We start from the raw sequence: 144,179 nt of genomic DNA on the forward strand, positions 1-144,179 counted from the left end.
GGTGGAATTCTAGTCTCTCGTCACTCTACGAGTCGTAAGATGTTAATGGCTGTGCACTGCTCGGAAATGCGTCTCTAGGCTCGCGGATATCTACTAAGCTTGAAAAGAAAGCGTATTTGAAATGATTGCTGCACACTTACGTCAAGTTTTGAACTGAGAAAACCATTTTAAAATCATTCCCTTTAGTTTACAACTTTGCCCTTTTAAGGATCGAAATACCCCGTTTTTGTTGTCCTTTTGGTAAGCGCACGTGAACTTGCGCATACGTTTCGCACCGCCTCATTTAAAGCCATTCAGAGAGAGAGAGAGAGAGAGAGAGAGAGAGAGAGAGAGAGAGAGAGAGATGAGAGAGAGAGAGAGAGAGAGAGAGAGAGAGAGAGAGAGAGAGAGAGAGAGAGAGAGAGAGAGAGAGAGAGAGAGAGAGAGAGAGAGAGAGAGAGAGATACATATATATATATATATATATATATATATATTATATTCTCTCTCTCTCTCTCTCTCTCTCTCTCTCGTCTCTCTCTTCTCTCCTCTCTCTCTCTCTCTCTCTCTCTCTCTCTCTCTCTCTCTCTCTCTCTCTCTCTCTATATATATATATATATATATATATAGTATATATATGATATCCTGGAAACTACGTAAGCTGTTCAGTGCATTAGCGAGGAACATTAGTCACACAGATAAAACAGTAGGATAAGCCTTTTTCCTCGGAAAAACCAGGAGAATGGAAATATAGTTTGGTTGATATTTCGGCAACAGGCTTTTCTCGAGACAATAGCAGAGGTGAATTCACTTCTGCTTTTGTTTCGAGAAAAGCCTGTTGCTGAAATATCAACCAAACTATATCTTCATTCTCCTGTTTTTTTCCGAGGAATAAGGCTAATACTGCTGTCTTATCTGTATGTCATGGAAACGTTATGCGAATTTGCTTCCCCGATGGTCACACTGTATTCAAGAGTCGTACAAATCTGGAACAGAACCGCACAAATCGTCGCATCAACGGACAACAGTTGGCTTTTAACCAGCTTAACGCGTTAAATGCAAGTTTCGAATACGAAGCGCGTATTGGGCTACATCATCTAGGCATTTGGGCAGTTCTGCTAGTTATGACAGAAATGAGACTGGGAAACGAATATCTTAATGGGAGTGTTCCACATTTGATGATAGTGGAGCAGGCATCAGATATGATGAAATGTGCTCACTTGTAGCTATTTGTGCCCTTTAAGATAGAAGAGACTGCTCTAGACAGCACAATGACTCTATTTAGTAAATATGCTCCTCATCACATCACTGCTTGATTCCGTCGTGGAGCGTTTATATAACGTTGAGCTACTGCCAAGCCAGTCGTGCGAGATTGCCACTAGTAGTACTTCAAGCTCATCGAGATATGACAACACGGGCTGGAGTTGTTCGCCGGGCCAAATGTCATTGTTTGCTAGTGTTTTTTGCTCTTTCTCGCTGTGTTCTTGCATATCAGCAAGTTTAATATTTTTGCTTGAATTAACATATTCCGTTATGTCATTTAAGTTATTCGGTTGCAAATATTATTTCCGTAATAAGGCGCATGTGAAGAAATAATGACTAACATCGTATATTATGTAGCACAAAACGTGCTTCATGATAAAAGCTTATACAGCTTGCTCAACATTGCTTGATAGCCAGTTGGCGTCAATTACATTAAGAAATCGCGCCCACGCACGCCAGATCTCAACGGCTGGAGGATCGTTTTCTTCCTGGCCTTGAACGCGGCCTAGCTTGTAGAATGACATCATTTGAATGACGTTGTTATGCGTCATGCATGCCTGAATGCCATTAAAATAGTCTGCACGAAACAGTTTGCGCGTCTTCCCGGGTATGTAGCTCGGAAACAAGTCGGCTTTGTGTCTTAAGAATGGCAGGGGTAAGAACTGCGCCGAATAATCGTTAAAATGTCTATTCTAGCTCAAAACCCCATTCAAATGCGAAACACCTCCTGTAAGGAGAGCACCGTAACCGCAAATACGAAGGCATGCAAGATGCATGCTTTTACGACCAAATATAGGAGAACACCCTAACACAGTGCCAAAAAAACCGGCGTTCATAACGATATTCGTGTTTGTTCACACAGTAAGTTAACAAGTGATGTCTCGGCGCGTTGAAAATCAGGTGAGTCAGCTCGCCCACTAGAGTAGCAATACTGACACGGTCAGTCTGAGATAAACTCTGACATCACAGGCTTGTCCCATGATGTTATGAAATGATGACGCATTGAAGAGTATAAGTACTACATGATGAAATTGTGTTGTCTAGAGCAGCCTTTTGCACGTCATAGTGACCCAGTTGGCGAACCAGTGACAGCCGAGCGGGCAACGGGAGCTCCCTCTCTCTCTGAAAAAGTTTTTCGAAGATATTTAGCGTTTGAAAGCGAGCTGTGCATTAGGCGTTTGAACGCAGGCAATGTTAGACGCTGAATAGGCATCAGTATCCACACAGCTATTGGCCCCTCCAAAAATGGCACTCCTGTTATGGTCTCGCCAACCACAACGTATGGTGTGATATGGTATGGTATAGTCGCACCGTACATGCACGTCTGGTGTGAAATCCATGTGGGGACACCCGATCAAAACGTGCTTCCGCCATGCGTCGCACAAGCTGTGAACTAGTGGTGGGTGAATAGAACCATCGCTAAACATTGTCTTATGGCGAATCCACTGAATAAATTCGCAGGTTCGACCAATGCCGGTTTTGTTTTATGATTAAGATGGCTGACAAGAGAGCTGGTAAAATCAAGACAACAACGTAGCGATCAAATGCAATATTTGCTTAGAACGTTATTATAATAGAATTTGGCAGCAAAATGCGCATTGGCCATTTCAAGATGGCAGCCTGTAATTTTCCATGACCGTTTCCTAGATGGTCATCGCTTGCTCGCCTCCTCACCGGTATCTTTAAAACTGAAATAAGCGGCGTTTGTGATAAGAATTACCGATCTCGGCGCTGCGTCAGTATTGAACAAGGCCAATGACGCTCTCAATCTTGCATCTCCTTTTTGGGCGTTTTAGTCCTTTTATGGCCCGGATTTAGGTTTGATATTTTGCAAATTCCCTGTTGAAATCAATGAATGCCTGGAGTGAGTACTCTCGAATTGGGTCATACCTTTTCTTAGTGAACAGCCCATCAAAAATTGCGGAAAAGAAGTCGAAAGGAAACGTTTCATATTTGCAGGCATTGAAGCAGGTATCAAATATGATAAAACAAGCACAATTTTAACTATTGGTTGAATTGTAACTGGAAAAGGACTTTTGTAGACAACATTATTTTCCTTTAAAAACAAAAAAAGTTCCTTATACGTTATTGTTGAATTGAGTGTCGCGCCTCACACAACCTTAATAGAGAATCAGTTGATCGTCGCTTTATCTAGAGATCGTGCTCACGAACGCTAGATATGAATAATTCAACAGTTGTATCTTTCTTGGCCTTAATCGCCACATGGCAAAGGAATGATAGGGCTTGAATGAAGGCATAATGGCATCACGGACGCCCGCGTGCCATTGAAATAGTCTCCCCGAAATAATCTTCACCTATTCGTGGATGTGTTGCTCAAAAAGTAGAAGGGCTTAGTACTTAAGAAGGGCAAAACTTTGAACTGCACAGTATGATTTTCAATATGACTACTTCAGTTAAAGAAGAATTCTTACAAATGTGGAGCACTCCCTTCGATAACTTACAAAGCTTGGCTAAAATAAGCCAAGATTCAGGTTCTGCTATCTAGCGGAGGGTAAAATTTCAGAGGCACATGTTGATGCAACTTTATGCTATTCTCAAGCTACTATTTCGCCAAATGGATACCAGAAACAGTATGTCAATTGCTACAAGTGAGATTTCTCCATCTTTAACATCCTTGCCTCGATACATTCAATTATGAAGCATTCCCATTAAAGCTCTCTCCCATACACGCCATCCAAGGTTTCGATCCTCTCTAGGCTCTCCGCATGAGGAGGCCATGCATCTGAGCTTGAGTTAAAAAAACCCAACATTTCTAAGAGTTTCCCGGTATTTAAACTAAGACGGCACATATACTTATTTTTAGTCGTTTTTGAGAGGCGTTCAGGTCTCAAAAAGACAAAATAAAGGCGGGACTTTTTCAGGCCACTCAAACTGTGTTTTCAACGTGTGGAATGCATGCCGTACTGGGATATGGTCGATCCAAGTGTGGGTCGCGACGGAAAGTGGATCCCACAAGTGCGATCCTCCGTGCTATAGTGCAACTGGAAGCCAATTGGCGCGAGGTCCAACGGCGGCGCAATGGGGCAGGGCGTTGTGGTAGAGAATGAGCTGACCGCGTGCCTTTGGTGGATGGTGATAGCTGTAAGGAGACGTTTGCTCGCCAGGTTTTGTTTCATCAGCATAGCTACGACGGTGAATAATCAGGACAGTTCCGACGGACATACCGAGATTCTGAGCTCTCTGGTTGATCATCACATGCCGGTATTCCATCATCACCGCCTCCACGTGGGTCATGCTGAAAGATCAGTCATCGCCGCTGGCCTCTCGGAGCATGGCAAGTCCCGCACACTCTTCCTATCCTCCTAGAACTCCTGCGTGCACCTTTAACTCGAAAAGTCTTGTCGCTATAAGTTTTTGAAAGTTATTTGTAAATCATATATGCCTTCTGCTACAGCGTCACGAAACTGACGACCCAATGCTGCTAAACACGATCGAAAGGAAAACAGCTATTATTACGGCGCGTAAAATGAAACTTGAAATGGAGCCAAGTCCATCAAACGAATCAATATATCAAGCTGCATTCGTCGATGTGCAAGGAAAATAGGTGGAACTGTATTTGCAAAACAATCATATATCATATACATTGCCGCCTCCGTGGTCTGGGGGAAAGATGCTGGACTCGTAATCCAGCGGCACTGGGTACGAGTCCCAGAGTGGGCGCATTGTTTGACCCGACTGAAACAGAAAGGCCAGCTGGCAACTGGCCAACGAGGCTCAACCCAGACCCGAGGCGGCCGTGTCGCAGCATTGCGCGGCACGTAAAACCCTCCGCATTCCTGTCCGGCGAAAGGGCGGAGGCAAAATTAGCTGTTGAACTGGACGGCACGCTTGGATGGTGGGTTCGGGGTACACGCAACAAGCTATGCTTAGCAGGTACTCTGAATCCGAAATCACCCATACAAACCATTCGTGATAAATTATTTAAAAAAATAATAAAAAATATATACTAGGCACCGTAGATGTATTTTAGTCGTTATATGCCTGACCTGCATTTGCGCTGCTCTTTCCTATCACATGTGCATCTATGCAACATAGCAAGCTATTTTGTTTAAGTCCTATGCGAACTTCAACATGGCGAGGCCGTTGAACACAAGGATCGGACGCCTACGCCTTCCCTGTTGTAGATACATACATCCGACAAACACGTCGATGCTCCACGGCTGGACCTGACGCGGTCAGCAGTATCCGCACCATGACCGGCTTTCGTAACACGCTCTCCCGGAATGGTGTGCCGCGCTACAGGGAAGCAGGCCGGAGCGGAAGCGGCTGGCCAACCGCAACGCGGTCACCCCGGCGTGGAGCAGATGAGGTCAGGAACATGACGCTGGGCTCATTCAGAGTGTGTGTCATCTGTAGCGCTGCTCAGGATCGGCGAAGGGGAGCCAGCTGTGGGGTAGATGTTGCCCGTTGCAGCCGCGTGCCTGCTTTGCGACAGTGGTCGCGAAACGTCTACAAGGCTAGCAAACAGCCGGTTTTAGCGTTTCTTCCCACCAACATTTTAGAGTTAATCTCAGATTCTTTACAACACTGGGTGACAGCATTCATATCTGCCCCTACCCCTGCTCCCCTGGCCTCTGTTCGCTCCAGTTTCCCGCACGTTAAAGGCTTGTGCGACATACCATTGTATTGGGGGTAGCTGCCTTCAACATGCCAAAATACAACAATATTCCGGTGATGTAAAACATCTTCAGTTAATATTAGTCAATGCAGGATGCTTCATGGTCCCAAAACTAGATCGGACATCGTGGCAGCATTTGCGAGCATCATGCGCATTACGACTTCCTAGAGCAAGATTGGGCACACTTCCGGTATTATTGGACTCACACGTGAAAGCTCGAGTCTCTGGCAGCGATGCTGTCAGACAGGGCAAACGCGCAACAGTCGGAGTTCATGCAGTCAGTAACAAACGATAAAGACACTGGTGCGGAATATTAAACATGCTAGGTACAAACATAACGGTTCAACCAAGCGGCTCTGGGTGCATTTCGGTAGTCATTTATCGACAATACATCATCGCATCCACTAAAAGTTCAAACACCCATCCACCCACGGCAGTCCACAGACAAGGCACCATCGCATGGTGCCTCATCGGCCACTGCTGCGCTTGTCGGCTTCACTCAATGCATCCAGCGAATACCCGGACCCCAGCAACATCCGACACGCCTCACTACAAAAGACAACTGATTAAAGCCAACGCACGGCACAGTATGGACGGTTTGGTGTACTCTGGTCGGCGGCGGCTCGCAGCGCTCGTCACGCGCCGTTGCTGGCGGCCGAGGATGGGCCTATGGCCGGCTGCGTGGCACTGTCGCCGCCGCCGACTATCGGCGAACGACGCCGGCCGCCGGCCAGCTGGAACGAGCGCGAGCGGCGCCGGCGCAGCAGCGCGTGGAACACCAGGTAAGCGACGGCGGCCAGCGCCGCTACGCCGGCGAACACCAGGAACGACTGCCGGTGGCCGACGCGCAGCACCAGGTAGCCGCCCAGCTGAGCCCCGAGTGCGCGGCCTGTCGCGAGGTCAGAGCAGGTCAGGGCGGGGCAGGGCAGGGCAGGTCAGGGCCGGCGCGGCTGAAGTGGGCCACTGAGATGGAGCAGGCCGGCAGGCCAACAGAAAAACCATCGCGGGAGCCCAATGGAGGGGTCGAAAGCCAGAAACCTATAGTACAGAGTAAATGGAGGAGGCTGTCAGGTCAACAGCGAAACCATCTAGGGAGCCCGAAGAAAGGATCGGAAGTCAGAAATCCAGAATGGGGGTTTGTCGCCCGAGTTCATTGTCAGAGACTCGACTGAAAGGCAACTAAGTGCTGTCAGCTAGGACAGGCTCATCTCGCATGGATTTCGGTTGCGAAAACATTAGCCGGGGCTGCGATAGCCGCCTGGGGGACGGGTCATGCGTTAAAAACGTAGCATGACATCTGTAAAGAAAAAACCTGACGTAAGCAAAAATACTTTCAGCTCCTGCTGTTTTGGTAATACCAGCTCAGAATTCTTTTCTTGAGTTATCGACGTTCATTATACCAGTAGGTACTGGTTAAAGCAAGTTATAGAGCAAACGTTGGTTGTAGTGATGGCACATAGCGGTATGATTATAAGCACATGAAAGTAATCTGAAGCCAATACTGAAATGGATGATAATTGCATAGACTGAAACACATTGTGCCATATTCAACATATATCTTGCAGGAAATGAGATAATCAGAAACTCCCGAGATGTTGAACGCGCGTCAGTGGCAAAAAGATCCTGCATTCGTGTGTTCAAAAGACAAAAAACAAAACAAGAGACAATAAATCACAGTAGACGAAAAACAGTAACCAGTCAGGCCGCATGGCGAGCCTGCCACAACATCCCCTGACAAGTTAGCACCGACTGCGGCTGGGAAGGTCACGAAGTCCTCCGGTGGGATAGTCGACAAACTCAGCCAGACCAGACGGCCAATCGCTGCCTGAGCAAGCCAGCTATAACCCAACATCAAGGCACGGCTGAGTTCGCCAAACGCTGCGACGCGCGTCCTACATAACCCGCAGCCTGCGACCTTGCAGACAACCCTAATCTCTAACGGCAGAGGATGCGGCGCTCCACTTACCGCCGCCGAACAGGAAGCAGCCCAGAATACCGCGCACGGTGGCCACCAGTTCCGGTGACACCATGGACGCGGCGTACGTCACAGCCGCCGTGTTCATCAGGCCGCCGTCAATGCCATCTAGCGTCTCCAGAAGTAAACTATACCGCGGGTCGACGATCACCGCGTATCCTGAAAAGAAGTGTTGTTTAAGTACACGGCATTGCTGCAAAACGACATTGAAAGCCATAACTGTTCATCAGAGTCAGTACGATTGATGACAATAGTGCACCTTAGCCTGATCCGCCATCACGCGGATTTCGCTGAGACTCTGATCAGGATGGGTCACGAATCGAGCCCACCGACCAACCGGCCGTACAAATCGGCATGACTCTAAACTACACCAGCCTGATCACCGGACTCAGCGGCCAGCCCGACTCACCAATCAACTGGGACTACCGAGAAGTCAGATCAACCGATCAGCAGAGCTCATCAGCCAGCAAGCTCACTGTCAGTCGGACTTACCGAACAGCCCGACCCACCAACCAGCCGGGCTGACAGATTACCAGGGACTCACCAACCAGTCGAACTCAACGACCAGTTGGACTCACCGACCAGTCGGACTCACGGACCACTCGGAATCATATGAGCAGGATTCTTACCAGTCAGCCAGATTCATGGACCAGCCGTACTTACAGATCACGAGAACTTGAACGACTAGCCGGACTTACCCACCAGCCTAACTTACTGGTCGACCGGGCTCACTGACCATCCGAACTCACCTACCCGCACAATCCACGGGTCGATCTCAATCGCCGTCCAGCCGGACTCGCAGATCGACCGGGCTCACCGACCATCCAAAATCACCTACCCGCACAATCCACGGGTCGATCTCAATCACCGCCCAGTCGGACTCACAGATCGACTGGACTTACCGACAACCCGAACTCACAGCTCACCAGGACTTACCGACCAGCCGGACCCCATACAGCAGGATGCCGAACACGATGAGGCTGACGTGGCCGAACAGGCGCAGGCAAAAGCCGGAGATGGCCAGCATCAGCAGCTCGACGCTGCTGCCGACGGTGATGGTGGTGCCGATCAGCGTGCGGTCCGCCCCCAGGCTCGCCAAGAACACGTACGTGAAGGTCTCGATGTGGCCCACCACCATACCTGCCGACCAGGATGCCGGTGTGAAGTCTCTGCACCAGACGGTTGGAGAGCCTTAGTGTAGAAGCCAGGGCAACGGCCTTTCGAGCATGGCTTTTATTGTTTTTAGCACAGTTCTCTGGCTCGACGCGCTGGAGGCGGCACACTGCTCGGTTTCTGCGCCTGAACAGTAAGGCAAAACCGAACTTTCTGTGTTTGTTTTTTACGAGATCTTATACCAGGCCTAGAGCTTGTTGAACACTAGAACAAAACGCGATACTTAAACGGTGAGGTTTGGTACCATCTTTATGTAAGCCTTGGTAAAGGAAGGGGACGGGAGCCGCCTTCTCGGGATTTTGTAAAATTGTACACAACACAACTGGCATGCGTTATTTTTCTTACCGGGATAGGAGCCTTTGTGCGTTTTTTTAATGTGTGCTTTTTACTGCACGCATTGTGTGCAGAAAAAGATAAGCAGCTGGTTAAAAATTGTGTCAGCTATTGGCCTTTAGTGTTACCAGTAAAAGTGAGAGCGATACCCGAAAATCGACACGTGCTTGTTGTGTGGACCCTGACTCCTACCATCCGATGGGGCAATTCCACGTTAAAGGAAGAGTTTTGCAGCAAAAGTTTAACGTGCTGCAATGCACGGCACGGTCCGTCCTGCCCTCTGGCGTTGTCTGGCCTTTAACACTGCCACCGGCCGCAGGCCACAGTCATACCTATCCAAGTCAAGAAGCGAGCGTGTACACGAACCCGGACACACCCCGCCACGGATGGGTGGACCGGAAGGCAGGCGCTCTAACTGAGCTACCAGGACGGAAAAACGTTCTAGCACTTGTTAAGTCTGCGGAGCGTGGGCAAGACGGAAATATGAGGAACCGAGCTAAGTGGGAAAGTCCTATCCTATTAATACTTAAGTTATTTTACAATGCACGTACGCGTAGATTCCAAGATCAGAGCGACTTTGTCTATGGGTAGTATTAGTAATGAGTCAGTGCGGCTTGCTTTCTAATGCCACATAAATCCCTAGACTCACATCAATATGAATGCCTTTAACGACATGGGGTAATACAAACATCCGATAAAATCAGAGTGATTTTACATATGGGTTAATTTTACCAATAGATCAGTGCAGTGCGGCCAAAGACGTAAAACATGGATGCACCAAATTGGACATGGCCAATTGTCAAATAAACTGGAGTGGGACGTGGTTACTTGACAAATGGACTGGAGTAGGCGTGGTCACTTGTCAAATGGACTACATGCTCCTAGTCCGGGCCCATAATTAAATTCACGCTTACAAAGCAAGCAATAGCTTACACTTTTAATGCCTATAACATTTTCGCACCAGTGTCAGCTGCATCTACATCGCAGCTATCATTCCACTCGAAACGCTGAACCACGTTTGGTAATGCCGAACATTATTATTTACATAGTTTTAAACGCATGTTTAAGCTACAGCCGAATAAAGCCTTACTTGTGAGTGGTCACGCATACTGCATACATTTCAGATCCTTGTTACAAAAGCAGTAATGAACCAAGGAAGGAACAGTGATTAGTCAATGCTACACGGCAAAGGCTTGGTGCCCTAGCAATGCCAACGCAGTGTATCATTTGATCCTGCTGCTGTAGAATCAGCAAGCTGTTGCTTCACTGACTGCAGAACAGAAAGTACGGAACTACTACATTTTGTCATTAACCTGCAAAACAACTGGCAAATTGTAGGATTCTGAGTTCCGGACGGTGTACAGTGGCTAATAAACCGCAGCCGGCCGGTAAGTCGGTAACAGCCGGCAAAAAGAAAAATGTCAAAAGCCAGTTGCACCCGGTTGAAATGGCATTTAATGTTTTTTCAGCTCATGGAGTCTTGGCAACAGAAAATATCACAACATAAGCTCCCTTGCGGTAATACATCAGTATAAAAAGGGGCATGAACATGCACGGACAGACAAAAAAAGGAGTGTGCTGAGAGTGGCGGCCTCAACACTGAAAAAAACAACAGCAGCATGAAACGCCGCATGGGTGGCTGCAAAGAGGTCTCGTCAACAGCTAACGAACACCGATCGAACAACAACAAAATCGAGAAACTAGTTGTGGCTCAGCGCTCTGGCTTTGACACCACCTGCCAAGTAACGGCATCACTGACCAGTGAGCAGCAGAACGAAGAAGAGCACGGAAAGCTCGATTTTCTGTATCAGCCGCCATGTGTACTTAAGCAGTGACTCCGACGGCTTGTTTCTGAAGCTGATGTTGACGAAGAACAGTACGATCAGCGAGAGTAGTCGAAACACGCCGAGCATGTAGAAGCCGGGTCTGCAGAGGAGAAGGTGAGTGAAGGTGAAGATGAATGTGAGGGCGGCCATCGGATTGTGCCCAAGGTCATGAAGACATAGTTCGGCAGACAGGTTTCCTGTAAGCAATGCATGACAAATATATAGGCAACAAACATGCCATTTTTTACTCCTGCCATTTTGGATTTTTCATGTAGTTCTGGCCGAATATCATGCGAACGATCCATGATCACAGCAGAAAGAGCTTAACGAGCTGGCGACTAGTCATTTGCGGGATCAAACGCACACTTTATGTATCAAGAAGATTCGAATACATTCTCGAACCTTGGCCAGCAAGCAATTTGATATCGAAGTTTAAGTATATGCGAGCGCTTCATCGGTTTCATATACTATGACAGACCACTTTATCGAAACGCAAACATAGCCGCAAGCTTACTAGGTACACAAATATCAACAATATTTCCTAAACAGGACGTCTAACCTTTTCGGCATACTTAAAAAAACATACTCTAGTGAAATATCAGGACTAGTTACGTCTAATACTAGCACTGGGTAGTGCCACTGCAGCATCGTCAAGACACGATAAGGACATCAATTTTAATTACGTTTACGTTAAATTACGCCGCCTACACTTCGTAACAACACAACGCTTTTTCCCTGCAGTCCCAGTTATCGTAGTGGTGACAAGCATCGTGCGCGCCTCTACTGATGCGAATAAAAACGTTTTTGATTAGCCCGGTGGGCAAGGGCCTGTTTCGAGAAAAGGATTTCGAGAAAACTGGTGCTACTGATCAAATCGTACGTGTCTGATGTAACAACAAGTGAAAAGTCCAGAAGGGTGGCATGCTCCTTTCAAACTGTTCCCCACCGGTCAGTGACACCGTTGCATGACTGAAGGCGCCTAAGCCGGAGCACTGCAGTGCTTGCGGTTGTCCGCTATGCTGTTTCCTTATCGCGTGTTGACTGTTGAGACGACCTAGCGTGACTGTTGTGCGCTTAATCTCGCTCGTGTACACATGTCTGGTTATGGCGGGCGCACGCCACGCCAGCCTTCAGAGCACATTTCTCAATGAGGAGTGCATCTATCTGACGTAACTCGGTCGCCGATGACATGAATACACCAGGCTGTTTGGCAAAGTCTTACGTTATTTGAAGCATGGTTTCCTATTTCACCAATCTCCGGCTCAGATATTCGTTACTATATTTTGGCTCTTGGCCGTACTCAGATGATTTTACGAGAAATTAAATTCATAGCGAAGTTGAGCCAGTCCATGATGCCATCCGACGTGAACATTCTCCTAACTCGAGCCGACCTTACCGGAAGTCGTCTTCCACCTAGGCTGAGCCGGCCCTTGATCCTATCCGAGAAGCAGTGAGCTGGCCTGTGCTAGTCTGACACTGTATTGGTCTCACCGCCGTACCTGAACCATCCTCTGACCCCACCTGAGGGGTCTATCCTCCCTGGTCAGAGCCGCCCTCACCTGAATTTGGTCTCACCACCGTAGCTGAGCCAGTCCATAACCTCCCTGAAGGGTCTTTCCTCCCCGGTTTTGTCCTGCCTGATCCGAGCCGCTCTCACCTGAAGTTGGTCTCGCCGCCGTAGCTGAGCCAGTCCATGACTCGGCCGGCCAGTGGCGACACGACCAGCGCCGCCAGCGTGCCCCAAAGCCGCTGGAAGCCGTAGTCGATGCCGTACTGGGCGCAGAACGACAACACCGCCGTGTCGATCAGCGTGTAGGTCGTACCCAGGCAGAACGCGTAGACTACACGCAGGCCGATGTAGAGCGACAGGGTGAGCGCGTGGCTGCTGCGGTCTTGGTCGGGCGCGCAGACGTCGGCGCGCGCCACCGTGTCGGCGCAGCGCAGCCGACAGAGGCCGAGCCCCACCCGCGGACAGGTCACTGGCAGTAGGCCGGTGACGCCGCCCACGCCCACGGACAGCACCCGCAGCTGCGACGATGTATTGGTCGAGTTGACGATGCGCACATCCAGCGCGTCGGCCGGCGGCAGGCCCCGTTCGGGGAAGAGCACGCTGCACCTGGAGGCGGAGGTACCGCTGGTGACGGCGGTGTGGTGGAGAGGTCACGCACGGTGACGGTGTACAAATGGAAAAGTTGTTGCGAGCCATGTTTAATATGGAACATACTGTCTGTAGCTTCAATATGAAGGATGGGCTTGCATGCACTTTGGTGTGCTGGAGGCTAGCTAATGTTCTACTTGCGTTAGACACGGGAAGACAACCAGCACGCGTTCAGCATGGTGTAGCAGGTTTGAAGGTCTTTCATCAAAGCAATACAATTGTGGCTTCAGCTTTAAGCGAATGATCCCAGACAGATCTAAGCAAATCCTGACCGTCCTACGCCTGGTATCGAGTGAAGGACTCTCACAAAGCCATCGCTTTCCCCACGGCCGCTGTCACCACAGACCTGTCGTCGCCGATGCCGCAAGCGAGACCTCCAAGCTCGAAGCTTGAGTCGTTGACCGACTGGCACGCCACCACGCACCGTCGCAGCGTCAGGTTCAGCTCGGGCAAGCCGGGGTGCTGCACACACCGATCGTGCTGCCATCTGACGTGCAGAAAGTCATCCACGCAGACGTGTTCCATGGCGGCGACACCAGGCGGCGCAACGTCCACGATGGCGGGCGGGAGGAAGGCCAGCACGACACCGGTGACGCCCTCCAGAAGCAGGGCCAGGCCCAGGTAAGCCTGAAGGTCGGCCAACGTCAGCAGGTGGTGTGCGCAGACCATCATGGGGACCCATGGGGGGCCTCGAATAGTTTGGACGGCTTGGTGAGCGGTCTCCGAACAAGGCTTGACGATGCTGACATTTCAAATATGGTTGCATAATCATGTGGCTTTGTTCTGAAGGTCAGTTTTAGCATCAAGATGTCTCTCTTTTTGAGATTGATATTTCTGAGATTACGCGCGCCATAACTTTATCCATTATCATTTATCTATATCCATTTATCCATTTCACCACCATAACATTATCGGTGGTGCATGCATTTTGAATAATGATTACCGAATTAGCGTTGTAAGATCTGTTACTATAATCACACCATATTCCACGACAACTAGTGCATTGGTATAATGACGAGTGTAGAGCATGAATAAATAAAACCACACTTGCACCGCTCGTCAGTAGGGCCAACAGCCACTAACTCAAAGGCCAGACGCCTGTTCTCAGCCCCCGTGTTTGCGTCGGAAGCTGAGAATTCAAACTCGCGATATTATCCGCAATGCTGTGATCACAGTCACCTCGCGGTCAAATAAACATCCCTGGGCTTCTGAACGCTCGCAAACGCTACAAAAGTAGCACTCGATCCTGCACCATCATCGAACTGAGCTGTGACGTCCGCTGCTGCCTCTGGCCGTGGCTCCGTCTCCGCGCCCGTTTCTTCCCGCGCCGTCTGACAGGGGCGCGCTCCGGCGGCCCGCGCACTCCCGCGCCCGGCGCGCCCCGCGCCCGCCGGCCGGGCGGCACCGGGCGGGACGCGACCGCCCCTGCCGAACCGCGGCCGCCGGCCGACTGACCTTGAAGTTGCCCATCTTGTCGCCGATGTAGCCGGCCGAGAGGGAGGCCACGATGCCGGCCAGGCCCCCCAGCATCACGATTAGACCCGTCTCGTCCGGCGTCAGCCGCAGGTGCGCCATATGCGTCGATATATGCGGCCAGATCGTCACGATGCCTGCGACGAGAGGCGGCGTGGCCGTCACCGAACGCTCCCAGCGTGATGGATGGCGGATCGACTGCATGGGGGGGGGGGGGGAGCTTCCACACGGGACACAGAGGTGTGCAAGCTGCCAGTCATGCGTGCAGCCAATGAGGTAATGGTACACGCCCTTACAACAGCGGACGAGTAGCAAATCGGAGTAGACACATGCTAGTAAACGGCTTGATAATGACGCAGGTGAACTTAAGTCTAAAACAAGCCAATCCGTTTACACTCGCGGCTCTGAAATAATCAGCGCCGACCTGTCTGTATTACGTTCATCGTTGGTCAGAGCAGTGTCGTGGAATTCAATGAGATAACGCTGGCAACACGATGGGCGGGCAAGCTAAATTTGAGTCGGACACAGTTTGACAGTCAGGTAGATGCCAAATCGCATACCCTCGCATGCGTCAAATCGCCATTAATGGCTACCGTGTGCGCGTGATAATCCTTGCACTTTTCCAGACATATCGCACCGGGAAATACATCATACATCTCAGAAAGACGAGCCCATGGCGATTCTAGGGAGGGAGAGGGGAGTGAGAACCAGGTAATTCTTTCACAGAATTACCAGGCTCACCCTTGGCCGTTTTATAAGGTGACGGGCTGCGGCTTGCCGGGCGAGTGGCGCGAACCTCATACCTCAGCGCAGGAGGAAGAGATAAGGGGCAAGCGTTTGTCGTAGCCTTGCCTCGCCGCATCGGGCCAGCAGGATGAGGAGAGCATTGGGTAGCGGTCGTTCCATCTCACGTACAGGAGGGAGGGAAGTAGAGCAGAGGTTACGTTCGCTACCTCTCGGCGGCGGGAGGAGGGGAGGGGTAGAGACCTCTTTGGCTGCATCCCGCCGCGGGAGGCGGAGGAGAGCAGAGGCTGAGCCAGTGCCCACGGCAGGCTGGGGGAGAGGCGATGGTTACGTCATCACATCCTAGTGAGGGGACGCGGGAGAGTGGATGGTTGCTGCCACGGCTCACTGATGAGGACAGAGGAGAGTGCTGGCAGCAGTCGACACATCTCTCAGTGCAGGACGACATCATCGTCATAAAGCACGACATTGGCCCGATAATCTATTGGACAGTTAAGCAAAATACCGGTCTGCTTAGGAGGCACCCCTGCCTGGTGAGGTGTTATTGCAACATTAGTTGTGGGTACTTCTCTGCTAATTATTTGTTCATGCATCTTTTTTCAATGCAGTTCAAACCCACCGGTTGAATATGTGGTTAATTATATTCAATGTGCAGTAAAAGAAATCCCCAACCAAGATATATCAAACAATGTTAAGTAGAAATAATCTCGCGAGGAAGAGGAGTGCCGTCACAACACAGCACACAGCACTGTCTACGGCCGTGAAAGACCCTACAATGAGACATGGCCACAAGCTGTACCCTCATTGCAGTCCGGCCTTCAAACGCGCAGGCGGCTGTGTTTTGAAAACATTGCCCTGGCGCGCACCCGCAATGAAAGCGTTCTCCTCTGGTCAGGCAGCTGCCAAGGACAGGTGAATCCCTTGCCGGATGCCGGATGCCGGATGCCGCGCCATCTGCCCTTGACACACAGTGGCTAGACCGTGACCCTAAGAGCGCGGTCACCAAAATATCGGTGCAACGTTTCACGGAAGCCGAGGCGCTTGGCAACCGGCCAAGTGGGCCAAGCATCCAGCCTGCCATGACGTCATATCATCCGTCTGCTGTTTGATGGTGTGTACTCGGATGACGGGCGTCTGTCGCCCGACTGACCTACATTAGGGAAGTCGTGTCCCGGGGCCGGCGCAATAAGCGCCGTTTCAAGGTCAGATAAGAGGGTCCTCTTCATCAAATGCTGGTCGTCAGGTGAGGCTCACACAGACTGCTCGACAGGTCGTCATGGTGAGTGCAGGATCGTGAGACTTTTTAAATACTGTACATAAATACAAGTTTGACTTACCCCATATGTCGCATCTGCAATCTTCTGGCAGCCGCTCGGAAAGGGCTGTCGTTGTCTAGCACTTCATGAAGCTACTTGGATTAAACCTGGTCTACCGTTGCTAGTGCATAGTCTTTTTGTGTCATTAAAGCGTTGCGGTAATGATAATCATTGAGCCTGCCATGTCCTTCTGCCTTTTTACATACTTTTGATCGGAGAGACATTCATGATTAGAACTAACTGCACGATTCGCATGGAAATGCCGTTTTTGAGGGATCACCCCTGTCCCAATATGACATCCACATAGGTAGACTTTAACCTTTGACCTTTCACGCCACCAAATGTCTGGAATTTCCGGGCACTTCGGTGGATGACGAATCGCAACGCTCCAGCGATTCAGCTTCGAGGAGGCAGCTCTGGCCAGCACATTAATCTCGGTTTGCCCTCTCCCGCAGTCTGTCCTTACCCGACTGCGTACTGCCCCATCCAACAAAGTGCACGGCGCGTGTAGGTATGCGAGATTCACTGCAAAGTGCTCGTGATCTACTTCATAATTCGCAGTAGCACGCAACGCCATGCCAGCCCGGCGGCCAGCAACCCCTTTCGTGCACGGTGCTTACGGTCGTGTGCAGCGCCGTGGCCAGGAATTTTCGAGCGGCGCGCGCACGCTACCATCGCCTGAAGTTGCCGCCAGGTCGTGCACACCTCGTCACATCGGTAGATGCAGACTGTCACATCGCAAGCATTCATGCATGTCACGTCGGTCAGGCACGGATTTGTGTTCTGTTGCAGGTGGGGGGCGACTCCAGCCGGCCTGCGACCGTCTTGCCCCGCGCTCTGACTCCTCTCCTTGAAGTCACTGAACGGCCGAAGAGTGGTCCACTTAATGTCCAGTGTATTCACTTCGTGTCCAATTAAATTATTCTGTTTGTACCAGCGATTGCACCCCTCTCAGGGCTGCTTCGAGCTGACCTATCATACTTGACACGAGAATTTATTGATGAAGCCGACATATATGGTGCTAAAATACGATGAAAATGGTTGGGAAAAGAAAAATGGGAAATGGGTGAATGCTGACAAGCTACTAATGACGGCTATCTCCACTAGCTTTGAACTTAACGGGCCCCATTTCGTCACGGACGGCAAAGCTTTGGGTACACTGCGATACTGTTGCTACATCTGTCAGCGTTTGAGCCATGTGCCTTCGGACATATCTGACACGTTTCTGTCTGTCCATGCTTCTCCGTCTGCAGCTCAGTGGCATTGCAACCTTGCGGCCTCCCTGCTGAATAGCTGACGTGGCCACTACAGCCAATGATAATCGCCCTCACACTGCGAGCGTGCTGTTAGTCGTTCTTTATTGGCAGCTGAGCAATATTTGCTACCCTAGCACCTGGCTGCTCGGCGGGCCAGACAGGGGTCAGAGGGGTGAGGCCGCCCTCCAGTTATTCAGCGGAGGGCGGGCGAGCGACGGTCACACCAGGAGCCGACCGGCGCGACAGCACACCGATGCCATCATCGACACCGACTCTGCAAACACTCACCTGCTAGCTCCATGAAGAAGAGTAGCTTGATGGGGAGCACTCGTAGGTCGATCAGATCCTTGGCGAAGCTCCGCATGTGCTCCAAACTGTCGCTCCATAGTGAGCATACTGTAACGAAGGACGGTGAGGTCAGAAGCAGTGGTGCGCGCTGTCGTCGCGGAGCAGCAGACTACGCACCCGGCAGAGCACTGTGCCAGGTGAGATGTAGGGCGCAGCGCTGCGCGAAACGGGAGCACACGGCGGTTGGCTCCAGTTGTAGTCTTGCCACTGCAGAAGCCGAGCTTCATCCGTTTTGCATGACAGCTGATACAAGTTTGTTGCACTTTATCATCCTCACAAGCACGCGTTTTTATGCAGAAACTAGACCACGGATTTGATGGGAGAAGAAGGGGCGAATGAGTTAAAAACAACAAATGGAACGATAGCGTCTACTGTTTAACTATAAGGAGATATCCACACCCACTGAGAAGAATGCAGGTGATGGACAACAGAACAGAAAAGGAGGCACCCAGCTCGTCATTCGGGGTTTTTAGCCATTCACCGAATGGTAAGCCCAAAGGCGGCGACGGCCCTACGGTAATAATGCGAAGAATCATGATGCATTTAACAAAGCTCCCGTCAATCTTTTCCTCCGTTCAAATCTTAGGAGTGTTATTATGTGGTTGTTTTTTGCCGTCCAATAACAAAAACTCAATGGTAGGACGGTACTCAGCGGCCCCATAACAACATATGTCACAAACAAGGACTTAGCGTGAATCGCTTCGCTCGGGTCCTTGGAAACAGGTTTGAAGGACGTATGTAAAACGGTCCGGTCGCAAGCGAACGCAAAGTGCCACAAAATGCCTCGCTGCAGGGTTGTGAAAAGGTGCTAGGTGTAGCCAGCTGTCATTTTCCCTTTCAACACTGAGCGCGTGAAACTATACGTTTGAAAGATGTTAAAAACCCGTAACCGACGGGCGCCTTTAAGATGGTCCGAGCAGCATCGACGGGCGCCTTTAAGATGGTCCGAGCAGCATCGACGGGCGCCTTTAAGATGGCCCGAGCAGCATCGACGGGCGCCTTTAAGATGGCCCGAGCAGCATCGACGGGCGCCTTTAAGATGGCCCGAGCAGCATCGACGGTCCGCAAAACATCGTCATCCGTTTCACGCGTCCAGGCGTATCCTTCTCCGGCGTTCCACGTAGTCCTAAGAACACGACCTCCGCTTTCCGCTTCCTGCATAAGTGATGACACCCGGCTGGGCATACCCGGAGATCTCCTGCAGCAGCCAGCCGTCTGCCAGCACCCACGCCCCGTGAGTCACAGGCCAGTCGGCTAAGCCGATCATCGACCTACGGACGCAGCGACAGGCTCCTGACGCGAGGCTCACCCGCCCCGTGCGAAAGACGCTACAAAAGTTCCACCCCCGCAGCAATGAAACGCTGCAAGAAATGCATCAGTAATGGCTGTGAGGTGGACGAGGCCACGGTGGCGGCTTAGCGACTGGAAAGTCGTCCGCCGGCCGGCCTCGACAGAGGTCAATGGCAAGGTCACGGGAAGGGGCGCCAGTAATCCTTGTGGATATGGCCCCGGCAGACGTGTTGACGATAACAGTCCGGGAGGCGTTCACCCCGAGTCTCTGCCAGCACCCGGCGCCACCGGTTGCGCGGGTTTTGAACCCGTGTTCTGGTCAAAGAGAGACAGCTGCCAGGGGCGCGTCCAGGGGACGTGACGTCACGGGGACAGGCACGGGCGGGCATGGATCCTCAGGGACGACCACAGCGCTCAGCCGGTGTGTACTTCCGCACCTGAGCGGGGAGCGCCGGCGTCCTGAGGGACCTAGGCGCGCCTCCGCCGGAAGGCCGCTGGCTCTTGGCAGCGTTACACTGGCAACAAACCGGTATGTGGCTTCGGCGCAGAGCCCGCTGCTCTCCTCATTCCGCTCGGTCCACGTCCAGGCCACTGTGCGAGACCGTGGACACAGTACTGACGCACTGACAGTCTGACGGTGCTAACGCAAACATCCGACAGACGGTCGAACCATGCAGGTTAAGAATCATGCGGTACGGACACGGCCAGTATGGTGTTTGCGCTTTGTACCCGTATGTCGGTCTCTTGGGATTCGCGGCGGCGGAAACGCTGACCCAAAACACCGGGCTGGCGGAGGCCGCGGCGCGCAGCCAACACTCGGCCACCTGGCTCTATTTCACAGATAAAATGCCTTCAGAGCAGTGAGCACAAGATGATGGTGAGAAAGCGCTCGTCGGCGGGACGTCCGTTTCTTAACAGACTACAGCCATTCTTGTTTACAATGCATCCACCAACGAAGCCGGGAGCTTCCATACGAACCTCTGAATCATCAGCAGGACACAGGCGCTCCGCAGGCGCAGTGTAGGGCAGTAATGACGCCTGCTTTCCAGGGTAATGCCATGGGGATATGCTTGGTTGGCGACCGTTATGAAGCGCAACCGTTCATAGCTTTAATGGTATAGTTTGGCAGCAGCTTTTTTGTTGGGCCATAATTATTCAAGGTCATGACCTGTTCTCAATTTTCTGGTTCCATGTTCAACACGTCGAGTGGCCTAGTTGACAAAGTAGAGTCTCACTCTGTTCTGCTCACTGTCCTGAACGTATGCTGTCTGTGAAATGAAGTCCAGTCGGCGATTGTTAACTGCGCTCCGCGGATGCACCGCACCGTCTCCGACACAAGGGCCGGCTAGTCAGTTAGTTATTGAGTTTTTAGGGCGCGTCAACTGTATACGTCATTTGCGCCCAGACACAATGGCCGGTACCGACCATTACCGGTGACTGTCCAGCCCACATCATATGTGATCACTCTATATGTGTATCGTTTAGTGATTGTTGATGTGCTTGTAATTATGTGTGCAAAAAGCAGATACTGAACAAAAACTGTGCTTTAAGGCTTTTGTTAACTTATGTAGATCACAAGCAAAGCTTTAGAATGCGGATATGCGTTTCGCAACTCAAGAATTAAGAAATAATGAACAGATCACCGCACGAATGAATGGCACATCCGGTATATTTGTGATTGTGGACAAAGCTTTCAATGTGGGTATAATGAACTATCTCCTCTCTGACACCTCTAAGTTCACCCGCATCAAGAGGAATCCAACTAAAAGCCTGTCAACTGAAGTCAACAGCCTGGTCCCAGCCTAACAGATAATTGAACAAAGCTCTTTTCGGATCGCGACGTTCAGTTATCCCAGATAACATCATCAGGCATATCAAAAGAACACCTTCAAAGGACCAATGTCTCATACGATGATCAGTTAGATGAGGGTGTATCCGTGACAACATGCTTCCAAGCATGCTTACAATAATGTTAACATATTTGGAGGCACATTGCGCAGGTCGTCTTGAGCACGCGTTCCTGCACGTGCCACCTTCCCAACCGCCACTTCGTGCACCTATAAATATGTATATATATGTATATATATATATATACATATATGCACATATAAATATATACATATAATTATATGCACATATAAATAAATATATACACTTGATGTTGTCAATTCTTACGAACAATTATTAATCTCGCACCCTATTCTCCAAAACGCGAGGCCGCGGCGCAGACTAGGAGACGGGCACGCGCCATAACAGCAGCCACGCGTGCCATGGCAAGTAGACGGACATGCACCATTTCAAAAATGTAAATATGAATAGAAAAGCGCCACAACATGTTCCAGCGATCCTTCTGTATAATATCTTATCCAGATCCGAAGTCAATATTACTTCATGGTCAAGCTGCAAGGCCATGCATACCAGCACCGCTATTCCCTGGACGCCTCTCACTCGGAAGCGCCGATTGGTGGATGGCGGTGCGACGTCGGCCTGTTAGGGGGAGGGGTACACGTGACGCCATATTCCGCCGCGGCCGCCTGGCCGTACTGCGCCACGTTCCTGCACGCGCCATGCTCCCAACGGCCGCCTCGTGCGACCAGTTCGCGACTGGCTGCCAAATAACGGCTTGCGGCAGGGTAACTGCGACGCACACACAGTGGCGGGAGGCTTCTTCAGGACAGGGTTCATCCAGGCTTGTGGATCAGGCCCATGCAAGCAGGCGGATCTGGCCGTACAGACGTGTGGATCAGGTCAATACAGGCGTGCTAATCCGGCCCGTACAGGCATGTGGATCAGGCCCATACAGGCGCGTGGACCCGCCCTGTTCTTGCGTGCGGATCAGGAGTGTTCAGACGTGTGAGACTGAGAGCATTCAGACGTGTGGACCAGGTCCATCCAAGTGCGTGGACCAATCTTGTCCAAATGTGTGGACCACTCATGTTCTGACGTATGGACCGGAATGGTTCAGATGTGTGGACGAGGTCCTTTCAAATGTGCAGACCTTATCTTATTGACCGGGAGAAAGTCTTCACACGAGTGCAGTGAGTCGATCTGTATGAGGCTGATGACGTTCTCCGAAGCGAGCGCGGGTAGAATGGTGAAGCGGCCGTCGACATGAATGGAGGAGCACCAAGACCGCAAGCTGGTGACTTAAGCCGGTTACTGATGAATCATATTGTGGCATACGTAGCTTAGCAGCCAGCAGGTAAAGCAGACTGTGTTTTTGCGTCGTAGTTTGAAATGGCCGCCATGCACGAATTGGATGGCTGGACATATAATGTTAACACCAAAGACATTCATTGGCACTGGATGTTCGCGTCTGCTTTCCCCTTGGATATCATTGTCACGAGTGTCACGGATGACGTAGGTCGCATTCTTTGAAATCATCATACACCCCCCTTTCTATCTAATGGCCTAGTGTCAGCGAATTAAACGTCCTTATTGCGTCTAATGTCGTGAATGCACCGTTAATGGCGTGAGTGAACTGCAATTGTCTTCATTCAGATACTCGCCGTCGTCGACTCACCTGTATTTGCATTTTTGGTTTGGCAGAGTACCTGGGTACGGACATGTGCTGAGCGAACGGAGACACATCTGCAGCTCTAGCCCCATTGCGACTGAGACAGAGGCGTTCTTACAATATTGAAGGCCGTTTTTGACAGTTTGCGTCTGGCTCTCCCATCTGAACACCAACGCAATGGGCTCAATAAGGATGGTCCCACTCCGCAATATCGCCTATAATATGGTGACCGGGGCTACAGTTCGGCCATGCTGGTAAACATGCCTGGCGAGAAAAGCGGCACAAGACACAATGAACCAACATTTTCTCACTTTCGGATATGGTTGTGCAATGCGGGTCACGAAACGATCGAGATGCGTAGCGTTTATCGGCAACTAAGATATCCGTGCGCACAGACCAGAAGATAAATAAAGTGCTTGAAGATACCCTCGCCGATGACATCGCGCCCGTCGCATCCACAGATTGCCAGTTACGCCGAATTCCGCCCCTACCAGACCCACTCTAAACATGTAACCCGGAACTGTGCCACTAAACTCGCAGCCCGCGACGTCGCCTAGCTGACCGTTCAGATGTTTTGCAGCACGCCGTGCCGCTGTAGCACCGCGCGTGCTATTTCTGGTGCGCCAGAATGTCGCGGGTTTCATACAAATACCAAATAACCGACGTGGTTTCGTTGAAATTACCAGCACCCGTCAGGGCGCCGGGCTTGAAACATGGGAGGGGTTTGACGCCCAAAGGCCTGGTGGTGGTGCACAAAGAAGATAATCAAGACCGCCTCTGTCGTACCAGCACCGGATCGGTTGAGGACCGGGGCCTGGCCGTGCTGAACCGGGCCTTAGTAACACCCCACGCGCCCAAGGTTAGCCGCCACGCATGGGAATGACGCACACGAAGCGCGCGTGGCCACTCGGGCCGCATTAATTAACGGCCATGGTCTGCCGTCAATTTGCCGAGCCCACGACGCGTGACGTCAGAACAGCCTTGAAACTCACGTCCGGCCAGCTCGGGGGGGGGGGGGAGCATTGGGTACGTACGCACACTAGCTGGGGCGACACGCGGCCGCCGGCGGGCCGCGCATGGAGGGGAGCGCCCCACTCGGTGGTGGGCTGGGCCAAGGTCGCAGAGTGGTACCCCGTGCGGCTGGCAGCGCTTTAAGGCTCGAGAGTATCATTACACGACATGGATAATGCCAATGCGGTGAGCGGCGCACATGCTTTTTAATATCAAACATGCTCATCAAAGACATCAACATTGGACGTAGAAGGCATTGCCGCTTTCGCTTCCATCTGCTTTTCGCCAGCCAGTAGCACTGAAGACGGTGCGTAGCCTGCTACCGTCTCCATTCGTCCCAAAAAAGCTGGCGCGTATCGCACACAAGCAAAAAAAAAACAACATTGTTTTGCCAAGTCTACGGCACAATGAAGGCTAAATAACAAATGTGGAATGATCCCCTAAATCTCCCACTCCAAGAGTATGCGTCATGGAACTGCAGTTCTAACAGACCAAGTCCCGGTACGGACAAACCAAGCGCACCTGGAGTCCCACGCGCGCCTGGAGCGACACAGTCTACTGTCAGTGGCCCGTGGGACGGGTTCGGTGCCTGGAGAGACGGCGGCTGGCGCCTGCACCCTGTGAGGGCGTCGCGAGGCCTCTAACCGTATCTGAAGACCGATTCGACTTCCCCCCCCCCCTTCCTTGACGCCCCCCTCGCAGCCTCTCGCGACCTCCACACGGCTGGCTGATGACAGGAGGCGCCCCTGCCCCTCCCCATTGACGGCGTCCGTGCCGCCGCCGACCGTGCCGGCGACCGCGGCGGCGCGCGTCCCGCAGCTCCGAGGCCGGTTCCCTGCCGCGGGCGAGCTCCCGTTACACGTCGCGGCTGTTGCCCCCGGCCGAGTGGCCCGGATCCGGTGGGTTCGGTGGGATCCGACGGATCCGGCGGGTTCAGCGCATCCGTCGTGTCTGGAGGGTTGGGCGGATCCGTCGGGTCCGGCGGGCTCTGTGGGATCCGGCAGATCCGGCGGGTTTGACGGATCCGCCGGGTCCGGCGGGCTCTGTGGGATCCGGCAGATCCGGCGGGTTTGGCGGATCCGTCGGGTTCGGCGAGCTCGGCGGGCTTGGCGGATCCGTCGGGTTCGGCGGATCCGGGGGTCCGGCGAGCTCGGCGGGTTTGGCGGATCCGTCGGGTTCGGCGAATCCGGCGGGTTCGGCGAGCTCAGCGGGTTTGGCGGATCCGTCGGGTTCGGCGAATCCGACGGGTTCGGCGAGCTCGGCGGGTTCGGCGGATCCGTCGGGTTCGACGGATCCGGGGGTCCGGCGGATCCGGGGGTCCGGTGGATCCGGGGGTCCGGCCCGTTTGGCACGTCCGACCGCCCCGAGCGACCGGCATCCGATCCGCTGACGGGGTGGGTGTGAGGGGGTGAGGGGTAGGGAGGACAACAAACGCCGTGTTTTGAATAGGACGTTATTCGCATATTCGCCCGAAACGGTTCAATCTTACCTGACACGTGCACTGGAAGGCCTTTAAAAATTGCGTGCCCTTTTAGAGGAACTGAAAGCCGTCCCTTTACCATGTCAGGAAACATAAAAAAACTGTGGTGTCATGTTCCCGGGTGTGAGGGTGCGGGGACAGCAGACCACAAAAAGACACCTGGCTTTATCCTTGATGATTGGAGATCATCGTTAGCTGTCCATCCCGATAACTCAGCTGCTGGTTGGGGTGCTTATCTTGCAGTTCGTTCTCCAGTGGCCCTGTGGGTTTGAGTCGATTCAGGCTCTCGCTATCCGCCCCTGACCGGGATAACCCGAGGTTGGTGTTTGCCCTGACCGGGATGACCCGAGGTCGGTGTTCGCTGATGACGGGGATGACCCGAGGTCGGTGTTCGCCCCTGACCGGGATGACCCGAGGTAGGTGGCAGAGGCCGCGCTTAAGATCAGGCGATGTCGTAGGGTAGGACGAACGGTGCCGAGCAGTGCAGCACGTTAAACTTTCGCCGCGAAACTCTGCCGTTGATCGGGAGCTTCACGGCCGGGTGGTGGGGTCCGAGCTTGTGCAGCAAGTACTGCTTAGCGTGCGCGCCGACCACAGAAATCCATTCGATAGAAAGGTTCAGCCTGGATCTTAATAATGCATTTTCAGTCCGATTATTGAAAATGCGCTGCATTTTGCCAATTTGTTGTTGTTTGTGTGACCGATAAAACATTCCTGCTTAGTAGAAAATAGTTGCAATGTAAGAGAGCGACAGGCATACAGTTTCAAACCTTATGGGATCGGGCAAAACAAGTAAGATGACAGTGATCATCACTTCAAACATGCATTTACATTTGTCACGCACCACTTTTGAATTTGATGCAGTATTTCCGCACGCATCCGCAGGGTTATAGGTCAGTAAGTGTGATACAACAAATTGTCCATCAACTTCTTTCAAACATCACGACCCATCCGCATTTGACTGTATACAGAACCAATCACGTGCACCACTTTCGTTGTTATGGGGACGTAACTACAAAAAACAAACACTCAAACAAGAACTCAGAACTTGCCATCTCCCATTACAGCTGGTTTGTTGAATTTTTTAACACTACGCAATAAGTGAAAGTGTGCAAAACTACAAAAAAGATGCACAATGCAGTTGTTATTCGTGAGTCGATGGACAGCTAGGTCGGGCGCCCGATTCCCGTGCCAGTAGCACTCGGATGGACGTGAAGCCGTGGTGGGGCAGCGCTCATAGTAGGCTCCCAAATGCTGGTGATCGCTTAAGGTAATGTGATCAATGCACAGTAATTGCAGTCATCTTCATCGGTTATATGCAGAATGAGATGGGCGCTTCAACTGCCCGGCTGAATTATTACGTGTACGTTAATGGTACGTAACCACGGATTTGTACTGCAAAAAGGCAATGTTGTGCATTTACTTTGCAAATTTTAACCACTTGATGAGTGTTTTACAATTATGTGGGGGGTTACCCAGCTACAGACGTTCACGTCCGTGCCCCCTAAGTACCGAGCCACATGCATGTACGGTACGAATATGCAAATCGGCCAACAAATTGCTATTGAGAAGAATGTTGGAGCACACGTCAGAAATCAGAGGATCTACCTGTTTGTAAAATCGAAAGAGGCTCGAGTGTCGGTCAAAATCTAACATCAAACGTGTGCGCGCTTTTGACAGGCTTTTCCCAGAAAAGCCAATAGATTAGCATCCTTTAGACCTGCAGTATCCCTCGTAAGCATTCACGGTGAAGTCCAATGTTGGCGATGATGGGTTGGCTTTGTAAGTAGTGCACTCTTTTGCTAAATGCGTGAAAGCTATATAAAACCCAATACCACGTACAGTGATCAGTTCCCGTCGTTGCTGAAGAGATTAACTCAGCATTAATTATTACTGAACTTAACACTTAACGTACACGAATTTGAGTTGAATGAAATCTAAGGGTCAAACGTATCAGGGGCACAGTTGATATTAAATACGACGCTCATAGGAGAGAAATATACAGGATGCAGTTTCGCCGCACTACCAAAAACTTCGCTACGGTGCCAAAGGCGGTTAACTGCAAAATAATTGTTGAGCGATTGACCTCTTTAGCGTCCGTCTCGGTCTCAATGGCATGCTGCCCTTCCACTGTCGAATGAGCCAGCAAACTGACAAATTACATGGTGTATGGGGGCAAGTGTTTGAGTTCACAGCTCGACTCCACCAGCGGCAGTCGGACCGCTGACCCCCGGAGCCCCCGCAGCGGAGAACATGTACCTCTGCGGCGGCGAAGAGCGTCCATTGGCCGGCACTGGCGCCGTCGGCACCGTCAGCAGACCACGATCACACCGGCCGAGCGACTGCGACGGCTGCAGCTCGCCGCCGACACCTATCCAGCGCTAGCTCCGGCTGCGACGGCTTCTAACGGGCCGAGAGCTGGGCCGCAAGCTGGCGGAAGTGGCATCGCCGCGGCCGAGGGAGGGTCAGCAGCGCGGCCAGGCGCCCCAGACGCCGCCGGACCGGGCCGGCACGCGGGCGGCACCGGGCTGCCGCTAAGCCAGGCCAACGGGTTACCCGCTGGCACAATGGCTTGTGAAAGAGAATGATTCCTGGGAAGACAAACGAGTTTGCGATGTTTGCAAGGGGGCTAAGATTGCTTCAGGCTGCATATTGTTGTGACGAGGGCGACGGTTGTAAACTTTGCAGCCGGTGCATGTCGATAGTTCCGAATGACGTGTCAGATGCACGGAGAGATAAACAGAAGCGTGCCCTCTGAAATGCGAAAAACTCTGCAAGACGTCAAAAGACTTCCTGCCCTGAATGATTGCAATCTCTATGACTTGTCTCACTTTTTGTCACTGCCGTTTGCGGTAAGCTCCACGAAGCGCGGGTGTTGACTTTTAGCGACTGGAACGCTGCAGGGTGACAGCTGACTGGATTGTATTTCGCAAAAACAGCGTTTCTATGCTGGAGCTTAGCTGAGGAAAGTTCTGTGCCACGTTATCAAACGCCATGCATTCTAACAACAGACAGGACACGTCGTTCAAGGAATGACGCCTAACTGGCGACAACAGCCTGACACGGTCCGGCACGTTCCACCATAAATACGGCGGATGTTGGCGAAAAAACAAGATTGACATAGTTCAAACAGAGCCCACGCATTTGCAGCGTTGAATGTTCTCTGAAGAATGTGTGCTATCGCGCGCATACCTTTACAAAAAACATTGCGCATATGAGCGGAACGCATTCGCGAATGCGCTACGAATAAATGAGTTGAAATATTGCTGATCCTTGGGCCTGACAAGCCGCGGAAATTGTAATAGATGGTAGCAAATAATTTTGAGTATTTTTCCTCCGGTGACTGCGATTTAAGTATCGAGAACGCGAACATTTGGGTGGATGCTGGTCAAGCAGCTTACATACTTTTTCAATACATCCATTCGTAGCTTGGTCTTCTCAGCTCCAGCACAGTATGTTGCAATGAAGCCACCTTGCCAATATCTGACATCATTTCTTTGTCCCCCCCTTCCCCCAAAGAAGCGGTGGCTGGACAATTTGTGCACAAGATTGTGTGACCGGACGCACATATCATCCCCTGCTGCTACTGATAGACCGTTTATTTTCCTTCGTTTGAACCAGTTGGTCTCGTCTCAACGCGACGCCGGGCCGTCAATATTTGGATCTGGTTTTGGCCCAGATCGTTCGGTCTTCTTGCAATAAAACCGTTTTCTTTTTTCCATATCATTCGAAAATTTAAAAATGTGCTCCTTGCTCATACTGCGTACTGCGGGTGTTGCCGATGTCGTCGAGCAGCATCCAACAAAACGTCTACAGATTTCGACAACACTTTTCTTTAATTGGTTCCATGTTGATAAAAGTGCCTGAAGCGGCGACCAGTGGTTGCAAAGTTATTGCTTTCTCGAAATCCTAACTCCTGAACCGGACCGGACCGGACCCACGGTCCGGTACTTGCGGTACGGTCCAGGACGATAGCGGACTTGTGAGCTCTAGAGTACGGTACCTACTCCCTACGGACCGTAGCCACGGTTCAGTCCGGTCCGGTCCGGTGAAGCTCGGGCAGCTCAAAGGGAACACTTGCTGCTAGTTAAAGTAAGGCCCGCTCGGTCGGCGGCTCCACTTACGCCCAGTGTCGGGAAACATCTTTCAAACCATGCAGTTATGGTGCAACGAGCCGAAGCATTCGTGGCTTTAATGTGAATTTTGTCATCATTCGGCACTTTTTTTCTTAAATTGAAGTGGTCTAAAGGGTTGCAGGCTGCCCTCCACAAAGAAGACGGAAATCAAAAGCACCATTTTATCGGGCCCAATCTCCGGAACGATTTTGAAAGCGGTGTTATGGTCGGCATACTGGGAAAAAATACTTTATTTCCCACTAAAGAACAGCCTGCATCGCTGACAATATCATTAAACGCAATCGTAACGACGGATTTAAGCCTGGCTGCGTTAAGTTTGGCTGCGGTCTCCTGAGACATTAGAAGCAGTGGATGAATGTGTCAGCGCAGACCCATCCTCACTTACTATTCCTTGTACAGCCTCAAAATGTTAAACCAATGCTGATAAGGTGCCGGGCCATGGCGCTGCGTCCCGAACGCAACACGCTCCTGGCGCCGCTGCCAGAGTGATTCCATGTCACGCGAATACCGAGAAACCTGCGCTCTCCTTCAGCCGACCCTGACCTGGCTGGCCCGCAGGAAAGCAGACCCGACAGGTTCGGCCGCCGCCCGGTCCGGCCGGGCCTTCCGGGTTCGGGTCAAAGCCACGACTGCCCGCAGGCTTCCAGCTTGTCGCCACAAAACGGTGTTTCTGGAACCTCACGGATAAATGTAAATAGGTGTCGAGCGTTGCAGGTAGCTATCGTCGTCCGTCGAGCAGGGGCAACACACTCCAAAGGTCAAGGTGGTCCAATCGTTGCTCATCTCTTAGGAACAGTAAACCCTACTCGCGTGCATCATAGAGCAGAATCCTGCTCCCTCTCGTTTCCATCCGGGTGCAGAGAGTTCGGATATGGTGGAGCACTCTTGTGATATCTAGCGACCAACAGTCAGCGGCCAGACTTGCAAGCTGGCACCTTTTCTGGAGCAGAGCTCGGACCGTCGAGCCAGGCTGCGTCTGGTGACAGCTGCTTGACCGATAGGCCTCGACTTATTTGACAATCCTAGCAGGAGTGAGAGTACAAGTAAGAGGTGTAGCCACACCTGCTGGATGAGAGGTATGTCAGATCTAAACGTAGTAGAGCTGTTGCATCGGAGAGAGACAAGATCTTACATAGAAGAGGTGAACAAAGCCAGTTATAGTGGGAAAATTAAGGCTTGAACGTGATCTGTTAGAGCTGAACAGACCATATCGGAGCTGAACAGACGGCATGACTGAGAAGAAATCCGAATTTGGATGAGCAAAAACTGATTAGACACGTCGGAACGGAACAGAGCAAGCAAGAGCTGATAAAACACGTAAAAGCTTAAGAAAACCCTCTCCAGGTGAAGACACGCCAGTACTGAGCAAAACAAGCCAGGGCTGAATCAGCCCAGTCCGAAAAGAGCATGCCAAGGCTGAGCAGAACACATCAGCGATGCAAAGAACCCAATTAAGATGAAGACGTCAGCGATGGACATATTAGAGCTGAGCCTACCAAGGCCAAGAACACCAAAGTTGGGCGTGCCATTGTTAAGCATTGCCGAACAACTTTGTTGACATTCGCCAAATGATACGGCAACCTTTGGCTAGTGGATCTGGTCAAAGACCCTCCTAATATACATGGGCTGTAGCGACACCTGGCGCACATCCTAGAATGCCGCCTCGCGACTGTAAAACGCAGTGGGCCCCGGAAGTCACCAAGCGTATCGAACCTTCACCTAAGGTAAGAATCCTTCGCCGACAGTGAGGTTAAATCTTCACCTACGTGCCTTGGCTTAGGATGCCAATTCCGGTACTTTTGTGGAGCCTGGGACTGCAGCCACGGTTGGCGGATTTGCAATCTCGGAATCTCAGTATATCCAGGGATTAAGACTCAGCTATGCATGTTATACGCTCCAGTGAATTTATCTCCGTCCTGAAGCCAACCATACCGTCAATAAGTGAGCCCGAAACATTCGTTCCCAGACAGGAACTCCGATGCACGAAACGATACCGACAGAACGAAGTCATTATTGGCTCCCAGCCAGACAGCATTTCAAGCGCATGACCGTACCTGAATTGTTACGTGCCTTTTTACTCCTAGCACGTTTACTAACACCAAAGTCGTATGCTTATGAAAATAAGTTATATGTTGACGCTTGCTATTTGCAACTGCCGTGTTTGTATAACCAAGCTCCTACCGATTTTGGTCGGATTTGAAATATACAGTTTTGCCCAGAACCAGAACACACCAAAGCATGAACAGATCACATGAGCAACAAGCCACGTTCGGTTGACCTTTTACCCTTACGGCTATTAAAAATAAATATATTATTGGAGGCGGCCTTCGCCACGGGTTCAGGCATTGCCAATTTTAAGTCGCACTTCCCATAAAATTTTGGATTACGAGAGAACATTGATCATGGTTCTAAAGCTGTATGAACAGCCAACAAATGTTATGATAACCCGACATATATAGCCCACAACATCGTCCCTCAGACGTTGGAGGTAGAAGAGCAATGGACCGAGATCCTCTCCAGATGTGCAAAATATGGATGCATTTTAGTGCAAGTTCGTCGAGTTCATACATTCTCTTTTGAACGCATCCTGATGCTGGGATTGAGGAAATATGCCCTCGGAATCAGGATTGCCTTCCGTGCCAGGATGCCGGCTTCCTGATTCCAGGATGACAACGCTAGTCAAGGTCGCAGCACGTTACATTGCATACAGCACACCATTCATGCGATTATCGGTTGTATGCGCTGGCTTAGCGGGAGGACACACATCGCTTAGCAATACAACGTAGGAGTTTCAAAATATTTGCTTATGGGCCCACCGAGGTTGGGCACTGACCACTGAGGTCAGATTTCCATATTAAGGGGCCACAGGGAACCATTGCTGCCCAACTGGGCCGCAGTGCATGCGGTGTTCCGCTCCTGCGCACCTCTGGGCTAGGTGAGCTGTTCGCAGTGAAGAAAAAAACATCGGCCCGCAAATTAGCACAAACTGCTGAGGTCGAGCACTTTTCACACTTCAATTATGTGGACATGATCACTCAGAGTGAGAATGGTTTAGGTTAGGCAGCTAGCCGCCGATCGGTCGGCTAGCCACAGGACATAGCCAGGCGTCCAGACCAGCCGACCGTGGGAAGTTTGAAAAGCTGTCGAAAAATGCATCCGCGCAGATTCGAATCGGGACTTTGAGCAGCACAATCCCTCTCCATTAGCCGTCATCTACGATGTCAGGCGCTATAATGTTGGTTTATTTTACAGTGTGCAATCCGACACATCAACTGAAGCGTGTGATTAAAACACGTGCACGTAGACCAGTGTGCTATCAGAAAATCGCTACAAGTAACGGGGAAGTCTTAGAGCAAGAAGATTACTGTAAAACCTGAACAAACGAGGATTATGGATACATAAACGAGGATACAGCCTTAATTGTCACGTAAAAAAGAAAGCAAAAATTGCTATTATTTCTGACAGTCCTTTTTCAAGGCTCAATAATTTATTAGGTGGTGAGATGCTACCATAAAAAACCCAATGACTATTGCACGACCTGCCAGTACCCTGGAGAATTTTCCAAGGTCTAGGAGACGTCGGGAAATTTACCAAGATCTCGAGGTAAATGTACATTGAGCTTTTTTATTTTAAAAAGATCGTGGGCACACTGTTTGCTTCACATCCAGAAACAACACTTTTGGGATTTCGTATTGCCGTTAGTCATCAACTGACCGCAAAATCAGCTTATTAGCAAACAGCCGGTTTTGGGTCGGCCAGCCGCCGACCCGAAACTGGCTAGTTGCAACTTATCTTGCTGGGAGAACGTTCTGGACTCTTCCCTATGGCACACTTCCTGACCTCAGAGCATGCTTGAAGAACACTTCGGGATTTCGAAGCAACCTTATGGTGGTGAGTAACCTACGTAGAGCATGAGGAAATGAGTCCCATGTGTTACTCTAAGTCTCATGCATGTGTCTCAATGCGTCTCGTCTCTCATGTTTATGTGTTACGCTTCTTTATAACAAAAGTGTTTTACATTCTTTTCCAAACTGATGTTGAGTTATACACAACACGTGGTTTTACCGCATGTAGTCATGGGAATATGCACATGATATAATCAGGGGCCAGATTTATATAAATAAATGTTTCAACGGATGAAATTTTCTCACAGAGTTTCCTCATATGAGTTTCATAAAGCTGGAAGCAACTATTCCCCTCCACAAAAATTATCCGCTGTCGGGAGCGATTTTCCTCCATCGAATTTATAAACAAAATGTGCGGCGAAAAGCGCAAGGGTACATGTGCAATTATTGTAGTAAATGGACCGGAAAAAATTCCACGTAATCACCGGGTTTTTTAACACGACCAGCGTACTTTTGTCAGAAGGCGCCTTTGTTGGGTTGCAATGGCTCAGAGATCTATTTCCGGGCGCATGCATCGTAACTGCTTAGTTTGTATTGTTTTTTTTTTCCCACCCGGTCGATGGTTAAGTCCACGTCAGGCTACAAAGGGCTGTTCATTAGGACCCGCGGCGTTCATAATGTTTTTGGATGTCCATGTATTACTTTGGTTCTACCCACGTGTGTCAAATGTGGAGGCATGGCGCCAAGGAAATTCGCTGGCAGCATTGTTCAGGGTGCAACAACATGCTCTAGCTTACAGGTGAGCCTCAACTGATAAATGTCTGCGCTATTGCTGAACGTATCACAGTTTATAAACATGCCAACATATTGCCGTTTGTAGCACGCTAATGCACAGGGAGGGGGGGGGGGGGGCGTGGCAGTGGCATCTCTGTCTAAATGCTAGATGGAGGGGGAGAGTGGATGTCAAAAGTTCCTTTTATTTGTGCAGTAGCCCTTTGGTCGGTCGGCGTCCGTCAATTCTGCCGCGCTCTGTAAAGGTGAAGGAAGCGGCGCAGGTTGGGGGGGGGGAGAGGGGGGGGGGCAAGATGAAGCAGCTGGCGGTGGGGTCATTTCTCCAACACATTGGCGTAGGAACAGGGGGGCCAGGTGGGCCATAGCCCCCCACTTTTCAAGGTGGGGGGGGGGGGGGGCAGCAGTGTTAACTGCCCCTCCCCACTTTTCAGATTAATGTTGTTTTCAGCTTACTTTTGCGCCACATTTAAATATGCATGCCGATTTAACTAGTTCACCAACCATCTTCCTCAAGATGCGCCATCTTTTGCGTTTACTTATTGGCCATCACCTAGTGTCAAAGCAGGCCGACGCCGCGCGGCCTATGGAGACTGCAACGCCGGATGTTCAGGCTGTTGTTGCATGACTTGCGACCGTATATGTTTAAAACCGTGTTACATAGTGTTTTATCAGTAATCAATTCTGACTGAACCTTGAGCATGTTAAGACCAACATGGATTAAACTGTGCTAATACAAGTTTGGGGACCTCATTTTATACACAATCTATGTTCAGGGATTCTTTAATATCTCTGAAGAAAACAGAAAAGTATGGAACTGGAGCCTGTGTGACAATTATTGGACCACCTTTGGCGATCAGGGATGTTATTGCGTCAATAAGGGTTCCTGTGCTGATCCGGGGCCAACTGCGCGGGTCAGAAGGCCTCCCGTGTCAGAGTTGGGAGCGAACAATGTGATATGATATATCCTTCCAATCGCTTCCGGATCGACCGGGAGATCCTGCCCCGTGTCGATAGAATGACAGCCAGAAGGCGCTTCGCGATGGGACGGATTGTCCCTTCAGCTCTTGACCGGAATCGGTGATATGCCCTTGGTGTTCTACTCAAGGGGTCTCTTCCCGGAAGGAAATAAGGGGCCCCATTGTTGTTGAGTAGAGTGGAGGTCTCATTATTGTTGAAAAGAGTTGGTTGAAATAAATTTTTAAAAACGACCAAGGACATCCCATATTTGCCTAACAACGTTCATTTTTTTAGAATGGATTAGTGAAAAGTGCATCAAAAGGTTCGAACATGCCCGCCCCCAACCTCGAAAACAAGAATAGCGATGGTCTGGGTTGCAGCCTCCGTAAAACCGAGCGGCGGCGGCCACTGCAAGTGCCACCAGACGGCGGGCGCCGTGTTAATCCGTCTTCTGGACAGATCGATGGTTACAGAAACACGAAAAATAGAACATCTACATTTACTCTTGCAGTTCCACCACCAGATTCCAGCACCACTTCGCGGTGCCTTAAGGGCCAGTCTGTTCTTATCATCAGTCTAAAAATTGCACACGTAAAATATGCGCCCAGACTGCCTTGTAGATGCAAGATTTTTTGTCCTGCAACATTAAAAACTACTTCTTTCAGAAGCGTTATCATTTTCTTCCACCCGTTGGCCACGACCCAGTATTAGCTGTTGAACCGACGCTGCGCGGCCTACGGAGACTGCAACGCCTGGCGTCGAGGTTTTTTTAACTAAGATTTGCGAGTACGCATGCTCAAAATTGTGTCACACAACTTTTATTACTAACCGATTCAAGTGTTTAAGGGAAATGATTTTAGAATCGTCATCATTTCGCCTACCGGTGGGCCGTGACGAAAAATTAACCACTAAGCTAGCGCTCCGTGGACTATGGAGACTGCAGCGCCTGGTGTCGAGGTTTTTGTTGCTAAAATTTGCGAGCGCGCATGTTAAAAACCGCCTTATATAAATTTCATCAGTAATCGATTCTGACCGAATGTCAAACATTTCCAGTCAAGCATGGCTTGGCGATGTTATTACACATTGTTGACCACTCGATCTACAATCAAAATTTTCACCCTCAAATTTCGATCAAACATCGCGATCTACAACCTACCTTCGTAATGTCCTCACTGTTTGTAGAACGCAGATCAACATAATGAAAACGCTTCTGAGTTCTGTCGGTTCAGAAAGAGTCCACTAAGCCATGGCAAATTAAGGACACCGGTGATTTATTCCATGCGGTCGTTAAACGCTTGATTTCTGCAGTTAATTGACCTTAACACGCGCTCGTGCGGGGGTCAAATTGACTCGTCCCCAAAGCGTTCTACAGAATGGTTTCCGAACGGTGCGTCACAGTCGCGCCATGTTTTTCATAGGTGTAGAAAATTGAATAGCGGATCGTTTAGCATAACGCAATTTAGATGCACTTTGTGAGGTCACTGGCCTATGGCAAGTCAAAGTCAGGCCATGGTTTCAGCGAAGTCAACTTCTAGGGAATCGTTCAATCTGATGCAACAATGGAGTGTTAAACGAAGCCACACATCTCTGAGATGCTTTCTTAGGCAACACAAATATTGCATGAGCAAATTACGCTGACATAAGGTCAGGTAAGGAGGTGAGACCAAGTTCAAAACCAACCTGTTTCATTACTCCAGGGTTTGCTGTATGAGAAAGTTTCCGGTGCTCATTTCGAATTTATTAACAGCAAAAACCGCATTATACGTCTTCCATGGGCTTCTTAGAGGTCAGAATAGGTCACTGACCTAAAATGACCTAGGTCAACATTATGTTTTTAGAAACATACTGATTAGCGTGATCTTTGTCGCTTATTCAAATGCAAAACTCAGAACAGTCTTGTATGATTTTGGTCACCATGACCTTCAAAACGTCAAACAAGGCCACTGACCTTAATTGAACATGTGACCTTTTGCTTACAAGCAGTTATCTAGGTTCTGGTGCACCTTAGAGACCAACCTGGAATTTGGCCTTGTTTGACTTTACTTGGCCTGAAAGTCATGACCTAGGAACTTCAACTTTTGACCAAAGTGAGTTCACGTATAGGTCAACTCATCCTGTGAATTTGGCATCTCTAGCTCTCTTAGATCCCGAGATCTTAGCGGGGTCAAATTGACCCCAACCCCAGCAAAGGGCATTAAGCCGGCCACCCGGGCACGTGTTAAAAATGTAAACAGAATTGATTTCACGGTAGCTGCTGACTTCTGTTCTGGTTACAACGTAAAAACAACAATGAAACGAAGAAAACCGTATCCCTTGTTAACAAGCAAACCATATCCGGGGATATATTTTGTGGGGGGATCACCATAAAGAGGGCTTTTGTCAACCCTGTGTTCCTCCCAGCAAGGCTCTGACCAGGACAGTGGCCACCGACGGCGGACGGGAGCAGAGCTCAGACAAGGAACATATGACAAAATGGTCTTCATTATGTGGCTTGGTTTTCGGAGGAGAATATCCAGTTGTATGGTTTTTGTCACCTGTTTTTTGGCAGTTTCAAGCTCCTGAATTTGCTTCCGCCTGAAATACTGCGACAAGTTTTATCTCTTGAACAGCAGTCAGCGAAATGAAGGTGCATGCAAAACCTGCTGTACTGTGAGCCATCTATTCACTTTTAAAATTCTCACCAGCCTATGCCCAAGCCATATTTTGGCATATACCCTGTGGAGACAGACGCCTCCTCAATGACTCAAAATGCCTACCCGCTCGTGGAATTTTGGCTCCCCAGGACAGACAACGTTGAAATGGATGAATTACCTTGGGAATCTGGAAAGCCTTATTTCTCGAATGACATAGATGAGTCGGATAGGCAAGAGTGTGCGCCAGTGAAAAACAGCTCTAGATGCATATCTAAAATAGAAGTCATTACAATAAAGAACGATAACCTGCATCCCTACGCACATCCCTCCCCTCCCCCCCCCCCCCCGGTCGTCGGGCTTGTTTTTCAGAAAAAGTTCCTGAGGTACGCCCTGAACTTGGCCCCCCCTCACTTTTTGAAACGTTCCCACTCTTACGCTCCAACACAGTGACAAGTGACAGTGACAAGGCTTTTATTTTCTAAAATTAATGATGTAAGTATGTTTTACATACACGGCATACTTGAGTAAAATCAAAACTTAGAGTTGCACTTGGGCTGTGTCTTACGCCTAGATCGGGTGCCACATTCACTGCTGCCCAGCCGGCATATTTTCCAAGAAGTGCTGACAGGATTTCAGAGAGCAGGAACGGCTCGAGTTCCACAAAATGATTGCGCATCAATGCCGATGGTTAATCACCAGGAAGAATGTAGGGTAGATGCTCTCTAAAACAGCTATGCTTAAACAACTGGATCGGAAGACAGGCGGCACTCTAACCAACTGAGCCATCGAGACGGAAAAGTCGCGCACGCAAGTGTACACGTTCGATCGCTGTTCCGATGGGCCTGGTAAACACGTTTGACAGCATTCAACTGTGAACGGCCGTTCCCTCTCCCATCTGCTAGAAGTCCACTGACAAAGCGATCCTTTCGCCCATATCGATGCTTCGCATGCGTGTGCCTCGCGGTGATATGTCCCAGTTTGCATTCGCTCATGGGCAACAGATAACTTACAGAAACGAGCAGTGTCATACACGTTTCATAGCTGCAGAGAGACGGACGCGAGTGGCAGTGGCACGCCCACGTATAGTGAAAATTAAGCACCAATGCCAGGTTGTTGTACGAAGGGAGTCGGCTTTAAGGAGCTTGGACCGTCTTCTGGGGACATTATTACACCCTGTCAGGTTCTGAATGCCTCAGGCTGATAGAATGCCTCGAACTCCTGGACTTTGAAATCCGCCGCGGTTCGCCAGGTCGGTGCAGCAAGGAAGTCAGTCACGTTCCTGAAAAGGCTGTCTCAAAAATGACATAATCCAGCTCTCCGCGGCTTCCTCAGACAGCAACCATCCGCCAAATTTGCACCTTGTCATTCCAGGTTTGCACCATTCCATCCCAGGTCAAGAAAGCGACAGCTTGCTCAACTAGCTTACCAGTGTAAATGCATGGTTTACCTTCAGAAAGTAGCAGATTTTTCTGTGACTATTTGGGGATATCTGTCCTATCAAACGACGCGGCTGTTTCGCTACCTCTTTTGTTTTGTTTTTTTTTTAGTTTCATAGTTCTCTGTGATCCTTTGATTCTCATCCAAATGTCATGGATTTGCAACGATTCTACCTCCACCTTTCAAAAACTGTGCTCTAGCTAACCGGAAACAAGAGCTGACGGTATGAACCCGATACACAAAGGGGTATGCAGGCATATAAGAACTGTGAGTAGCCTTATCACGCAATCCAAGTACTTCGAGGACTTCCATTACAAGACATTACCGTGTTCCGCGCGACCAGTGTGAATACACAGAACCACATACATTCCGCCTTATTCGGTGCCAGAACATACATACAAACCGCTTCGTACAACATCGCGACGCTGCCGCGCACGATTTTGCGATATTGACTTTTGAGGCCATAAACTGACATTTCGACCTCTCAAAGACGAGCCCTGACGGCGAACAGCCTTGCTCTCGCAGCGAGGGCCTTCGACGCCGGGCCTTTAAGGTTCCGGAGTCGAAGTGGCGCCAAGGGCACATGCCAGGCACGCCGACATCCTCCAGAATGGTCAGGGGTCCGGTTATCAGATAACTTTTTGCGGCAGGCGGCTGGCAAGGAATAAGTGCCGGACGGAGTGGGGGCGATGGGAGCACTTTACGTCACTCATCTCTCTTAATCTGATGCGCTTTGAGTGAGCTCTTGAGCCACACCGCTATGGTTGAATGTCATATCGTGACAGGAGCTACAAGCGGTGCTGTTTTGGTTTCCATGGTTAAACTCGGCATGAGGGTTTGAGACTGTTGCCACCGAATAGGCAAAGCCGTTCAGTGCAATGTTTACTAATCGAGAGCTTTACATAGCTGTCACGACAAACTGACAGACGAACACGATTGATTGACGGCGGCTCTGTTGTACTGAGTAACTATGAATGAAGCGAAACAGGTTCACAAAAAATAAGCGCGCTCATGATGCCATTCTAGCGAGGAGAGCACGGCGCGACAGTGCCGTGGCCTTGTACGGCAGGGAGGGATCGCACTACGCCCGGCCTGCTGAACGATCGCACGACACCCCACGATCATTACATCACTGTTTAGATGCGTCATTCAATTTTTTCCGTTTGATTTCTTTCACCAAGGTATGGAAGTCACGTAGCGCTTAAGGCAGAAAGCTTTAGCGTTCTTTGAAAGTTTGGTCGTATATGCCGGCGTTGTTTTCTTATTTAAAAGAAACACCCACAAATTGCCTTGCGCACTTCGGGCCATTTAAACCATTCTCCATCTTGTTACAACCTGTTACGCTCGGCAAAAAACCTCCTCCCTGGTTACGCTATATATAATACCTTAGTGCCTTGTTAGTTTTCAAATATTACCTTGTTACCTTGTTACCTTACAAAGTTACCTTGTTTTCAAAGGTTTAAGCTTGCCTTGCAGCCACACCTCAGCGCTATGCTACGCCGCCCAAGATGGCCGCAGACGAGGACCGATTCTGTGTTGCAGCCAGAAAAGGGGAGCACCTCCAGAATGTGCGGCGGGCCGCTAGCTGGCTCACAAATGCAGTATGACCGACGTTAGCTGTCATATTTTCGCCGCCGGCAGTGTTGCAGGGAATTTTTCACATTTAAGATATTGGAGCAAGCATCAGATATGGTGAAACAAGCTCACTTTTATCTATTGGGATTATTTTAAAGTGAAAATGGCTGCTCTAAACAACACAATTTTCGGCCTAGCAACTATGCTCCCCAATACGTCATGGTTTGATTACGTAATCGTGCCTAGCATAACATTGATTGAGAGCCAATTGACGGTCGTAATATCTGGAAATCGCGCTCACGAACGTTAAATTTGAGCGCCTCGCCAGAGGCGCTCAAATTTAATCTTCTTCTCGGCCTTGATCGCACTGTGGCTTATGGGCTGACAGGATTTGAATGACGTTATTATGACGTCATGAATGTCAGAGTTACTTTGAAATACTCTTCCCGATATACCTTTCCCAGTTTCGCGGACATTTAGCTCAGAAACTAGAGGATCTTAGGTTTCAGGAAGTGCAGGATTGCGATCAGCACCGAAAGGCCTCTAAGATGGCTATTGCGGTTCAAAACCCTATATATATATATATATATATATATATATATATATATATATATATATATATATATATGTGTGTGTGTGTGTGTGTGTGTGTGTGTGTGTGTGTGTGTGTGTGTGTGTGTGTGTGTGTGTGTGTGTGTGTGTGTGTGTGTGTGTGTGTGTGTGTGTGTGTGTGTGTGTGTGTGTGTGTGTGTGTGTGTGTGTGTGTGTGGAATACTCCCTTTAACTTTGCATATAGCTATCAGGATAAGCACCATAAATGCTGATCTCAGATAAGCTAAGTCGTTCGTATCTTCTACGGTTCAATATCATGTTTTCCAGCAACATTTTAATTAAACTTTACAAGTGTATGGCGAACTGCCGTATCTGTTCACGAAAGACGCTGAACATGTATTTTTCTGAAAGAGGCCCGCTTTTTGCACCTTCAAACCTTGATGAGAATTTGCCCGAGATGTGCAAAACAGATTCGTCTGTAAGTTTGCACACCATGCAGCCCAGGATGACTTGATGTGTTCTCTTGACGCTCACCCCTGTTCTCACCACTGTTCTCTTGACATCACCCCGACGAGTGCTCGTTTTTTGCCTTCACCCTACGAGGTGGCCATATAGGGCCCGTGAGATCTCGAAAGTAAGCAAGCTAGGGCCAAGGAAAAGACAACATTACAAGCCTCTTGAATAATTATTTCAGCTAAATTCTAAAGGACACCGACGGGTGCGGCCTGTATTGAGTCATGTGAGAGCAAAGAGGCGCAGGCCACTGTTGCGTTGGTCCGCTTGGCTACATTTAGAGCTCACAAATGACTCGAATGGATAAAACACTGTTAGGACATTTTTCCAAAACTGCAAGATATGCACCATCAATTACTCTAACCGTATGGTATTCAACAGGTCAGTTCTGGTCAAAAAGATCCAAGTTTTAACTATCTTGACCTTGGATATTTCATAACCTTGCACAAGCAATCAGCACAGTAAAAAATTAAGGGAAGTAAAAAAGGCAGGTTGCAATATCTCTATGGGGTGCATTCACTTGGAAACAACGCGTTTTGTTACATTTCCACAACATAACACTGACATGGCCCTAAATTAAGGTCATTGATCACCAGCCAATCAGGTCAACTTGCAACACGTGCAAGCATGATTGAAATGAGGCTATCCAACATTTCAGCACCCTGCTCGGAATACTTCAGAACATTACCCCCAGATTTGCGGAGTAATGGTATAACATGAATCTCTACTGTTTTACAGAATCACACATGATTCCTGGTGTCATTATCACAACTGAAGCCAAAATAGCATTAGCTCCAGTTGTTCCAGGTCATTATATGTTTTATAGCCTTATTCAAGCAACTTTATACAAGGATGAATTTGGCCTTCTGCCCCCCCCCCCCCTGTCCACACTGTTCATGAGATGCGGCTTTGAGAGGACCATCCGGCAGATATTCTCCTGACGCTACGCCGGTCACTCGTAGAGCACTGAGGACTTTAAAGAGCAGCTGCAAGTTGCCAGTTCAGTTTCCAGGGGCTCCAAGGACGTGTATTACATGCATCACGCTTTTGTACCCATTGCCGGTGCTGCGACATTATTGTGCTGCATGCTCTTGGCCCCATTGGCTCGAGCAATCGCACATATCGCGCACATATTCGATCAGATATGTTTCATCTATGCTGCGGGACGCCAATCGGATACGGCTTTGGTCACATCACCATGCAACGTTCTGTCCGGGTCACATCACCATGCAACGTTCTATCCGGGTCGCATCACCATGCAACGTTCTATCCGGGTCACATTATCATGCAACGTTCTATCCGGGTGCGACGATGCCCCCAGACCAAGAAACAGCGTGTTTGTGAAGCGTCGTAAGAGCATCTTCATTTTGCAGCGACCTCGTATGCCACCAATACGGTGTGATGGCTAAATTTCAAGTGGTATGCGGTGATTCGCGGGTTTGGATCCACGGGAGGGCATTGCAGTCTCTGCTGTACCGATAAAAGACGGGACCACAGGTCACTTAATTGCCGTCTGGAGTGGAAATTATAGCAAACACAGGAGTGAGGAGACCAGAGATTACTTTCCATTCAGCTGGGGTCCCAAACCACCCAGCCTCAAGAGAAAAGATGAGCCAAAACCGAGAAAAAGATGCATGTTTACGCCATTTGAGGGAAAGCTTCGCAGCTCAGCCCTCCAAGGTATTTCGCAAAACCACGCGTTAAAGGACAAGGAGATGGGAACATTCCAGCCTTGACTTTTGGCATTACGCAGGTAATAAGAGATTAATCATGAAAATCAAGTATGCATATATATATATATATATATATATATATATATATTCTGATTCATGAATAGTTAACATCGAGCGTGGCGCACGGCACGCTGGGCTTAGCGCCATAAAATCATCAGCGATATGACCTCCGCTAAGCCACAGAAGCAGACGCACCGGCATTAAGCTATCTTTGGGATGGAGTTGGCCCATCAAACCGCAGACATCCGCTGCGGTAGCGGGGCAACATGGATGCCATTGTTTGTCGGCCAATGACCGTGGACTTGTCCGGACGGCAGCTGATCGACGAGCCTCTTATGTAAATGTCTCTGATCTAACGTGGTGCAGATGGCGTTGCGGTCCTGGCTATGGTTGGCGACAGCTCACTGCCCAGGTCCCAAATGACATCCGGATAGGCGCTACATGGTCACATTGATGGGTGTTACACTATAGGCTTGAGATACCAGACGATATGCTGAGCTTGCACCTCGTCGCTACCTTTTCAGGTCCTGCAAACTTTCCCCCGAAACGCTGTTCGCGCCGCCACGGAGTCCTTGTCAAAGGTTACATGACCGCATGGACACGGTTTGACAAGGTCGCCGCGTCGGTGTCAAACGGCCGTATTACTGATCGTGCCAGAAAACTGTTGTTCCACCGCTACGCTGACCATATGGGCTACATTACCCCGCATGCCAACATCCTGTTCCCTTCTACCGACGCGGCTCAGCTGTGAAATGATCGTGTAGTGGCGAAGGTTGCAGTGCATCCCAACTGCTGCAGCACCGTTCTACCACACCGCTGCACCTCGCCCGAGCTGCAGGCCCCTGGCCCCTCCCGAGTTCCAGCACGACGTCAGGTCAGGCCCGAGGTCATGCAGAATAGCTGACACCGTGCCTGGACCATGGTGTAAGCGTCGGCACACCCGTCGCCGGCGACAGAGCCGAGCGGCACCCTCACTCTCGGCACTCCAGTTCTCGGCACCCACGGCAGAGGGGTCCGCTTAGGAGGATCCACGAGGAGGTCGTTCTCACCCGTGGAGTGTAGCCTGTTCTAAGCCAGTGAACATGAAAGTGGACGGGTGACCGTGGCCAGGTGTGAGACGCGGGAGAAGTTGGCATCTTACGAGGGCTTTGGTCATCCCACTGGTATGGTGGCAAAACAGCCATCCGTGCATGAAGCAGATGAACGGGCGCTGTGCTCCGCCCGCCGGCGTCAGCCGCACGGCTTGTCATGTAGGCGGGCCCCGAAAGCCTTTTACTCCTTCATTATCCGGGACCAACTGAGAGATGATGCGTCTTCCCCGGCCGATGTTGGTGCTGAACACCGTGTCAAGGTCTTCTGATCCAGGCACATCTGCGGGGAATCGAGACAGCGCCTCAGCCAGAAAAGAAATCGATGCGCGTAAGAATCCTGTGGATATGGGTGCTCGAGTTTCCCGGCGATGATGCCGGCTAGCCTTGCTGCCGCCATTTCTGCGGCTGCTCCTCGGAGAACTTGAGTTTGCCTCGGAGAACGCGAAGACCACACCGAACATCAGCCATGAGCCATGCCGAAACTCTCGCGAAAGGCGGGAAGGTAACTGATGCTAAACGTCATCAGCCGCAAATAAATGACAGCTGCAGGACAGCCACAGGCTGTCCTGCAGACGGAAGAGTACAGTCGCCAAACCTGCCACACTTTCACAAACATTGAGATACGATGCAACGCTTTGAAATAAAACAGATGTCGCAATTCGTGGAAGTCCGGAAGAGTGTGATTCTGCAATGCATCGCCGAAGCAAAACGATTAATCCATTTTTGTGATCTTCTGACACTGCATGCCAAAATCATTACCGTTTGCGCACGTGGTGGTGACGAAGAAGCGATCCTTGTGACTGCTGGGATTCGAACCCTGGACCTCTACATTTGCTGGCTTGCTTGCTGACAGGCTGTGCTGCTAACACTACGAGTACGCGGAAACTGCTGAGTTCTCTACGGTAGAAGGAGACCTCGAGAATTGGCCAGTTGGCCATGTTTGCTTGCCGCATCTCACAGTAAAGTAAAAGAGACGTTAACGTGCAAATTGCACGACTTGCGAGGTTGGCTCCGCCACGCCAGGTAGCCGCCGATCGATCAGCTAACCTCAGGTACCGCCTGCCCGATTTGGTTGGCTTCGGCTGGCCAAGTAGCCGCCGATCAATCACCTAACCTCAGGTAGCGCCTGCCCGATTCGGCTAGCCGGTAGTAAGGGGGTTGGAGAGCTGTTGAAAAACTCGTGCGCACGACTTTGAACCGCGGATTTTGGCGGTATTAACTCAGTCCATCTTTTGACCACGCTTGAAAATTACTGCAGGCGCCGAATGTAATATATGGGCCTCTTTAAAATTTTACAAACGAGAACATGCATTTTTACCTGAGATGCAACACGTACCGTAACATTTTCACACCAACGAAACATCGCTATATCTAGCGGAGAAAAGTCATCAGATCAGTGGCGAAACAGTGAACGGGAATATAGGAGCAAATATCTACTTGAATCAAAGGTCACTGTTATCATTGCTGTTACCGTCATCCCCAAATTTACCAATTGTACAGGGTATGAAGACGCCACTCAAGTAAGCCAAGCCCCTGACTACTGCACCATCTGGCAAGTTTTTGAGAAATTTTCGAAGTCCTGACACACATCGGAAGGCTAAATAAAAGTTTGGGAAATCGGCTCTTTTCTCGTGATCATGGAACAAAGCTAAATTGGTTGTTGATACTTAAAAGGTGAAGAATGCATTTTCCACTCAACACTCACGATCAAAGTGAAGTGTGAGACCACACAAAAATGAAGCGTGGCACCAGGCATTAGTCATTATTCATCACGTAATCATAAAATCGGGTAGCCGGCCAGCCACCGGTCCCCGGTTGACTGCCCGCCGGTCTGAAAACCGGCTAGCTGCAACAAACCTTGAAACATTTAAATTCAAAATCCATCGCTATCTACGAATTTTAATTCCCCGCCGCTCTAAACCGTTTATGGCTTATCTTAAAATTCATCAAAACATGGGTAACCGTGTTCCGTCAGTGATCACAGCGATAACCGTCAGTGATCTTTTAAAGAAAGGTGCTTTTTACGTCGGTGTACTGGCCATGCCAGTATCCGAGGTGGGACTCTTCTGTAAAGTGGGCTTTTGAAGCTTAAGGGGTCCCCCAGTACATTACCGTTTTGATGAGACAGCCTTTGACGGCTTTGTAATGTCATATCTAATTGCCGCGCATATATTCCCCAGCAACACCGACGATGTCAGAGTTAAGCTACCATAACTTCCACAGGGCATAGGCAAACCAGTCTTGCGGAAATGAGTGTAGCGACGAAGTCAAGCTTTGATAGTTCCTGACATTCGGTGCAATGTGACAAACAGATATGTGAGCTCCATAAACCAACCAACACATACACATACTCATATCTACCTTACTGGTTTAGGAGCATAGCTCGGCTTTTTTGCTTCATAATTTTAGATTTAACCCAACCTTTTCACCAGACGCATTTCTGGAAGAACCGCTCAAGGTAACAAGAGGCGTTGTTGCCTGAGCCTTGGCCCCACCATCCAGTCGTAGAAGCCCGCGTCAACGGCATAAATCTGCGGCGAAAGATTACCACGCCACAATGTTCGGTACGGCTCGCCTTGTCCGCTGACGTCGCCGGACCTTTAGCGAGCCCCCCCCCCCCCCCGACCTCAGGTCACCCCAGCCAGAGGCAAATAGCGGGCGTCTAGAACGACTCGAACCCATCCCACCATGGATGGGTGAGTCGGCTCATGGCAAAATCAATGCAAACACGACGCAAGAGAAGTGAATGTTCGTTAGATAGACACCATCTTCCTGGCGAAGTTGTTTTTGCTCAGCGTTTGCTCTGATTGCTCCGCTTCCGCCCTACACACACATTTCATATGCTATGTGCCCTACAGCCTGATAAACTTACATTTTAATTCCTCATCTTTTCCCCTTCCCCTTTGGATGCAAAGAACGCACGTAAAAGGACGGTCGGGAAAACGCAAAAAGGCGTCTCTAAGGCCGCGAATATCTTTGATCAGTGATGGAATGCTGTTGCAAAAAGCTGGAGATGAACAATTCACACAATGTATCACACTGTCATGCAACAGCCACGTAGACGCAAAGGATGGCTCTGAAACCTTTCGAAACCGACAACAACGTCAAAAGTCACCCGAAGAGATGGAAAGGCGACTTGAAAAATGCCTGGTAGACACCACGAACATCCACAATAGCCTGTCCTGAATAGAACCAAAGATACTGGCTTTCTAAAATGCCGTGGAGAACGAGTGAGGGCGAAAAAGCTACCCCAGAAGTGAGCCGGGTGGCATGTGAGGACTGCGGCTATCGGCCTTCCTGTGGTACCAGCTCAGACTCAAGCCCAGACAGCTGAGGCAACAGGTGTTGCCAGGGCAGCGTCCTTCATCCCTGAAACTTGCCAACTGTTTTTCCCGCGCCACTGACGAAGTTGAAAGACCGTCGCCGGTTTCCTTCGCACAATACCTGCCGAAAGGCGAAACCGGTCTCACACCGTGCTTACCCCACATAAAATGACCTCAAAGCGAACCCAAAGGAAGTTCAGCATGGTGTCCCCTGCACAAAAAGCGGGCTTTTACCATGGTGAAGGCTGTGGATGCTCTTGTGAGCCCGGTCCTACCATTCTTAGTAGTTTCCGAGACAGGCTTCAAGCCTTATTTGCTCCAGGACGCTCCTGCTGGTGACGTCGGGTGTGCACATCCGTCAGAGGGGATCATGGACACTGTGTTTCCACAAAATTTCCATCGTTACCATGCCAACGCCAGACCCACGATCGTCAAGCTGTACCTGCCCATGCTGGGACATGCATTCTTCCCATCTTACTGTTGAGACCGTCGGCTCTTGTCCTGGAGGCAAGTTTTTTATCACAGTTCCGCCCCGCTCCGTTCACGTAAGCTTTAGACCTTTGACCGCACGGTCTTCAACACACTAGAATACTTTTAAAACGAGGTTTGCGACGGGTGGATGGGGATCCGTTTGACCCTGTTTGCCAATGGCGATTCATGACATACCGTTTTTTAGATGAGACAGTAGTATTAGCCTTATTCATCGGAGAAAGACCAGGAGAATGGAAATATGGTTGGGCTGATATTTCAGCAACATGTCTTTATCGAAACAATAGCAGAAGTGAATTCAAAGTTGCCTGCGCCACAGTTTTTACAGGACACCAAAATTCAGGGGATTAAACAAGGAGCGATTGCCAGCCATTAATACAGTGCCAATAAATAATTAGAATGGGCGAACATACGTGTACATGGAAACGAATTCAAGTAAATAGGCATCACGCATCACACTTCATTCAACCATGCAAGCGAGTTGAAGTAAACAGGCATCACACATCGCGCACCAATGATACGTACAAGCAATTTCAATTGAACGGACATCGCACATCACGCGTCAGGCATCATTTACATATGTAAACAATTTTGAGCTTGAGCACATCACACATAAAGGCACATATCACGCTCGCATAATCAGCCATGATAAGCCCTGTACGTAAGATTTGGTCGCCGACTTTTTATAAGAATAGATTCGCTTATTTTCCTGTTTGGGTGGTCCTGTGCTCTGTAGATGGCTGTGAGCTCTAAAAGGGGTATACGGTCCATACCTCCCGTGATTTCACCCTGGGCGTTTTTTGCCAAAAAATTGTCACCAATGGAAAAAATGGTACAAAATGGTCAAAAAGGAGGAGCGACCGCACAACGTTAGAAACGGAGCTCTTTATCAAGCCCACCAACTCTGGTGTCATTCTGCATTGCGAATTTGCACATCCAACTTCAACTAAGCACAACATAATTCGCAACATGTTTCATAGGACTCTAACCAACTCATCAAGTAGTGAAGAGGAAAGAAAGAGCATAAACAAAAGATGGGCTTGCTGTTGGGCAACAGATATTCTTCGTAACACTTAGGTAGAGTGTTGGAAGAAGTAAAAAAGTTAAAGGCGCGAGGAGATGAGTGGTGGGAGGCGCGAACACGTCCTATCAGAGGACGGATTCTTAACGCTACCTTACATAGATGAGCATTTGCTTTGGAAAATCAAACGCATTTTTAAAGAGTCAAAACTGCGCGTACGCATAGCTTGGAAAAATGACAATGAGCTTCAAAAGTCTCTGGTCAAATCTTCCATCTCGAAGCCTGAGTGGCCGGGTGGCAACAAATGTAATTTATGCGGTTCTGGGTTTCAGGGGGTTTGCACGCAACAAAACGTGGTGTACGAAATCAAGTGCAAACTGTGCGAAAAAAAACATGGGAGGGACATAGTCTATATCGTGGAGTCTATGCGCCTTATTCGTTTGAGATATAATGAACACCTGCGAGACGTCAAAAACAAAACAGGGAATACCCCCTTCGGTGACCATTTTTGGCAAAACACAGCCAAACTGAAGTCGAGCGAGGTACGGACCCTTTGCCCCTTTTAGAGCTCAAAGTCATCTATGGAGCACAGGGCCACCCAGGCAGGAAAATAAGCGAATCTATTCTTATAAAAAGTCGGCAACCACATCTTAACATACAGGGCTCATCATTGCCGATTATGCCAGTGGGATCTGTGCCTTTATGTGTGGTGCGTGCTAAATTAAAATCATTTACATGTGTAAGTGGTGCCTGACGCGTGATGTGCGATGCCTGTTCAACTGAAATCGCTGGCATGTATAATTGGTACACGATGTGTGATGCCTGCTTATTTCAACTCGCTTGCATGTTCGAATGAAGCGCGATGCGTGATGCCTATTTGCTTGCATTCTTTCACCATCCGACAATGCTAGGATGGTATAATATGGTAGCAGTATATTTAAACGTAGCGCTGTCGCTATAATCTGCGCACCAGTAGTTGAGAGGGTCATCCGTCGAATGTCGTGTGTAAGCAGTGTTCTTTGCTACATCCGTTGCAAGAAGAGGTAACGAGATGGCTATTTCTATGGTATCCTTTTGATGATGGCTATTTGAAGATGGCTATTATTATGGTATCCTTTTAGTCGGCTAGGGGCTCCTGCTGTCCAGGAGTTTGCAGCTATGCGGGTTATCTGTATGGTGAGGGCGTCTTCTGTACTGGTTTGCATATTGTTATTTCGTGGTGGATCCGTCTTTACCTTTTTACCCCCACCCCTCCTTCTTCCTCCCCTTTCTTCGCCACATTGCCATCACACCGTATCACGTCTCTCAAGCACTCCAAATGACTGTTCCACACTTGTATGTGGTTTTAAAATGAAATAGTCACAGGCTTCAAATCCTCTCGTTTCTGAGCAAGGTCCACGCACACTTAGGCAGACTATTTCGCGCCGCCTAATTTAACGTCACCTAGAGATGTGTAACGCCATAAAAAGTCATGTGAATTCGGCCCCCTCAAAGCCGATATTGTGATTAAGGCTCAGAGGCATAGGACCATTGACTTATTCTGTCTGTTTGAAGTAGGTCAGAACGAATCGTGGCAGCAACACATGGCGGTTAACTTTCAATAACTGACTTTAAGCGGACTGCTCCACATTTGTATGGAGTTTTGAACTGAAATAGCCATCTTGAAGATTGTTGGGTGTTGGTTCACAGCCCTGCCTTTCTTATGCCTCAAACCCCTCTAGTAACTTAGCTAGACGTCCGCGAACATGTGCAGACTTTTTCGGGGAGACCATTTCAAAGTCACCCAGGCATACACAACGCCATAATGATGGCATTCAAACCCTGTCATTCCATTAGCCACGCGCCGATCAAAGCCAAGAAAGACATGATTGTCGAGTCATTTATAGCTGGCGTTCGTGAGCATGGCTTTTTGATATAACGGCTGTCAATCGGCTCTTCATCAATGTTGTGCAACGTCCGATGATGCCATCAACCAATGACGTATTGAAAAACATATTTACCACGCAGGCATATTGTGCTGTCTAGGGCAATCTCTTCCACTTAAAAGTATGACCATAATTAAGAGTCAGCTTATTTCATTATATCTAACGTTTGCTTCAATAGCTTCAAATGCGGAACATTTCCTTAAATGGCGTACAACGCCATTCTACCTTCGCAGCTCGTGTCAAAGTCAACTGCTGAACCTTCGCAATCTCCCACGGCCGACCAACGTCCAAAACAAAACACAAACAGTCGGTTGACGATCGCTGCCGTGGGAGCCGAAACTGCCGCACTTCCGCCGAGAAAAGCCTGAAGACGGGATGGCGGCACGGCGGACTGTTCCCACGCGCGCGCTCAACGCCACAGGTGAGGAGACCGCTCATGTGGGTTTTCCAGTGCCATCGTGACAGAGGCAGGCCAATCACCCCACCGCAGCGCCGACACCTCACCCCCGCCCACTCGCCTTCCTGACAGAGATCCTTGCAGTGGGGCCGGGGCGCATGAGGCAGGGGTCACTGGCCAGCTGCACCGGCGCTGTTCCCCGTCAGTGGTCAGCTGCGGTGGAACTGTCCCCCCGTGTTAGAGTCCCGTAAATGATCTGGCTTTCCGCTCGTCGGACCAGTGCGTCGCACCCGGCAACTCATCCAGTGCATCGCGCCCGCCGCGGCCGCTACAGAAAAGCTACGTGCGTCAGGCGCATTTGTCGGGTGGGGTAGCCATTGCCAGTGCGGTGAGGGCTGGCTCAAAGATGGCAGATATAACTGGTTTGAGAAGGCGCTTAGGCCTGCGAAGACATTCTCGCGGATCTGAGGACCCAAGCAACTCGCCCAAACTAGACTTGTACTTAGCTCCCGGTAGGCAGAATCGGCTCTGATTCTGGTCCACAGTATGCTAAGTTTATCCCAGCTTTTGCTGTACCTGAACTTAACAATCTAAGCTGGATTCACGTGTCACTCCGAGTGCGCTAGCATTCTGACTCAACAAAATTTCCCTCATTTTCTGGGAAACACTGGGAGACCTGACTCCACCTACACTTACTCTCATGGTTGCCTCATACATCACTAATTGCTTTCAGAACATACTTTTAATACACGACATTTTTTAATGCAACGCCTTGAAAATTTCGTTCTGCGGCACCCTTCGGCATCATTCCCGGCATCCAGCGCGGAGAGCGGCCTGTTCTTTCGCAGCTTTGTGCTTGATGTAAGCCATGTTTAAAACGGAGTGATGAGATGGGTGACTGGCGTAAAGCAGTACTGTGTTTTACAACGGATGTTGCTCGACCTGGTGATTTGTTTTCACTTGAAGTCACGGGACACACTCGTGGGGCGCAATCGTGTGACGCAAGTTCGAGCTCTTTCGAGCTTTAAGAACATGATGAAGTATGGGTTGGGTGTGAACAACGCGTGTATAGGCTGGGCGATCCCAACTTTGTGGCGAGCCTCTGCGACAGGTGCCCAGGCCTCATCACATCTAGGTGACAAGTTGACATCATCAGTCATCATCAGTGGCGTGGCCAGGATCTCGCGGAGAGGAGCAAGGGCAAGTCAGATTAGGAGCTCTCGTAACTAAGGTATGCCTAGTCTATGTTATACCTGGCATAATTTCTGACATTCGATGTCCGTCTTTTACCCTAATTGGGCGCGCAGTGCACTATTTTTATCCGTCTTCTAAGTTTCACATCGAGTGTGGAATAGAAACAAGGGTGCCCATTAGTTCTCTGACTTCGGTGTTATGCATTGAGCCACTGGTGCAAAAAAATTCTGACAAGCAGCGCTGTTAGAGGCATTCAGGCTGCTGAGCATGAAATCGAGCTCACAGCTTGGGCAGAAAGCGTGACAATCACCTGGACGTCGGGTCGGAGGACGAGTCGGACGACTCGATGAGGAATACAGTGACAGTTTTGAAATAGTTTTGTGCAGAAACTGGACTGATATTAAACTTTGGAAAAACCGCTTGTTCGTCGACAAGTGGCGCAAGTAACCAGCCAGCCCCTTATGCCAAGATTCAAACTAAAAATAGCGCGAGAAACGAGAGGCGCTTGAACTCAGCCTGAAATTAATTACGGATATAAAATCAATGGCATTAAATAGTAATGTCACGATGAATTCAAATAAATGTGACATCGCTTAGCCGGGTATTTCTTATGAAGACACTGTTCTTATCTACACTCGTATTTTTGTTTTCTGTATTGGCAAAATCGCATATGCTAAGGCTGGAATCATTCGTATTTGAGTTCATCTATGGAAAGAGTGACAAAGTAAAGGAAGCGTTTGCAAAGAAATGGCTCGCAGAAGGCGGTCTTGAAGCTCCAGATGTTAAAGTAGTTACCAGCTCGCTCAAGGTAGCCTGGATTATAACATGGTTGGATGCAAAATACACTAGTTGTAAGCTTTTTGATAACAAGCAATTTTATGCTGGTATGAGAATGAAAATTTTCAACGTGCCATTGGAGACCACCAGATCCGGAGCAGGAATCTGGGTGATTTCCGAGATCGGGCCTTAATGACGTGGGCTTGATTACAACGAAACGAAAATGCAAAGATTAAAATATTAGCACAGTCACTGTTTTTTTAAAAAGTTTCTTAGACCTTGAAGTAGGCATATCACACGGAAAATTGCGGGTAATGGAGAAACACAGCTTTGTTTATGTCAAAGGCCTGCTCCACTTTTCCGCTAAAAATTGGTTCACGGTTATGGAACTAAAGCAAAAGTGGGGTAACATAACTGCCATGACGTGCAACACTATGATCAGTGATAAGATCAAAGTACGAGGAGCATTACAACGACCTAACGAAGTCTCGGCTTCCTTAACTGCGGTATCAAAGCTAAATAAATAGTGCTACGAAGTGAGCATAAAGAGCTCCGTTGGTCCCCATATTGACTGTTTATCGCTCATGCGAAGCAGAATGGAACTCGGAGATTGGTGAGATTCCTCACTGAAACAAACTGACCCGTTATTGAACTGCGAGTACAAAAATAATCGAGGTTAGGAGGCTTCAATTGGGCATATGGCATAGAGTTCCTCCAACTCTCAAGATGCTAAAATACGCCGTATAATTTGAAATGACAAGTGCGCCCTTTGCAAATATAAACTAAAATTAAACCTACATTTCATGACTCATTGCCGAGTATTAAGATGTTTTTTGACCAGGTGAGGAATGCCTTCAAGAATAGTAGTAGAACGATGGAACTTACACCTTCCCAAAATTTCTTTTGGAATTCGTGCCAGCAGCAGATGCGATCCCGACCTGTTTTTGTTGCTGGCCAAGTCGTTCATTTGGAAACGAAGTAAAAGTGAATACAATCTGGTTGTTACCTTGTTTTTGTCATTATTGCTTGTTTGATCCTACTGGTTTTTTTTTTTGCCATTTTGTGGGGTGGGATAAGATGAGCGGCTACAAAAACTAATGCGAGGTTTTAGTGGATTCTAGTTCTCTTTCGTATACAAGGCACGCGCACGTGACAACGACCACAAAAGGGCATACTATCGATAGGATACACGTTCACCGAAAGGATAAGGGAGGCGGAGGGGGGTGGGAGGAGGATGAGCTCGCGTGATAAAATTGACAACTGTCACTACTTAACTGTGGGATGTGGACAATAAGGATGCATGTGATGCGATGATAATATGTGATGGTGTTGCTGTGTCCTACGGAGCTGGCCATAGTGTTTTTCAATTATGCATGTAACTGTAAGGATGTTAGTATTGATTAGTGGATCAAATTTCAAAAATGTTGTTAACGTTAAATAATGACGTAATAGGACGGTTCAAGTGGAGAGCGTGTGACACCCATCTCTCCGTGCGGTCAGGTACCGCGCTTCATACGGAGTGTTTCCGGGACCTAAATATTGCCCGTGGGGGTAAACAAATACGGACGGCTGCCGTTCCAAAAGTTTCTTTTCTTTCGAAACGTAGTGGCTTCCCCATTTTTCTTTCTTTGTCACAAAGCTAAACATGTAAATGTCATGAACTAACCTGGAGAATGCTAAGGATCGTCGCGGTCTTGGTCAGTGGTAGATGAACTTGAAGGATCTCGCTCGCGAGAACAGAGCGACGCGCCATGGCAGGCTCTCGGCCTCTCTGAAAATGTAACCTTTTCATATCTCTACACATCGCACCTGAGCATACTTCCTGGAGAGATATTGCCATCCTTCCTGGAGAGATGCTAGCATCCAGCTAAAGAGGTCTTACCAGCCTACCTGGAGAGATGCTTCTATGCTACCTGGAGAGATCTTATCATCGAGCTGGAGAGATTCTTCCATCCCACCCATAAAGGCTCAAATAATGTTCTGTCATCCTAGCTGGGAGAGATTTCACTATCCTGACCGGAAAAAATTATACCATGCTAACTGAACTTGCGTTTTCGACTTGCGACTTGCGTTTACGAAGCGCAGCCTCCAGCGATCACATATTCGACTGGTTTGGCGGATGAATATACGACTGGTTTGGCGCCGGAATATACGACTGGTTTGGCGCTGGAATATACGACTGGTTTGGCGCTGGAATGTTCAAGTACAAAAAACACACAAGGCCAGAGGTGCGGGAGTGCATGAATTATGCATGCGTATGCGCAATGCATGCATAATCTCACGATGTGCTCCCGGACAGAGGTTAGCCTTAACCGTTGGCGTGAACCGGCAAATACAAATGAACAGCGCACTCAGATACCAAGGAAGACCTTTTGGGAAAGAAGCACCTCCTGAGAGAGCGGGGGGGGGGGGGGTTCTTCTCCAACAGGACGCAGTTCAGCACAGAACCAGTTTACACGCCAACAAGGGTTCATCGACCTCCTGCAGGCCAGCGTGTGCCGCTTACAGGTGTCAAGAGGATTTTATCGGCAAGCAGGACCTCCTTGGATGAGAGTTTAGAACTCCTTGCCAGAAAGAGGCCTGGGGACACTTCTAGGAAGCCCACTTGCATAAAGGGCCCCTGATGGCCTCAGTACTTGTTTGTCGTTTAGGACGCGCGCAGGGCTTCTGAAATACACCAAACGGTCCCCACACCTCAAAATAAGATCACTACCCTAAGCAAGCCAATTCCAAAATAACGTTTTCAAGCAACGAAAAGAGTATCTCTTCGTCGCTTATGAGCCCGGTTTTGCTGACTTGATGGGCTGGAAGGGCTCCGTATGATCCGATTTGGCTGTCACGGACAAAATCCTAGCAATACCACTGTCAAGGACACCTACTAGCCTACTGGAGGCCCACTGCTTGTTTAGAGGGCTGCTACCATTGGGAATCTCTGCCAGCCTCTGGAGGGTTCGCCACCCGATCTATACCCCTCCCCCCCCCCGTGGGGCGATACAGACACACCCTGTCTACCTGTACAGTGGTCCATCGCAGCGGTGAGAAGTCTACACTAGTTCGCAAAAACACTCCTGCCACTTTAGCAGATTGCCTTTCTCAGGCCGGTAGTATCATCTTAATGGGTAACACGAGGCCCCTTTACGCTCCAAACAGAATTCGAAAACTCTTGTCACAAGCCGACGGGTAGTATCTCTAATGCCGAACGTAGCTTTCTTACAAGTCGGAAGGGGGCCCCTCCGAAAACCGACTTGGAACCTTTATAGGGCGGAGGGTCTTTTGAAGACAAGTACTCAGTCCCTATCAGAGGGCTCGTAAGGAGTCCCGAAAGGTCGTACAAGCCTATGCACGGGACTCTTTCATGGTTTGCAGCAGGCCTTCTTGCACATTTTAAGTACACTGAGAGTATATAAGGTGCCCGTCCGTCACCTTAAACTATCCAAACCAGTGAGACCTTTACTCCCCCTGCTCTAGGGACCCCCAGGGGCCTTCGGTCCCAGGGACAGGCTTGGTCGCAAGGGAGACCCACTTAACCTTCAATAGTCCAAATGCCCGCTGGTGACGCCCTGGCTATGTCACTGGTCGTTTTCCCCGTTACTGATAAAGTTAGCTCAAAGGTTAAAGATCATGTGCATTGTTTACTGCAGTACATACCGCATCTTTCCAAATGAGTGTTTCATTGGTGACCAGTCAACGACGTTTACAAACATGACAGCATGAAATTACAATGCGAATAACCTTGTGCGATGTAGTAGGAGTCAACTCTGTCCTTCCTCTGGCGAGAAAGCGGACTCGATTCTGACTCGTGTGCAAGTGCGCCTTACATATGTGGCGGCATGAAAGGCAGGTTTATTAGGGTTAGGGATATTCCAATCACATGCATCTTCTTGAATCTCTTCAAACGTTTTACACTCAACTTTGAAGCCATGTAATAATTAGTGTCCAAAAGGCAAAGGATGAAAGCGTGCTCTATGGATAACTTGAAGGTCTCAGACACACACTGATGTTGCATCTAAAATGTCTGAACATGAGGTAAACAATCATGGGCAGGTATCAAGATCCAGAGGCTTAAGCCTCCCCCTCGACAACGGTGAAAAATATTTACCTCTCGCCAGCCTTCGATAAATATATAACAGCCCTGTATGGGTTTATGAACGGCAGCCAGCCAAAACGCTTTCGAACAGCAAGCGAGCTCCTTCGTTTAACGGTTCCCTCTGCGAAGAGGATCGGGTACGAGCGGAAGGCGAGTGTGCTGGCCCAACAGCCTAGTCCAGGACGGTGCCTTAACACCTCCCTGGCGAGGCAGTGCTGGGATGTGACGTCACAGAGGTGCGGGGAGTCCGTAACACTACGGGCTGACTTTCACTCGCATAAAGCTCTCCGAGAAGACTCGTCTGTTCACTGTCATTTGGGTTTCTTCCGTTAGGTCTTCGGACAAACCTGCAGCATTTGGGGAAATCCAATGAAACAAGCTGTCCGGTGACGATAGTGTTTTGATACGTGCAAATTCGATAAAGAATGCTTCGAAATGAGTCGATTCCCTAGCGCGTTTTCGTTGTCAATACCGAAACGCGAGCACCACGGCGACACTGGCCGTACATGCATAGATGCAGACAACTACGCTTATCTGAGCGGCGCACAACCAACTTGGTACATGTATGGCGCATTGGCACTACGTTTGGATACACATCATATGGCAGGAGTAAACCAGGTACCTACTGTAATGAAACCTGTCACCTTTGTAGTGGCGCCACTAAAGGGAGACGATGAGGGGTGGGGGGTGATGGAGGCTCATGGGACTTAAGCCCCCTCCCCTTGCGTCAGTTTACAGCGCAGTTTTTCACCGCAACATTCGATCATGGTTCCGGAATCGGGTAATCAGGAAGCTATTTTTGTTTTAAATTTCATAGAAACTACCAAAGGCTGCGACATAAAGAGTCCAACAGCGCCATAATTTGGTAACAAGACAAGTGGCCAGCCGAGTGAATGTGTACGATAGGCAGATGAAACAATTTTGAAATCAACGCAAAGCGACATCGATAGCTCATCAATATGCTTGTTACGCTTGTATACAATACCTGTTCGCGTCTATGGGGTCTATAGGTCTGTTCCCAATGTGTAAGTACTACCAATGAGGCTGGGACTCACCCGTTAAAAATTAACGCCTCCTCGTCGCAAATCATGTTGGTCCCCACATTCTAGATTCTGGCAGCGCCCATGCGTGTTTGTGCACCATGCCTGCGCCCGCCCACTACACCTATACGGTCGAATGCGAGGGCCGGCAGATATCCGCTCGAAGCAGCACTAACCCATCACGACACCGCATGACCGTGCGCCGTCCCGGCCACGTTGTTGGCGGAGCCGCCTAATCCAGAACTCGTGCAAAAAGCATGTCCCCACGACTGTGGAGACCTTGAAGCGGCCAAGCCGATTAAGAGGACGCAGTGCTGGAGCACGAGATGTTCGGCGGCACGACCGGAGAGGAGCCCGCGCGTCGCGCGCTCCAGGACCGCTTTCGCAGCAGGCGCGACCTCCCATGTCGCGCACGTCGTCTCGGGTCGCGCCTCATCAGCCGCGCTGGCAACAGGGGCGGTTTGGGTCTGCAGGCTGCGGCTTCGGTGAGGCGCGGCGGGCATTGACCCCATGCAAATGCGCGCATACCACGGGTCCGCCGTCTTGGCGCGTGCTCGCCGGCTGACCACATCGCGCACACACACATTAACATACGCCCTGCATGACCGCACGCGCATGCCTCCGCCCCCCCCCCCCCCCCCTCTACACTCTTAGCCCCCTCAGCTCATCACAACGTGACGGCGGCGGTCGCGCGCGGTTGACATTTGCCGACAGCCCGCCGTCGCGTGACGGCATCGCGCCGGGGCTTACCTGCCGACATGGTCTCGAGAGACGAGAGGGGCGGCGCTCCGTCGCCGGCCGCGCCGCGCCGCACCGCACTGCCATGGACGGCGCGGCGGCGGCGGCGGCGGCGGCGGCGGGCCGACCCTGGCCGCCACCGGCCGGACACCCACCTTTGACGCGGCCCTTGTCCGCCAGCGCTGCCCGCCGGGCCGCGTCCATGGCTCCTGATCTCGGCCGCCAGCCCAGCTCCGCACGCCGACACTGATCAGCGCGCGCCAACAGCAGCCGCCGCGCCACGAGCGGCCGCCGGCCAGAGTGACGCGGCTGTTGGGCGCGCACAGTCTGCCGGTCCTCCCGCGGCGGGGCCGCACGCGCGCCGCCAGAGCAGGGGGTGCGCCGAGCGGCGGCGGCGGCGCCCTCCGGCTACAGCGCGAGGCCTGGTTGGTCGTGCGCACATTTCGCGTGAAACAGACCGCGAGCCACGCCCTCCGAACCTTGAAGGTGCCCTGGCGATGTCGTCAGCGGCCTGCGCTCCCCTCCCAGGTGTTTCAAAGCTCGCGCTTGACGGCGGGGGACGACAAGCGGGCCTCAAAGGCGGCGACCTTTACCGAGTCGTGTACGGACTAGCAGATGTGATTGTACGCAAGTCCCGGGAAATAGCAGCGTGACTGTAACGTGTGGCAACCGGTTGGTCATTTATATTTCCCGCAACACGTGTGGTCTCGGTGCGGGTTTCCCTACGTCCGTGTTTCTACGGCACGTAAATAGGTCTGCATGACGTCGACATTGCACCATCCGCTCTTTTTACCTGAGACCGTTACCGCTTCTAGCATTCGCAGCTGCTGAGTTTCGTGACAAAATCTTAATATAAACGAACTTTTCAGCTTTTCACGACCCGGTGAATAAATGCCGGACATTGTTATGCGCTTGTTGTTGACTGTATGTTGCAACACGCAAGGACGTATGTGGTTTACAAAATTTGTCCCGGAAACCGATTCCAGGCTCTTGGCTCTGAAACAGGGAAGAACCCGCGGACCAGTTTCAAATATTGCCGGAAATCCGCTAGGAGCCAGTACGGTGGGCGTGCCGGCCACTTCCGACACAATGAAGCTAGCGATAGCCAGGATGCAGCCTTACACTGAGCCGAGATATTAGGAAAACCCGGGCTCAGCGCGGGGTGTACACATGGATCCGACAAGAACTCGAGTACAGGCTGAAATGATGTCAAGGGATACGGCGAGAACCACGACTCAGTCTGGGGTCCAGTCAGGATTCGGTTATGTGTGAGATCCAGCAACAATCAAGATCCAGTATAGTGATGGTCCAAGGAGCCCGCAAGCATCACACACCGTAGTCTTCCCCAGAGTTCTTGTCAGGTACCAATGTACAATAAAGTGCTGCACCTTTCACATGCACGGAGCATGAATCAATATTACGTAATCAATGCCAGACACGGGATGAGCCATTAATGAAGTTGAGCCATTGGCCATCAGACTGTCGTCCATCATGCAGTCAGGAGGAGCCGTACAATAAAGAAAATGGAGGACGAGCCACTGAGAACCAGGAACCAGAATATGGTTTGCTGTGACTGAACTGATGTGCACCACGAAACAGGCTCGTGTTTTCGTGAAAGGACCAGTGTGAACCAGGAATCAGGCTCTGGTGTTCGCAAAAGTGTCAATGGAACAGGATATGGCCTTTACGAAAGAACCATAGTTGACATGATCCGGGGTCTGATGTTTGTGAAAGGTTCGGTGGAGCTGAGGACCAGCTGATATGGTGCTGGCGAAGTCAGTAGTAACCACGATCCAGTGCCTGTTTTTTGAGAATGCATCATTAATAACAAGGTACCAGGGTTCGGTATTCACGAAAGAACCGATAGGATACAGGAACTAGAAGCTGACGATAAGGAAAGAACTGCTGGGAACCGGCCTGGGTTTCGTCACGAAGGGGCGAGTGGAAACCAGGAGCCAACATTGAGAACCAGACAGGCGTCCGTGTGCGAGCCACGTAAGCTCCCTCCACACACGTTAGGCGCAAATCCACGAGCGATCATTCACCTGAGAAAAACATCACCGCAACTGTGACAGGCTCTTCTTCAGCCCAGCATTCCAACTGATCATGTCAGCACTGAGCCCGGTGCATGCTTTCCTTTCACATAGGCTTACGACGCAGGTGATGATTACCTGTCAGTTGCCACGGTAAAAATTGCCTGCCTGGTGTTGCCGGATGATGCGGAATGGCATGGGCGGAGCAAATACCTCATTTTTGTCGCATGAAAAGCCACTCGATCGGGTAACTTTGCCACTCGCGCTCAGCAAGCCCCGGTCTGTGTCTGTGACGCACTGGAACCGGTGCGGGATCAGTCAGGTGGAACTGCATGTCGAGCCACGTTATGATTTGTTTCCTTCTCTTGAGCGGCATGCAATGCATAAAGCTCGAAAGCTAAACGACGCCATGTCTCACTTGTCATCTGCCAGCCATGTCAAGTCAAGATGCACCGGAGAGGGGTTGGATGGGGGATCGGGCGACTGGGGGGGGGGGGGGGGGATGGGGGACGGGTGATCGCGCCCGGTGTAGCCGACACGGCCTGGTGTTGGAAGTGCGATGCGCGATGTACATCGGTGATGCAGCCATGGGCCGGTCATGGGCATGATGCAACCACGGGCGGGTGGAAGTTGTGAACCCCTGAGATCTCAGAAACTAAGTTCGCTAGAGGTACCAAATTTACAGGGCGTGTTGGGCTATACGGAAATTTACTTGGAACAAAGCTCAAAATTCCTGTCATGATCTCAAGGTCAAATAAGGTCAAACAAGGTCAGACTCAAGAATGGTGTCCAAAGTGCCCCAGAACCTAGATATCTGCTCTAAGCAAGGGCTCACACACGCATTTAAGGCCAGTGACCTCGTTTGACCTTTCCAAGGTCATGGTGATCAAAACAACACGAGACATCTTTGCGTTTTGCATTTCAATAAGTGGCAAAGATTACGCTAGGCAATATGTTCCTAAAAAAGTTCATGGAAGATGTATAATATGCATATAATATAATATCCGGTCATCAACAAATTAGAAATGAGTACCAGAAACTACCTCATACAGCAAGCCCTAGACCAATAAAACAGATTGGTTTTGACCTTGGTCTGACCCTCAAAACGGACCCTAGGTAATAGAATTTGTTTATTCAATTGTCGTGTTGCCTATGAAGCTATCTAAAAAATGTACGACTTCGTCTAACGCTCCGTTGTTGCCTCTGATTGAACGATTACCTAGAGATTTACATTGTTGAATCTAAGGTCTGACTTTCAACTGCCATAGGTCAGCAACCGTACAAAGTACATCTCAATTGTTGATACCAAACGATCCGTCATTCAATTGTCCACAGCTACGCAAAATTTGGTGCGGTTACGCCGCGTCGTTCGGAAACCATTCCGGAAAAACCTTCGGGGGGTCAAATTGCCCCCACCCGACCACGTGTTAAAATTGTAATGTGCCCTCTTTAGGTTTTTAGGAACATCCGCTTACGGTTCTGGCTGGTCTTCGACGGAAACCAGAGATTCGCTCCAAGCCACGCAACGTCAGTATTTGTGTCGCCCAATTGACGCCGCTGGGTTGCCGGCAGCTGATCAGCTTTGGAAGGGGCTGATGAGTCATGCATGCCAGTGGGTCGGCGATTAGAAAGATTAGTTTCAGTTCCGTGTTTGCAACAAGTCTGGATGGGAAAGAAGAAAGTCTGAATACTCGAAGGCCCGTTTCCTTGTTGAGCCCATGCCAGGTTTACATCATGCCTTGGTACTGTGGCAAGACGTTCAAGTAGTTTCGTTTTTGACAGATGCTCGGGAAACGAAATTCAGATGCTGTCAAATGCGGATAGAAAGTGCGGATGGAAATAACGGGCATGTGGAAGTAACCAAATCATCCATTTCTTCTGACCAGCTACATTCAGCTGGTTTTGCATCAATGGATGTTTGATACATCATCTAAGCCTAGGGCGGGCGCCACTAACTTATTCCCAAGTGCCAAATCCTGCGCAAATCTGAGGCCTTCTATTCTAGTCCTTATCCAATAAATTTCCATGGGATTTTGCCAAAAGTGATGACCCCCAGTCTCGCTGATTTAGGCCTCATCTTTAGTGTGCCTGTGGGGGCTTCTGATTTTTATAGGCATCTCTTTGCATCTAATGAGACACCATCAGGTCTTCTGGAAGCCACTGATGACCAAGCTTTTGTGTCGCAGAGCTGTTTTTGTACTTCCTTCTGGAGCAGACAAGACGCTGGGCGGGGAATCATGCGACATTTTCAGATTAACTGAATAACATCCATCCTTTGTTCTGACCCTCATGCAGCCACTTACTGACTAGGTTCACTCACATGTTGACAGATCCTTATCCCCATCCTTATTCCATATATATACCCTAGACTTACAACCGCCTGGTTAGAAGGCTGTCAATGTCCAACTCGAATCCTCCCATTTAATGGCTCGCTGATAGCACTATTCATCTCCACATCAGCTGGGGGAGTGATGCTCCTGTCTGGTAAAACCTGTGGCCATTGCACAACGCCGACCTTCGATGCACGCGGCCCAAGGAGGCCGTAGACTAGACAGCGCGCTCTCATGGCGGCGCGTCACGTGATCTGTCACCCAACACCCGGCCGCAGCCAGGTCACGCCACGCAGCGTCCGCTCTGAGACCATTGCACGCCCGGTCACAATGGCGCGGAGCTATCGGCTCAGATGGTTAGCGATAAGGTCCACTGTTGAAGATACCGGCGCCGCAACGTACGTGCTCGTGCACAGGGGCGTAGGCAGGGAGGGGCGAGTCGGCGTGTGTCTCCCTTACCGGTGCCGCGACGTACACCCTCGTGCTCAGGGGCGTAGGCAGGGAGGGGGCGAGTCGGCGTGTGTCTCCCTTACCGGCGCCGCGACGTACGCCCTCGTGCTCAGGGGCGTAGGCAGGAGGGGGCGAGTCGGCGTGTGTCTCCCTTACCGGCGCCGCGACGTACGCCCTCGTGCTCAGGGCGTAGGCAGGGAGGGGCGAGTCGGCGTGTGTCTCCCTTACCGGCGCCGCGACGTACGCCCTCGTGCTCAGGGGCGTAGGCAGGAGGGGGCGAGTCGGCGTGTGTCTCCCTTACCGGCGCCGCGACGTACGCCCTCGTGCTCAGGGCGTAGGCAGGAGGGGCGAGGTCGGCGTGTGTCTCCCTTACCGGCGCCGCGACGTACACCCTCGTGCTCAGGGCGTAGGCAGGAGGGGGCGAGTCGGCGTGTGTCTCCCTACCGGCGCCGCGACGTACACCCTCGTGCTCAGGGGCGTAGGCAGGAGGGGGCGAGTCGGCGTGTGGTCTCCCTTACCGGTGCCGCGACGTACGCCCTCGTGCTCAGGGGCGTAGGCAGGAGGGGGCGAGTCGGCGTGTGTCTCCCTTACCGGCGCCGCGACGTACGCCCTCGTGCTCAGGGGCGTAGGCAGGAGGGGGCGAGTCGGCGTGTGTCTCCCTTACCGGCGCCGCGACGTACGCCCTCGTGCTCAGGGGCGTAGGCAGGAGGGGGCGAGTCGGCGTGTGTCTCCCTTACCGGCGCCGCGACGTACGCCCTCGTGCCCAGGGGCGTAGGCAGGAGGGGGGTGAACATGTGTCCCCCTCAGGTCCCGGGCGGCTCGAGGGACCGGCCGTATGTTGTGTTAAGGAACCCCGGCTCGTAAGGCCGCGGGCCCCAGATGTCAGTCAGATCGGGTTCTAGTCGGTCACAGATACAGAAACCACCTGTGTCGAACAGCCGGCTCAGTGTCCGTCTGAGCACTGATGGTCCATTTCCCGAGCAGGGCAAAGGTCGAAATTGGCAAAGGTCGCTGAGAGCCTCCTGCATGGGTCGGCGTCCTTTAATAATTAAGGGTCCCTGTATTGGTCAGGGACCCAAAGTGTCAAACAGGGGATTCTGCGTCGGCAGGGGGCGCGAGTCGGCCAGAGGCACATTTGCTGAACAGGGACAGAGCGAGCGGATATCAAGGGCCTCTGGCGTTTATCAGGGCCCTCTGATGATAAAAGAATATGAGAAATGGCAATCAATGGGTCCCTGACGAGACCATGGAAATACCCTGTGTCAGTCAGAGGCCCCTTTACCGAACTCGGCCCCGTTTTTGCCAGGGGACGGTAAGCTGAACATTAGATTCTGAACAACGGAACCTAATGTTCCACTGTTGAATATTAGGTTCTGCTGATTATTAGGTCCTCTGCACTGGTAAGGGATCCTTGTGTGTCAATGAGGGCCCTGCGTTAATGCTGGGCCAAATGACCCGGTCAGAGTGCTCGTGGGGCTCTCTGTACCGGAAAAGCAAAGGGTCTCATCAGTCTTCAGTAAGGTGTGTCAAACTCAGTCAATTTATTTAACGAGTGTTGTCAACACTTGTGTGCCCGACTACATCCATGGGGGTGTTCACATAGTTACCCCACGTGCGCAACGAAATGTAGACAGCACCATTCGGGGCAGACGCGTAAAAACAAGTATATTAGATTGAGAACATAATGTTAACTGATCTAATGCCACAAATTCTGCACGTCTGCAGTGCGCTAAAATGTTTTTTTGTGTGAAAACCTTGCAATCTTCCCTTATCACAAAATTCTGCACACACCCCCGACGACTTCTATCCTTTTGTAGCATGAATAAGTAAGAAACAATTACGTAAATAGTCTTTAGCATGCACGCTCGCGATGTTGATCAAGAGCACTGACTTCTGGCGTTGCAGTCTCCGTGCAACCATGTGGCATTGATGGCTGCAGCGACACCTGACGGCAGGTGGCGGGGGCGCAAAAACATGACGTGTTGGGGAGTCATGCTTCCATAGACCTTTTAAGATCGATGCATGCGTTTTAAAGATAAGCCTCAACGTACAGCTTGCTTGTGCAATTTTGAGGTTGATTCTCCGAACAGACTTTAACTACAACAATGCAGTGTAGATTCCACTATTATGTCAGGACAAGTGTTCGTGGTGTTGTGATTGGTAATCTGTTCCGAATATCAATCTGAAAATCAAACAGATTAAATATACGGCCCGCGTTATTTTTCACGAAGGCAGACAAAAGGGGGTGTAAGAAACGGTTGCATGACAGCCATTCGTGGAATAAACATCGTGTGCCCCAAAGTCTTTCTGGATAAGTATCCAGAACGTCAGAACGTCAACCAAATCGAGTCAAAGATTCGTAATGTAAAAAGTTCGTATGGTAAAACATTCATTGGGAAAAGTTTGCAGTGAAGATGTTCGCGCGCGCAATAGTTCGTACTTGAATAGGTCGGATGTCATTGCTCGCACAATGTCTGTCGTCATTGTTCGTCCGGGGTAATTTTCGCATGACAAAAGTACGTACTCAAAGGCACGCACGTAGGTTCGTGTGCATATACATGTGACAAGGCAAAGCTCATATCCAAATGCTGGTCAGGAAAAACGTTCGGTTGACAAAAGGAACATACTAAAATACACAAGTGCTTGCATGCGATGCATAATGTAAGCACACAAATTTCGTATGCAAAGCGTGTCTGCAAAAGGTTGCATGCAAAGGTTTAAAATCAGCTGTCAAGCCATTCCTCACTTCCTGGAAACAACATTCGTTCAGCGTCTTGAATGTTCACCCGAGCTGCATGTTGCAGATCTGACATCAAGATACTAGGGCTCCTCTGATGCCTTCTCTTGCCTGCTTCAACCTGTACCAGATGTTGTATTCGTAAAACTGATGACAGGACACCCAAGCCCGGCTCGCCAGTCTCCGACCGATGGCCGACGACTGGCCTTCGTGCGGAGTAAACTGTGTTTTACTTTGCTACACACAGGAACACCGGTTTCTCTGTTCAATGAGCAAGAGGCCACATCACGCCTAAACGCTTGGCGGAGCGGACCGCGGACGTCCGCACCGGTGTATCCGCATCCCCACACCGTGTTATGCACGCTACAACTACCCAAGATGGCCGACGGGCTGGTCCGAAGATAATGCGTCTGATCTCTACCGACAGAAAGGCGACAGCAGAAAACAAGTGCAGCGAGCAGACAGGGACGGATCGGGATCTAGTGTAGTGATGCCACGGCATGGCCGTCTCGGCAGACTGCAGACTAGATTGTCGTGCACCATCCGCCGTCTTACAGACTCGGCAACAGTCCGAAGGCGAAACGCATCTGAAGCGGAGCGACGTTTCAGGCGCAGCTCTCTACCGACTTTTTGACAGAAAAACGTATCGCCAGGGAAACAAGGTTGTGTATTCAATTAACGCAATGCAAACACAAGCATAAATTCATCCCACGCTTCATCATTGAGTGCAAATGGTGTTCAAGCTTCGCCTGTGTGTGGGTGTTCAAGTGTCAAGAAAGGACAAGCATGGCACTTGGGAAACATACGAGCCGGTTACTTGAGAAACATACGCGCTCAGGCCTCAGTCCGGACTACATGCCAAAACTGTCGTTCACACAGTCGACTACGAAACGAAGCCAGCGGAGTCCATCACAAACATGCGTGGACTGTCCCTGGCAGCGCACTTCACAAACTAGCCATTCTGTGCAGCATGTAACCAGGAGCGCGTCACCTTCAGCTTTCCTCGAGCGTTAAGTCGGTATAAGGACAACAGAGGCCGCGCCCGCAACTGCCTGTCCGTGGACATTATCCACAGGATCGTGAGTCAGCTGGTGCGGCGTAGGCTTGAGAGGGGAGGATCACTCTCCCAGCGCATCTAGCAAGCGAGCTCGGACCCGCTGGGCACTGCGAGACGGCGGGGCCTGGCGAGCAATCCACGGCGCGTCCATCTCCAGAGACGGACTACCTCGAGCGGATCTGGGCCGCTTTCGTATGAGCTGCACCCCTGTAAGCTCCCCCTCCCCATTCCAACATGCCAGCATGAGGTTCTCTTCACGCGCGGGGACAGCTGCTCAGTTCCTGCTCAGGTCGCAGCGGGGACAGCTGCTCGTTTCGCGTCGCCAGCCAGGTGGGGACAGCCCTCACAGCTCACTCGCGTGGCGGCGACAGCGGGGGGCAGAGCGCACGGGCCAGCGCCTCGCCCAGCACCTCGTCCAGCCGCGCGGCACGCACCAAGTCCAGCTGCGCCACCAGCCGCCGCACCTCCGCCGGGCCGGCCGCGCGCGCCATGGCCGCCAGCTGTTCGGCGGTGACAGGCGCCGTCTGCGAGGCGGCGTCCTGACGCGGCGCCGGCGCCGGTGCCGCCTCCACCGCCGCGTCGCGCCGCGCCGGCGCCACCTGCTGCCCGCAGCTGCGTCGCGCCGCTGCCGCCGTCTGCTGCGCCACCGAGCGCACGTCGGCCGGCGGTGTTTGCGAACCAACGTCGACGGCGGCGGCGGTCGTCGGCTGCACGGCCGCGTCGACGACGGCCGGCACCGGCGCGCTCTGGCTGTCGACCGAGCGCCGGCAGACGGTTGGCGTCTGCGTGCCAGCCTCGGGGCAGCGCGCGGGCCAGGCCGGCGTCTCGGCCGCCGCCCTGCGGGTCGGCGAGAGCGGGCTCGGTCAGCCAGACGGGTACGGCGCGTACCGGCATAGCGGGCAGTCATGGAGATGGGCCTGGACATAGCTTTTGGTTAGAACTGCAAATAAACCGGACGGTACACGAATGCGCGGGGGTGATGACATACAAAACATTCTTCAAGATTGCGAATCTACTGATGAAACCGTAAACGAAAGTGTCGTATTGATGACATATGCTGGGATGCGAAGCAAATTGGATATCAATTGCATAGCGGGATCTCACGCAAACGATGGGCAAGGTTCACAGATGCTCAACTTGCACAGTGCAAACTGCGAATTCCGAGCGCTTTCAAGGCAAGTCAAGTCAAGCGCAGGAGTGATTGGACATTCTGGGTGTGGCTGTGGCTGTGTGGGGGGGGGGGGGGGGGGGAGAGGAGGGCAGTATCTACCCGAGGCTACTCGAGTAAAAGGCTACGACGTGACGTTACCATGGGACTAAAGTTGGGTAGCCCGTAGTACGATTTTTCGTTGATAACACGAAAAGGTTGGTAGATACTAGGCACATGATAAAAAACGGAGATTTCGCCAATGAATTGAGTAGAAATCCTGCTCTACATCTTTGCTTCAATGCTATGTCAGTAGACATCGTATATTTTGCATTTGAAACCTTTAGATAAATCAGCGCTAGCATCTGCACCCACGAATAGATCCTACTAAATCACGTTTTCTAGCTCCAGCAACCGCGCCATATTCGTCGTAGTCGACGAGTCTGAATATCTATATGTAATGTTTTTTTGGTAAAATACATCCTTAAGGGTAAATACATAAATATTACAGGTAACGTTCATATCAAATTTATAAATGGGCATTGATTGCCCATTTCTCTTCGTACCGCAGTTCCTATCTGGAGTGAAATGTGAGAGTAAGGTAATGTGAAGAGTGCAGGTACCAAAAATTTCGCTGTTACTACGATCTTTATAGGCATTGGTTAACCTGCAGATCCATAATATCGGATTGGTTAGGTGGAAAAGGTACGCAGGGAATAAAACCCAGACGACCCTAACATACTCCCGAGCCTAATTCCGACCCGCAGTTATGGGTCATTGCAAAACTTACCGGAAATCATTCCGTTTTCACAAGAAAATCTGCTATCTTGAAATGAAATGACGCACGCTGCATTTACGCCTTCCGGGGTTCACCACTCACTACTCCCATTAGGGCAGGCCAACCCGGTATCCACCCTGGCAACGCCCCTCCTGAGAATACAGGATGTCCATTCCAACTCCTCCATTCGCATCCCAGGGTGCCGCGGGCCCGTTTGGCCCGCCGTTTCTCACCCCCACCCTGTGTTGTAATTGTATGTTGTACTCTTTTACACGAACTGCTTCTTAGAACTTCTGGGTAGAGGTCTGCAGAATAAATCTCTGGTGGATGGGCTACCCCATCTCTCTGTCGGGAGAAAGTTGGAAGCGCATTTCAGCACTTATTTTGTATCTCTGGCGCGAGCCAACGCTATTTCCCAGCTGAAAATGCTTCCTAGAATGTGCTAGATGGAAATATTCGGTTTATAGAAATATTTATGTGCAAACCAGCCCGCAAAGAACAGTGTTTTCACGCCGCAGTAGCGATGGTGTCATGTGATTTAATCCCATGATGACGTCACAGCATCGCCTACCGAGGATGCAGTAATCCGGGGGTTTGTCTCTACCTGGCAAATTTCGACTACTGTGGACTGAGGGGGGGGGGGGACGCTAACTGTCGTCTGGCGCTTACACCCCGGGAGGAGAGAGGAGACGGCTCGCCACTGATTTCATACAGATCGCAGCCGGCCGATCGACGCCATCTTCCAGGCCACACATGGTCGGCCGGGGCCAGCGGTGGCGCGCCTCACCGTTTCAGCCGGCCGGCCTGGTACTCGCGGAGCGCGGCGGCCACCGTCTGCAGGCGGGGCGAGCGCACGGGTAGCGCGGCCAGCCGGGCCGCCGGCGCCGTCGCCAGGTCGGCCACCGTGTGGATGCCGTGCGCGGTCATGAGGCGCAGCAGGCCGCTCCGCCAGGCGGCCGACGAGAGCCGACCCAGCAGCGCCGCCACGCCGTCGCCGCAGTCGGCCAGCTCCGGGCACAGGCCGCCGGTGGCGCCGAGCGGCGGCGGCGGTGACTCGGTGAACTCGTCCGACAAGTCCAGGCCGCGCGACGCGGCGCGGCGCGGCCGGTGCGGCGTGCGCGGGATCTCGACGCTCTCCGAGACGGGCGGGTCGCAGAACTGCACGGCGCGCCGCTGCCGGCGTCCAAAGCGTCACGCACAGCTCATGTCCCAGGTGTCACGCACCGCTCACGTCCAAGGCGTCGCGTACAGCTCATGTCCCAGGTGTCACGCACAGCTCACGTCCAAAGCGTCACGCACAGCTCATGTCCAAGGTGCCACGCACAGTTCATGTCCAAGGCGTCGCGTACGGCTCATGTCCCAGGTGTCACGCACAGCTCATGTCCCAGGTGTCACGCACCGCTCATGTCCAAGGCGTCGCGTACGGCTCACGGCGCAGTCACGCGGGAAGATAACATCGACAAGGCAAGCGACGCTGGTGTAACCAGCTGCGATGATTGAGCATGTGGTTGGCGTCCACTTCGCTCCATTTAGCTCAAAAGAAAAACTAATTTCGACAGAATTCAACTCTTGAGTTAGGCAAGCCCATCACAAAAACGACACCACGACATAGTGAAACACTTCCCTCTAAATATCAATGGAGATTGTCCCTCTACCTACAATTCCCAGCCCCTACCCCTTCCCGACGCACAGACCAGCTTTTCTTCTCCAATGAATGCACTGCTCTGCGCCGCGGCCGCCCAGCCGTGCTCACCTTGCCGGGTGTCGGCGGCGAGTCCTCGGCGGCCGGCCCCATCAGGCGCCGCCGCTTCAGGATACCGGCGCTGGGCGACGCCTGCGGCGAGTACACGTGGCGGGCCCAGGGAGCGCGCCCCTGCACCGGCGTGGAGGGCGCCGGCGCGGCGGCGGCCGGCACCGGCCGCTCGGGACTCTCGGCCGGCGCGCGCCGCTGCGCCAGGCCCACTAGGCGTGCCGCGCGCGACACGGGCGCCGCCGGCTCCTCGGCCGCGGCCGGCTCCGGCGAGGCGAACAGCTCCTCCGACTCTGCCGGCGCGGCGGCGGGCGGCGCCGACTGCACGCGCCGCAGCCGCACCGTCGGCTGGAGGAGCGCGTCGGCCGCCGCGTCACCGTCCCGCTCCCTCCCCGGACGCCGGCCCAGGGGCGTCCGCCTCAGCCAACACCACGACCACCCGGCCGCCGCTCGGCGGGCCGCCGGCCGTCGCGGACGGTATGGACGGGCCGACCGTCTGAGTTTCACGGCACGGCTCAGGCGGCGGGCTGCCCCGGTCGATGGATTCCACGGCAACAGCGGCGTCGGCAGGCGCCGGCTCCGCGGCTGCAGACGACTGTGATCCCGCCACGAGCGGGGGCACAGCATCCGCAGTGTCAATGTACTGGGAGTTCATTTGGGATTCAGCCTCACCGGACGGAGCGGCGTCCACCGCTCCCGAGCCCGCCAAAGAAGGTTTTTCAGAGTCCAGCACTGTAACGGCCAAAACACCTTCCAGCTTCTGCATTTTCCTGGGTGAGCCATTCTCGGGTATCTCCTCTTTCCTGTGCGACGAATCCGCGCGTGTTTTCTTCTTTACGGGTGAATCTCTCTCCAGTTTAACCTCCACATCCGAAGCAGACCCCGTCCTAACCACTTCACCATTTCCCACTGGCGCCCCCGTTTCTGCGCCCACCTCCGCCGTCGCCTGCTGCGCCGGCGTGGCGCCCCAGACCCCGCCGTGCGCCGAGGCCGGCAGGGAGCGCCTCGCCCGCAGCCGCGAGACCGAGCGCAGCTGACGGCGAGGACTCCTCCGGCCGGCGCGGCTCGTACCGGGCGAGCGGCGGGCCGGCGGGCTGGCCGCGCGCGCGCCGCCCACGCTGTGGCGTGAGGCGCGGGTGCGCCGCACACGCCGCGGCGTGCTCGTCTGGCCGGTGTCAGGGTCCTGGTGGCGGCCGACCGGGGCGGACGCGGCCGGGGGGCCGGGGGAGACGCGCCCACTGGCGGCGGGTCTCGCCACCGCCGCGTGCGGCTCGGTTCGAGCGGAGCTCACCCGGCCGTCTGTGCCAACCGGCGAGCGTGACGTGACGTCACACACCTCTGCGGGGAGTGACGCCGGGTCGGTCTTCTCCCCAGCCACCTCCTCGCCCCGTGACGAGCAGACCAGCCCGCTCTTTTCCGACTCCGGCGTGGGAGGCCGCTTCGGTGGCGACTGCGCAGTCGGCTCCACAGAGGACCGATTCCCATTATCGGCCGGGTCAGCGCCATTCCTTGGTGATCTCCACACTCGTCGTGGAACCTCTTGCCGGGGAAGATTCAGTCGACACCAACGGCGAAGACATTTTATGAGCTGATGAAGTCGAGTCTGCCGTAGTCTTAGCTGGTAGTGTCGACTCTGCTGTCGGAGTCGATCCACTGTCGTCGTTTCTCGAATTGGCGACTGCCGCCGTTCGTTTCACCGGACATTTCGCCATCTCGCCCGCGGCGAGAGCTTTTCTCTGAGACTGACAAGTCGTCGAGGACGTTATCTTCTGGGGAGATCCTGTCGTCCCTATCGGGGTAGTCTCCCCCTCAAAGCTCTCTATCTTTGCATGAACAGGTCTTTTTCTTGGCGAACCCCTTGTTACTCCGACAGAAGTTTCTTTCTCCAATGTCTCGGTCTCCACCGCGGCAGCCCTTTTTCGTGGCGACCCTCTCGTCTCCACTACGGTACATTCCTTCTCGCATCCCTCGGTCTCCATCGCGACAGCTTCCTTCTCCTGGGACGCTCCAGTCTCCAACGCCCCCTTCCTCTGCGACGAGGCCACCACCTGTTCAACGTTCACTGCCTCGCCATCACCAGCTCCTGCCCGCAGCGTCTGCCCCCGCTGCCCCGCTGGGTCGTGCCTGGCCTCCCATCCAGACTCTGTCGCGGAGTTCTCTGTTGGCCCCTGCCCGGAAATGGGATTCTCCGCCTGACCCGACTCCACGGCGGAACCCTCCGCCGGCGCCAGCTGCACGGCAAGTGCCGGCCGCTCCGGTGGACTGGTCTGTAGCATGCGGCTCTCCGAAATCTCGGCCGCCGTGGAGCGGCGGTGCCGACGCGTCCGCGCGCGCCGCGCCGCAGCCGGCGTCGTCAGCGACCGCCCAGCACCGCCGACCGTCGGCGGCTCCGAGTGCGCGTCACTCGGCTCCTCCTCCGAGGTCGGAGCCGCCTCTGCCGACTCTGCCGGCTCATCCAGCGGGCCGGCAAGGCTTCTCTTCACACCGGTCGCCAACCGCGCCGCCGCGTCCTCCGACCGCGCCAGCGCCCGCGCCTTCCTCGGACTGGTCAATTTCGCGCCCGGCCGGGGGCGCGCCACGGCGCCACCAGCGCTCTCCAGGACGGCCGGCGCCGACTCAGTGACGGCGTCTTCGCCCGCGGCGTCCTGCTCGGGCGCGCCGCCGGCCGGCACCGGCGAAACTGCATCGGACTGGCGGCCGGGCGACGGCGTCCCACTGAGAGCGGCGCGCGAGCGGCGGCCGCGCGCCGAGCGGAGGAACGCGTCCACGCGGGCCGTGCGGCGCCGCAGTCGCCCCGAGCGGCCCACGGAGGCCATCAGCTCCTCGGAGGCCGGCAGGCGCGGCGGTGAGAGGTCTGAGGAGGGCGACGGACAGGCGGCGGACGCCCCGGCGACGGCCGGCCGGGGCGGAGTGGACGCCACGGTGGCGTGACCGGCCACGGTTCGCGGCGACGGCGGGTCGGTGTCCGCAGTTGCCTCGGGTACTGTCTCCGAGGGGCATGTAGACCCGGCACCCTGCCGCCCAGACGAGTCGACGTCCAACTGAGTTTCGATCATGGAAACCGTCTGCGCCTCTGGCTCCGTCTCGCTCTGTGCGTCCGCCGGTGACTCCTCGACACTGGCTGGTTCATCCAGCGCCACTTCAGCAACCACCGACCTCCCTTCTTCGACCTTTGCCGTAGCCTCTCCCACTCCTTTCCTTTCCTCCTCGTCGGGCTGTACGGCCACAGGCGCAGCCGGCTCCGCGTCGTGTTGATCCAGCCCACGCTCTGACCTGTTCCCAGCGTCGTCCTCCTCCGCGGCCGCCCTTGCCGGAGCCGGCAGTGACTTCCTCGATCTCCCGCGGCCTCTCGTCACCTGACCCGCGGTTGGCGGCGGCGGCGCCAGGAGTGGCCGCGGCGCGCCACTGCCGGCGCTCATCGACTTCCGCGGCCGACCACGCTTCTTGGGCGGGCTGCCAGCCGCCTCCTCCCATTCCGCCGCGCGCCCGGCCGGCTCCACCAGGCCGGCAAACGACACAGGCTCGGCGGCCGGCTGAGACTCGACGCCGAGCAAGCGGCGGCGCGCCGCCGGCTGGTCGGGCGCGCGCGCGCCGGCCGCCGCCTGACTCGGCTGGCTCTCGTCCGGCACGCCGGCCGCCGCCGCCAGCTGCTGCGTGTCCTGCGAGAGATCGGCGTACAGGGCCGGGATGTGGTCGCGGCGTGCGGCGAGCACCTCGCGCTGGTGGTCCGTCAGCGGCCGCGGGCCGGCCGGCGACGGCGCGATCACCACGAACTCCTGCAGCCACACGGGACAGACGTCAGGGACAGTCAGTCAGCAATGCGCTTCAGGGAACATATGGATATCACGTATCACACCGGCAGCACGTGGGACACATTCCAGGCCGACCCACAGCATAGACATGGTGACAAACGTATGCGACAACCAACAAAGCGGATACTTTGCTAATTGCAACAGGGCTGAGTGAAGAAAACCTGAGCATTACCTTCCAGATTATGAAAAATACAACGTGCACACAAGAAGCAAATCAGGCGAGGCTACCAAAACACGAGACCACCGCAGACATCGCACATGCAGTGCAACTCAATCATACAACCATCATTAACACCTTCAAAAACGGCACGGCAGCAAGTAGGGCCACCAGCCATTCGCACGCTTCAGGCGGCCGCCGCCGGAGAAGCGTCCGACCCGAGCCCACCTCCGTGTCGGGCGAGTCAGGCGCTGGCCGCCGCGGCGTCGCCGTCGTCGACAGCGACTGGCGGCGCTCCTTCTCCGCCGAGAGCGCGGCCATGATGCGCCGCGGCACAAACGGCGTCGCCGCGGCACTCTCCGCCTCGGGCTCGGGCAGCGGCGGCTCGAGACGCGCCAGGAGCGGCGCCAGCTCCTCGGGCACGGGCAGCCGGTGCGGCGCCAGCACGCGGTGCCAGAGCCGGCGACTGGGCTGGGCGGCCGGCGCCGCCTCCAGCAGCGGGGCCAGCTGCTGCAGCAGGCTGGCCGGCTGCAGCTCCGGCAGCGACTGACGCACCAGCGACACCAGGGCCTCGTAAGCGGCCAGGACCTGGCGGCAGGTGACGGGGTGAGCGGGCTCAGCGTGCAAACAGTGCCGGCTGAATACCTAGCTAACCGCTTGCAGACAGGCTACGACTCAGGGTAAAAGCACCATCCTTTTGCAAACTTTTAAGCGAAAAAAAGACGAGTGGGGCCATATCCACCCACCGCCTTTCTCCTTGACACTGCATCTGTGATTAACAGGAAAGAAGTGCTCACATACAATCGGCAAACGTTCAACGTCCCACACCACTCATCACATAATGCTAGACGAGGCGAGCCAGGCCCGGCCTCCACTTCACCTCAGCACCAGCGCTCCCTGGCGTCACCCCGGTGCCGCCTCGACGGCCTCGCGCTAGCGCCGGGCGCCGCGCGAGCTCACCTTCTCGCGCGCTGGTGAGTCAGCCGGCGCGGCGGCCAGCAGATGCGCTGTCGCCGTCGCCAGGTGTCGCACGGCCAGCTGCGCCGCCGGTCCGGCCGTCTGGAGCGATGCCAGCCGGCGCGTCGCCTCGGCCAGATCGGTCGCAGCCGCCTGCGAGTCGGCGGCGGCGGCGGCAGCGGCAGCGGCGGCGCGCGCCGCCACTTCCGACAGCAGCTCGAACAGTGGCGCCAGCTGACGCAGCGGCGAGACGCCCTGGGCGCGGCGCCGCAGTGGCGAGTCTGCCGCGGCCAGGCGAGGGCGCCGTCAGTGGGACAGCCGGGGGGGGGGGGGGGGGGGGGTGCAGGACAGATGCCAGGCCCCGGCGGTCCAGTCAGCGGGACAGCTCGGTGGTGCGAGGACAGAGGCGGGCCAGCCCTGGTGGCCCCGTCAGCGGGACAGCTCGGTGGTGCGGGGATAGAGGCAGCCCAGTCCTGGCGGCCCCGTCAGCGGGACAGCTCGGTGGTGCGAGGACAGAGGCAGGCCAGCCCTGGTGGCCCCGTCAGCGAGATAGCTCGCAGGTGCGGGGGCAAAGGCCAGGCCCTGGCGGCGTGGCACCGGCACAGAGCGGTCACGGGGGCAGTCTGAGGGGCTCTGACATCAACGGCAGGACGCGCGGACGGGGCTGCGTCACCAAAGAGGCGGGGCTCGTGTCCAGGTCACGGCCGGCACGAGCCCCGAGTCCCGGGGCGATCACGCGTCGTCAGGGCGTGGGAGTGCCGGTGTTGGTGGCGCCACACGTGGTTGCCAAATACTGCTCCACATCCCGCGAAAGTTGTTGAAGTCAAGGGTTACCGCGCCGAAAATGGAAAATCATTGACAGGCGGCGGCCTACAAGACTCGGCGAAAGTTAGACAACGCCAGGCCCGAACACCTTAGCATGCCTTACTAACACGTGGCTTCCGATTCAATGTGCATAACGCGGACCACGCACACCACACTCAACAAACTGCCCCCACTCCCCGCTCTCTTCAGCATACCCCAGCAGCAGTCCTTCTCCAGGCCACACTCATTCGACACAGCCTCGTCTCCACCCCTAGCCCCGCCGTTCCCCAGTCCCCACCTCTCCATTACCATCCAGTTCCCCAGTCTTAACCTCGACAGCACCAACAATCTCCCGAACTTTCCTTCCTCAACCCATTCCCACCACAGCTCCTCGCATGAACCACCGCCAGTACCGCGGGTCGCCCACCGGCGCCCGCCCTCCCACGCCGCAGGGTCTGCTCACCGTGCTGCGGCCGGGCCTCGTCGCTCTCTTTGAGCAGAGCCGAAGCAGCCATCACTCGGAGACAGGCAGCAGCGGAGGCCGGCGGCGGCGGCACGGCCGCCAGCAGCCGGCCGGCCACCTCGGCCGCCAGCGCGTTGGGCTCAGCCGTCGGCACCAGCTCGGCGGCGACGCGTGCCGCGCGGTACAGCCGCGCCCAGAGTGACGCCCAGCCGGCGGTCGGCCAGGCCAGCGGCGCGCACAGCAGCGCCGCCACCGGTCCGAAGTCGTGGCCCAGGGCGTCGCCAGAGTCCACCTCCTGCGTCTGGGGCGGGGCAGGAGAGGGTCGGTCGGAGCGGACACAGACTTCTACGGCAGACTTCGATGTTCGTTGGCGTATAGAAAGCGGTAGAACTGTGGGGAATCGGTACTTAGCCCAGAGGAGCCAGAGAAAAGATACAAACGGGCGGCAGATGTGAGGCAGCCGAACGCTAAGTAGCACAAGTCGGAGACTAACACTGAGTCAAAAAAGCACTTCTAACCACGACGTAAGACGGACGAAAGACGCCCGGATCAGACACGGATGGTCCACCCACGCCGAAAAAGCCATACCGCATGTACATCCTACCGCCGACTCCTCCGACCAGATCACTCGCATTCTCACGAGTCGCCAGCATCTCCGCCCTCCTCCCCACCACCGCCCAGCCCCCAGTCACCTTCTCCACGTGTGTCAGCAGCGTCTCGGCCAGCGCCGTCCACACCAGCAGCCCGTCGTCGGCCTGCTGGGCCGGCCCACTGTGGCGCAGCAGTTCGGTCAGCTCGGGCAGCCGGCGCAGTACGTCACCGCCGCACGAGGTGACCAGCCGGCGCACAGCGTCACACGCCGGCGGCGCCGCCCAGCGCTGCCGGCCCAGCGCGCGCAGCAGAAAGAGCGCCGGCGCGCCGCTCAGCGCCGCACCGTCCATGTGGTGCACGCTCGACCAGAGGAACCGCTCGGGGAGCAGCGACACCAGCTGGTCCACAGAGGCCAAAACCTGCCGGGGAGAGCGGTCCAGATGGAGGCCGGGTCGGCCGGAGCGAGGCACCTCACGCAACAGGAACACCAGAGACGAGTGAGCCGCGAAATGCCGTGAAATGGACATAATCCGTGAATTGACTCGGTAGATCGTAATATCATCAGATGAGTGGACACACAACTTAAACCACTTCCGAGTTCAAACCACTTGCGCCGAGTGATATTTTTCACCAGGATATTCCAACGCATCACTTTTAACTAGCATACACGCTTCTCTGTTTCGGAACAAGTTACATTAATGACCAGATTCGCTCCTCTCTTCAGTCCAGCCGCGCTGTCTCCGCAGGTAGCCTACCACCGTTACACAGACGTCGCTCTCCGGCGCCACCGACACCCACCTCCTCGACGATGGACGGCGGCAGCGGGGCGGCCAGGACGGCGTCGGCGGCGCGCAGCACAGCCTTCAGAGGCGCCGCCTGCTCGCGGCTCAACGTCTGGCCCGGCCCTGCCAGCTCCAGCTGGCGCGCCACGCCGCGCAGCAGCGGCTGGAAGAGCGCTCCGGCCAGCCCCACGGCCGGCATGGCACGCATGCAGACGGCCACCGAGTCGGCCAGCAGGGCGGCGTGCCGCGCGAACACGGCGTCCGTCACTGCCGGCCGCGAGAGGCGCGGCAGCTCGTCGAACGCCCGGCAGCCGGGGTTCAGCAGCTGGACGAGCGCGGCGCGCGCCTGCGGGTACCCCTCAGCGTGCGGCAGCACCTGACCGTGCCCCCTGTCGCCCGAGCCGAAGCAGAACTGCAGGAAGTGCACTACTGTGAGGTCGAAGGCGGCGGCCAGGTGGGCGTCCAGGCCGAGCAGCAGGTCCCACCAGACGCGCAGTTTCTCCTTCAGGATGGACGGCAGCCGGGCGTTGCTGGCGACCAGCGGGACCAGCAGCAGCTTCAGCCGCTTGCCATTCTCGTACAGGCGGTCGTCCAGCAGGAAGTTGGCCACCAGCGCCCGCCAGGCCACGAAGCCATGACGTCGCAGGTCGTAGTTGGAGCTGCGGAACACCGTCTCCACGACCTTCAGCAGGCCGTTGATGAGCGTCGTCTGCTGTAGGTCGGTGCCCAGGTAGCGGATCATCAGCGTCCACGCGGCCAGCGCGTCCAGGCTGCGGTCCGGCGCCGTCACCAGCTCGCGCAGCGAGTTCAGCAGCCGCTGCGACATGCGCCGCATCAGATCGCCGTTGATACGGCCGCGCGCAGCCAGCGGCAGCGCGGCGCCCAGCCTGAGTGCCGCCATCGCCTCGTGGTGCGTGGTCACGGCCGGGTCGAACACGGCGTCCCAGAGCGGCAGCAACAGGGACACGGCGCGAGCGCCGATCTGTGGCGAGGCGAGCGCGGCGCGCGCCAGGTGAGCTGCTGCCAGCCGCGTGGAGGACGCGCCCGGCTCGAGTAGGCGCGCCACGGCCACCAGCAGCGGCTCAAGCTTGGCGTCGGGCAGCAGGCCGGCCAACACCAGCGGTTCCAGGCAGTAGAGGGAGCGCACCACCCGGCGCCGGCCCCGCGGCGACTCCAGCACGCCCAGCAGCCAGCTGGCCGTGGCGGCGGCCACCGGCGCCGGAGGGGGCGCGAACCGCTGCAGCAGCACCGCCAGCGCCGCCAGCGCCGCCCGGCCTACCTCCTCCGACGGGCTGAGCACGTGCAGCCGCACCTGCTCTAACAGGGCTGCCGCCTCCTGCGGCGGCACGCTCGCGCGCTGCTGCAGCTCACTGGCGGTGAACGAGCGCAGACGGTCACACACTGCCGCCGAGGTCACGGGGAGCCAGTGGAAGACAGGGATAGCGGAACCATAGCAAGCCAGGTTTGGTGACCAGGGTGAACTTGAAATATCCTAGCAATCACTGACATATAGAGCTTGAGAGCTATACCATGCCTTAGTTGAGCTGATCACAACATGCACTAAATGTGATGGTTTTTAACAGAGACACAGCTAAAGTTACTTACCTTGCAAGCTGCTCATACTTCTGAATCAACTGAGAATCTTCAGAATTTTCAATATTTTGTAGTGGTTGTCCATCTTGAGATCTGCCATTAGATAAAGCATGATTGTCCACTGCATTGTCCACATCAGCCATTGTGTGTTGATTTAAACCAGACCTGAAATAAACAAGACATTCCTTACAAGCAGTGTACAACTTCCACAACTTCACTTACTTTCAACATAACTTAACATCACAAGAAAATGTGAAGTGAGGCAGTTTGCAGCATGATAAGCTAGCCTAGCTTTGGAGGCCCAATGGCTGACTTCTTTAAGACACCCCCAGTATTGCATATTCAAATATGCCTTCAGCCAAACAACAAAGTAATTTTGTAATCATCTCTTATTTTTCATACATCTAAGACCAGTGTATACTCTGCATGAATAAAAGCCCAATATTTAAAGTACTGGGCCAGACAAAACCACCATTTTGAATTTGATACACAGGAAGCTGTAGCCTGCTTAGTGACTTATTTGGTAGCTTTCTTTTAACTCTGTTGCTTTTCTTTATGCTGCAAAAATCTGCAAGGTTGGCATGGGCCCGGCAGGATGTGAGAAGACACTAGTGATACTTGTCATGAAAATATTTTAGCTTGAAGTGTTACAGTCAATAATGAAGTGTACACAAGGTAATATTTTGGCCATTCATGACTCACTGAGCTAAAAAAATTGAGTCTGGGTGTCAGATATGGGCTGATTATCTAGATACCTGACCAAATGCTGCCAAAGCTGCCCAAAATCAGCTGAATGCCCCCAGCAATAACTAACAACAGATGCACATATCAATGCATATCCACATGACTGTAGACTTGATACTTTTCTGGATTCCAATATCTGAACAAATTTTGAAGTGAACCACACTGCTTTAAGCTTGGCCTTGGAAATGCATATTCATATGCAAGCACTGAGCCTTTGTCACATTTATGTAATGAAATTAAGAAAATTTGTCTTCTTTGGACACATTGACACCCAAACACATTATTGTCTTCATTGTCATCATCATTTGTCTCCATCTTCATTATTGTCTATTGTATTGGACACACATTATTGTCTGGACACATTTGGACAGCACCAAATAAAAACATAATTAGTCATTCTACTTCTAGCATGACGCATTTACAATTGATATGGGGATGGTTGATAACAATGGTCCTTTACGGGTATGCTAAGCAAGAGCCTGTATAGGCAAAAGAAGGCCATTAGATGGCTTATATGTGGGTGTAAGTTGTTTGTTTAATCTTAATGCTATTCACTAACTTGACAGCTTCAATCTGTTGCTTTTTTAACATCACAATCATACTCATTTACTGATCTTTTAACCAGTGTTAATGTTTCATTATCGACATCTCCTCACTTATATATCACTGAATTCATAAATTCCCCTTGGTGCTTTAATGTATCACTTTTACAAGTAATTCTTACATAAAGTTTCTGTTTACTACTGTTGTATGGATCTGAGGGTATGAACTATTGACAAAACTGTCATAACTTATTTGTGCATTCATATTACTGTTTACTCACTTGTGGTAATCTAATTCACACTTTCTCCTGACTTGCTCATTGCATCAGAAGTGGCTGCTTACATCAGGCAACTGTAAGTAATCATTAGATGTCATCATCATTCCTGCAGTTAGTATAGTATACCTTTGTACAAACAGTACTATGCACAACATAGCAAAAATCATGTTAGGATTGTGAGATATACACTGGAACTTTGAACTGCATGCACTTCCAGGATCAGTGCTCCATCAGAAAACACTTGTTGCAGGAACCTGGCACTATTTGTCACCACACTGTTGTGATTCCAGGTCAAAGGGACAATGAAGTGGTGGAATTTAAATAAACTATAATACTCCATGCTCTACCCCACCCTTTAAATTCACCTGACATTTAGAAGAGGCATTGCCATGGGGTACAAGCATCACAGTAAGAGCAAATAGTGCTAAAGGCAACTGAAGCCACCCTGGCACAGGTTCACCAGTCCAGAAACAGTGTAAACAACTGTGTTGCTAGTGGACAAAACAATGAGTTAATGCCTTTCCAACACCCAGTTTGACATAAATTCAAAAACAATACCAGGAAGTGTCTAGCTGTTGATACTGTTGAAGATTTACCACCAAGAAAGCCACTCAACGATAAACAGGGCGCAGACACACACCACCCATTAACAGGTCATGCCTCACTCACTGCTGTCGTGACAAAGCCTTCCGACTAACACATGGCCAGGATCGCACCGCTCAGTCAGTCTTTGCGCAGAGCAAGTGAAATCGTTAGCAAGCACAAAACAGTTCCAAGTTTACGTTTGCATTCGAGGACCCCAAACAGGACAAGTCCACACACGCCCGACATCCAATCGAACGCCGTGCGCCACGCGCGCGCGCGAAGCCTTCAGCTTGTTTCCTCCAGTCAGGCGCCGCCGCCTTATACACAATATTCGCCAGCATCGTCTGATTTGCTTCATAATCGTATTCCCGCGCTTATATTCTAAAATATCGCTAGCAAATTGTTGTGCGGCACCTGTAGGCCGCTAGTCCATCAGCGGTTTTTGTTCATTTTTGGCTGGGGGATCGATACAAGCTCCCTTAAATTAGATCTCAATAGGAACCGCACGGTTCGATTCGGCGAAGTCCATTCAAGCACTGGAGGCAAACTACTGTAAAACATGTGTGGATGAATGTCGTGGCCAACGATTCTCATAGCTCAAAGCTATCCAACGTCGGCCGCCGTCAAGCAAAACGACTTCTAACCCGGGGTTGGATCCAGGGAAGGGGCACAGGGCCAAGGCCCCTTAGTCCCGAATAGGTTTATTAACCTCGAATGGGCTCATAGCTGGCCGAACAGACGCAGTTTTTTAAACGGCACGTAACACAATCGGACGTCTGGGCTTCCAGGCGCCCAAGAACAGTCGCAAGCCGTCAGTCGTCGAGGGCGCAGGCGGCCAAGCCGGAAGGCTGCAACGATCTGGTACCGAGTATTAGGCTCGGAAGGTATGTAGGTACCACGATCATTCCTGTATCACGAACATAACGACACTGCACGACACTTCAGGCATTCGGGTTTTCAAGTCCAACACCGCATGCACGGTACAGTACTATGAGGGCTGCCAGAAACACGGGAGGCTAACCCGTAAGCTTTCCATGACCAAATGTCGAGTAAAAGGATCGAAAGAAAGCTATCAGCGGGCGTCGATGCAATCACGACAGCGTCGCTCCAACCGATTCCAATGAGTGTGTGATTAGGGATTTACGACGCACCCAGCTGCTTGGGCTATATGACGTTCTCCGACTCACAATGACAGCAGAGGCGGTCCACCCCGGGAATCAAACCCCGGACCTCTGGTTTCCGAAGACGCGTAGCATAACCACTTCACTATCGTATTCCCAATGGTGCAAACAAGTCTAATCAGGCGTCGTTTGTATGTTCAACCTTGGACGAATATTGGGTATAGTGTGTGTAGTTCGCGTGGCTTAGTCGTAAAGAAAGCACTCCTTGTTTAACCTTGTTCACCTATGATCATGAGCAAAGCTTTGAAACGCCGAGTTGTATCAACATAACGAATGCTGGCTTGATAACGCTGCCTAACCAGTACCACCTCCTGGCTCATTGAAGTTACGGCTCACGGTTGACAGCAGTCAAACAATTTCTTTTTTGGCGACCTTCTACCTTTTTGTTTTGAGGCAGCATCCAACCACTGGTCAAGAACAATCTCTCTGCTCTCATCAAACTCAGTCTCAGTCTGAATCTCTCGTTAACCCTCTTGGAACGGTTGTAGCTGGGTATTGTTATGAGCCTAGAGCCACACGGAGGCTTTCGTTTCCATTTTAATAGACTTTTTCAATTTGTTTTCCAAAACGTCCGCCTCAGTACCAATGTTTTCCCCCGAGGCTCCAGGTTACAGAACGACTCACTCCTGCCGTTTGCCTTTTTATATTTTTGAAAATAACTGGGGTGTTCCATGGTATGACAGACAGCAACTAGCATTCAGCTTTGCAGCCACACCTGATCGTTCCGTTGCGCTCCAAAAAAAACTCCCCTCTTCGTTGTTACGCTTCCGTTCCGCCCCATCAAATACCCTCCACTTTCCTCTCCCTGCCCAACATAACGTATTGACAGCCCCTGGGGAAGAGAGGGAAGGTTATATAGCAATTCTAGCTCCTACAGCACGCTGGCTGTGTGAAATACACCAATGAAAATGTCCAAAAATATTGAACAGTGTGCTCGAGCTACCGTTTGTATGGCCTGTTTTCATTATCTTTACTAGATTCAATAAAATTACCACTTAATGCTTCACTTCAGTCTGCAGTTGAAACAGTTTGATTATTGTCGAAAACCTGACGGAAAGGATGTGTAGTTTTTCCCAGAAAACCGAGTTACTTCCAGGCACAGGCGGATCGAGTGTAAGTCCAACATTAACACTTCTGCATTTGAAGCAGAATGAACAGATAAAACTAGTTTTCAGCTTATGGCATTATCTGAATTTCCACTGCCCCATCCCACCTTATCTGTGGCGAACATTTCCATCCTTCCGTGCTTTGAAGTGCAAGTCATTCCCCAGGGGAAATTAAATTACCAGAGAGAGAACGACTCATCAAGAACCAGTTAACTGGAATTGTAGGTGACAAGAGCAGAGCAAATTTCACTTAATTTCTGACATAGAATAACTAAACAGAAGGAAATTGCCTTGTCGTGTCTATGCACGCAGAATGCCGCCAAACAGGGGGGTGATACGAGCGCTTAGGGATCGGGAAACGCTCAGCTTATTCCATGCTCTAGACCGCGCATCGAATCAGGGTGTTTGCAGTAAAAGACCATACACATTTTAAACTGAATTAAGTAACGCACCTGCCTACACCTATGCGCAGGGTCTTGTTTGAAAGGAAACAGGAGACAAACACACGCGCACACACACGCACACAAATGCACACACAGACATATATATATATATATATATATATATATATATATATATATATATATATATATGTTCTTGAATCACGCTAATGGGCGTGTCCTTACAGTGTATTTTCATATTGGGTTTGCTGTTACCACAAAGTCGGAATGTAAATAGTGATACGACGGACAAGGAGTCCCCTACGGAGCAGCAGGAAGTACTTTATTACAATTTTGAACGTACTGTGAGGTTCGCAATATTCAGAGACAAAAATCTTGGACGGCAAGACTCCAAGGATTTCAGCTAAAGATATGGGAGTGCAGTCACGGGAAGACAAAAGTTGGGAGCTAGCCGCTGGCCACGTACAAAACATGCATCTCAAAAGAACGTCCCCAGACTGTATAGTGCTTCAACTCGGTCGAGGGTAAGAAAAACGAACACATTTCAAGGTTAAAAGAGTTAACTATACCCGTAATCGTGTAGATAGTTGCACAATAGAATACATAATTTATTGTGGTGCGATGAAAACTAACGATTGCACTCGACATTGCACTGATCATGTTTTCATAAGCACTTATCGACCTTCACGCCCTTGACCTTCATGGCTACGAGCGTATATATATATATATATATATATATATATATATATATATATTATATATAACATATGCCCCGTCCATTTCTAACCAATTCACCCGCCCTTCACCCATCCGTAAGCACTCATCCACGCTAAGCTTTTAAATTTATACAAAGTTTAGGAGCGTTTCTACCCAGAGTTACGCTTGCGCTAAGAATTGCAAAGATCATGCGAATGGAGTCTATAAGGTTTAAGAAAAGCGCAAGCAGCATTGTGCAGCTTTTTATGAAGCACTCACTTAACATTTCCTATATATCTCCCCCATACCCTTGATCGTACCAGCCATGTCCCCAAATCAAAACTCAACCCATCCCGCCAACCATGCTATAAGGATGTCATTGGTTTACCTAACCCTTGCAGTCCTCTAGTGACGGCGGCGCGTTGTTAGTAATGAGACAGACAGCATGAACGCGCAGGCTATAACGCGGGTTCGTTGACATACCTATACACCAGCCATGGTGGTGAACAGCACGTACATTCATGCATCGTCAAAAGGTACCTCTATTTTGTCTTAAAACAACAGCTACTCTAAATTCATCAATCTCAAGTAAAGTTGCCAGTTTCTCCCGCGCTCAAAACCACCCCAGAAAAGTGGCGGCGCCACGGACTTTGAGTTGAGAGGATGGAGTCCAGGGGGCTCCTAGATAGAGTGGGGCTTCCTCACAGGCGGGGGGGGGGGGGGGGAGGGGCTCCCGCGCAGCATCGTATTCAAAGGGGCGTGCACTGGAGGCAGATGCTCCCTTATCGCATTGTTATATGCATCAATATCCACGTAAGGAACTATCGACAAATCAAGATCCAGAATGAGGGTCTTCTGACTACTGCAGCTGTCTTCTTGATTCAGCGAAGGGCATCTCAATCCTGAAAAAACAAGGCTTCATGTGCCAGAGAAGAGTTTTCTGATGCATAGAGGGACCTTCTAATCTATAACATGATCCTTCCGATTCATCAAGAAGCACCAAGGCCGGCAAGGAGCCTCGTTATCCTAAAACACGGAATTCTGATCAGAAGATGCGCCTATCTCATACACAGGCCCGCAGCCGGGCCGGTGCACTGGGTGACTGTGCATCATACACAGGCCCGCAGCCGGGCCGGTGTACTAGGTGACTGTGCATCCGCTGGGATGTGGGGGTTGAAACCAGCCTCATTCCGTACAGTCCCTGTACTTATGGTGCGGGGTTCATGACGACTGCATGGAGCCCCTCCTGGTATTGAGATCCGTGATAACCGTAACGGAAACACGCTGGAGTCAGCGCTTGCCTCATGTCAAGTTTTTTACCACTTTCAAACCGTGTATCATTTGTCATGCTGGCGTTTTGACGGATTGCCGAAGTTTTTGGTGTGGGCAGAGGATTTCTATCCACCATAAAATGCGTTCAAATTTCTATGAGAGCGTAGTGATATTGAAGCGGTAGTATCTTAAGTCGCAGCAATCGAATGCTCAGCGCTATGCACGTGTGTTAGATTACGATCCACATTCATGGGCGGTTTACAATGCCAGTAGATGTAAAGCTACAACCTACTAATGCTGTACAGGGAACAAAACCGGCTTCAGCTTCGGCTTTCCCAAAACCGTACCTTTCCTTCAATGGCTTCAGACTCATAGGAGGATCCTGGGAGGGGGGAGGGGGCACGGGGCAATGCCTCCCCCCCAAAAAAACCTCTGAGAGCATGTTTTGGTCCCCCAAAACATTCCCAGAACTTCATAAAAGTTCTGCCTACTGACCGTCTGTTTTAACTTTAACTGTTTTAACTGCTTTGTTTTAACGTCTGTTTAAGATTCAAAAGTATTTCGGTGTTTTTTTTCGGTTTTGAATGGTGTCCCTACTAGGTACTCGCGAGAGGCACCATGCACTGGACCTCGGATCCCACACCAGCCAGCTGGCGAAGAACGGTTGCCCCCCCCCCCCCGCCCCCAAACTCTAGGCTAGGTCCCCCCCTGTTCGGACTACGCTTCGACTTGTGCCATTTTTTACAACTAGCTTCGGCCTTGTGTCATTTTCAACACCTGGCTTGAGGTTCGGCTTTGCCAAGACCCAGTTTTCCTTCAATGGCTTCGAATTCGGCTTCACCTTGTGCCATTTTTCACGACGGGCCTCGGCTTTGTGCTATTTTCAGCAGTTCGCTTCGACTTCGGCTTCGAACAATATTTGAATAATGCTTAAAACGCCACCTCCCCTGCCTGCGCTCCCTGCTAGCTTCGGCCACATGCGATTTTGACCTCATGTATTCGGCTTCGCCAGGTTAAAATTCGTATTGCAGTTGTGACTTTTCTTCACCAAAAAACATGTGTGCTCGTCCTGTCATTTTAATACACCTGCCACACAGATTTCGAAGGCTGTGACACACGCACACCTGAAAGGCAAACACTAGCCCGTCTTTCTCAGGACCAATTGACACTTAGTGACAGCCGGGAAACTAACTGTCAAAAACGTTGTGCGTATGTTGCACACAACACGAGAACGATGGTCCTAACAATTTTACCATTCACAATGCTAACACGTGGTCACAATCATTCAGTAAAACCCTGATGATATGTTTTGTTGCCCAGCAGTTTAACAGACGTAAAGATAGTTCGTTTATAAAATAGCAATGCACACTAGATTCGGCTTGGGCTCTGGCCCCGTGATTTCAAAGCTGATGTGCCCGCTTGGACTTCGTGTTTCTCACGTTCGAAGCTGCTGACCTGCGTTCCGTTCGAAGTCTGAAGCCACTGGATTCGGGTTCGGATTAATTAGCAAGAGGGTACTGGTAGCAATGGTATTCATTACAGTTGCCCACTTTGCATGGAGTAGAAATTCATAGACGTGTTGTTTTCTTTTTATTTTGTTCTTGCTAAGTCCTTTGCTCCTAAAATCGACGGAATAAAAATAGCTATGAGTCACCACCAAGCTAAAAAAACAAACGTTTTTTTTCGAAAAATTGTGCTTGAGTTGTGCAATCTTGCTTCCGAATGCGCGACCACTGCTGAAATACTATGTAGGTACCACGATCGAGTACAGTGTCTATTCATCTTCATTTTATGCCCATTATACTAATAAGGCCAAGGTGATTTAACTCGGCTAGATAAAATAGTCATTTTACAAATTTCCGAAATAACACTGATGCATGCATGCATGAAGAACGAAGATATTGGTACTGGGGTTCTTCGTCACTGCTGCATTTCTAAACTATGCAACGTTTATTGCCCATGCCTAGCAATACGTATATTTTTACAAGTTCAGATCAAATCAGGTCACGATATGTCACATGAGGTCTGCGCGGCCCTTCACCTTTCAGCTCGTCGCGGCCAACGAACGACCGCAACAGGGCTCTGTAAGCATGCGGTCTTGTATCTTATTTCGAATTGGACCTCGTCAGACACGGCATAACTCATGAGGAATGGATACCAGGCTGGTGTGGATAAGAGGTAAGAGGTAGAGCAGCTCACTGATTGAATCAAACCACAGATTGTGGATCCATCCACGGGCTGGGTCGGACCGGGTCAGATATTTCCATCAAGACATGCATTAAGGCCGGACAGGGCATTCATATTTGCTAGCTCACACGGATTAAACGGATTGAAAACTATTCAACTGGAAATTAGCACTAAAGAGTCACTGAAATGTTTCATGAAGGCGTAAGATCAGAAAAGAACCTTTAAATGAATAGCATTATTTTACTCTTACTTTCAGTTTTCGTTCAAAAGCACTTTCAATTCCATTTCTTCACAACAATGACCCCCTAATTCATCACAGGGGCCTCCTAGTCAATCAAAAGGCCTTCCTAGTTCGCACCGGGTCTTGTTTGTTTATAACAGGTCCCTCCTAGTTCGGAACGACGGCCACGTAGTTATTAATGGAGCCTCCTAGCTAAACACAGGCCCTACAAGTACATCACGGGGGCCTTCTAGTCCCTAACAGTTACCTCCCGAGCCAATATATGGTCCCTTAACATAGACGGTTACCTCCCGAGCCAACATATGGCCCCTTAACATAAACGGTTACCTCCCGAGCCAACATATGGCCCCTTAACATAAACGGTTACCTCCCGAGCCAATATGTGACCCCTTAACATAAACGGTTACCTCCCGAGCCAACATATGACCCCTTAACATAAACGGTTACCTCCCGAGTCACTATAAGACCCGTTAACATAAACGGTTACCTCCCGAGCCAATATATGACCCTTAACATAAACGGTTACCTCCCGAGTCACTATAAGACCCGTTAACATAAACGGTTACCTCCCGAGCCAATATATGACCCCTTAACATAAACGGCTACCTCCCGAGCCAATATATAGCCCCTTAACATAAACGGTTGCCTCCCGAGCCAATATATGACCCCTTAGCATAAACGGCTACCTCCCGAGCCAATATATAGCCCCTTAACATAAACGGCTACCTCCTGAGCCAATGTATGGCCCGTTAACATAGAATTAGACCCGCTGATCTAGAGAAGGGGTCGTCTAATTCATGAAGGCAGCCTCATGATCCATAAACGGACTTCTTGCTGCGGTAAAGTCTTTTGAGTCCGATTCAGCATCTTCCAGCTCAGCTATGAGGGCCTCCTCTATCGGAATATTGGTAATCCACGTGCCCCTTTGCTTGATAATTTTTTCTGGAGGGGAAGCATAAGCATAATGTTGCCCCCTGCCTGCCGGTGGGGGAGGGGAATCGCCCTCGCTGCACCTGTCCTCCCCGCTGCGCCACACCTGCCCAAGAATCCAGCAAATTGCTGTCGTCCGTCGACGTTTTTGATGGGTGATACGCGTCGGTGCCCTAGAAACCTTTACAATTTAGGCTTGCATGCCAGCTCCCAGGGTGTGCCCGCTCGTGCTGCCGTACGAGAGCTCATCCGCTACCAGTGGAATGAAGATATCACCCTCTTATTCACCGCTCGTTTGACATGTTCCTGATTCTTGCTTAGATGTACGCTAATGACTTACGACCGGCTTCAAAAAAAGGTTTGATGTTCATAATATACTGCTTCTTCTGACCGTATTGAAAAAGTCACGCCGAGATGAACAGTTAGTGGCAAAGTATACGCACCAACTAGCATACTGAGCGTGTATACCTATAAACGTAGCGTTTCACATAGGCAGCTAGAACTGTTCAGAGTTTTGTCATATATATATATATATATATATATATATATATGACAAAACATATGTGTATATATATATATATATGTATATATATATATATATATATATACATATATATATACAGTCATAAATATTTCACTTATATTTCGGCAGCTAATACTCATGCTGATATGTTTGACTCTAGGTTACGTTGCACGAGGATAGCACGTTAATATATGGATAGGCCGGAAATGAAATCCACGAATGGCTCGTTATAACTTTGTTTCCTGCTAACAGTATCGCAGTATCTGTCCGAATGGCATACTTACGTCTCATTCACCAACTTTGCACGGACCGGCCGGCGCTCGCGAAGCTGAAGCTATCCGCCAGGCGGGAGCCGAAGCGTTGACCCAATGCACTGATTACAGCCTGGGCGAGGTCGGGGCTGCGCTAGACCTGTTGGGACCGGCCGACGCTCGCGAAGCTGAAGCTATCCGCCAGGCGGGAGCCGAAAGGTTGAACCACTGCACTGATTACAGCCCGGGCGGGGGGCGGGGCTGCGCTGGACCTGTTGGGACCGGCCGCGTCGCTCGCTGTGGCAGGACCAGCAGCTGCACTGGTGCTGGTGGGGTACGCTGGGGCAGGACTAACAGCCGCGCTGGTGCTGGTGGGGTACGCTAGGGCAGGACCAGCAGCTGCACTGGTGCTGGTGGAGTACGCTGGGACAGGACTAACAGCCGCGCTGGTGCTGGTAGGGTACGCTAGGGCAGGACCAGCGGCTGCACTGGTGCTGTTGGGGTACGCTAGGGCAGGACCAGCAGCTACACTGGTGTTGGTGGGGTACGCTAGGGCAGGACTAACAGCCGCGCTGGTGCTGGTGGGGTACGCCGTTACGCTGTGACTCTGGTGGAACTGGCAGTCATGCGGTGACCCTCGCGAGACGGGATTCTTCGCTGACCTTGGTCACCCCCCGCCCCCCCCCTCCCCCTGCTGTGTTGCTTCTGTGAGCCGAGACGATTGGTAATACGTGTTGATTTATATGGTCAGGCCTGATCTGGTCTTGCCCCCATTATGGTCAAAATGAAGTGATGCCAAAAGATGTTTCAACCTAACTGGTGCACAAGCCATATGTTGCAAAATAAATGCCAAGGTAGTAAGTGCATCATATATCTTGCATAACAAAGGACCGAACTCTTTCGAACGATACAGCCAGCGCGTACTTCTTTTTTATTGCTCCTTTATGCACAAACAAGTTGCACGGACCTCTTAAACCCAATAGGGGTATAATGCAGAGAACATGCCACTCGCGGCTGTCTGTGTTGTTTGTTGCGGAGCACGAGCCCCGTCCTAAACATCAGCCTGAACGGTTGAGAAAAGAAGTGGAAACATGCCATCTCATTTACACCATATTTCAGTGGCCTCGAGGATGTCAATACGAGGCCAAATTGAAACCCACTGTAGTGCAAAACGCTTCTTCGATGCTCGTTTATGACAGACGTCAACACTCTCTACACAAACAACGTGCAGAGAGGTGATTTGGCTGACCATGCACTGAAGAATATGGGATGTATTTTTGCGGCATTGTGACACTGCAGGAAGAAGTAGCCTGCAGTTTGAAAATATATATATATATAGATGACAACCACCTTACTTGCCTCTTTGCAAAGCATGGATAATGCGAGTTCAGGGCAAATGTTGGTGGTTTCGTTTTTCCATGATTAACGTTATCAGCTGCGGACTTAACGCAGCAGCATATCGAGCAACAACAGCCACTGACCAAACGCCGGTACTTTGCTTCCGACAGGAGAACACCACCCCTTGAAACGAGTTTTGAAACCTCCACCCACAGCACCTGCTGGATGCAAGCTCAGTGATTAGTTTCCGGCTATCAACCCTCCCAGTCGTACGGCAGCAGTGGCGCGACCTGTCCCAGCGCTCGGACCTGTATCGACTGGATCTGTGTCGGCCTCTCGGCCGCCGTCGACTCGGACATCGACGCCGCCGCCCCCCCCCCCCCCCCCCCCCCCCGCCCTCCAACGCGCAGCTGTCGGCCGCCGTCGATGCCGCCGAGGAGCAACGGTCTCCCGGACCGCGCCCGTTCCGTCCGCCGCGCAACCTGTCCGCGTTTTTCCGCGCCTGGCGCCGCGCCGAACAGCGATCGGCGATATCGGCGCTTTACGAGACGGCGCCGCTTCTTGCTGCGGCGCGGCGGTGTTTCGGTTCGGTCGCCGATCGGCTCAGCTGTCCGGCCGTCAGCTGCGCCAGGACAGCTGCGCCGTCGGCTGTCGTCGCGGAGCGTGCCCGGCGATGACACCGATCGTCACGCTCCGGGCGCTGTTGACGTTCCGAAGGCCGCCACTGCCACGGCGACTGGATTGTGCTGTCGAGAGCAGGGCGACATCCGAGGCTCTGAATGGCCTGCGTTGTGCGACTTAACGCGGGTCGTAACATGCGATCGAGGGGAGCCGTCCAAGCATTTAGAAGTCGGTGGAGCTGCATCACTTGTTATGCAGTGCCGTATGAGCCCGGCCTTATCTGAATGTGCGATTGTTTTGGTTTCCTGGCGTTATTTTCAGCTGCATTAAAAACGGAAGCCATTTTCTCAATCACGTTGCGTTTTCCTAGAAATTGACTTCCCGCAAGATGTCAAAGTTTGAGCTCATTACATTGCTTGCTGTTCGTTACATTACATTTAAGCGTGACTGCAAAAGCGTTGTTTTTTGGAATGAAGGTTGAGATGAATCGCGAGCTTGTTTTCGACGAATGCACCGTCTATAAACTTTTGACTATATCCAACAGGCGTTTGCATGAAGTGAGTTGTAACAAAGGTTCTCATTGTCTCCAGAAATGTGTTGATTGTTTGCGCGGCACATGTCTTGACGTTTTCATTGGCACTGATATGATTACACTTCTTACAAAAAAAGAACGCGGGACAAAGAGCCTGCAGACATGCTGGAAAGCTTGTGCAGAAAGAGAAAACCTATCATGTTTTACTTGTACGCGGAAATAGAGTCAAAAACATACAGTCAACCAAAGCATTGCTCCCTTAGCAATGCTGTCGAAGCATGATAGGTTACAAATATTATGTATGCGCCTTTCCCTCTCCAAAGTATGACATGCATAACGTTTCGTTTAACCGAAAAGCTGAAAAGAGGATTGACGCTGCGGCGTTCGGTTTGGGCCTTTACACGACCAAACAGACTCATTAAACTTAGTTTTCGGGGAGGAGGGATGAGGGCTTCAAGTTTTCTCACCCGGAGTGAATTCAAGAAAAATCCCAGCATGATAATGGGGCTATTATGAGCAGACTTGTGCCCAATTTCAAATAAGAATCGGTTTATAATTCGCGTTAAATTCAGGTAAGTTTTACAGTCCTTGACTCAGCCCTTGATTCGAATTTCAGTCTTGTAATCGATTATTGTCCTGAAATTTGGCTCTGAGCCGAATGAAATACAAAATTCAGACCTCCCAATAACAATTTTTCATTCCACTTATTCGAGTATTTCCTAACCGACGCATTTTTTAGTTCAGGTGCACCATACACATTTGCATAACATGAAAGCAACCAAGCTAACACAGGACCCATGCAGCGACATCCAACATGCATACACAGGCGCTGTCTTGGGCAAAAGGTCCCAGTGACCATCAGATAGTTGCTCGGGCTCCCAATAAATTCGTCATGCATAATGCCAAGGAAATAACACGCCACGCACACCGCTGGCCCGACATAAGCCAGTTAATAGGCAGTACAGCTCGTAGACAGCAGTTGGGGATCGCTGAAAGCCAGGAAATGTCTGAAAATCTGCCATATTTTTTCAGCACATTATTGCAGATGGTTATTGGTGCCAGGTGCCATGTTTGAAACTTGGTAATCGCCCTTCAGTTGGAACTGGATGCGAGAGGAGAATGGGAGTGGCGATTACCGCAGCCAGCTTCTGAGTGACGTTAGTGCACTAATTGCATACGTGCCTGATGCAACTTGACCATGCCCCAATGCACCGGTCGCACCAGGAAGTACCTATGCAGTCGTTCATGTCTGAGAATCACAGTCAGCCATACTCTTGCCCATACTGTGACTCCATTAAAGCTTTATGGATTGGCAAAGGCAAAAATGGCGCTCTGCATTGTGCCATACATGGGTACATCGACATTTTGGCATAATTGTATTTGGTGTTGAAATACGTTAATTAGCGGAAGAAAACATCACATTTGATGTATGTTTTGCATAGCATGATTCAATTTCATAACATATTGCGCACAAGTCACTTACAGAAGAGAGCAGGCCCTTAGACTGCTCACAGAACTACCAATTTTCTATCGCCTAGGCTCACTCTAAATTCTTCACAAAAAAAGCCTTTAGAAGGACAGGACTGTGAACTGCATCAAATGATCTTCAAGATGGCTATTTCAGTTCAAACTCCGGTAGAGATGTGGAGCACTCCCTTTAAATGCAACTTTTATAGGTACAACCTTTTTCCCCACGTCCCATAGCTTTTGTCTTGTCCTTTTACGATGGCTCGCTTTTACGGGAATCCCATTTCGACGAACCGGCATAAATTTAATTAGCAACAATGTGGAGCCTTGGCGTCACTATATGGTCCAGCATCATTTCAAAACAAAACTGCCCGTATAAAACGTCTGTTCTTGAGCATAGAATGCTGGAGTATGAAAACGGGCAATCATTATAAAACCGCATACTGGTGCCATGTTATGTTTAGGATAGAATAATTGCCATTTAAGACGGGTTATGGTCATCTAAATGATGACGGAGCAATACCGACGCATCAAGTACAGACAGCGGCAAAGTATGGAACGTCACCCACCGTAGCAGTGCGTCATATATCACATGGGAGGGATTCGTGGTTTTGTGACTAACAGCATATGTTGTGTCATTGTACTTAAACTTGGCATACAGCATCATGAGATTAAGTTGTGTAAAAAAACATTGATGTCGCATTGATGTGCCGTAGTAAAGGGTATTCTTTCTCCAGTTATATCGAAGACTGAACGTGACGCCATGCAGTGTTTAACGTGCAGGGCACTGAAATGTTTGCGTGATGTCATGCAGTTTACAATGTAGGGTTTTTGTCATTCCCTGAGCATGAGGTGGTTGCCAATGTAAAGTTCCCACCAGGAACAATGTAGATGTTCGTCCTGTTGTCCCTGAGCCTGAAACTGACCCGGTTCTTTTCCAACGACAACGTGACATCGAGAGTTTCCGTTCGTATTTATCTATATTGCACGAATAGTAGATATTCAGATTTTCGAGCATAGCTTGTAAATGGCTCTGCAAACAGTGCTGGTGCTACAGATAGGCATGTTTTGTTTGTAACGGTAGCAATATTTTGGCTTTTTGGCTTTTGCACCTTTTTGGTTCGACCCCAGTTGATTGGACTAATGATTCAGTCTATCTTTCCTGAATCAGAGCCAGAATCAGAATCATCAAACAAAGAACTGCCTGAATTAAATATTGACTCGAATCACTTCTCGAAAAGCCAGTTTAGTTTGACTCATTATTCAGCTCCCCAGTATTCAATATAATCGATTCAACCATATGAGGGTGAATCAAGTCAAGTCTACTCATGAAAACAAGCAACAGGCAGCTGAACTGATGGCATTTGACTTGAGGGGCGCTATCACAGCCTTCGTCTGGCACTGATAGCAAAGTAGCGTTTGGTTTCCCACAACACGCTAAAACACCAAGGTCTACAGCGCTATCTACACATGTGAAAATACAGGTTTGCAGGGGTGGTGCAAACTTACTTGAACCTTGTTAGTAATCGGGATGCATGGAAATGATGACTTCAGTGAAGGTTACGGGGGAGTTGACTTCTCTTTTTGGAGCATTTCTTTGCCTCTGTTTCCAGATGATCTGGCACCGCAGTCTGCGAAATGGAACACGTTCGCACTCTCTCATGGGGTCATCTCCACGCACTCAAAGTCATGACATCCTCTAAAGAATGAAATTCTCTAGACATGTAATCAAACGTCGTGTCCAATTGCAGGAAATATTCTAGCCAACGGACGCAATTTTGTGGGCTTCAGCTACGTGTTCTGGGTCACTCCGTATCCAGAAACGCCTTGAGCCAAGAGACACTGTCACCGTTGTTTCAAATTGCTGGGACGCGATCTTCCCCATAGTGCCGCTGGCTATTATTGCCTCGAGCGAGCGGATGCCACTTTGCCTGGAGCGTGTCAAGAATGCCGGGCCGAAAATCGATGACGAGAGCGTCGGCAGGAGACGGGCTAAAATCCCGACGCGCAGTGGAGCTGAAGACTGAGCACGGTTCAACATAGCGCCAGATGTGCCCATTTAAGGTGCACGCACGGCTTCTTCAGCTGTTCTAAGGAAACTGGCGGGGGGGGGGGGGAAGTTCCATTTTCCATAAAACAGCGGCTTCCCAGGATCAACAACAAGCCTTAACTCAGGCTCCGCAAAGACGAAGATCGACGAGTAGAGGTTTGCAATGTATTGAACATGACCAGCTGACATTTAAACAAGGGGTGCATTGAGAGCATATTTCCGTTCAACATTCTATGAGAAGCTTTGTCATGCGACAACCGCTGTCGCACCCTGCTGTGGCCAGACGTTGCCGGACCAGAGCGCACGTCCTCATGTGCCGCTGTGGGACGCAACAGCGGCCAGCTACCGCACCATTCCGGAGCAGGAACAGAACGCAGGCAATCTCACCATCGGATCATATCGCACGTCCCTCGTGTGCCGTTGCAGGACACAGTCGCGGCCAGCCACCGTAACCCGCCGCGGTGGCTGGCCGCGATGGTGATGGTGATGGCGGCTGCATCACCAGACCGGACCACACGTCCTTATCTGCCGCTGCGGGACATCGCTGGCTGCTGTGGCACAGGATCAACGGGACGCCGCCGCCGCCGGCCCCTGCTCCGCCGGACCGGAGCGCCACATCTGGCTAAAAACGGGTCTACACAGGAGGGACCTCATCGACCAAAAACAGACGGCGATGACATTCGAGTCTGCGCCCAGCCATGCTTGTGCTTGCTGGGAGGGGTATGCAATCATTCACGCTGTTTTCACCTGTTTGAACTTGTCGCCTTCACCCGTTTGAACTTGCCGGCTTCACCCGTTTGATCTTGCCATCTTTACCTGTTTGAACTTGCTGGTAACATTGCTTGCCCTTTGAGCCTGTTGCTCTGACCAGTTGAACTACGCCGTTCTCATCCTTTGAACGTGCCGGCTTCATCCTTTGAATTACCCGTTCTCACCCCTTGAACATGCCGGTTTTTTGGAACGGAACGTTGGTCGCGGCGTCCGTTGTCATTGTATCTTTCATCCACATGTGCATTCACACTAGGCTGGTAAGGGGCAGATGCGTGGGCGTATTGGAGCGAGCCCTGTGTATAAGGGGAGTATATCACCTTTTGTGCTTGCACCTGTCCGGCTAGATCAGGTTCGGGCAAACGTTAGTCGTGTTTCCCGTGACGTGTATTCTTCTGACTAGATCTCTGCCGTGTGTTAGCTCGCGCATCTCGTGGCGCATACGTTTATCCAAGGGCGTCTATAGGCCTAGGGTAATTCACATCAGTCACGGTGTTGGTCAATCTATGTAACGATTTTTTCAGGTGATTCAGTCCATCTTGAAGTCACTGTAAGCAGGGAATAATATTCTACAAATGCCGATCACGCGTTTTGTGTTTCCGTATCACTCGCCATACTGAATCACACCACCCCCGTCTGGACTATTGTATTGCATTATTTGCTGCGGACTATGGGCCTTTTATTGCACGAAACGTCGGAACGAAACGCACGAAACGAGTCCATGGCTATCATTATATAGTGTGATGAGAGTCATTATTGTGTGATAAATCATTATACAGTGTGAATTAGGATCATTAGTGTGAACATAATCATTTTATAGTGTAATGAGAACACCTTTGTTTCACTCGAGAGGAAATCTTGCAACTGCTTCGGAACCCTAATTGTCAATCACGCTGACTAACGTGCCTCTGGCGGCGCTATCCTGCAGGCTGCAATAGGGAGGCGCACAAAGATTTACCAATACCAACAGGCAACAATGCAATAAATACGTGTTTGTTTCCGCATGTGGTGTGCTTGGGCGATGCTTATTCTGCCGGTATGGCATCCATAAACGTGTCACACGACAGTAAAAGGAAGCTGGCAGTAAGAAATCTGATTTAGTCGGTAAATTATAGATGAAGCTGCTCCAAAATTAATCGAGGCAAGCTGCGAATGCCCTCTAAACGCCCGCTGAATCGCATCAATCAATCACACCACTTCTGCTACGGAATATGTGACTCCGACAACAGCGACATAAAACGGCTGTTGTGAAAGCTTTTGATCTGAAATCGAATCAGCGGTAAACAATGCGGCAAACAAGCCATTAACAAGCCCATGTAGTAAAACGACACCGGATATACAATGAAAATTTGGAAACTGAATTCAAACCTCGGCATACGCGATGTTATTCAGCGCAAACGCGAAAGCAGATTTCGACAATTCACACGACAAACGTCTCCCTAAAATGAGTGGCATGCATCTGTCGTGTTTAACCTCTACTACCCCGACATTTATTGCCTGCCAACCCAGATGTTAGTCCAGCTGCTGTAGATGCAGCACCCTTTCAGTGTCTCTTCACCAATGAACCCGCGAGCGGTCTGCGCGCCACAGCGCCGGACGTTCTCGAGTCACGGTCTCTTCACCAATGGACCCGCGAGCGGCCCGCGCGCCACAGCGCCGGACGTTCTCGAGTCACGGTCTCTTCACCAATGAACCCGCGAGCGGTCTGCGCGCCACAGCGCCGGACGTTTTCGAGTCACGGTCTCTTCACCAATGAACCCGCGATCGGTCTGCGCGCCACAGCGCCGGACGTTCTCGAGTCACGGTCTCTTCACCAATGAACCCGCGAGCGGCCCGCGCGCCACAGCGCCGGACGTTTTCGAGTCACGGTCTCTTCACCAATGAACCCGCGAGCGGCCTGCGCGCCACAGCGCCGGACGTTCTCGAGGCACGGATGACGTGTTCCCAGGCGGTATTTCACCCAGTGCCTTGCGTGCCACCAAGACACTCTTGGCCTACGTATGGAGGCCAAAGGTGCAGCTGCGCTGCATCATTCAACCAACACCGTTGACATGCAAGTTGCGTGTATCCACCAAGTCAAAAGTCGTGTCAGAGTCCTGAGCCGCGGGCCTGAGCGCACAGATGGTCTGTCGCGTTTCGACATTGTTGAATTGATTAACGTAATACTGCAGGAGGCAGAGTGATTGCAGAGGGCCATATTGTAATGTCAATACCGTTTGTTGTCTCCAGTCCCTGTGTTGCATGTCGCGCCTCTGACAACAGCAGATCTTGTAAGCTAGGAACGGACCTTGTTCCAGCGGTCTGTATTGCTTGATCGTGCACAGAGTACCATACTACAAGACCACTCAACTCCCATCCAGATCCTGGTGGCCGCCGACCATCCCCTGGAACCTGCAATGGAAGCCCCAGAGGCGTTGCAGCATGGCGGCTTGATCCTGTTTTACTTGAAGTTGCAAGAAAAGCTTAAATGATGTAACTATGTAGTTGCTGCGCTTTAAGTGCGGTTTCATATGCACAGCCGGTTGTAATCAAACTACATCAGAACGTTCAGCTTCCCAGTCAATGTGAGTGACCATTTTTGGATGATGACATGAAGAGTCTTCAACTCGGGGGCTGATTGGGGTATGTAAACAGAACTAATTAAATTAGGTCCACCGTGAACTGAAGGGTGACACCCCTCTCGGTTCTCACAGACCGTCTTTGGTAGACAGACATCGGATCCAATGCCTCCGGCGACAACAAAAGCAAAGTGGATTCCCGGGCCGGGAGGAGCTATTTGTGTCCGAGATCCGTCTTATATATGGGACGCCCGATGGCGAATCACGCGATACCCAAGCAGCGTCGCCCGACACCGAACCCAATTGTAGCGAGCAAATAAAGCGAATGGCCAATATATCACCGGCGCCGATAGATCGCCACAAGCCTCGCGTCCTCCCCACGCTCCACCCACTCCTACACTACGTCGACTCCCCGCCACTCTTTGGCGCTAACGCATATTCTCGAGGCCCCGTATACGGAACAACCCGACGAAAACTGAACGCGTGTGGCGGAGAGGCCCGTCACACCAACCACATGCCAGAGCTCTGAACCCACCCAGCCATCCCCACCGCATGTGAGCCCTGGCGAGGTCAATGGAACGATGCCCCCTCCCCCCTCTCCCCTACTCGTAAACCAGCATTCAGTTTCCAAGCACCAGTCTGGGCGCTTCCACGCTGAGTCGAAGTGCAGTATGCGGCCGATGCGCGTGCCTTCCACACGCTCGTCCAGAGGCCCGCCAGGTCCGTACGCACGTGCGGGCGTTTAGGTCGCATGTGTGCTGCAACATGAATAGGGAATTGAAGAAGGGAGAGGTGGAAGACGGTGCTAGCTAAAACTATTCGTTCCCTCGATGGCGAGTGGAAACTGACGCTAGGTGGCCTGAGGGTGAGTCCCTGGTATACTTCCTATCTGTACGTGACTGGAAATTATACGAGCATTGCATGCGCCGTAGTTCGCTACAGTAACCGATGCATAAATCCGGGCTAACAGAGAGAGAGGATAAATCCATACTCAAGTGGCAAACAGCAGCCGAAATTGCGTCGCTGCCTGACGGCCACGGCCAAACATGATCGCCCACACAACGTATGTGATGCCGTTCATGAAGTGACATCATTAAGGCATGGGTGGGCCGTGACTGTGGCGACCGACATGCAATAAACAAAGATGCACGTTGCTCACAGACGCGTGAAAACAAGTTAAGAAGGCGTGAGAACGTAACCTAATACGCCTTTAATCACGCTTTATGACTCCGAACGAATCCCCGCCGTATACAAGCATTAATGGCCGATAAATCGCACAGAGGCGAGGGCCAACCCATTCGGGCACTCACATATCTTCCTTGTGGCCGCTGGCATTTGCATTTTGATTGTGTGCGCGCCCTCTCCCACCGATATGTTTCGGCCACATGTGGATGGCCATTAACCCATTTCTTCATGGGGATCCATCCGCATAAGATCCGGCGTGTCGTGCCCACTTCATGGGGGCGGAGACAACGCTGCACGAGCGAGAGTATGCAAAGTCTGAGTCACGGACAGAGGCATAAGAACAGGAACCGATTAGAGGCATGTGCGGCGACAGAGATGGAGGCACACACAGGCGGAGACTGGGACATGACCAGGGCCAAGGCTAGGGCCAGGAACAGGGCCAGGGACAGCGACAGGGAGGGAGAGGAAACGGGAACGGGAACGTGGACATGAACAGAACGAAAACTGAGATAGGGAAAGGAGAAAGGGGCGAAGGAACGGAAAGAAAGAGAGAGGTGGGATGGGGTGAAAAGGTAATGGTGGTGCCATATCTATCTGGTTAAAGTTCATCATGCTTTTGAAGCAATCAGCGTGTTGTTAGTAATTCCTTCGCGGTAGTATCACCGCAAAGTTTCTGGCACCACTCACAACTGACAAGGACAGGGGCGCATCCTCCCGTGGACGGAACAGCGCAGCCCATCAGGACTCTGCCTCCACATCAGACATAGCGGCTGACGGCGCAGCCCCAGGCTGTTCGGGTTGCATGCTTACACATCCCAGCCTTGACAAAATACATGAACGGTGATAACAGATTTCCCTCAGAGTCTCCAATTGATGCATGCAGTGCCTGTAAGAGCATTGCACGCATGGTGTCATGGTTGCTGGTTATATCGCCGGTAACCACGCCACGCACGTCCCGTTCGCCTTTGTGCGGTGCGGCAGCCCCGCCCGACCCGCCCCGCACTCATTGCCCATAAAGTCAGGCAGCGGGCGCGTCTGAGGCCACGTGCTTGGCCCGGGGCTGCCAGGGCGTGACCACCACGCCTTCCATCCCGTAGCGGGCGCCGTCGGAGCTGCGCCCGCTGCATTGTCATCGCACCGTCGTGGACGTCTCTTTCAGCGTTTCATGGGGTTCGTTTTCAGGTGGGCCCGGCGTTCCTTTGTGCTGGCGACACGACAGGTGATGTGTTAGACCCTGTGTATGAACTTGGGAGGAAGCCAGCGCGCTGATGGCAGGATGCCTTGGTGTGGCGCCGCGTGGCAGCCGACGAGCAAACCCCTTTCATATTCCATTAGCTCGTCAATCGGTCCAATCTCCGCTCCCCTACACTTGATAGCGCTGAAGTTCAGACTAAGTGGAAAATAGGGGACACCGCTTCAATGGGGCTGGACGCGGGCATTAATTATTTCGATGAGGGGCGCTCCCCTCCACGTGGCTTCACCTGGTGCCCGGCACCCGACTGACGCCGGCGGGCAGGATACAGGGACACTCTTGAGCACAGCGCGCACCGGGTTTGAGTGGGTAGCATGCATGTCAAAGGGAAGGGAGGAGCGGGTGGCCCTTTCTTATTGCATAAACACGAAGTACACAAATGCTGAGCTGTGTACGCTGCTTATAGATATTCATGAAGCAGAGCTCAAGATTAAAAATGGCGCGTACTTACTTTGGCAGTTCGTTGGTGTTCGTACGCTGACGCAGAAATAGTGCATCGAAATGCGCTAACAAATCTTTCGTTCCACATGGGTAACGTGACACGACCTTCTTCGATCGAGCAAAAGAAAGAGATCAGCAAGATTATGTCGAAAGTTGTTTTTCGTCTCTTTTTGTAACCGGGCAAGAGCGATGAGGAGAAATTATATCAGAAGGCTTGGAGAAGAAAAAGAAGACACCACTTTCAAAGTGATAAGTTGGGTAAGCCGACAAAAACAAAGATGGCACGACAAAACAAGCTAAACGTCAAAAGGTGACAATATACATGAAAAGGTACTGAAGTGAGAAAGCTCCGATGACATAAACGCCTACAAAACACCTTAGAGTACCGGTCGCGCACGTAACACGCTCCAAAGCCGTGGGTGACCACACGAACAGTTCTCAACTCTCTTCGTGTTGATTCCTGCAAGCTGCAGCATGTGCGTCCATACCACCACCAGGACCCCGCATGCAAGTCGACATATGACGCCCATAAGTGAACGATGTCCAGATAATTTTCCAGCCACGGACATCGAGCTACAGTAATCAGCACTGATGTTTCAGTGACATCTGTGTGGAAGTGACTGCTACACCGTGGTGCTGGTGGCCCACGAAGGCTGCAGATATGAGGGGAAATGGTCTTTTAAAGGATCTAGCGCGTCTTGCTGGAGATGCAGAACGATGTGAAAATTGGACTTGGCAAACGTCAGCTGCGTGATGGCTCGATCTAGCAGCTTAAAGTGCTTTATGCTATGTTGCAATGGGAAGATTATTACTCCTTTCGGCGACTGCAGGGAGTTGCCAAAAGAGCCACGAAGTTAATCGGGATAAATCGCTAGAATCAGAGCGCGTCTGTGCCGCTCTCTACGGAGGCACGGGACGACTCTCGGGACGCTGCAGTGTGGCAGCGAGGTATCGGGTTTACCGCGCAAAAACGTGGTCCTTTGTTCCCTCATCCGCCGGCGGGCACCTTCCGCCCTCGTTCGTCGGGGGGGAGTTCGTATTCCGTCGTCAGTTTCGCGGAATCTTCCGAGGGGCGATTGACAGAACGACAGGGATTCGCCAGCCGTGATGGACCGGAGCGATAGCTATTGCAGGTTTAATCTGAGCCGATACTGAGTAACTGTCAAACTGGATGTAGGTTAATTGATGAAGGGCAGCAAGATTGGTTCAGTTGGGAGGAATCGATTGCCTGATAGACAGAAGAAGATATCTCGGTCTATGAGTGGGCATATGCCATAAAAACCGAAAAACCAATGCAACGTTTGTGTTTGGCATCCGTGTGCAAGCAAGTCACCACATGACAAGTGGGCCAGAAAGTATCGAATTAATATTATCTCCTCCGAAGGTTGGCTCAAGATGTATTTCCACCGCCATCGTGTTTCTTGAATTTAGCCACGGTCTTCAGCTCACGCACGGTCAGCATGACCAAGCTACAGCCGGACACAATTTGGACAGGGAGCACCGCGCAGCACCTTTTGGTGCTTTACATCCCGTATGAAAGAGGTCAAATGCCTAGTAATGCGTTGTGCGACAAAAAGTTCAATGACAAAGAATAGTTGGCTAATCACTGGCCTGATGCTGACCTGAACGCCAGTACTCGAAGGAGCTGCAGAGCGCTGTCCCACCTCTAGTCCGCCGGCGAATCGCTTTTGTAATGTTTGATTCTTTCCATACCACTAGGTCCATGGGCAGTGAACCACTGGACAGTCTTCCAGATTTGGGAAATCTTTTCACCTCCTGATGCTGAGCCCCGAGTTCCCCGTGGTTGCCGCCCGCACTGCCAGGGTCAGAGGCGGGCAACGCCATGTAGCCTCAGCAGCTGAGCACGTCATAAAGGCCCAATGACACATGACACGTTCCACCATGGCGAAGTCCTTATACCAGTTCCTGAATTTCGTCAGGTTGTGTGCCCTCAATTTCAGACTCTGCAACTGTTCGGTGCATGGCAAATGCCATAAGACGCCCTAACCTAATTCCGTTTTATTCGATAGTTTAAGTAACAGGTCTTCAGCTGAAGCATACCTGCAGTTAAGTTACCTACTTGCATTTGAATGCTACTGTCATTTGTTTGAGACAGTAAGAGCTTTCTCAAATAGATTTCGGTCTTTTAAGAGCACAGAATCATCAGTAAATGGTTGGTAGGCACATATTCTTTCCCCACAGCCAAATGACGGTCGGTAAAGGGAAGCATAGTTGTTCAGTAAGGTGTGTCATCAGTAACAAAACCAAGTGAGACAAAGCAATTCTTTGACGCAAGAGTCCGAAAGTACACAGTATAGCAAACGTTCTTCCCAAAAAATTAAATTCGTGAGGCGCGAGTCGATCGAAATATCGCCGTAAGCCGACGCCCGGCGTTGCGGTCACCCGATGCTGAGCGGCGTCCGCCGCCGCAGGTAACACCAAGCTGTGGGTGGCACAAAATACCTTTGCGTATAGTAATGATGCTACCGAGCGCTCCTTGAGTCGTCATACAAGAATGTCCTGGTCTATGGTCTAATATGCGGATCATACATTGCCCGATTGATTGCCATTTGGCGGAAACTTAATGTGCTGTGGAGTATGAGCTCGTTGTATGAGTATGCTGGTTAGTATTGCTTTAGACTTTTACTCCTCTAAGACAACTCGCGTGATGCAAGACGAAACTATGCATAGCACATGACTCAGAATATACTGTGTGGTGTGCAACTTAGTACATACAGCAAGTTTTGCAACCTGTACCACGGACGTAGAAGGGGGGGGGGGGGGTGACGGTAGCGTGACCCCAGGCATATCTTGCTCCTTGCCGAGCCTGTGTATTCGATGCACCGGCCCACACAGCAACTGCTCACAGTCTGGAAACCCAAAACGCGTGCTGGCAGAGATCGCAAGGTAGCAGAAATACTGTCGCAACTGGGCTCCACATATTGCCGAAGCTCCAGCTCCAGCCGCAGACGTCATCGGCAGTGTGGCGCTGCATCGCACTCCTAGTGTGAACCAGACAGGGTAAGATGGCCAGCGGTGCCTGCACTTTGTCCGGCAGCTCGCAGTCGCTGAGGTCTCGCAGTGGAGGCTGTGTGACTGGTCCGTGCCAGGGAATCAGTTCGGTGTACCTCAAGGCCTCGAAGTTTACCGCTGAGATGGCGAAGACCTTGGGCTGAAGGAGACCCTCGGTTTGCTAATCACGAGCGGGGTGACGATCGGAACCGCCTGCTCGCGGATCATGAGGTTCTCATCCCACACCATGTCCAGCAGCAGCTGTTTCGGACGGACCCAGTACTCGCTTCGCTGGAGGACTATATATGCTGCGCCAGGTCGCGGAGCGCCGCGATGCTTCGGAACAAGCTGCGTAACCCAAACTCGCAGCCGCTGTTTTGCCGGATGGCGGATCACACCGGCACATAATGGCCGACCACGCACTGGACGAGGTCCTTGAGAGCGCTGCTGGAGGTCTCGGTAGATATGTGAACCAGGAGCAGGCGATCGGCCAGTGTCAACCATCTGAAAACAGAAGCGAATATATTAGAACAATTCGCTACGAACTGAGCATTAGATCATACAAAAATTATTGCGCCTCTTTAGTGTATGCAATCATGCCGATATCCAGAGTCCTCAAATGTGACGGAATACATATCAACAAATATGCCAGTAAGCATGAACCAACCAGCAAATGATGCAACATAACACGACACAAGGTATGATAATAAGCAAATGCTTAACAGTAAGCACACGAAATATCAATTGCTTATTGATGAACTTTAAACACTAATGGCTATAAGTTCGAAGATAATGCGTTTTCACATTCACCTGACGTGATTCGATGGTCCGATTCGCCGCTGGGCCGCCACATTTCAGACAGAGCCGTTTTGAACGCCGGAGGCCAGAAGGTACAAGCAGCTACTGGTTGGTGCTCAACTGCTGAATCAGGTCGACCGGCAGGTTTGGGATGGGCCCTGACCTAGGCCTTGAACGCCAGAACGTCACTCTCCCAGACCTCTCCGGCACAGGTCTTGCCGGTGAGTCCAGAAAAAAATTCGATCTCGTGGTCGTGCCATCCAGGCTCAGCAGCAGATGCAGGAGGTTCAGCTCGTTACCTGTGCAGCTGACAGATGAACCAGCATGCGAGGGAATCGGGAGCCAGCTCAAACAGCCGGAACACGTCGCCTATCGTTTCGGTGGCGACAGCCGTGCTATTGCAGCCGATCACATTGCTGTGACCATCGCATTGCGGGCTCACGGAGTGTAGCTCGTTGAAGCAAGTGCAGGGCGCAGCCGAACTCGGACGTAAAATGAGTCACGTGGCAGCTGCCTGGCTCAGTGATGACAACCACGTGTTTTTCGACGCCTTCGTCTGGCTCCGTGTAGCTCATGCAGTTCCTGCCTTCACGACCGTCGGAGGAGATGATGGTCAAACCCTACTCATTGATTGCTTCAAAATTTTAACCAGCTATCTCCTTTCTCGCTCTGTCTCTTGCGCAGCCGATCTTCTTAGGATCTACGATATTCAATTTCAAGTAGCCAGTCCGTCTCTGCTGTCTTGTTGAAAGGCGTTGATGATAGCAGCAGCGGCCAGGTTCGAGCCACCGTAGCTGTCAGCCGCCAGAGCGGTGTTAGTCAGATCGTTAACGTCATAATCTACAATGGCAGTGATCTCAACCGGAACGAACAATCGGTGTCGTCGCCACCTTCTACCAAGTACGGAACCGTGTAAGAATCCGTGCTCTCGGCTGACTCGCCAGCGCTAAGACCACTTGGTCCCGGAGCAGGCTCGGGGTCAGCACTAGCAGCCAGCGCTGGCTCAGCAGGTGGCGCGGGCTCAGCAGTCGGCGGGGAAGGCGACTCAGATCCAACAGCAGACACTGCCTCACTGGCGGCCGAGCCACGACGCCCCTGGAGTTTTCTGGCCATCCTCCGCACCTGGCGAGACTCCCTAGTCACAATCGTATCCCGGTCATATCACCCCAGGGTAAGTTTCCGGTGCCTGCACCGGTCCTTCATGGTAACCTTCCTTCTGATACCCTGTACAGGCAACTGGGCATGGAAAGCTGCACTGAAGATTGCACTTGCATTTCGCGACATCAGGTAGCTTGTTGAATTTCGCGGTGGCTGCATTGCTGTATCATTCTCTTTCTTTCGTTGATTTCTTGCTGATGGCTCTGTTGGGGTGATATCAATACCCTCTCGATTAATTTTATCACGTATTTTAGATCATGAACAGGGATCACTTCGTTGGTCCACCGTACCCTGATTTCTACTGTCACGGTCTTGCAGATGGTATTAGTGAGATTCCTCTCCGATTCGCTCTTCCACTTAATGTGGCTCAAGGCTTTACCGTAGCCGGCAGTTGGTGGTAGGACAGTGGAGCTAGGTGGCCTATCACAAAATGTTTTGTGCGCGACCGTGTAGCCTTCGGCATGCTTATGCAAGTAATTGTTCGAAAAAATGTTTTAGCTCCGGCGAAACTAAACTAATAAACCCATATATTCCACACAAAAAGCACATAAATTGCAAATTAACACCACAACGATGCGTTAGCAATAACAAACTTAGAACTAACCTGGTTTGCTAGGACATTATCATAACTGCACAGCTTTGGATTTTACCAAAAAGTAATGTTCCTTACTAAAAATTCAGCTTAAAAGCTGTTTGATAATGCCTTGTTGGTGTTCTTCATGATATCTATTTCGTACTGAATCCACAAAGGACCAGTAGTGTTCAAGTGGCAGCTTAGAGGTGTGTTCGAGGATGATCACAGCGCGTAAAATAGGTGGCGCTAGCATCGAATACGGTTTTCTTGGCCTATCAAAAAAAAAAAAACTGCTCTTGCCCACGAATATCAACATTGGTGCCGTGCGACAGACCTGAAAGTTTATCATTAATCCGTGTGCCAAGGAAAAACTTTCTCTCAGCTGATTCCAAGAGATTCACCCCTCGATGACACGCCCTTATGATCAGGGTCCTCCTGACGGAAAAGAGTATATGCTTGATGTGCATATGCACCAGGTTACAATAAGCTTGTTAGCAATAATCGCTGACTCTGATTTTTGACATAATCCAATAACTTTGTCATCGAAATTCGCCTTCTAGCTGGTTATTCTGGAGCGGAAAAATCAACAATTTTTCAAGACACGTGCCATGCTTTGTAAGACACGTGCCATGCTTTGTAAGACAGCGCCAGCCCAGGAGCTCAGGTGAGGATCATACTGAGAGACAAACGACGACAAACATACACGAACAGACAGTCCAGCGAGGCTCTTTGTAAATCGGACGTAGCGCGGCAGCTGAAAACCGTACTGCCTTACCCAAATCATCATATTATATTATATGAGAGCGATTTTCATGCATACGTGTGAGATGAGAGTCTTGGTCACTGGTCGATCTATCGTGTATTATGTATATTTATAAAAAGCATCACTGCAAAAAGCAAGCATCTTCATAAAAACAACATGTGGAGGCGACTTCCGAAAACACCTTAGTCTGAATGTCATCTAGTCCTGCACTTTCAGCTAGAATGAGCTTCAAAAATACAGATGTCATCATGTATCTCGGTTTCTCGGGACATGTCAGAGTGAGAATATCACACACAAGCTCAAAGATCCACACCAGCAGTGGAGCAAAACAAATGTGACGACCTCAAAGGCAGCCTCCAATTTTCGTAAGGAACGCACGCACATGAAGCGGAGAGTCGAGCTCCTCACGCATCTTGATCTGAGACGGCACGTGCGGGCGCCGCCCAAGGCTGATTTAGGCGGCACGAGACTCAATTAATTGTCGTAACCCTGGAGAGCTAACGAAGCAAGACTACACAGTTGCAGCGAAGCGAGAAGCCCAATGTTTCGTGCGAGAGAACGGCAGTCATACGCGGATCTCTAGCGAGTCGGGCTCCGTTGTGGTCGCTACTCGTAACAAGCTGTAAAGCACGCTCCATAAACGCATCACAGAGTTAATGTCCGGAAATTACGACCTGATCAGAAAGCCCAGCGAAGACAGCGGATGTGGCAATCTCGTCAGTTAATGATCGGCTTCGGCTGGGCAAGCACTTATGTTCGGTCGTGGAGTCCGTGACCTGATCATAAATCGGGATGACGTGCTCCGAGCGGGCTATTGGGGAGGACGATCCCTCCAGACGCTGCTGCTGGTGACTGGAACGGGATGGCCCAATGACATTTTAAACAGCACGAGGGTTAGCCATTGGAATGTGATACTGCCACTGAACGTTCCATAAACTGGGATGCGCTTTGGCGCAGTAAACAAAGAACTCGGACGACTTTTGTCGTTTTGCCGGCGGGCTGCTCTGCGTACTGACACCAAAACCGTTATTCTTGAATTCAGTGAAGACAATTTGAGATGAGAGAGACATGGAGAGAGTAAAAGAGAGAGAGAGAGAGAGAGAGAGAGAGAGAGGAGAGAGGAGAGAGAGAGAGAGAGAGAGAGAGAGAGAGAGAGAGAGAGAGAGAGAGAGAGAGAGAGAGAGAGAGAGAGAGAGAGAGAGAGAGAGAGAGAGAGAGAGAGAGAACGGCGGCTTAAGAAAGACGGCTAAAAGACGTTCATAAATGTGGCGATGTGCGCAAGGTTTACGTGTAAGCTGTCATCTGCCCCGGTAATGTACTCATTTATGGGAGCTGAAACGTTTAAATTGAAAACGTTAATTTGTAATCTTTACAGTAAGTTTTAGTATAGTGGCACTGGTCGGCGTCCTCAAAAAGAATCACAGTTTCCGCTATTTCAGTGATCGTCAATAGCAACCCGAAAATTGCGCTATACACATAGATGTTGGCAACGTATGTATGCCCAGCGCATATATGCGTGCCTAACATTTGCCACTTGACTGCGCGCGTGGCCGGCGCCAGCAGTTTGCCATTCAGCTAACAATGAGTTTTGTGCTAACCCACACAATCATTGTGATGAAGTAAACGCCTCGCCTTCTCATCCTCCGATAGCTACGTCAGCGCGCATAAATCAAACTGCTCCTTGCCAAACCCCACCAGCTGCGGCTAAAGCCATCGCCTGCGCGACAGCAGAAAGCTCACGCGGCCGGTAAGCCGCCAGCGGCCGTCCAGTCACGCCGCATGTCGCCGCGGCGCCTGCAGAAGAAGGCGCGGGTGTCGGCAGGTGTCGGGTCGAGCGCGCCGCGTCCGCGCAGGCCGGCATTACTATTCCTATGCCGGCGGCGGGCGCGCAGCAGGAGCGTCACCGGAGACAGGAGACCCGAGAGACGCCGGAGACTCGGCCGGCGCGTCAGCAGTCAGCGCGTCACCGGCGGAGACAGGCGCCGGCGCTCCGCCGCGTCAGCAGCCGCACTTTGCGGCGACGGGCGCCGCCGGGCCGCGCGGAATACGAAGTCCGGGTGGGTCGCGTCGCTCGGCGGCGGTCACGGACGGTGTCCGCTGTCACCGACTGCAGGAGACTGCTGCGTGCAGAAGCTGCACGTGCTCTGTGGGGCGTGAAAGCTGGAGCCAGGGGGTCTTGCGGCTGATGGGCAGCCGTGTTGCTGCTTAGGGAGAGAGAAGCTTGCTTGCGCATTATGGGAAGAAACATGTAAATTAGAGGCGCAAGTTTTTTTCAAAATGACATCACCCAGTCCAGCCCCGCGCACGCCCACCTTGGCTCTAGTCCACAGCAGCCCAGCGTGCTGCCATGCTGGCGCAGGCTCAACCCACAGAAATGGGTGTAAATGGCGTGTTTTGTTCAGCACTGTTACTCCGTGATTTAGATCACAATATAATATGACCATATAACTTACTATCAGTGTTATCTTGCTTATGTACGTCAGCATGTCAAACATCCCTTTTGGGCTCATATGATAATACAGAAGGTTTATTAAGCCATACCGTATCAGAAGGACATCATCGGCTAAACAGGTACGTCATTGGATTAATTACTATGCCAGTTTCAAATCTGAGCTAAGAGAGTAGGGGATAGGACTGAAGGTGCACCCCACCCGCAAAATGCACCGCAAAGTATGTCCCCGATGCTCATCTCAGCATGCGCCCGGGTGGCTGGTTGGGTACCTTTCGTTCGTGTGGGGGTCAATTTGACCCCGTTGAGTTCTGGGGAACTAAGAGAGCTAGATACACCAAATTCACAGGGTGTGTTGGCCTGCACGTGAGCCCACTTAAATCAAAGCTTGAGGTTCCTAGGTCGTGACCTTAGGGTCAAATAAGGTCGAACAAGGTCAAACTCTAGCCTGGTCCCCAAAGTGCCACCAAAACCTAAATACCTGTTCTAAGGCAGACCTCCGTGCTAATTTAAGGCGAGTGACCTTGTTTGACCTTTTAAAGGTTATTGTGACCAAAGGCATACAACACTGCCTTGAGTTTTGTACGTAATAAGCGACAAACATTGCGCCAGACAGCATGTTCCTAAAAACAAAATGTTGACCGGGTTATTTTAATGACCTATTTTGACTTTTAAGAAGTCCGTACAAGATGTATAATGCGGTTCCTGATAACAATAAATTTGAAGTGAACACCAGAACTATCCCATACGGCAGGCCCTAGGGTAATAAAACAGGTTGGTTTCGGCTTGGCTTACCTTCATACCTGACCCGCGGTCAGTGGCGTGTGTTCACTCAGTTGTTGTGTCACCTTAGAAAATACCTCTGAGATTTATCGTTTCGTCTGACCTCCGCTGTTGCATCAGATTAAGGGATTCCATAGAAACTAACTTCGCTGAAATCCATAGCCTGACTTTGACTTGCCTAAGTCAGTGACCTTACAATATACACCCAAATGTATGATACTAAATGATCCGCTTTTCAATTGTCAGTAGCTATGCAGAATTTGGCAGGGCTACGCTACGCCTGTTGGAAACCATTCCGGAAAAAATATTTTTGGAGGGGGGAGCGGCAATTTAACCCATTCCATCCCGAGTGCGTGTCAACATAAGTTTAGGTCTTCTGAAGCTGGGTAGATTAATAGATGTCTGGTAAGCAAAGGAGGAGTGAATAAACGCCATCTATTGTCAACACGTCGTCGGTCATACCAGCCCACATGACTGCACGAGCCCACAAAGCAACGTATACGTCCAAGAAAGTGAATGCATTTTAGATGTGCTGGCATTGCTGACAATTTTGTTGTTTTTGGTCTGTCTCCATTATAAAAGGGGAAAGCACCCCAGTGGCAGATATTTCCTTAGTGCTGTTATGAAGTCTACAGTCAGCTCGACTGCCAACCCGCACCATTTGTAATACAAGAACACGAGTCCTTGACCATCCTCGCGTTTGGTAATCTGATCTGAAACTACCTTTGCATTGGGTCCATTCCGTACGAAACTGATGGTCTCGGAACAGACGCCGACGCATGCAGACTGACACACGGACCCAAGCTGGGACTTGGGTTCCATGGAATCTGACTCAGACCCGGTCTCACGAGCCGTGGAATGATCGGACCTGCATCCAAGTAATGTGAGAAGGATGCACCTGGGACCCGAACTCCGACTCTGTTATCCTTTGATCAGGACTGGGGCTTGGACATCAGGACTGGGCCTCGGACCCGGACCGCGAGTCTCGTACTCGATTCATGCCGGCGACGTTCCGCCCGCCGGCGCTGCTCGCCTCCCCGGCGCCGCCCGTCGCGACGTGAGCTCGCGTGTAAGCTGACTGCGCTCCTGTGGGCTATGTGGTGCACGCTGCCCCAGCGGCGGCACCCTTCAGCCCACGCGGTCTCACCGCACGCCATCGCCGCTGCGTCATCCGGCCGCCAGCGCGGCGCCGCCGGCCAGATGATCGACCACCCCGGCAGACCGGCAGACAGACACTGGCGAGACGAAAACGGCCACCGCTAACGGGTGACGGTGTGGCCACCAGCGGACAGACACCGGCAGGACGAAAAAGGCTACCAGTGACGGTCCGGCCGACCGACTGACCGAAATTGTTCAGCGGGAGAGGCCGGTCCGTCTGAACAGCTAATGCATTCGATATGCATCCTGTGAGTCCAGTGGAGGCAAACCGACCCAGGAAACACAAGCATGGAATTTTGGGTGAGGACGGGTTCCCGATGGGACACAGGCCACGAGGCGCACCGTGGTGTGCTGTGGCACGTGAAACCCCCAGCCCTACTGTGGCTGACATCTACACCGCCAGCAGGCGTATAGCTCAGAAACTGAAGCGGCTTAGGCCTTAAGAAGGGCAGGGCTGTGAACTGTACCGAATGTCTTCAAGATGGCTATTTCAGTAGGGATGCCACTTGTCTCTGAATGCGTGCATTACATCAAGACATGTATTTTTCCAGCACGTTTCTCCAGGTGTAACTTTGAGACGGCGCACATTTAGGCAAACCGAATATGCTTTAGTGCATTTCTAGAGTGCTAAAAGAAGGAAATGTGGTCTCTTTCCCTTTACCGCCCTCTTTGCCTTTTATGAGATCATAAAATGGCGACAAAGGGCTTCGTGAGGTTATATTTCGCGACCGACTTTCCTTTAAGCATTCAAGCAAATGCAATTTTTAATAGTTCATAGACTGCTGGGACTCTGGAGAAGCCCAAACGTGCATAAGACTTATGCACTTACACAGCGCACTTACTGCAGGCCGCTTTACCTTTCACGAAATGGGCTGGTTGCATTATGTTCCGGCACAGAACGCATCCCAGGTCGCTTTCGCTTTATTCGCTCCTGTTTGATGCTTCAATGCTTCACATAGAGATGGAGGGCGTCAGACGTAACCCGGTCCTCCTCGGCCACCCCCGGCATGGACAGCAGCCTCAATATCGCAGGCCGTAAAACAGCTCTTGGAGCAGCGGCGATAACTGTGCCGTCGGATGGAATAGTACTTTGATCTTAAGTCCTTGGTATCTCCACCGCATTTCAGACAATTAGTTCAGCCGCATTAGTTGCAGCCGTGTCTTCATCACAACCCGGACAGGTTTCCTCGGAATTGTTGGGATACGGGCCGGGTTTTTCGATTACGACTTCAGCGCCCTACCACTGATCTAACTTGGAAGGGCAATCCTCTAGAGTCAGAACTTCTTTTCTTTCATCTCCTGGTTCCCTAGCGATTTCTTTCTTTGAAGAACTAGGGATCATATTGGGCTGATGTCTACGCTTGGCTTACTGTTGGGTTAGTGCTATTGTGTGCGCTGCCCGCCTAATTTGTCTAACTTTCCATCGTTGAGCTGTATCTATGGTGACGATCTCTTCTCATGCTGGTCAGTGATTGCCTCCTGACCACGTAAGCTCTGCCAAGCCAGACTTCAGAATGTCATTCCAGGTGGTTGCCTTTATGTGCTCTTCCAGTCTGGCGGACAGAGGGCGAATGGTTTCTCCTTTGAAGGACTCACCACAGATGCCTGGCGTGCCTATGAGTGGCATTCGTATGCACCTTAGGTGTCGTTGGTCTGACTTCGGCAAGTGTTCTTTGAAACGCTGAGCTGCTTCTGAATATTGCCTTATTGCTGAATGGTCCACAGGCTCTATGATCCTCTTTGACAGTCCTCTGTTGCAAGGTAATTATACAGTTACTGCTGTTTTTCTTGTGGGCTTGAGCAATCTCTTTAAAGGGAGTGCGTCATATCTGTGTGGGGATTTTGGACTAAAACCGTCATACTGAAGATCATTCGGTACGGTTCACAGCCCCGGCCCTTCTTATGACCTAAACCCCTCTAGTCTCTGAGCTACACACTCGCGAAGGGGTGCAGACTTTCTCATGAAGGCTATTTCAAGGCCATCCAGGCATCCATGACGACATGATAACGTCATTCAAATCCTGACACTTCATTTGCCATGCGGTTACCAAGGCCAAAAAATATGTTTGTGGAGTTGTTCACATGTGGCGTTTGTAAGTACGATTTCCAGGCAAACGGTCGCCAATTGGCTCCTAATTAATGCCGTGCGAGGTACGATGGCTCAATCAAACAATGACGCATACATAAAGAAATTGTTTGCCTAGAGCAGTCCTTTTTCACCTGAAAGCATACCAATAGTTATAAGTGTGCTTACTTCATCATATCTCGCGCTTGCTTCAATGTTTCCAAATACGAAATATTCCTTTTAAGCCTACATGTGGTACGTTGGTACGTTAATGAATAGTCTTGCTACCTCAAAGCTGATAATCTGTATACCAGGTGTTGGATGCATGTCTTGCCCAATGGAGGCAAAGTGACCCGTGTTCTTGGCATGCCAAAATGCATAGCGTATGATAACGCTTTACATTTAATGAGGCTGATGATGTTGACCAGGAACTGTCTCAGCGGATGGCAAGCTGAAGCTCGGCAGTGGACGGCAGGGGCGTATCCAGGCGGGAGGTTCACGGGGTGTCATCCCCAGCCAAGAGGCTTGCACAAGATACTGGGCGGTTTCGCAGGAATTTGGTCCAAATTCGCATGGTTAAAGAGATAGATTGATTTGTGATCTCCTGCGCTAGTTTTTGCTACGTTAATGGCTGACGTGCTGTAAGTGTTCCTTGCCCGCATCACCCTCATCCTGTGCACCTCCGTTAGTTCGCACGAGTGGTGTAGTGAGCTGTTGTGCTGGTTTATATGCCTGTTTCTGTCATATTTTTGTATCTCTGCATTTGTTATGTCTCCTTCGCGTCGTTTGTATTTACGAACTTGGTCAGTTTCCCTCCGGATGTTGACGTGGGATCTTACTCCCGATGCCTATATGCCCCCATCAGTTGCCAAGTTATTCAGCTGGCGAGTGTAGTCCTTTCTGTCCATGACTTATGTAGCTTTTCCTTTGAGAGCTGGAAGCACGATGATGCTGTCGTCATTCTTGAGCTTCTTGATGGCTGCTCAGTCCTTCGTTGGTTACAATTGCTGTTTATGGTTTGGCCTCTACTAATGCTTGTCCGGCAATCCAACGTAGATCATCTCTGTTCTCTTCCGACCTGCACCGCGATCTCGTCTATGCGAATTCCAACGTCCAGGAGCAGTTAGTTCGCGCGTTTAAGATTACGAACTTGAATGCCTTATTCAGTGTTGCCTCGACATGTGGTGATGCTGCTCATCGCTCACGTTTACCACCGCCTTTATGGGTTGTAGAGCTTTGTTGAGCCCATAAATTGAGCCTTAAAGCCAATACTGCAGTTAAAGTGGTGATGGGCCAAATCATGCTTCCCAGACGTGTCTCCAGAAACAAGGCATGCATAGATCAGCTCAGGCGTTCGTATTACTTAAATTGGACGTGCAATGAAGATCTGACAGACATGACGATTCGATTTTCGGTGCTGCAGGCTCTCCAATTATGGCCAACTGGAAGCACCTTCAGGTAGATAATCAGCTTGCCTGTTTTGACAGGCGAAGGCAGAAACCCGCTCATCAGACAATCATCGCTGCAAACGGCACGGGCGATAAGCATATCCTCACAGACAAACGATGACAGCGTCAGTCGAGCGTGCGGCCAATACCGGCGGCGGAGCGTGTCTCTCCGGCTGCTTCCGTCAGATTAAGCCGCGCAATGTCGTGTGTAGCGCGTGCGACAGGCCGATAAAGTCACACTGCAGAGCCGGCGACGCCGGGCTGGACGCGTCGCTCCCGAACGCGACAATAGCCGCCGGATTCGACGATGGACAGACGCGGCCCGCGGCCGACAAAGCCGAAAGACGTAAAACGGCCGGCTCCGGCCGCTGTCCAGCTCGGGGACAGAGCCGGCCCGAGACGGCAGTGGACTCACGCGACGGCGTGGCATGCCGAGACCCAGGCGGCAAGAGCCTGCTGCAGGCGACGGCTGAATGCCAAGAGCGGGACCACGCGACGCCACGGGTCCAACAGCCTGTCGTCTCGAGCAGGGCATGATAATGGAATAATGGTTCCACGAAGTGGTTCGTATTTCCGCCTTTCAGCGGCCTGACGGGCGCGAGCCCAAGATTATCAATGAACAAACCAGCGCACCGTTAAACTTCTCACTTCCTTAAGTCTGTACGATGCCGTGTCGTGGCATCCGGCGGGAGCAACCATCACTCTTAATGAGCAAAGTTGTCCTGCTGTCTAGTCGGGTATCAGGCTAGTTTGCCATCTACCAAGCCCAGTGGTACCTAAGCGGGCTCACAATGTGGAGAATAGTTGGTTGCATCCGAAGACGGCGACCGGTCACGGCCCCGCGCGCGGTGCTGTGCTGTGCATCTGCATACTCGCGTGCCGCTGCAGCCGTCACCAGCCAGCCACGTCACGGCGTGCAGGACTGCACCACAGCGGTCACGAGCCGCCCCGCCGCAGGGAGCGAGCGTCGCCGTACGCCCGCCCCGGGCGCCCGCCACCGGGGGCACGAGCCGCCCTGCCGCAGGGAGCGAGCGTCGCCGCCCGGCCGCCCGGGCGCCCGCCACCGGGGGCACGAGCCGCCCCGCCGCAGGGAGCGCGCGTCGCCGCCCGGCCGCCCGGGCGCCCGCCACCGGGGGCACGAGCCACCCCGCCGCAGGGAGCGCGCGTCACCGCCCAGGGCGCCTGCCACCGGTCGGAGCCACCCCGCCACAGGGAGTGCGCGTCACCGCCCGGCCGCCCGGGGCGCCTGCCACCGGTCGGAGTCACGGCCAGCTCCCGTCGGCCGTGACGAGGTGCCGGAGCCGCCGCGTGACGGCGGCAGCGGGGGCCGTCACGGCGTGACCTCTGACCGTCGTCGCCGCCCCGGGCGCCGGCAGCGGTCGGGTGTCGGCTCTGGCTGGGAGCGAGGCCGGCCGGCAGGCCCGGGGTCACGGCCGGACGTGAGCTCGCGTAATCGGGCCCACGGATTGCCGCGTCCGTCCCGGGCTGTCGCCGGAGCTGCGGGAGGGGGCGGCGCGGGCCGGGGCGTAGAAACACGACGTCCAGCAAGGTGCCATTGAAGCTAGGCATTTTTCGATGTTATGCACTCGTACTAGAACGATATCGCTGTTCTTCTGACGGGCCACCCGTCTGCCATGAATGCTGATCAGGTTGAGGTTATGGTGAAGCTCTGGTTGAAAGTGACCTTGACATGGGTCCTCAACAATATACCACGCATCCTGCCCCCCCCCCGCGCTACAGTTTTTGGGGCCGTCATACTCAATACCATGCAACTGACGGAGGGGGATGGAACAATAGCGTATAACAAATACAATAAGCACGGGCGAGGGAAATAATCCTTTTCGGACGCCTCCCCTTGCCGATAATCAGCTCACGCCATCTGCATGGTGCGGAAAATACCAATCACTGTCCAGTTTGTGGTGCGCCCCTAGTTTGGCGGACGGACAGACGCCGACTACTGATCGCCGGCCGGCAAGCGGACGAGATTGCCAGGAACGTCGGCCGTAATCAGGTTGGCCGACCCTAACAAGGCCATTGTGGCTGCAGCCCGCTAGAATCCGAATCGGCGCGGACGTCGGTGCGGTGAGCGATCGCCCGCCCGGCCGAGCCGCAGCGGACCACGGTGGCGGCGCACAACGGATACAGCCGGGCGTAATGGAGTGGGCGGACCGCGGAGGCCCGCTGTCCGCTCGCGCCTCCACGTCCATTTGCTCGTCGGCTTTCTCTTCATTCGGTGGCTGGCGGACTTGGTCCGAGTCGGGGGGCGAGAATGGTGGCCGGCGCCGATGGGGCGTTCGAGACGCCGGGTCGGGGCGCTATGCAACAAGTGTCTGACGCGGTACACGAGATGTTAACGTATCGTGGCTGAATCGCGAATTACATATGCAAAGAGGCTTGCCTTACTTGGCAATGATCTTGATTGTGGCATGTGCGACGTGGCTCAATCCTTTTAGCTGGTTGGCATTGGACTATTGTCGCGTGAAAATCGCGAAATAGAAGGGCGCCAAGCCAGATAACCAGACGCATTTGCATCGCAATAGACATGATCATTTGCGATTGACACGCTGTCTCATGTGTGTTTATAAGCCATCAGAATGTTTGATGTGCTTCGCGTTGCACGGTAACTCACCTAGATGATTATTGGGCATGTGCTAAAGATGCTGTTCGTCATTTCAACGACCACAAAAACCCGTCCTAGCGCCAGTTACCCAGAAATGAAAAGACGAAGAGGGGAATGCATTTTAAAGTTCATACAGCCAGCACAAAAAAAGAAAGAGGGGGAAAATTGGCGCTTGCAAAAAGCATACAGATAGGTTGTTTATAGCCCAACGTCATACACGTCAATGATTTAGGAATTTTTCAGACCATCAGATCATCAGATCTCCATTGGTCTTTGAGCTATCTCGGTTTGCTTCCGTCTACGGACACAGAGACCGAAGAGCGCTTACACGCGCTTGACAGGTACACTTATTGGCCGATTGGTAACAGAGCAGATTCATCTTGACAGGTTCCGAAGATGCGCTGAAGGCACCTGAGATGGATGCTGCCCAGGTGTGGCGTTCCTGTGAAGATAGCCTGCCTTGCGTTTGCTCAGCTAGATGTTTGCGATTTTCCCAGTGAGTGATTTGTTCCCCTCGGTCGGTGATGCGCGATTTGTCGCCTGTCATGCCGCATCAGATCGTTTTTCGTGGAAGATTGTATGCGCGCCGAGACGATTCATGAGCTGCCTGTATCGAGCGATCCGCCATGACACCCCAATTTCATCCCTGACGTACCGTCCTCCGGGCGGTCCATTAAAATATTACAATATGATCTTGCGGCAGCTCCCGTCTTGCATTTGCATACCTTTGCCTCATGGTCCGTTCCTTTTGCTTGCCACACCTAAGATATGCTTTAGGGGCTAGAGCCGACCTGAAAAGCGTTTGTTGGCACACAGGCCTGTGGTCTCCATCCCCCCTCGCCGTAAACTTTCCTTTCCATAGTGAACCAGAGTAACTGACCAATAACCACAACTGAAAGGCAACTGGATAGGAAAAAGAACAGACGGATGGGAGAGCTGGACATTTCTGGGGTTATTGTTCTGCGTTTATCGAACAAAATGCCCAGTGTGGTTTAGTTCTAGACTTATTTAAGAGTTATATAAACGTTTTCCTGTACCTAACACGGGGTCAATATGAAAATTGAAGATCGGCAAGTTCAAGCGACCGACAATGCCAATGACGTGCAAATGGAATATGGATATTGGACGATGAAAAATGCAGTCGGCGGACGGAAAACTCAAAAGATACTACGGAAAGAGCGACAATGATTTCACAAATCAGATTTCCAAAACACGCGGCAAATCAGAGAATGGCAGCGACAAAAAAGACACCCGTACAATGCAGTATAATTATAATGAATGCGATGGCGTTTAAAGGACATGCTGCACATTTGAACAAATTGAAGCAAGCATCAGATACAATAAAATAACGTCACTGTTAACTATTACGGTTAGTTAACTATTACGGTATACTTTTCAGTAGAATAGACTGCTCCAAACACAATTTCTCTATGTAATACAAATGCTCCCCAGTGAGGTCATTGTTTGATTGAGTCATCGTACCTTGCGCAACACTGATTGAGAGCAAAATACGACCGATTTTAGGACATCTTGCTCAAGAACGTCAGATAAGAACACTCGACAATATATGTCTTGGCCTTGACCACCGCGTGGTAAATGAAATAGCACGATTAAAATGACGTTATCGTGGTGTCATGGATGCCCGCGTGACCTTGAAAAGGTTTGCACGAAACGGTTTGCACATCTTTGCGGGCTTATAGCTCAGAAACTGTAGGGGGTTAGGCCATAAGAAAGGGAGGACTGTGAACTGCACCGAATGATCTTCATAATTACTACTTCAGTTCAAAATCCAAAAAAATCGTGGAACACTCCCTTTCACTTTGCCGGTTGAAAACATCCCCATATTGGGCCGAGCGACGCTTTGCCTACGCCTCGATTTAGTGATGGAAATTATAAGTGAACTTTTCATGTCCTCTCAATGATGCGTCGGAGCCAGTTTATGGACCGGGGCCGTGTAGCCTTGCCGGTACAGTCTGATCACCGCCAGTCGACGTTCAAAGAGGGCTTGGAATCTCGGCAAGCCTGACTCGCCTCATCGAGTATCTGCACGCCAGACGCCGGGTGTGGCATCAACCGAGCATGTCGTACATGACGTCACGGAATAATAAGTGGAAGCCAGCGGCCGCCATGAGATCACGCACGCGTTACAGCGCTACACACGGGCTTGGCCTGTAGCGTGGAAACAACGCCTCCTGAAGATCCACTAACGCATCCATGTCTGACAAGTGGACAAACAGGGAACACCTGACCCTGAAAGGCACAGGTTCCGGCTGCACGCATAATGCTCTACACCAGTGCAGCAAACCACCCGGTTCAACCACTTCGTCTTCCTTTTGCCAGAAGCCGAGCACAACCTTTGGATTTTGGCGACCGGCTTTGGTCTGCGTGGAACTTCACAGAGCGGCCAAACCGTCGCCAATTCGTCTGCCTGAGATTCTTCCAGAGTCGGAACGTTACGGCCGGATCTAACGCGCCCCGATACGGTTCCGCAGGACTCGTCCGCGGGTGGAGCCCGCGGCGGGAGCTGAACGGCACCGATTAATGGGCCGTAGCCTAATCGATTGCATTGGCTCCATCAAAACGGCGCACTCAATGGCCCTCGCTGGGAGGAGCCGGTGGAAATGTGGCGCTCGGGCGGCAGCTGGAGAGGGCAGCGAGGGGCGGCGTGTGTCACTAGCTCCGCCGGGGGCTGAACGGAACGTCAGGGGCGTATGCCACCAGCTCCGCCGGGGCTGAACGGGACGTCAGGGCGTATCCACCAAGCTCCGCCGTGGCTGAACGTGACGTCAGGGCGATGCCCACCAGCTCCGCCGGGGTTGAACGGGACGTCAGGGGCGCATGCCACCAGCTCCGCCCGGGGCTGAACGGGACGTCAGGGGCGTATGCCACCAGCTCCGCCGGGGCTGAACGGGACGTCAGGGGCGCATGCCACCAGCTCCGCCGGGGGCTGAACGGGACGTCAGGGGCGCATGCCACCAGCTCCGCCGGGGGCTAAACGGAACGTCAGGGGCGTATGCCACCAGCTCCGCCGGGGCTGAACGGGACGTCAGGGGCGCATGCCACCAGCTCCGCCGGGGCTGAACGGGACGTCAGGGGCGCATGCAAACCCAGGGCCCCCCCTCCGTCGGAGGCTGAACGGGACGCATGGGCGCATTCACCAGCCTCCGCGGGGCTGAACGGGACGTCAGGGGCGCATGCCACCAGCTCCGCCGGGGGCTGAACGGGACGTCAGGGGCGTATGACACCAGCTCCGCCGGGGGCTGAACGCGACATCAGGGGCGCATGCCACCAGCTTCGCCGGGAGCTGGTCGGGGCGTCAAGAGCGCTCGCTGAACTTCACACCGCACCTAACGCTCGGTCACTGTCCGGCGCCGCCGACCGCAGACGACGAAGATTTTCTGGACTATGATATTATATTGAAGACTTTTGACCAACTGTAACATTTTTGCGGGTTCCGTCAGACGAAGAAAGCTCCATACACATCGCTGTTCTGCTTGCTTTGCTTTTGACGCCCGTGGTAGAGTTGGTGGGAGTGCTTTGCAATGTTCTGATGGGGCCGGGGTCGCGCACAACGAATGGGTGCCAGGTTGAGCAGTAAAGGGAGAAGCAAAACAAACAAAGCAACTTGGGGATGGCTTCACAAATCACGTGAATTTTTAACTCAGAAGGATCAAAATGTGTGAAATATGCCCTATGCTGACGTGGACAATACAACACAATGCGTCTTGGTAGCAGAAAAGCTAACACCATCAGTTGATACACGTTTGGTATTCGCATTACCGTCCAGCGGCAACAATTTCAGGCAAAATTGTGTTGACAGTTTCCGCAGAGCGTGTCATTGCAGCATACACCGCATAGCCTGTAAAAAACCATGCTATAGTCGATCATCCGGACATGAGGAATGTCTACAACACGGCAATTTGAGCTGGGGACACGGTGGGCTTACAGGAAGCAGACCGCTTCACTGAAGGTTATCCTCAAGTCACTCGAGGTCATGAAAATCATCAATCAGGAACCTCCAGTCACAGTGTTTACTGAGGTGTCTACAAAAAATAACACGAGCAGTATAAAGCAGACACGACGGGCTCCCGCCGTAGCCAGAACAGCGACACTGACAAATATTTACTCATTAAATGCCCGGTCAACATGTGAGCATGAATTTATTGGCTCGTTTGTGAGATCACGCCCAGCAACGAAATCCGTTTCAAACTTTCTCAAAAGCAATCATCTGCCTGAATGTTGGGATTGGCCGTGTTTGTAGATCGATCCAACAGAGTAATAAGGGACTGAAGCAGTCAGTGGTGAAGTTACACATGTCAGGAAAGAAGACAACCACTCTCATGACAGATTACACTCGTTCTGCGCATGTTTCGTGTCTCTGGACGGCGCGCATATGAGCGGCCAAGGGACCCCGGCAGTTGCCTCACTTCAGCGGACTGCCCGACCAGACTCCGGGGTTCAAGTGCCATGGTGTGTCATGACACAACGCTCTACAGTGCTGATGCTGCCCGTGATGTTGATGATGTGATCGTTCATTCGACCACATTCTCGCCAAGGTCGTCTGCGTTACGTTGGGAGAACGTCTGCAGTATCTTCTACGGCGGAAGCGCCATGCGCGCCGCCTCGCACATCGTAGCTATTGGTCTGAATGTGCTCGCGAAGAGAATAGCTCAAGCATCGTTGAACACGTGGCATCCAGTAAAATACGACTTCCGATGGTTCCAGCCGTCCAGCCTGACAGCTTTGTTGAAATGGATCTTGACGGATCCTCCATTGCGCTCTGACAAACAACGTGCTTTTCATTCGCTACAGCACTCAATATTTGATTCTGCTGGCGATAAATTTGCCGTTGTTAAGCCTCGCGCACAGATGCGATGCAGTGTGTGTGTGCGCCTCGGCAGGAGGCTGCACTGCGCACATCAATTGCAAAGGTGGTGCAGCCAGCGAACAGCTGACGGCAACAGTTACTTTATGAAAATAAATATAAATTTCATGATATTAAATTATTATGCTATGTAACATACAACTTAAGTTACCTATAGAAAGTAACTATATTCGTATCTTTATAAAAGAAAGCACACCACAGAGCTCTGAAATAGCTCCTGCCTGAGAAAAATAACGAACGACTAGAATTTAAGATACTCAGATGAACCAAATTTGCTGGCATCTTTTAAAGTTCTTAATGTGAAGGCAGACTGGCACGACTTCATTTGAAAAAAGTATCTGGTAAGTCGGACCGGATTGGATTGGATCGAAAAAGCAGGTAAAAGTGGATCGGGGGCGGATTGAATCTGGACTAGCCGGGGTGAACTGGACTGGATCCTGAAAAGTTAAATCAGTGCAGTACTCTAACTCACGCGTTGGACTGAACCCATTGCAGCACAGGACGACAGTCTGCAAATAATTGAGGACTAAAACCCTGTGGATCAGCGATGGACCGCAATCATATTGACAAAGGAAGTCTAAATTCCGTTGAGTTGTTTATGCTACACATTGCTCACTGACATTTGAAGACTCTTTGTACTGCACCATCAAAGTAACCTAAACAAAGCGTCCTAAGAAACTAGTATCTGCTGACACCACTGAATCAAGTGAGCCATAACAAGACGACATCGTTCGCAGCCTTTGGACTCAGCCAACGGCTGCCAAGACGGTCAGGGCCGTGTTTGAACAATACCGCGGCAACAGAACATCATCAGCGGAAGGTTGTTTCACCCTGCCCACGTGATACATACGGCCGAGTCGCCTGTTTTAATGTAGGTCCAACAGGTAACGTCACTTATGTGCCATACCACTACATGTGCTCTGTATCGTGAAATGCTGTATGGGAGCAGTAAACAATATTTGAGGTGACAAAAAACAAACGGCTCCAGCGGTAATGTCCCTCGAGTCACGAAGACGGGCCACGCCTAATTTTCTTTTTCGGCGCTGTCTATTGCCAAAAAAAGACGGTTCAATATCCAACGCAGTTATATGCACGAGTCGGCTGTGCCAAGAAATGACTATCTTTTCATGGAAAAGAGTATTTAAATCGCAGTCGTCGTAGCGAAGGCTGTTCCAAACCCTTCGCACATGCTTTGTTTCCTACCCCCCCCCCCCCCCCCAAGAACCTCTGCCGAGGAAACAAATCCTACATCGATACCGAAACAACCACCTTCGATCAATCCAAATACACACCACGCAACATCTCTCTGATAAATATGATGCGTAGATGAGTACAACTGAACTGATGCATGCGTCGACTGGTCCTGTAATTTATCTGTTTTGATTGAACTGACTGCTGCATTAAAGCAAACATGCCCTTTTCTTCGCAAAACATGTTTTAATCCGCCTGACAATGCTAAATGTCAAGTTTGTAAAATGACATTTTGGGCACCTAAGAACAGATCAGATCTGATGTTCCTCAAGAAATAAGCACCGTTACTGTGGCACAAGAGAGACCAGTTCAAATGGACCTACCAAGTGTTGTCACCTGTTTAAATCAGCGCTGCGTGAACCAGGTACGCTTACGTGTCCTTGGTGATGGCTTGTGAACCAGATAATGTGCGCGCATGACAGCTGGGCCAGGTGTCACTGCTTAGGCGACCCTCTGCAGCAGAAGCTGAGTCGGATACTGCTCTAACGTCACATAATCAGCACGCACCTGCTCCTTCAAGGAAGAGCCACAGGCGCAGAAAAAGCGGTGAATCGATGACGCTTACGCCGGCGCGGGCAGGACCGCTCCAGTGCATACGTCCCAGCTGAGCACGGCGTGCGCTCGGCTCCAGTCAAGGCCGCGAGGTTCGCCGGGCGGCTGGTCAGCTGGCGCTTTGATGACGTCATTGTAGCGCATGTGCCCGCTTACACACAAACAGTCTGATCCGTATCACGGGCGCGACTGCAGACAGGACAAACAGCGCTGCCGACAACGCGGCCTCGGGGGTCGACACGGACAAGGAAAAATGACGCGCGGAGACGTCAAACACTGCCGCGTATCGCCAGCGGGCACGAAGGAGTGGCCCGGGCCGGACGAGTAGCAGAGCCTTGACATGGTGACAGCAGGGCGAAGAGGAGCCGTGACCAACTAAACAGTGCCAATGATCATCTTCCATTAAGTTGATGCGTACCCACTCCTATGCACAGTAGCGTGAGACGACGCCACAGCGAGACGCCACCATGACCGCCACCCACAGCGCACAGCGCCACCCGACACAGCACGCTGACAAGCAGCCATTCATCGTCTGGTGCAGCCAATGTGAAAAGTTCATTCTGAAGTCCATCCACATAAGGGACGTGTGAAGATCTACACGACCGACTGATGCCTGCGCGCTTTGGCCGAACCTCGCACGCGAGTACGACGTCTCCGCTGTCTTCGGCAATAATCGGGTTTCGAAACGCCGAGCACCTCTGTGACGCTTGCGCTGAAGGCCGTGTCGCGCAAATGGGTTATCTAGCGGACAGGCCTGCTGAACAGCTTTTTAAGCAGGCGTGCAGCTCGCACAGGGAGACATATCGGCAGGAATGGAGGTCGGTTCTCTGGGCGGTGCACCGCTGTGACCGGCCGGAGGCCCGACAATCGCAAAATCACACGGCAACGAAAAAGAACTGTTTAAAGGTAGGCCACTGTTGCCCGTCCCATCACAAGTAAAAGCAGCGACAACATTCGACTGTTGTTTCCTGAAAGACTGGCCCAAGTTCAGAAGTCCGCAGGCACAGGCCTTCCAGACGCTGGAATGTCATAGCGGCCAACCGTTCATTATATTACCGCTGCCAGAAACATGAGCGCCATTATGCAGGGAGCTGGTTCTAGCGCTTGTGACACACGAGATGGTAGCGGCCTGAAGATATCCATGTCATCGCACATATGTGATAATAACTTCAGCGGCGGCAATGAGGCATAAACTACCACAAGCACCAAATGGTATCAGTGACATGTTCATGTTCATGTTTGTCATGTTATATGATGCCATATGCTTTCATGAGTACAATATCGGCTAAGATATCAACAAAATGGTAGCTCTGCAAGTACAAGCTTGAGCTCCGATGACGGGCGTGCAATCATCCAAGAAGGATCCCAGTAAAAAGGATATCGCGGTGCTTTATACAAAGCTAATGGAAATGCCCTATTGCAAATGAAACGGTTTTCATTTGTAGACATGACACCAACCACGTGAGAGCGAGCAGTGAGTGGCTAGTCATACAGGCTAGACGATATGGTGACAACAAAACAACATAAAAAATTATGAGAGATATGACGGTAACACTAACATTTGAAATTAAGAGGTTACACCGGTTGAGGAGATGACAGGTAGAACGACAACAGAAAGCACTGCGAAACACTAATACTACGCATGCTGTTCGGATAACATGCGGTGCAAAACGTGCTGAGAAGCTTTCCCGCCAAGCCGAGTGAGATTGGCCCGTGTAAGCGTCGTTCTATGCTGCCAGTTTTGACGGCTCAATCAGCGCTCACGTCGGCTGACTCTCCCCGCCCCTAATTAAGCTGTACAAAAGTCAAGGCCCGCACAAAAACCTATCTAATCACATCAAGACACATTACCTCGATGCTGGCTCATGCGCGACCATCGTGAAATTGGTGACAGGATGAACAGCGTAAGATGTTTTTTTCTTTAACCGTACATAGCTATGATGTAATGTACTGGTTGGCAAATGGCGGCACGTTTGATTCCACACGGCTCCAAAGCTTGGCAGCTAATTTCGAGATATCTGGGTCGTCCACTATATTATATCCACTGGACTTTGAATATCGAGCAAACTGGCAACTTTTCCGCACTGGACCCGTTCCGCAAGAATGACACACCAAGCACCAGGCGCCGATCCAGTGCCCCCGCCTTCCATGCCCTAGTTGATTTGTCAGTTGGCTTGGCATTCGGGCTGCACGGACGTAACGGGCCTGTCTGATTGGTTCGGTTTTTAGATTTTATCACTCCTGTACCTTTGCTGCGCTGTTTTTTTTTTGGAAGCATTAATCTTGCGGTGCAAAAATAAACGCTCTTTTTCTTCCACAACCGGTACGAAATTTTCTAAGAATTCGGAGCGGGCGGAGTCCACCCTCCCCCCTCCGACAACACGGATATCGTGGAGCCTGCCCGGACTAGGCTTCAAACCGTCCTCAAAGCTGTCGGATCCGTCGTTTACGAGGGAGATTGCGTGACCATCTGCACACATCAACCCTCATCCCTGCCAGGACGACTGTCCGTTTTCTCCCACGTCAGATTCTAATATCGCATAGGTGCGGCGCTGGATTTTCAAGATCTAGACTTAAATTTCGACACTTGTCCTGGAAGTTTTTCGCTAATGGAAAATCTTCTTTTCCTTGCTGACCAGATGGAGTTAGGAGAACTGTAAAGATGTTGCAGGAGTATAAAATTGCGCCCCATGAAACTGAGAACTGCATGAGCTCGGGGTAACATTCTCTGTAAGCGTGACGGAGGCCAGAGCTGCACTCATGGTACCGATTACGTCATATTTCAGGTAGTGCCCGCACTGAATCCTCACTTTAAGCATACCTCAGATATGTAATATTTACCATCGTGGAACAAACAACGTTGAGGGAGTTAAAAGTTCTCACCGGACCGTAGATGTCCAAAACAGAAGCAACTTAGAGCACAAACAGCAAAATCAACAACATTCTTATCATTGCTCGAGAAAACTGCAATTTAGCTAGCGACATATCAATGCCCACCCGAGCGGTTGCTCCACCAGCAGCATAGCAGCATGTACAAAAATAAATCTGCACCATCAGTGTTGTGACAACTTGATAACCGTGGCCTGGCAAATGATGACATTTAATTAGGGCCAATCATTTACTCGGGCCGTCATTTCCTCCAATTTTCCGGCTGGCCGACGCTCGCCGTTGGGGCGTTATGAACGGGACCGGTACGGCGTCCGAGTCTGGCCCGCCCCAGACCCGCGCTGGTCGCGCTCGTGTCTGCCGGAGACATCTCCGGAGCACGCAGCGGACACACGTGTCGCTCCACGGTCCACGATTGTGCTACACTCTCGTCTCGAGCTCAAAACAAACATGGCTTAGGGGCTACGACGCTGGCTAAGTTAATGCTAGCTAAGAGGCTAGCACTGGCGAGCTGGTAAGGCTAGCTGGCTTAAGGCTAGCACTGACTAAGCTAAGATTACTACGCTTTCCGGTCTGCGAGGCATCACTCACATTCTGCTTTCGGACTTTTCTTGATGGAACTGGACGGGGTAAACAAGATTTCATCTGGATGCTTTCAGGCTCGGCAGCGTATAAATCGGCAATAGCACACTACTGACATTTCAGGCTGGAAAGTATTCGCCTGACCAGGGAACGCTAATACCATTTAAAGAATGTCTCCCAAAACACAAGCGCATTACTTCGGGGAGAAAAACTGCAAATTCGCTTCATGTCACATAAATACTTACACTAAAGCTCCATAGCTGAGCTTACCGAAAAAACAGGCTCACTCACCTACAACCTCTTTTTGTGTGGCAACTGCCATAGCCGAGCATTGGTAAATCATCCACGGCCAACCGTTCACGCCGTTCATAGGGTTCCACTTTCCGCGGGAGATCGCATGCCATCCTAGAGTAAAGGCCGAGCTCCCGGACCGATGTTGCTTCCACAAACCACACCAACAAACGTAACTCTAACCTCATCCTTAGCATCTACACCCTCAAATTTGCGCCGGCCCAAGGGCTCAAGCCTTCACCCTGTCGGCTTCTTCTAACCTGCGCAGTCTCCACACAGCCGGCGGAGGCGTCTTTCCATTTGCCGGGAGGCGGCGCCGAGTAATTATGTTGTCGGCGGCCGGCCGGCCGTGTTTTTCTGAGCGCGCCCGCCGGGCGGGAGGCGGCCGCGCGCCGAGCCGGACCAGGGAGAGCGAAAAGCTGGCCCTGCCGCCATACCAACACGTCACACGCCGCTCCGAACGCTACACTCGGTTACGAACTATGAAGAAACGGACGGCGCCAGACTCCGTTTATTTCAGCTGCCGTCTCGCTCGGATCACGGTTCCCCAGCGACGCCTCTGGCCCTAACGCAGGAGCAGCGACGTGCGCCCTCCTCCCGTAGCGCGAAACTTCGACAGCAAGTCAGAGTGTATCAGCTGTGTCCGCCCCACCACGCACCCTGCCCTGACAATTATTCATGAGGTTTTTGCGACCCGAAACAGAAGCCTCCCCATTCCACGTCAGTCAAACGCGCTCGGTCGCGGTGAGAGCGAACAAAAAGGAGCGGCGAGTAATTGAAATTGCTGGCGTGACTGACAAATTACTTCCAATCTAATCAGTGCTGGGGTGTTGGCTAGCGACGGCGGGACAGGAGTCTCCGAGTGACATTCATGCCCCTACGCCCCGTCCAGCTCCTGGCAAGGCTCCCAGTTTTTGCAGTCAGTCTCCGACCGCCCAGCAGTATCCCGCCCACTGGAACTCACACAAAAGGATACCAAAACAAGCGTTCTAAACGTGCCGCGCCTGGCACTCATTTGCGGTTATCTATCGATGCATATAACGTCTGAGGTCAGTCTAGTCGCCCTTGCCCCCACCTAGTGACAATGGGGCAGATGACCGCTCTGCTTAGCCCTGTTCAGATTGCATTGGACGAGCCGTTTCCCAGCATTATCGGGCCATGAAGTGAACAGTTTCACAGCTGCCATGCTTCCCAATGGGTCGCATAGTGTGGTGGAGCGGAAGCTGTGAGCACCTACAGCTGCCGCGTATCGGCCTGAGAAGGTGGTTCAAATGGCCCATCAGTGTGCAAATAGAATAGCGGCGCCACTTTGCAGGCATCGTTCATAGTCAGCTATCTTCAAAGAGTGCGTTTCATCTGAGGTAATCTTAAGGTTGCGTGAGATTGCTAAATTACAGTGAACTGTGTTCCGTCAAGCGACTGCAAAGCGTACCCAATGCAACAGATTTAAAACGCATGTCGCCATAAATTATATGCAGACTACGCCAAACACAGTACGCAAGGCATCTGGCGCAAGGTGTGAGGCATCAGAGAGTTTTTAAACAGCTCAGTCAGGCCAACAAGAATAAGAAACTGCGTCAATCAAACAAAATAAAAAACAGTCAAACAAACGAGAACAAGAAAAGCACCCGCGCACCCTTCTTCCCTGTCGAAACCGCAATATAAACAAAACCTCTACCACGCAACGTTGGAAGCGAGTCGGCGTGCGTTTTGACTGTGGCCTCCGCTGCAGTGCTCGGGGACGGCCGCCTCCATATTGACCCGGCAGATAGGCTGTTATTCTCTGCTCGACCGCAGCTCGGTCGCCGCCGGCTCGCGGCCGGCTGCGCAAGTGGGCCAGTTAGAGGCAGCTGCGGGCTCGGCTCGGGGGGCGCCGACTCACGCTCCGGGCGGCGACGCCCCCCCCCCCCCCCTCGCCACTTTGGAGGTGGACAGTGAACGGCGACTGTCTGGCGCTAACGAGGCGCGATCGTTCGGGATGCAAACATTTTCCCGAAATTCCCAGCGTAGAAGCACAGGGGGCTTCACTTGAAAAGACAATTTTGGAAGGGTAAGTTAGGATGCTAAATTAAGCCAAGCACGCGCTATTTAGCCAGCATTGTTGAAAATTGCCAGACATCTAGACTGCTGTCTTTCACGCTCCCATCGTGGTCTGAGAGCTGGAGATGCAGGCCTCTGCTCCCGAGAAAGTGACTGAACATGCCATTTGCAGGCGGGGGTATTTCTGGACTTTGAAGAGGTATGTTCGTGTATAGGAGTCTGCTGTGGGGATGTTTTGCTAGACCAATGAGTATGAACTATATAAATAGAAATGTCCATATTTTCAAAGGTCTTTGATGTACAATAAAGTCTATAATCGTTTTATAGGCCTCACAGCTTTTCAGATTAAGACATGACATCAAGCACTCAACTTCGGCATGCATTCGGTCAGTCTAAGGGATCCAGAACTATTAATTTTTTCAGACACAGGGGCATTGTGGCAAAATACTTGACTTGGCTAACCCAGAACCTCGACATATGTTCATATTACACTTTCTTCTTTTTCTAATGATCGTGATTATTTGAAATAGTAGAGCGCGTAGACATCAAAGGTCACATTGTGCCCATCACGGCTGTTCAGAGCTGTGTTATACCTAAACTAGCGAGGGACAAATACAGCACAAGTTTCATTGGAGCGTGGGAACATTTTTGTCGAGTTTTGTCTCTGCGCTGAAATAATTTTGTTGACTTTTTATCTGAGCCTGTACCAACAAGGGACGATTCCTATCTGTATAACCGATGGCAAAGGGCGAGGTGGCAGCAGTTTGCTTGTTTGTAATTTTAGGAGTTGAAAAAATGCTCTTACAGAACAAAAATTTTCACGCATTCTGAGTAGCATCGTTGTATTATGTTCTTATGATTCTCCAACAAAGAATAACTGTATCATTATTCATAGAACCTCGTGTGGTGGCGCAGGCTGTTGGAGATGCTTTAGGAAATTTGTCACTCAAAGATTTCAACTTTCACAAATGAGGAGATCGGGAAATCTACCCCTCCATCTTGTTTTTCTGAAACAACATCAAGCATAAAATTTTCCAAGAAGCGACTTGTAGTGCACTAGCAAGGGAGCGAGACGGCGATTTTAAACAACCGCCCACGGCGCCATCCGAGCGGCCTCACCGACGGACGGCGCTCTTGACGTGAAGTCGGTCGGAGCCGCCGTCAAATGGGGACATGGTTCACGGAACAACATCTGTTTCTGAGGACTTTCTTAGAAAATGGCTTGGTAATGGACATGGCCCTCGCTAACTTAGACTATGGACCTTACTTTGCCACATAATTGCCCACGTGAAGGAGACTGACGCCAGCCGACTTTCTTGGAAGAATGCGAGGGCAGGAAGCAACGCCGAGACAGGGAACGCTGCTTGAGCCCGTGACTACAGACGCATGCGTGAGTATTTGAAAACTTCACCACATGTGAAAATAAATCGCGTTTGGGAACAAGCATTTTGGCTTTCCCCCAATTGCCCCGCATTTAGCATATCACTGACCGCTGTTTAATTTGACCTCGTTTTTTACTAAATGTCAGCAGTTGCGTCACTAATGTGCTGTACTGCGCATACGCCATGGCCTACCTTTCTTTCTGTGTATGGGTTGCCCGCATAAAAGTTGGATGTCTTTGAAATTGATCGTTTTCGTTTGAGATTAGCAATCAAGATGGAAGGTGATTGTTGGTCTCGTTCACGGTCGCAGTTTCCTATTCACTAAGGGGGCGGGGGCTCATAGAGGCTTAGAAGAAGCTGAGCTTGACGACAGGTTACACACTGTGTCGTAGGCTTTTGGAAGGTAAACGTTTCTGTAGATCGTCTTACATCGCACCATGATCTAGTGACCACGTGATGTAGACCTCTTGACAACATAAAAATTTTATGATCCACTAACAGAAAGATTGATTAATGAAACGTGCATCTTGTGCAATAATCCCGAAGTGTTAGTAGACGTCTTTGTCATTGTCCTATGGGGACCTCAGAGGATGAGCACGATGCTAAATGCTCGTGTAGGTTTCCATTTTAGTTCACATGACATCACATCATACGATTTGTGCGTACTATCTTGTAAAAAATAAAGTTCTGACAAACATTTTACGACGTATGACCTCATTTGGAATACATGCCGGTTGCATCGTCCTCTAATGTGACAGGTAATGTTTATTTCCAGCAGGAAATGCCTTCCAGGGATGTTTTTAAGACCACCTTTCCTAGCTTCGTGAAAGTCAAATGTATTACTATCTGACTGTTTCTGGGTAGGGTAGCTTATTTATGGTCAACCTTGTTGAAACTTTTAAATTGGCGACCAAATTTGACCTTTTAAAGATCATACGACTTAACCCTTGATAGCACAAATACTACAGCTTTACTAGATTTTTCTTCCGCTGTTTTTTATCGAGGTGGCTTGTTTAGTTTGTGATGGAACCGGGCGGGCCACTGCAACGATAGCTTTCATCCAGACCAAACAAAACGTTGGATTTTATTGGCGCGCCAAGATGCATTATACATCAGCATTAATAGGGCGCGTTAACATTCATAGGGCACGTCAGCATCATCCACGACGCACGTTTAAGCGCATCAACATCCATAGCCTTCATCAATTTGACCTGGCGGGGCACATCACGGATAACACCCGTATATATCAACTAGTATCCATCTGGCAGAGGTTTCCAAGACCTATTCAACGCCGTTTTCTGCACTGTCGTAGCATGCATGGTTCTCGATTTAACAGGAGGGTAATTACAAAAGGACTAACTTGACCCCTCAGTCACAGTTTAAGCTTGATATGACCTTTTCATTGGCGACTTCTCCATGGATATAGGCTACTTAGCTGTTTATATTTTAGAGATGCTCTCAGATCTTCTCGTGTGATGAAGGTAAAACAACTCCCGGAGCGCCAGGAAAAATCCACCATGGCCGCCGCGGCACACTTACTCTATGTAATGTCTACCAATGGTCCACATACCGCTGAGCGCTACACATCCACATGTTCGCATTTCCCAGCTCACGTGGATACATCAGGTAAGCAATGTGTTGCGTGCGAGCGTGTTTGAGGACAAAGCCGCCCAATTATTTCGGTATGTCTCGATTTGAGATGATCCGGAATGTCTCACAGCACTTAACTGCACATACACATACGCTGCTGCATTCCAGCCGTGTTCACGGTGCGAACTGTCCCGAGAATGTCGAATCATGCAAAATGCGGTATGCAGAGCAGTGTTCCATTTGAGCCTTCATTGGGCTTGAGTACACTCCAAGCGTGTTGACTGGGCATCAGTTTGAGCCGGTGTCACAGGCTGTGGGACTCACCAGGCGACAATCCACGAGGCTGTCGCGATGCTTGGGAGATGCTCGGTGTTGGCTGTACATTCAGTCATGGCCGGGTGACGTCCGTCATCCGTCCCAGAGGCCGGCGTCACGTGACGTCGGTCATCCGTCCCAGAGGCCGGCGTCACGTGACGTCCGTCATCCGTCCCAGAGGCCGGTGTCACGTGACGTCCGTCATCCGTCCCAGAGGCCGGTGTCACGTGACGTCCGTCATCCGTTCCAGAGGCCGGTGTCACGTGACGTCCGTCATCCGTCCCAGAGGCCGGTGTCACGTGACGTCGGTCGTCCGTCCCAGAGGTCAGTGTCACGTAACGTCCGTTGTCGTTTCCGGAGGCCAGTGTCACGTGACGTCCGTCATCCGTCCCAGAGGCCAGTGTCACGTCAGCCCAGTGAAAAGGCCGCTGCTCTGTGCCTGGACGTATCGTAAACTATGTCACGTCGCGCTGCAGCTACCGGTGTTGGTCAGGGGTTGTTGATTGCAGGTGAGTAGGTGAGAAGGAGGCCTTTTTTGCAAATAATATCCTTTGATTGTCACATGGGGTGATTGGTCCGCTTCGTCCAAGCGTTCAACTGCTTTGCAAGGATTTTAGTGCTTCTCCAGTCCTGCTGAAGTCAACGCTCACCATGATGCGTTATGGAAAGTCGTTTTGTTTTAGATAGCAGCCTGTGCTTCCCAATGATCCTTTGATGTAGTGCGTACGTCACATAAACCACTACTTTGCATGTCTGCGTTTACAACAACAACACAAAAAAACAGTTTAAAACGGCGTCCACTCAAAATCCGTTTTAATTCACCTTCATTCCCCGCACATGTCTTCAATTTATCAGTTCCCTTTCAAACGTGCGCTTGGTCCATTTCGCATGATGTTTTGTGGGTAACCGTTTTTATTTTCGGTGCAACAATTTCAGTCCCTCCGATTAAGTCCTCGGCATGTGTGAGCAGCTCCTGTTCTGGCTTCTTCTCTCCAAGAAATATGAAAACGAATATAAAACTTGCAGGGGACATTTTAATGTAAATCACAATCATTGCAATGTTAGCTGCCATGTGAAGACAGGGATACAAATTTGTGGACATTTATTCTCGTGTCCTGTCGAGGTGTAAATTACATACCAACTGCCAAGCACGATCACGGCCTGTTTATCTGTAAAGCCGTATGAGAACACTGAAATTTCATAAAGGGGTGGGTCTTGTTGACAGAATAACACTCGACGCTGGACAAGTTTTCAAATTAGAGAATTAATCAACGCACCACACATTCCTTTCACAGGTCAGCAAGCGCGTTAAATGCATTCCTAGATAGTTCCTCATTTTTCCCACTCCATCCCGATATTGCAACAGCGAAATTGAATCTCGCTCCCAAGTTTACGGGCAGGTGCAAATTACTAGTTGTTTGCGCGGACGCTAAAATTTGTACACACGATTCCTTTAAGCGAGCACTAAAAAGGGCATAACAAAATCCCAATTCGATGATGACTTTTCCAACACGACGACCCCATAACATCCTCCTATCTCCAAGACCCACGTCCACCAGCGCCCACCACCCACTGACTGCCGGAGCCCCCACCCCCCCCCCCCCCCCCCGCCTCCCCTCCCCGCGGCAGCCGCAGCCCGTCGCGTTGGCAGTCAATCAACACCATTCAGCGGCGGCGGTGCGTACCGTGCCCGGAAGCGCCGCCGTTTCCGCCTTGTTAAGCATCACGGAGCGCTCCTTTTAAATTCCGGCTCATCTTACTCGGCGCTGCAACATTGGACGCCTCCGAAAAACAACCGCGATAGAGTATTACGAGGCGTCCGCTTACATCATCGCCCTGGAAAATATGTGCAGGAGCAAGATGAAATCGGCTCAGCCCCATCTTCGTGTTGCCAGCATCCACAGACATAGTTTCACGTCGGTGATGATTCGTGGGTCATATGATGGCATTGATATGAGCCCAGCGATTAGAAATGACCTACGGTTTATTTTTGAGCCATCCACGTGTTCTACCGCGGACAAAAAGTTCGGAGGGAACATCGTTAGTTTTTAGCGTTTTTTCACGCGAAGGCAGGGGCGTGATGTAACGTTTTATGAATGCTAGGGTGTTTGTTTTCCGTCTTCTCCCGTTGCGGAGCCCCTGACCTCATCGAAAATAATCCGCCCTTCGAGAATCTTCAGTGGCAGGACTATTCTTTTCTGGGCTACCACTCCGTTCTTTCTACGCTGTCGCAGACTAGCAGGCTTTATGAAGCCCCTGCACACAGGCCGCGGTATACTGTGGTTTCCTAGAAAGTCATGCTCACGGCCGACAGCGACGTCTGCACCATGCGACGGCGTCGAGGGACAACGTCTGCACCGTGCGACGGAGCGACGGAGCGACGGTCTCGAGGAGCGACGTCTGTACAGTGCGACGTGGCGACGGAGCGACAGTCTCGAGGAGCAACATCTGTACCGTGCGATGGAGCGACGAGGCGACAGTCTCGAGGGGCAGCGTCTGTACCGTGCGACGGAGCGACGGAGCGACGGTCTCGAGGAGTGACGTCTGTACAGTGCGACGGAGCGACGGAGCGACAGTCTTGAGGAGCAACATCTGTACCGTGCGATGGAGCGACGGAGCGAAGGTCTCGAGGAGCGACGCCTGTACAGTGCGACAGAGCGACGGAGCGACGGCGTCGAGGTGAAGACGGCAGGCGGTGCAGCGGCCCGCGTGAGCCGTCTCTGACGAGCTGGGCTGGAAAATGTGGCGCGGCGGCGACGCTGTCAGCAGGTGTGATTACGTGATGCGCAGGCATGCTAATGACGTGCCCGGCTCGGGCAGCTCCATTTGGCACGCATAGCTCGGTCCCCGCAGGCGCCGGCCGGCCTGGGCCAGGTCGGGTCCGAGCTGTCCGCCCCGCGGCGGTGAGGCGTCACCGTCACCATCACTAGCCCCGTCCCTCTGAGAAGTGGAACAGACACTCCCAGTGTTCAACGGTGTACCGGTACTCCCGTGGTTTACAGAGAACTCTCCCTTTGTGGAATGCCTCATCGTATGTGCTCCTGCGGCGCGGCTTCTAGCTTTCGGGATAAAAAATGACCCGTGTATGTATTTGTATGCTGTTCTGATTTCGGAACGCTTCAGTCAGGCAGCGCTGCATGAAGAGGTCCGCATTCAGGGGAGCCCCATTGCAATAAAGTGGAAGGACCACGCGCCTGTCGGTGTTCCTTTCGATGCAAGACGAAATTTTGTGCAGAGAGTTAATTTCACTGCCACCTCCCGGCCATCTCTCAGTGCGCAGTGTAAGCATCCATTCCATTTCAGCAGTAAACGAGTGGCAGCGATGTCAAGGCGGGGCTGGCTCACTGTGGTTACTCAGACACAAGGCAGACTTGTTTTACGCCCAAGTTTCCCACTTCCGACAAAGAGCATCAGGTGACAGCCGTCCTAGAAATGTTCTCTCAGGTACTGTGTGCGGATTGGAGTAATGATATCAAGCATCGTGGCCCGATCCCCAGAGAGAGCATAATCGCGAGTGCAGGACACAATCTAAGAACACTTAAGTGTCATCATCATCTCAGCTATGCATTTAAGCCATGATGCATAACTGAGCTGTACGTAATAACCTACACAGCTTTGAAGGCAATGCATCAAGCGCTACGTCTTCAATCATGGTACGTTCGCCTGAACCGCAGGGGGTAACTAGCTCTTCTATTCCTTGTGACGCGAGTCCCCCAGCTGTGACATACTCGGGGCATGCCTCGAGCGGCAGGCATGCCACCCTCTCCGCCCTGCCACCCGCCCGGCCATACCCGGCATACGGGCCCGGCCGCGCGCGCTAATTGCTGCCCAGCGCGGGACGCACATACCCGCCAGCCGCCCCGCCCGCCTGCCAAAAACCGCCCTCGTGCCGGCGCCACCCGCCCCTCGGCATACCGGCGTACCGGCGCCGCGCCGCCGCCGGCGGTCAGTGCCAGCCGCCGCGGCGGGGCTGCGCGGCCCGGGTGACCCGGTCACGCGGCCGCCGTGCGTGCGGACGGGATGTTTCAATCAAACCGGTTATTGCGTGCTTATGAAAGCCTGATGGATGGTCCAACCCCGGCAACGACGCTAATGCCCTGCCGGCTCCGCGGCGTCCGCCGGAGAGTTATGCGTCCCACCGCCGCGGCCGCGCCGCCAGAAACACCAGCTCGCGGGGGAACACGGCAGCCGGACGGCGCTGTACCGGTCACCTGAGCTCCTGTCAGGCTGGGTGGGTGCTGCGGAGAGGTGACGGGCCCTGTCGACCGTGTTGACCACTGTGCGCGTGCAGAGTTGGTCGGCGTGGGGGACGGCTCTGTCCTCGACCGCGCGCGGCCAGCCGTTACAGTCAGCTGTGTGAAATATGCGGGTGGTGTCGGCCCCGGACGTTGGGCTGCAGAGCGGAGCCTGTTGGCCGTATGGACCCGGACGCTGGGCTGCAGAGCGGAGCCTGTTGGCCGTATAGAAATACCAAAAGGATCACACAGGGCAATAACAAAGTGTGGTGATAGTGTCCCAACGTCGGCTTACTCTATGCGTCCTGGGTTGCACGACATCACGTGTTGCTCCGTCCGCTGCATCTAGTCTCTTGGCGCGGCGATACCCGCCACATGCCACACGGCCCTTGGCGCGGCGATACCCGCCACATGCCACACGGCCCTTGGCGCGGCGATACCCGCCACATGCCACACGGCCCTTGGCGAGGCGATACCCACCACATGCCACACGGCCCTTGGCGTGGCGATACCCGCCACATGCCACACGGCCCTTGGTGCGGCGATACCCGCCACATGCCACACGGCCCTTGGCGCGGCGATACCCGCCACATGCCACACGGCCCTTGGCGAGGCGATACCCGCCACATGCCACACGGCCCTTGGCGAGGCGATACCCGCCACATGCCACACGGCCCTTGGTGCGGCGATACCCGCCACATACCACACGGCCCTTGGCGCGGCGATACCCGCCACATGCCGCACGGCCCTTGGCGCGGCGATACCCGCCACATGCCACACGGCCCTTGGCGAGGCGATACTCGCCACATGCCGCACGGCCCTTGGCGCGGCGATACCCGCCACATGCCACACGGCCCTTGGCGCGGCGATACCCGCCACATGCCGCACGGCCCTTGGCGCGGCGATACCCGCCATATGCCACACGGCCACGATGTGATACAGACACGGCCAGAAAGATAATCGAGGGGATATTTTGATTATTACAGGCTCCAGACAGGAGCTCAGTGACTTTACTGTATTGTTGGTTACGGAGTGCCTTGCGGAGGTGGAAAGTGGTGTTAGAGGATGCATAGAAATATACATATTATCTGGCACCCAACCCCAGACATCGAATGAGATACTCCTGTGCGTTTATTGTAACGGAAAGGACACCACCGAGCGCACGTTGTCGAGCAACTAGCAGCAGGTGATGACATTATAATGCATAGTTAATCGCTTGGTGTAAATGCTACACGCCCGCTCCACAAACCGCCTATCTGCAAGTTTCGTCTACTGCCGGGCTGTCCTTGCCTGTGTCGTCTTTGTGATGTTTTACTAGTGAACGCCCTCAGCTGCCCACGTCAAGCACCCGGAATAGACTGGTGAGTCGCCATGTCCGCAATGATATCGTGCGGAGCTCAGGATGCACTCCGAGGAATTACTCAGCATTGAGCGCGTGAGCACACAGAGGTCGACTCCGCCTCGGGCCGCAGCTGGTCAAGGCTGGGCCGCAGTCAGACTGTTCCCAATCAGACTAGTGCCCCAACAACAATGTCGCGCATGGAAAAGTCTCGTTCAGTCTCTTTTCACCGGGCCATTCGGCACAGTCTAACGCGATTGCATGGTTCCGCAAAACCATGCGCGTCACCAGCTTTGCAATCACAGCCAATCGCGGCCGTTTCTCACTCTCCCCTCCGCCGGGTGGGGTCAGCCTCAGTCAGCTCAGCGTGACTATTTCCATAAAATCCAATAGGTGGCAGCACTGCCGCCGAATGAATCTAGGAATAGAGCACCTGGGCCTGCGTGTGTAAGCGCTCTCATAGCTTGCTTACGTCCGCCCCCACCTGGCCTTATCGGCGTCTTGGACCGGGGGAGGGTGCAAGGATAAATGTGGAGCAGCGTGCAGATAAATCAGCGGAGTGCTTCCCAGTGTGATACTTCATGATGAGCCGCGTGCGCGGACTCACAAAAACAGACAGGTGCCCGACGGCCATTGAGCAGCCTCCACTGAACAAGCACGCACATGCTGGGCTCTCCTTTGATGCTCACCAGTGCGATCTGTATGGAATGAAGACGCGCATGTCCCCTTCACAGATAAGACAGGGGATTGGTCAAATTCAGACGAATGGCCGCTATGTGCGACGTTGCCCCACTTTACCCAATTTGCATACACATTCCAGCTCGTGAAAAACAAACACATTAATATCAGACCACTCAGTTTCTGTGGACGTCAGCGGTGGCTGTTGGACTCAAGTAATGGTGTCGTAGCGTGCATACAACGGCTGCAGTCCACTTGGGTGTGCAACCACAAATTATCGTGCGCCTCAGCTCACTCATTCAACGTAGTCGTCGGGTAAAAACAATAACGTCAGCCGTACCAGTCTGGTGTCAACTGATAAACCACGTAAAGTCATGGCTTTTTCTGCCGGAAAGGGCAGTTGTCTACTGGAATTTTGGACAACGTCCACAAAACAAGTGCATGCCCGCGTAATACCCGAAGCAAAGCATGGTAGCGAAGTAAATGCCGAGTTCATTTGTCACGAAACATGAAAGGTAGCAGGGTGCAACTTCAGCAGCCGCTGCAGCTTTTGACGTCATGGCTCTGGTGGATCGTTACTTAAAATGGATGTTAACAGCATATCTGTTGCATGTAGCCAGCCAGAGACACCCGTTGACATACAACTGCATTTCTCGTAGTTGAAATAATTGCAGGCCAGTGGAAACGCGTTGGACATAA

The 144,179-nt window shown here is 51.8% G+C and overlaps 1 protein-coding gene and 1 long non-coding RNA gene across 4 annotated transcripts; both read right to left on the reverse strand.

Moving 5' to 3' along the window:
• Positions 1–5,877: 5,877 nt before the first annotated feature.
• LOC119096417 (uncharacterized) lies at positions 5,878–60,321 on the reverse strand. 3 transcript variants are annotated; one of them, XM_037219310.1, is made up of 9 exons: positions 60,192–60,321; positions 18,424–18,531; positions 14,802–14,956; positions 13,693–13,973; positions 12,846–13,304; positions 11,122–11,288; positions 8,793–8,996; positions 7,848–8,015; positions 5,878–6,770 (listed from the first exon to the last, which is right to left on the reverse strand). In XM_037219310.1, exons 1-9 carry the CDS (start codon positions 60,238–60,240, stop codon positions 6,517–6,519), a joined length of 1,845 nt encoding a protein of 614 aa, XP_037075205.1. In that variant the 5' UTR covers positions 60,241–60,321; the 3' UTR covers positions 5,878–6,516. The 3 variants fall into 3 exon arrangements, with proteins under 3 accessions (XP_037075205.1, XP_037075208.1, XP_037075206.1); XM_037219313.1 differs by lacking the exon at positions 60,192–60,321 and adding an exon at positions 60,049–60,078; XM_037219311.1 differs by lacking the exon at positions 60,192–60,321 and adding an exon at positions 28,041–28,167.
• A 20,798-nt stretch (positions 60,322–81,119) lies between these two features.
• LOC119096991 (uncharacterized) lies at positions 81,120–83,881 on the reverse strand. Its single transcript, XR_005094112.1, has 4 exons — positions 83,711–83,881; positions 83,045–83,115; positions 81,490–81,642; positions 81,120–81,254 (listed from the first exon to the last, which is right to left on the reverse strand). It is a non-coding gene; the product is annotated as an uncharacterized LOC119096991 (long non-coding RNA).
• Positions 83,882–144,179: the final 60,298 nt, after the last annotated feature.

This window comes from Pollicipes pollicipes, unplaced genomic scaffold (assembly GCF_011947565.3).
Source record: "Pollicipes pollicipes isolate AB1234 unplaced genomic scaffold, Ppol_2.1 Scaffold_4295;HRSCAF=5057_pilon_pilon_pilon, whole genome shotgun sequence".
Lineage (NCBI taxonomy): Eukaryota > Metazoa > Arthropoda > Thecostraca > Pollicipedomorpha > Pollicipedidae > Pollicipes > Pollicipes pollicipes.

What these genes read in the sequence shown, in the direction of transcription:
- LOC119096417 (XM_037219310.1), bottom strand. Translation starts at nt 60,240, where the DNA reads ATGGACGCGGCCCGGCGGGCAGCGCTGGCGGACAAGGGCCGCGTCAAA. An exon ending in CTTCTTCATGGAGCTAGCAG is followed by an intron (nt 14,957 to 18,423) that starts GTGAGTGTTTGC and finishes CTCTCGTCGCAG; the next exon opens with GCATCGTGACGATCTGGCCG. An exon ending in CTGCTTCCTGTTCGGCGGCG is followed by an intron (nt 6,771 to 7,847) that starts GTAAGTGGAGCG and finishes ACCTCGCGACAG; the next exon opens with GCCGCGCACTCGGGGCTCAG.